Source organism: Thunnus albacares, chromosome 12, assembly GCF_914725855.1.
Source record: "Thunnus albacares chromosome 12, fThuAlb1.1, whole genome shotgun sequence".
NCBI classification, from domain to species: domain Eukaryota; kingdom Metazoa; phylum Chordata; class Actinopteri; order Scombriformes; family Scombridae; genus Thunnus; species Thunnus albacares.
In genome coordinates this window covers 28,753,280-28,897,458 of record NC_058117.1, presented here as the reverse complement: position 1 = coordinate 28,897,458, position 144,179 = coordinate 28,753,280, and the positions used below count along the sequence as shown (strand labels likewise).

Genomic DNA, 144,179 nt, shown 5'->3' with positions numbered 1-144,179 from the left:
TACTTGTAATGGAGTATTTTCACATTGTTGTATTGCTACTTTTGCTGATGATCTGTAGACTTCTTCCAGCACTGTTAGTTAATCTTTTGACTGTTTCTGGTTTAAGTTACACAACATTACACATTAAACTTGTGTAAGATCAGATCTGGTTGGTTGGTTGTTTAGCCACATATAAGCTAGCTGTCGGTTAAAGTCGCTTTCAACGCGATTAACGTAACGTTGCTAACTTCATAAAAGCAACATTAGTTGACGTTAACTGAATAAAAACTAACTATGCTAACGTTAGCTAGAAATAGCTAACCAGTCTCCACGCATTTCAGTGTAAACAAATGCTAAAACCCAATATTCATAATAATCATGATGACAACAACCTGCCACTAACGTCCGATGTTAACTTACTTATTCAGCCAGCTGACTCCTCTGGAAAAAAAAGTGTTTTCAGGTTATTATATAAAAAGTGTGGTGTTGTCTAACACGAGGGTAGCTTCCTGGTGACCTTTGAACTTCTTCTTCTTGACGTGTTTGGCTCTGAAAGTTGGCTCATTACCGCCACCTACAGCTCCGGAGGGCGCCAAGCAGAAAAAGAAATGTACACTGCAATAGACAAACTCTAAAAATATCACACTTTTACTTAAGTAAAATTACTAATACAGCAGTGTAAAAATACTCCATTACAAGCAAAAACTCTGAATGAAAATCCTACTTGAGTAAAATTACATAAATATTAGCAGTAAAACGTTGTTATTCTGGCCGTGTTCCCACCTTATTGTTACATCTGCCAGGGTTTCCACCCAGCTGGGCTCCTGTAGACCTTTGAGGTGTTACGGGGGAATCTTGAAACAGTGAAAGACTAAAACTGTGCATCATCATACATGGTGTACATACAGTACTATCATGAGGTTCCTTGACACTGTCTCAGCATTTGCACCTGCAAACAAGCCTACACAAAGTAACAAATCAAACCCGTCTATTCCCACACAGTCAACATAGTGGTTGCCCAACATAGTCCTCCCTATAATGGAGAGAAGCTTTCATAGGAAAGTACCTGAGCCCCTATTTGACTGATTTGAGTGGAAGGAGTGCGTTGGTGTTATTCCAAGATGAAGATGAAGTATTAGAAGAGGAGGACAACATGGAGGAAAGGCCCTTGTGATTTCTTTCATGCAAAGGCAACATATTTGCCTAAAAATTGTAATTACTTTCCATCACTTTGTCACTTTTTCATAGATATGTTTACTTTTTTCCCCCCAGGTCTGTTTAATATAATACCCATTATACAGTGTTACGCCCCACCCTTGGTCGGCCTATAGGGCGAACAACACTCAACCATTGACCCAAAGTAAAACTCTAACGACACCTTTCAAATATGCCCAAACCGCTGGATTTATTAACATAAAGACATGCAAAACAACCAAGACACTAAATAAAGACTACAAACGACAAACGTCAAAAAACAGCAACGCTAAATAAAATCCCAGGCTGAGAAGCAGCAAGACCAGCAGTCCACAAACCTGCAGCAGGAACCACTTCCTTTCCTGGGCCAGGTGCACCTCACTGAGGACTGATCAGGACCTCAAGACCTGGGTGGAGCAAGAGACAGGAGAGGAAAAAGGACAAACTGTATAGCAAACACATACAGCTGAAGCTAAAATCAGGCTTAAAAAAAAGTACATATTTTCATTATTCGCTGCAGGAGTATCTTACCAAAAAGACTGTCCACTTAGAGATACACAGCACATTTATAATTCTAACTCTAACTAACTGAATCCTCATATTAGCTTCTGCTGAACTTTTGTATGCTTTTTTACACAGAACAGGGACTGTAGATTTTGCTTCCCCCTCTCTTCAAGGACACACATAAAGAGGTGATCTCCTCATGGTCAGTATGAACAGGAGGAATGATTACAGTGATTGACAAATCTTTCAATTTACACAATGCTAGATGAGTATCGTCTTAAGACAAACTTGAAAAACTGTGAACCTAAAAAACTATGCTTAAATTTGAGATAGAATTTTCCAATTAATTCCAGTGATGGATAATTATCAACAGATACATTTTACAGCTTGACAGGATGGTAAAAAAAAAACTTGGAATTAACAGGAGTATGATGAAGGAAGTGTGGAGAAAAATCTGCAAACTGCTTGCATGTTTGTTGGTCATGTCTTAAAATTAAATCTTAAATAATGTTCTGGTCCAATAAGACAGCAATACTGAGAACAATCCCCAAAGATTGTAGACATTCATACTTATGAAATATTCTTTTGGTTATAGCAAAGAAATATGTAACTGGATATTAGCTGAGTGAGGATGCACCTTCCACAGGAGAACAGAAAAACTGATTAAAGTGTATGAAATGAGGAAAAAAAAAGACCTACAAACTAACAACAAAAACATTTAGGAAAAAAATCCGTAATAATGTCTCAGGCCTATGAACTGAACAAAATGAAACAGAAAAAATAATGTCAATGTCTATGTCATAATGCAACTTTTGTTGTTATAATGAATCCACTAACTCTTATTATTTACTCACTTTTTATTTGTTTTTTTTGTTTTTTTCCTTTCTTATCCTTTGATTTCTGTTTTTTTTCTTTTTTCCATCTTTTTCTCCCTTATTGGTTTGTTTTATGTTGTCTGTTTTTCGTTTGTTGCATGCTCATCTTTCTGGATCTGTACCAGAAAGATGAAAATCTTCCTTCTTTTAAGAGCACTTTTGTCCATTCTAAGCTTGATGTTTCTCCAACTTACACAAACACAATGCAATTTATTCCTTCTTGCAGTTTTGTATAATGAGATCTTGGGAAACGTATCATATCATCATTTAATCATTGACAGAAATGTTGTCTTTGAGTCTCCAACAAGATGCACAATAAAATTATCACTGACTTCAACTATTAGACATAAATAGAACTGGATCATCATATGCATATGTGTGGAAATAATGAAATCTGATTACTTAACTATAACCAACACTGTTTTCTACCATCAGTGATCTCTGATACCTCAAATACTTTACACTGCACAAGAGCTTTGAATCCATTTTGAGCAATAAATAGACTCAACCTCAAACATTCAGAAGCAAAATAGTTATTTATTTTTTTTAATGAAGAGTTTATCGACATCTTCTTGACCATCTGTGGCACAACTGAACAATTATTGATCATCTTGTGTGATGTGAAAGTGAAGATTTACAAGAAGTCACAGCAGTGAATTAAAGCTTTTTCAGTCCAGGATCAGAAAGTCTTTGTTGTTTTCTTGATTCAAATGTTTTGGAATCTTTGAATCTTTTATTCCAGTTTCCTTTCCGACCCTTCATCATACATGAGACTCATCTGACCACCTGCTGGCTATAAAAGTATAAAAGCAATCAGAGTAGCTGCTGATCCAAACCTTCTCTGTGTTCTTCATCACATTTGGTGTCTGTATTTGTGCACATATTGAACATATTAAATTCTCTCACTATTTTGTATTTGCCCTCCTTTTTTCTGGGTATAAAAGTCCTGCAGGACCAAATGACGACAAGAGAGAACTTTTTCTATCCTGTGTGAGACGTTAGGATCAGCAACAGTCTTTTACTTGTTTTGCTTTGAATACATCTTTATTTTATGGATAAACAGTTGTTGAGTAATTCTACGACAACAGCAGATGTCACTTTCACATTTCAAATGAATTGGATCTCACTGTGTGAAGGTGGGTGGGTTCTTGTGTTTGGATAATCAATTAATTAGGTGTGTGATTTGCCAAAGTATAGATGAACCGGCCTTAATCATTTGAATTATCATGTGGATTATTGAATTTTTCTTCTCGGCTTTCTGTCTAGCTTGAAATTCTTGGACTCCCCTCAGTTCTTTAATTTTCTCTTCCATTTCTCTTTCTTGTGCTTCCCTGAACTTTGTCTCCCTCTCCATGTCACCCTCCACTTCCTTCAGCTGTTGCTGAAACTTTTCCTCTAGTTTCTTCATCAGTTCTTCCTGCTCTTTGAGGTTTTCCTCTTCTTTTTCTTTCAAGATTCGTTGTTTCTCCTCTTCTATCGCTCTCTCTGCCTTTTGGAACATTTTGGTGGTGTAGTAGCTTCCTCCATTCTTCACATTCACATTTCTGATCTTCTTGAGCAGCTCGCTGACCTGTGATTGATCTTTCACCTCATTGTTGAACACGTGGTACTGGTTGTTACATTTGGCCACAAGTTCCTGCAGATCTTTGCTGTCCCTCAAGAACTCCTCAATAGGTTTCCCTCTGAGCAGGTCACCATGGGTAAAGAGAACCATGCTGTATTTGTCGGCTTCCTCACCAAGGATTGTCTGAATCATTTGTATCGTCTGCTTTTCTTCTTCAGTGATTCTGCCCAGTTTGATGACAACCAGGAAGATATGAGGTCCAGGACAAGCATAAGAAATGCTCTGGGCAATATCTTTAACTGTTTCCTCTTCAGTGTTCCTGGTGTCAAACAGGCCCGGAGTGTCGATAACAGCAATCTTTTGTCCATCCACCTCACCATAAGCCTTTTCACAGAGTGTAGTCAAAGACTGAGGGGAGCACTCTCGTCCTAGTATGGTGTTTCCTGTGGCGCTCTTCCCAACTCCAGTCTTCCCCACCATCACAATCCTGAGCAGCTCGTTATTGTGGTAGGCTGTAGGAAGCTGCAACTGCAAGACTGAAAAACAAAAATGAATACTTTGGGAAGCCTTACCTTACCTCAGCTATTCCATCATGGTCCTGTGATATTGCCATGATGGATGTAAAGAGGGGCCTGTCTGTCTCTATCTCAAAATAATCTTCAAATCTGTTTCTGACTGATCAGACGAGGACCAGTGATGACTTTTCATACCATATATGGGTCTGACTCGATAGCCTTTGTTTGAGTTTCTGCCAAGCTCAGCACAAGAGCAACCAATCATATTTGTTGATAAGCCCCCCCCAGAGGTTGATTAACAGTCAAATGTTATCCTGATATAATACACCGTGAAATAAATAAAAGAGGCTAATTACTTATTAATTAATTAAATTGTCAATTATTAACCATTAATCTTGTATTTTGTAGGTGGATATACTTTATTTTCATTTATATAATAAATTGTAATGTCAACTCTTAAATCAGTTGTACCGTCTTCATCCTGCGGCTTTCCTCGCTCCCATCTCATCTTTGTATACACTTTGTAAATATAAAAAGTCTCAATTTAGAAAATCTGACAGTCCATAAAGCAGCATTTTAACTTGTATAGTCTTATTTACAGTTATTGTAGACAAACAACACAGTATGGAATACTATAAGCTAGGGGTTTACAGTCCAGCAACATTAAAGCAGCAACAAGCAAGATAAACTGTACAATTAGAACAGCAATAATAAGAGAAGTGCTGAGAGCCCAGTATTTGTCTTTGTATCTATGTTTGTTGAGGCAGCGAAATCATTTGTATTTGTATTTGTATTCAAATAAAAGTGGAAAGAGGTTTAAAAATCATGACAGATCTCTAGCTGTTATACACCCATAACACAGAGACAGCAAACCATGTTACATGTAGGGAAGAACTTCAAAGGTCATTATTGCTTTGCACTTTTCATTTATTGCCTATTTTTTACAACCTAACTTTGTGGAAAGGAGAAGGGGAACAACAGGTTATGGAGAGTCCCTTTGGAGCACGTCGCTTGTGTCAGTAGCTCAGCTTTATCTCTGAGGAACACCCCCAACGCCGGGAGTGATGTCCAAATAAGGAAATATGCGTCATGTAGCACGTGGATGTGACTCCCCTCTAGATGTAACAGCGGAGCAGAGGAGAGAAACTGAGATAGCGATGAAACTGACCTGCGCGCTTGTATGTGACATGTTTTATTTCTGCCAGAAAACAAATATTTTAAAAAATATTAGTATGAAACAAATATTCATTAAAAAAAAACAACAAAAAAACAAATACATGTTTTCATGTATAGAGCCCTGCTTGTACAGGAACCTGAATTCATCTGTAACCTTCTCCATCCCTATATCGCCATTAGGTCACTTAGGTCTTCTGACCAGGGCCTGTTGGCTGTCCCTCGCTCTGAAAACAAAAGGTGATCGTGCCTTTGACGTGGAGGCTCCAACACTATGGAACTCTCTGCCTTACATACAGTCTGCGGTCTCTGAAGAAGCTTTTAAAAAGTAACTGAAAACCCATCTTTTCAAATTGGCCTTTGTCTCATCTTCAGATGTCTAGTGATTGTTCTTTTTGCATTTCTTTTGGGGTACCCTGTTGCCTGTGTTTTGTTTTTATGTCAACTATGTTCATTATTTTGTTTTTGTTAGTGTTAATTATTGTGTCTCATTTGTTTTGTCAATATAGTACGTTTTAGCCACAGTGTTGCTGGGGAGTGGGATTGTTTAAGGGACTGTTTATTCTTTATATTCAGCCTGCATGCACCCTTGAAATACTGGATGTGTGGCAGTTTGATGAGTATTTGCAGTGCATTTTCCTGTATGCAGTGCCCTAAGGGGGTGTAGTGGCCTTGGGAGTCGGCTGTGGTGTGATAAATATTGGCTTGATGCCCCTACAGTCATTATCGGCCTTCAAGGGCAGCATCTGAGAAGTAAGATAGGACTTTAACTTTCTCTAGTCATCCTGCGTGAACCTGGTTGCATGAATTTGTAATAATAAGGGTTAATCCGTTTTATAGTCCTGGTACTACCTCTTCATTTTTGCTGTTTAATTACAGAAACATTCTAAGCTATACTTGGATAAAAATCTAGGTTTATTACAGTATCAATGCAAGACCCTAGCTTATAATTATATTTTTGATTTCTCAATCTCAATTTTTACAGTTTCTAGCCATAACATTGTCTACAACTAGTGACGTACTACTCACAAATGTACTTTTATAAATAATATCAATGCATAAAGCAACCCCCACCCCCTTGTTAATCCTATTAATAAAATACATCTCAGATCTAACACATACATTAACCCATGACTCAAATTAATCAACATATTCCAACATTTCAGTTTAATAGAGTATTAATATTATAAGTACAGTTGTATATTGACTCACCACATTTTGTAAGTACGTTCCCCATGTTTGAGTAGAGGTGCTGCTGCAATAAGGGGAAATAAGTCTGTGTAGCTTCTTACAACAAACCACACCCATAAAACACTGTTAACATTAAGGAACAGCAGCACCCTTAAAAAAACCCAATGAAAAATATCTCAAATACCCCCCCCCCCCCCCCAAGAAAAATGACACTATACTGTATAAACATATTTAACATATAATGCAGGAGCCTCATTTCTGCAGAACAAGCAGTTTTACTTTCAATACTTAAATGTAGCTGACAGTACTTCTGTACTTTTACTTAATTTTAAATGTAGGACTTTCACTTGTAATGGAGTATTTTTTACATTGTATTGGTACTTTTAATTAAGTGAAGGATCTGAGTACTTCCAAAACTGGATTAAATGCTGCTTCTGCTACTAAGAGCACATGAGTACACTGTTAGCATACAGACTTGAGAAGAAATTTGATACTGAATTTGATACTGACAATCCCTGTTAACCCATTTATATAATCATAATCTGGATATTGAAAATATAGGAAGTATATTCAGCTGTTTGTCACCAGTTTATCATGTCTGTATTTGCCCACCAGGTGTCCTCGTTGGCTCTTTTCTTTTTGTGACAATACTTATCTACTCCCACGTTGAAGAGTGGATTTTCTCCTCACTTAACTGCCTGTTTGTTCAGTTCAATGTTTAGTCTTTCCATCCAAGTTTTCAGACATATCATTATAAAATGACAAGTTTTTTTTTAAAGAGTTTCCAAAATCCAAAGCACATGTTGACATCTGAAACAAACTGGTGGTGGTGAATATTAGTCACTTGTTATAAGTACAGAATGTATTCAACACCAACCAGTTTATGTTGTGTAGCAAGTTGTAAAATAATTATAATAACAATAATAATAAAAAATTAATATAAGTGTAATCAGTATCACACATTTAACCACTTCAGTTAACAACAGGATTGTTATTCACTCTTCCCATAGAGTGTTGCTTCACATTAGTTTTCACGTAGGTTTTGTCTCTAAATCTGCTCCTAAAGTTATTTAATTTGTTGCAGTTGTTGTTTCATGTTATCTCCAGAGGTTTTGATAGAATTTCTGAAATAAACACACTGACCACTTTTTTAATCTGTACTTTGAAAGACAGAAGAAATTGATTTTATTCATTTTATAAACATACATCAAAACTCAGAGAAAACATTCAATGTTTTCATCTACAGATTCTTTTCAACCACTCTGTTAAACCAGTGTGTCAGCTCTGTGGAAGATAATGATAAATTCTCACTCTACTGATTATGACAATAATGATTGCAACTTAATCACAATTCATGTTTCTTAACATTTAAAAAGTGATGTGAACAGATTAAACATATTATCAACTTTGATGAAATAAGACCTAGTCTCCATTAAGGCCCATGTAGTCAAACACAAGAAACAAGAAATACTTTTGCATCAAAGAAACAACACAGTTAAGTACCATACAGGCCACACAACAGTTTACATGTTTAATGAATAAATGTCCATCTTTTATCTCTTTCTATCTTATCCTTTATTCCATGTCACAGAATTCGTTTATGATTAAATAAATTCTCTGCAATAAAGAAAATAATGCTCTTTTACATTTCCAGTTTGACAGCCAACACAACATGGAAGAATAAAAATATAACAAGAGTAAGGTTATAATAATAATAATGAAATAAACAAAGTAGGACTAAAATTAAATGAACAATTTAAAATCTATTTACAGAATTGAATTAAACTCAGTTACTGTGGGTATAAAATGAATGTATGATGCAACGTGATCATGTGTTATACATTCGTCTGGTGTTGCCAGCTTGTAAATGTAGCATGAAGGTGTTTCAGGAGGAAAACTGCCTCAAATAAACTCTCATATTAGTTTCACATTTTCTCCAGAAGCTTTGAATGAGATCCTGAGATGAAGACAGAAGAAAATACTTTGTTCAATCTTGAAATAAAACAACTTTATTGATGATATAAAGCTTCAGATTGTTCACACATCCAATCAGTAAAGTCTGTTAAATGACTCTTGTTCAATGATTTCATGTTCAGATTCACTTCATCCACACAATCAGTTAGTTTAACCCAGAATGTCAGCTATGTACAACAACATAATAAATGATCTCCTTATTGATTATTATCACAATAATTCAAGTTTTATAATACTTTATAATACCTGATTTGTGTGTGACATTGGACAAAAGTATTACTAAATGCATCAATGTAAATGTAAACATACATTTCTTTACAGATTTACAAAGTCGTGAGAGTAAAATATCTATTGATAAAGGAAGTTCTGGTTCTTTCTCTGTTCAGACTGATGAAGTGGAAGAGAAACAAGAGCATATAGATGTATTTTGTATAAAACAAAATCATCATGATCAGTGAAAGCCTCCATGGTGAAACAGACACAAGAAAGAGCAGCAACTAAAGAAACTCAAATATTTACATAACAACAGATGAGAAGATGTCAAAGTTGACCATAATGTTTGATTGACAGCTGATCTCTGTGCAGAAACACTGCAGCAACGAGCTCTCAGCAACAATGACAGAGACAAAATCATTTTAAGAATTAACACAGAATTTAACCGACTGTCCCTTAAATGACTTCTGTCTATTTGAGTTTGCAGAACTCAGCAGTGACCCCGAAAGAGTAGTAAAGACGTAGTCCAGCATAGAGAGGCTGAGTGAATGTGGTCTGGACTCTATGGAGGAGAGTCATGGTTTCAGAGACGCTGTAGAAGGACAGAATACCTGCTCTGTGATCCAGGTACACTCCTACTCTGGAGGAACCAGGACCTGAGACGGGAGTTGAGACATTGTTGAACCTAAATGTATAACTGTTAGTGTCACAATCTAAAGCCCAAGATTTGTCATTGTGTCCAAATTCATTTGAGTTTCCTGCTCTGCTGTTGTTCTTATATGCGACTGCTACATGAACTCCTCTCCCGCTCCTCTCCACCTCCCAGTAACAACGTCCAGTCAGACTCTCTCTACTCAGGACCTGAAATCTTTCAAAGAATCTGTCTGGGTGACTAGAATAAGACTGTTTTTCTGTCTTTAATGTTGCTTTTCTGTTCCCCTCAGATAATAACAGATGTGTGTTTGCTGTGTTTGGATCCAGTGTGATTCCACGTGAATATTTTAAGAACTCAGCTCTGGTCTTGGGTTCTGCTTCTGACAGTAAAACGTCCACTTCAGTCACTGTCAGTGAGATGTTTGTCCATTTCTCCCTCAGGATGTCCTGTAGTTGATCTCTGAGCTCTGACACAGCTGCTGTCACATCCTCAAAGTATCTCAGAGGACGGATATTGATGCTGGATGAGTCTGTAGGTTCACTGAGTTGTGACAGTGAGGGGTAGTTGTGTAGAAACTGGTTGTGATCCTCTGTGTGTGAGAGCTGCTTCAGTTCAGCGTCTTTCCTCTTCAGCTCAGTGATCTCCTGCTCCAGCTTCTCCTGAAGCTCTTTGACTCGACTCACTTCAGTTTCCTGCTGGGATCTGATCTGCTGCTTCACATCAGAGCTTCTTTTCTGGATGAGACGGATCAGCTCAGTGAAGATCTTCTCACTGTCCTCCACTGCTTTATCAGCAGAACGACTGACGGCCTTCACCTCCTGTTGAAGCAGCTTCACATCTTTCTCTCTGTCCTGGATTCTCTGCTGGATGTTTTGTCGACTCACCTCGAGCTCTCTCTGCCTCTCAGTCCTTTCTGCTGCAGCTGAGACTGTGTCGTGGCCTTTATGTTCATCCACAGAGCAGAGATAACAGATACTCTGCTGATCAGTACGGCAGAACATCTTCATGACCTCATCATGACGAGAGCAGATGTTCTCCTGGAGCTTCTTGGAGGGGTCGACCAGCTTGTGTTTCTTTAATGGAGCTGCATCATAATGAGGCTGAAGGTGTTTCTCACAATAAGAGGCGAGACACACCAGACAGGACTTGAGAGCTTTCAGCTTCCTCCCAGTGCAGACATCACAGACCACATCTTCAGGTCCAACATAGCAGTGATCAGCAGGAGCAGCTTGGAGTCCAATCTTCTTCAGCTCCTCCACTATATCTGCTAACATGGTGTTTTTCACCAGGACAGGCCTCGGTGTGAAGGTCTGTCTGCACTGAGGGCAGCTGTAGATTTTCTTCTCATCCTCTTCATCCCAGAAACCTTTAATACAGCTCATGCAGTAGCTGTGTCCACAGGGAATAGTCACCGGATCCTTCAGTAGATCCAGACAGATCGAACAGCAGAATTTTGCTCCGTCCAGCTGAGCTCCTTGCTGCGCCATTTCACCTCTCAGTTGCAACGACTGTCTGAGTTTCACTTTCTGAGAAGTGAAACTAGTTTGAGCTCTGATCCAAACAGCATGTGTTTCTGCAGTGAATGGAGGCTGCAGCTCTTTTACATGTTGGTTACACCCATCTTCAAACTGTAGATCTGAAGGGGAGGGAACACGGAAATATGTGGACAGAGTGGAGCTTGTTGTGTTTGAGAGCAGGAAGAAGAGGGAGGAGTTATCAAGCTATGATTCACTCCAGGAGGAGGAGCAGTTTGAGAGAGATACTGTGTGTTTAACACTTGTTTTTCTACACTATACACAGTTAGACACTATCAGTACAAAGAGACTAATGAATTTAGGTGAAATGTGTTGAGCCACACCTCTGTTATTGTTAAGCTCTTTATCAGCAGACAAACTGTTTTGCTGCAAACAAATGTCTTTACTTTGACAAGCTCTAGAAGAAAAATGTGAGTGATTAAAAAATTATTAGAAGGATAGGAAAAAAGAAAAACATTTCTTCTACACAAAGTTTTATATTTTGTTCAACTACAGTTCAACTCATTTTTTCCAGTTTTACTTCTCCAGGCCTCTAAAATTATTCTAATTAAACGATCTGAAAATGTAAAATCACTGTTTTTATTCAGCAGTTAACAAGTCAAAAACAAATGGAACATGTGGTCACAAGTAGATACACTACTGGACATCACTGAAGTGCAGCACAGGTAGCTGTGGTTTCAAATGAATTCTTGTTTGGGTGAAACAGCCATATTAAATATGTAACCATAGAAACCAAAGTACTATGCTTATGATCCTGTGAGAAAGAGAAACAAAGAACATCTGTTCATGCTGAAGCATATCCTGACACGTCAGATTTGGTTCCAGCCTCTCAAATATGAATATTTTCTGGTTTCTTCAGTCATCTATGACAATAAACTGAATATCTTTGGGTTGTGGACAAAACAAGACATTGTAGGTTGAACCTTGATCTTTGGGAAACAGTGACATTTTATAGACCAAACAACTAATCGATTAATCGAGAAAATAATTAACAGATTAATTGATAATGAAAAGAATCATTAGTTGCAGCCCTACTTTGAACTACATTTAGGTCAGTGGTTCTCAACCACCACTTTTCCACTTTTCTACCATCAGTGATCTCTGATACCTCAAATACTTTACACTGCACAAGAGCTTTAAATCCATTTTGAGCAATAAATATACTCAACCTCAAACATTCAGAAACAAAATAGTCATTTATTTTTTTAAAGAAGAATTTATCGACATCTTCTTGACCATCTGTGGCACAACTGAACAATTATTGATCATCTTGTGTGATTAATAACACATATGGTCTAATATTGCAGAAATACACCCAGTAATAAAACAATAATTATCAACCATGAATTATCTGCTATTGTTACAAAATACGCCCAACAATAGAATATTGATTAACATCCAACTTCTGAACTTATAAATCAGACCAAACAAGAAAATGAAAAAAGTGAATGTGAAGATTTACAAGAAGTCACAGCAGTGAATTAAAGCTTTTTCAGTCCAGGATCAGAAAGTCTTTGTTGGATTATTCAATTTCTCTTCTTGGCCTTTAGCTTGAAATTCTTGGTGTTCCTTCAGTTTTTTTCTCATGTTTACTGTTGTTGTTTCGTCTCTTTTATTGCTCTCTCTGCTCTTTGGAACATTTCAGTGGTGTAGTGGCTCCATTCTGATCTTCTTGAACAGCTGTTTGACCTGAGAATGATCCTTAAAGTCATTAATGAACACATATTACTGGCTGTACTACCAGGAAGGTATGGGGTCCAGGAGAAGCATAAGAAATGCACTGAGCAATATCTTTAACTGTTGTCTTCATCTATCCTAGTTTCAAATAGTCTCTGGGTGTCAAACTTTTAATTGTCATACTTGGAACAGATCTTCATTATTTTTTCATATAAAGACAAATTGTTTAGTTATTAGTTATATAATTCATTTAATTTTACACTGAATGTGGGTTGGCATGCACGGGAAAGACGTGTTCATGCTACTCGTGTTTGTATTGTTATCTTTTCCAAAAGAAAAATGGCAAGGAAAATGAAAGGAGCAGTGGAAAACTTGAAACTAGCATTTGGACGATCCCGCTGCTGTCCTCTGCTATCTTTCTAGCTTGAAGTTCTTGCTTTTCCTTCAGTTTTTTCATTTTCTTTTTGATTTCTATTTCACGTTCTTCCATTAATTTATTCTGCTTCTCAATGTCACCCTTCACCTCTCTGAGCTGTTGCTGAAACTTTTCCTCTATTTCCTTCCTCAGTGTCTCCTGCTCTTTGCAGTTTTGCTCTTCTCTCTCTTTAAGAATTCGTTGTTTCTCCTCTTCTATCGCTCTCTCTGCCTTTTGGAACATTTTGTTGGTGTAGTAGCTTCCTCCATTCTGCACATTAATATTTCTTATCTTCTCTAGCAGCTTGCTGACCTGAGAATGATCTTTCACCTCATTATTGAACACATGGTACCAGCCGTTATATTTGGTCACAAGTTCCCTCAGATCTTTGCTGTCCTTCAAGAACTCCTCAATAGTTTTCCCTTTGAGCAGGTCACCATGGGTAAAGAGAACCATGCTGTATTTGTCGGCTTCCTTACCAAAGATTTTCCGGATCTTCTGCACTGTCTGCTTTTCTTCGTCTGTGTATATGCCCAGTTTGATGACAACCAGGAAGATATGAGGTCCAGGTGAAGCATAAGTAATGCTCTGGGCAAGATCTTCAACTGTCTTCTCTTTATTGTTCCTGGTGTCAAACAGACCCGGAGTGTCAATAACAGCAATCTTTTGTCCATCCACCTCACCATAAACCTTTTCACAGCATTCTGTCAAAGATTTAGCAGAGAATTCTGATTCAAAGCACTTTTGACCCAGAATGCTATTTCCTGTGGCGCTCTTCCCAGCTCCAGTCTTCCCCACCAACACAATCCTGATCAGCTCATTATTGTTGTAGGTGGTGCGAGGTGTAGACCTGACGACTGAAAAAACTTGTCTGAGCTTTTGCTGATATTCTTCCTCTAGCTCCCTCTTCAGTTTCTCCTGCTCTTTGCGGTTCTGCTCTTCTTCCTCTTTCAGGATTCGTTGTTTCTCCTCCTCTATCGCTCTCTCTGCCTTTTGGAACATTTCGGTGGTGTAGTAGCTTCCTCCATTCTGCACATTTATATTTCTTATCTTATTGAGCAGCTCCTTGACCTGAGAACGATCCTTCACCCTATTATTGAACACGTGGTACTGGTTGTTACATTTAGCCACAAGTTCCTGCAGATCTTCACTTTCCCTCAAGAACTCCTCAACAGCTTTCCCTTTGAGCAGGTCACCATGGGTAAAGAGAATCATGCTGTATTTGTTGGCTTCCTCACCAAAGATTTCCTGAATGTTCTCTATTGTATGTTTTTCCTCCTCTGTGAATCTGCCCAGTTTGATGACAACCAGGAAGATATGAGGTCCAGGTGAAGCATAAGAAATACTCTCAGCAATATATCTATTTGTTCCCTCTTCAGTCTTTATGGTATCAAACAGGCCCGGAGTATCAATAACAGCAACCTTTTGTCCATCCACCTCACCAGAAGCCTTTTTACAGTGTTCTGTCAAAGATGCAGGAGATAAATGTGATTTAAAGCACTGTTTTCCCAGAATGGTGTTTCCTGTGGCGCTCTTCCCAACTCCAGTCTTCCCCACCATCACAATCCTGATCAGTTCATTATTGTTGCAATTTGTTGGAGGTGTAGACCCAAAGGCTGAAAAGAAGGACAAACAATAAATTCTATGTGTATTCATAAAATATGTTCAATTAGTCCACATTAGGGATGGATAACTATGGTTGGAAAGGCTTAAGTTGTGCCTACAGCACACAGTTTTATAGTACATTGGTATCCTTCCTCTAGGTGTAAAACACAGTGGATTCATATGGACATACTGTATATTATGTGTGATCTGCAAAAGGTTTGGTAGATAAAAGTTACTGCTACAAAATCAGTCTAAATATGGCTGAATTGTGATTCATAACTGCAAACTGGCTTTTTAACATGATGACTGTTGCTTTATTGTATTGTAAGATGTTAAATGTTAAAGACATTTGTAAGAACCTGTGTTCACCTTTATGTTAAAATAGACCTGAAAATGAAACATTGATTAAGTGTTATATCATGACTCAAAAAAGCGACAGATTGGATTATTAAACTCAAATTATGAAAACAATGAAAATCTATAACTGCTGCAAGGATTAAATCAACAGTCCTCAGCTGTGCAATTCATTTAATAGGTTAAAGTACAAAAAACAAAAAAGACTAAAGTCATTGGACCATATTTTCCTGAAACTGTGCGCGGGTGCAGATCCAAGTCTTAATTTCTGGCGCATGCCCCATGTGGGTGTGACCAACTATTTTTTGCAATTTTTCCTGAACAGTGTCGGCACTTCTCATACACAGCCACGTGCAAAGTGGAAGAGAGACATTATTAGCCGGACGTAAACAGAATCAGCAGGTCGAGTCAAGGAGAGCTTCAATCATGACCAATCACATGAGCTCCTCTTAACCCCAGCAACAAGTGCGTTTTAAGGGGTCTTATTTCCCAATGAGGCTAAGATGGAGAGTGAGACTAACAGATGACAGGTTGCAGCAACCAACAACATTATTTCTACATATTTTTGCTAACACATTACTATTATAGAACACTGCAACTCATAACTCATGTAATCATTTATGAAATGTATGTGACACTGCTTTTCAGATTCCTTCCCCTAACTTACCTTTTGGTCCTGAGCAGGTGTTTTGTAAATGCTGCTCCAGATCATTCCTGTTGATCTTTTCTAAAACCTTCATGGTCAGCAGCAGAGCTCCAGGCTCCTGATATTTCTGTACCATTAGATCAACTGTGCGTGTCTTTGCTGCATTCTCCAGTTGAGCCACTGGGATGCCTGAAAAGCCCTCCAGGTTGCCATCCTGCTCCAGGAACCACTTGAAATCCTTAAATTCATCTTCTTTTAATTTTGCCAGAATTTTAAAGAGCTCCTCTTTAGGTTTCGTCATTATGGGCCCCCTGCTGAAAATAAGAGAAATTTTAAACAGGAAGGACATGTATTCAGGTCTCATCTCATGACACTTTACTTTGAAATGTAAATCATCTACTGTTTGAAAAAAACAGGTCACACAACTGTAGTGCTCCTGATTACCAGTCCGGGCCTTAGTTCACCTGTGTGAAGCACCTAAAATCAGGGGTGGAGCAGCGAATCAAACTGAATGCCATGCATTTAAACAATTTTTTTTCTACTACTGTAGTTGTAACCACAGCTTACCATAAAATAGTTAAAGAGACCATAGGAGTGTAACAACTCAGCAGAATTTATTTCGGGTCTCATAGCAGTTTACTTCTTGCATCCGGTTATTTGTATGAATTGCTATACTGGAGCATGGCTATCCTTATAATACTTCAGATAATCACAGAGTATCTTTATCCTACTTCCTTACATACCTTATAGACATGAAATTAAAGGAAACTTACACTTCCATTAAAATGAAATGGATAGTTATTGATGCAAAACAAATTGAACCCTGGTAACAAATCAGTATCAGGAAAGAATCCAATCAGTAGTCATTTTTAAGTCCATGGACTAGTACAACCTTATTATCTATTTTTTTAAAGTTTCTCTTTTAGTAGGAATCCAAAAGGGACTTTTAATTGTCTTTAATTGGGAAATTAAATACCAAAAGCTGTCCAGGAGGTTTTGTATCAGCAGGCGTCAGTTCCTCTCCAACAGCCACAGGAAACAAGTGGTCCCTCTTCATCTGAAGTCCTCCTCCAAACTAACAGGAGAATATCACATAAGCAGGTCATTTGAGGCTAGTGAGTGCAGAGAGTGAGCAACTAGCTCTCACAGGACACAGCTACAACCGTCTGAACCCTTTTTAAGCTCAATAATAAATAGCTTTCATATACAATACAAACTATAACTCACTGTAACTTATATTAAATGCAACACACGCATTACTCCCTAACATAAGGAGTAAAACTATGACGTCTAAAGCAACATATTCCTTTGACATTTAGCTTCAAATAGCATGAACTATGTGAGTTTACATTCTGGACACAGAGGTAACTTGTATGCCAAAGCATGGTGGCTAATTAGCGATTAGTTTAACTCACGATTATCGATTAGCATGCTAATAAACATTAATTTGGTCGTTAAGACTTTCACATAAAGCAGGCAACACATTACCATAAGACAGACAGATGTTACACATCTTAAATATGAATGCTCACCTTTGTCTATGACTATTCAAAAACGACAATAGAAGTGACTTTACAAACCAAATTTGCCACCTGGCTTACATTTAGGATAGCCTATTTCATTTATATTCAATGATATTAGCTGAGCTGATACATCACATAACAAGACGAGGTTACAAAATAAAACTCTACATTACTAAACTAGTAACAGAAGCACCGTTGCTGAATGTACGTAACTTTACTACAACATTTTACTCTTCCCTGGCCTGGTGGGTTGGTGAAATGGCTGTGTGTTCACAGGGGGGGTGGAATTCTGTTTCTGTGAACGTAAAGGTGTCACAACACCCGTGACACCCACGGCTGCCTGAAGTCTCAAAACACAAATCCAGGACACCACAAATATTTGTATATATCAACCCAAAAAATTCCGACAATGTTAGAATGAAATTAAAGCTGATGTGTTCTGCCGCCTATTTGGAGCAAGCAATTATAGGATAATTTATACATTTAAACTCCGTGGTTAAACTCCTCCTCTGCATATCTGAAAGTCCACATTTGCCCTTCGTTATTTAGTCTACATTTCGTTTTTACGAACACCACTTTATGTTTAGGACGTGCCAAATTGATGTTTTTATACACATTTATACATCTAGCGTCTGGACATACAACTGAACTAATTTTTCCACTGATTTCTATACATTCTGAATTTAAGAGTCTTCGGTCACCGTTGACTCTGATATCAGTCAAAACATAACAAGTTTTAGTCCACTAGATAAATTAATATGATGAATACAGTTATATATCGACTTACCTTGTTTTAATGTGTTGCTGCTCATTTTTGTTTCAGAGAGAGAAGAGCAGATTTGTTGGGGAAGTGAAAGCAAATTTCAGAATCTATCTACCATTCTGCCTCGTTGTGTAACTTCATGCAACAAACCACACCCAGAAAACACTGTTGACACCAAAGTACAACGTCATTCTTCCTCCATCTACAGGATTCCTTCTGGTAACTGTAAATGGTTAACCATGTCCTTGTAAACCACGTCCCATGTCAACTGACTACAAATGCTACTTGCACTAGATTATAAAAAACACAACGAGTTCCACTTGTGGCAAAAAAATTGCAGATACATCAACATATACTTACATACTTCACCTTCTTTGTACATGGTTTAAATACTTTTTGGAGTGGTAAATTTGGGGTGAGAGGAGGAATTATAATGTGCAATAAATTTGCTATATTTCCAAGAATTATCTGAAAACGTAATGTGGCTGGGCTGGATGTCATAAGTCCACAGTCTCTTAACTTAAAGCATTGTCTCCATATAGATACCATCAAAGAGGCGTTCACTGCAGTTAAACAGTGAACACAGATGGAAATTTACCAAACCATACCCACATCACACTGTTTACAACTAGCATAGTGAAATCTAGGTGTGTATAGTTCATTTATAGATCAGGTCTAAAAGCCAAAGTCACAAAAGGTGCAAAAAACCCTAGTTAATTCTACCATTTACTGTATTCAGAGGTTGAATACTTAATTATTGTAAAACCACTTGAGTAGTAAATATGGTACAAACATTACTTCAGGTACACTTAAAAATATTGAAATTATATTATATCGTCCACCTATTATGGGGTACTTTTGGGGACTGGAAATATACTATATTTTTGGTATTGTAAGTACATTAAATATTGTAGTATTTCTTAGCAAATGTCTTGTTTAATTTTCCCCATTGAATTTTATTTCTGAGTCAAATATCTTCTACATTTTATTTCTGGGTCAACTATCCTCCACATGTAGCTCTTTACTGTAAAAATACAGAATTTAAATTACCACTTTGTATGGAGAACATAAACAGCAAGCTATGAGGTTGTGGCATAAAAAGTCACCATGGCTCAAGTGAGAAAGTAAATGCCGCGTGCAGAAACATAATGTCTTTTGACAGAAAGAGAAAGAGAAGGCAGCACAGTCCCGCCCACAACATTTAATTGACATGTGATCTCTGAGGACATGCAGTGTAGAAACACCAATGTAAAAAACAAAATGTTGACAAGTTGACAACTAATTAAAAAGTGGTGAATATTAGTCACTTATTACAAGTACAGTATGTATTCAACACCAACCAGTTTATGTTATGTAGCAAGTTGTAAAATAACTATGATAACTAAGTGTAATCACTATCACATATGAAACAGATCAATTTATACATTTAACCACTTCAATAATCAACAGGATTGTTATTCACTCTTTCCAATCTGCTCATGAAGTAATTTTATTTGTCCAAGTTGCCATTTCACATTATCTCCAGAGGTTTTGATAGAATATCTGAAATAAACACTTTTTTAAATCTGTATTTTGAAAGACAGAAGAAATTGATTTTTTTAATTAATTTTGCAAACATGCATCAAAATTCAGAAAAACTCTCCTGGTCAGTGTTTTCATCTACAGATTTATTTCAGTCACTCTGTTAAATCAATATATCATCTCTGTGGAGGAAAATGATAAATCCTCAGTCTGCTGATTATAACAATAATGATTACAACTTAATCACAATTCATGTTTTTCTTAACATTTAAAAAGTGGTGTGAACAGATTAAACATATTATCAGCTGGCCAGCCGGCCTTTACAACTGGACTTTCTACTCTCTGTTCACAACATAATAACAAATGAACATGAGCTCTACAAACCCAGTCAACTGATACTACTTTCACAAGATGTTAAGCTTTTAAAACATTTCTGAGTTTGACTTCCAGCAGGTCTTTGAAATAAATCAACACATTGATATTGTTCTGTTTCCTGTAGAAATGATTCTTTCATTCAACCTTTATTTAACCCATTAATGACTAACGACTATATTTAGTATGTTAAGGAAAAGCCCCACTGATTTTTTTTCTGTTTGAGTTGGAAACACAAAATTTGCTGTGGAAACTGTCAAGACACGTGGCTTCACATGATGAAACAAATTTTTTTCTAATAGATGATTTGCAAAACTAGAGATAAACAGACATGAATCATTTGAATTAACAGTTGGATTATTGAATTTCTCTTCTCGGCCTTTAGCTTGAAATTCTTGGTGTTCCTTCAATTTTTTTCTCATGTTGTTGTTGTTGTTGTTTCTTCTCTTTGATTGCTCTCTCTGCTCTTTGGAACATTTTAATGGTGTAGTGGCTCCATTCTGATCTTCTTGAGCAGCTGTTTGACCTGAGAATGATCCTTAAAGTCATTAATGAACACATATTACTGGCTGTACTACCAGGACGGTATGGGGTCCAGGAGAAGCATAAGAAATGCACTGAGCAATATCTTTAACTGTTGTCTCTTCATCTATCTTGGTCTCACAGGTCCTCTGGACAACGCCGTTATGACGATAGGCAAAACAATTAAACCTAATTCAATAAACATGGCTTTGATCTTAGCATTGTTCTCGGCCTCCTTTCTGGCCTGAAATTCTTGCTCTTCTTTTAGTTTTTTTATTTTCTCTTTTTCTTCTTTTTCATGTTCTTCTCTTAATTTCTCCGTCTCAGCCTCAATCTCTCTCATGTTTTGCTGATACTTTTTCTCTAGTTCCTTCCTCAGTTCCTCCTGCTCTTTGCAGTTTTGCTTTTCTTTCTCTTGCAGGATTCGTTGATTCTCCTCTTCTATCGCTCTCTCTGCCTTTTGGAACATTTCGTTGGTGTAGTGGCTTCCTCCATTCTGCACATTTATATTTCTTATCTTCTCAAGCAGCTTTCTGACCTGAGAATGATCCTCCACCTCATTATTGAACACGTGGTACTGGCCGTTACATTTGTCCACAAGTTCCTGCAGATCTTCGCTGTCCTTCAAGAACTCCTCAATAGTTTTCCCTTTGAGCAGGTCACCATGGGTAAAGAGAACCATGCTGTATTTGTTGGCTTCCTCACCAAAGATTTTCTGAATCTTCTGCACTGTGTGTTTTTCTTCCTCTGTGATTCTGCCCACTTTGATGATGACCAGGAAGATATGAGGTCCAGGTGAAGCATAGGAGATGCACTGGGCAATTTCTTTGACGGTTTCCTCTTCAGTGTTCCTGGTGTCAAACAGGCCTGGAGTGTCGATAACAGCAATCTTTTGTCCATCCACCTCATAATAAACCTTTTCACAGTGTTCTGTCACAGATATAGCACAGACCTCAGACTTAAAGCACTTTTGGCCCAGAATGGTGTTTCCTGTGGCGCTCTTTCCAACTCCAGTCTTCCCCAATATCACAATCCTAATCAGCTCATTATTGTTGAAGACCGTGGGAGGTGTAGACCCAACAACTGAAAAAAAGGGACAAACAATCAATGTGTGTTCATAAAATATGTTCAATTAGTCCATATCAGGGATGGATAACTATTACACAGTTTTAGGGTAGATGAGTGTTTCATCTCTTAGTTGCTGAAGATTCTTAATTCTTGAGTTTGGTTACAATATCTTGTAAAAATGGTCCAAAGTTATTGTTTAAGGAGAATTTTAAGAACCATACTGGATTATTTGTATTATTTTAATATTTTCGACTTGATCTTTGATGTTGTCTGAATCATTATGTTTCTAGTACCAAAAGACTCATATACACACCCAACTAGTTCTGTATGTACAATGTGTGAGTTTCAGTGTTTATGTCCGTAATGTCGGAGAAAACTGTAGACACTGACGGTCCTTCCTCTAGATGTAAACTTACTGCTACAAAGTGAGTCTAAATATGGCTGATTCGTGGTTCATAAATGCAAACTGGCTTTTTTAACATAATGACTGTTAGTTTATTGTACTGTAAGATGTTAAATGTGTGTTAAACACATTTGTAAAAGCCTGTGTTCACCTTTGTGTTAAAATAGACAGTTACCCATCAAAGGTTAAAATAGCCCTTTAACCAACACAAACATTAAATAACATAGATCTGTAAGTTTCAACAAATTACAGTATCCTGAATAGTGTGACAGAAGATGTTGTGTTGTCTCAATAATTTTAAATTATAAACTCAAAGTATGAACTCACTCACTGAAATTTTAACCAAAACGCATGAATTTTCAAATAATATTGACCACATTAACTAGACTAGATATGTCAATTATGCTTTCAATGTTTGGAGGAAATTAGAAAGGGAAATATCATTTTTATTATTGATTGTCCAGTTTCTTGGCAGTTTAACATTGAAAGGGGACGATGATGACGCATCGGTAACATTAACCTGGCAGTGGTGGTCCCATGCATGCATTCATTTGATCCATTTTGAAGCTTTTAGTGGCATCTCCTTCTCTCTCTGCTCCACCCTTCCTCTGTTTTCCACCGTCCATCTTTGTTTAGACGGTACTGGCACTTGCTGCCAAACGAAATGTGTAAATGTCAACTATTCAATTCAATTCAGTTCAATTAGGCTTTATTGGCATGACCATATTGAAGTACAGTATTGCAAATAATACAAACAGGGAGAAGTACAGGTTTTAATATACTAACAATAAGACATTACGTTAACCTTATAGTTTGAAAACAACAGTTGTTAATCACATTAATTGTGCTTGAAGGAGGAAAAGAAAAAAAAAGAAAAAGAAAGAAAGAAAGAAAAGAGGTAGCAAAAACAGAAAGCTGAACTTAACTGTCAGATATCAGCTATAATGGAAATAATAGCTTTTATTTGAAAAAACAAACAAATATATATATATATATATAGGTATATATACACCACCATATTACCAATAATAGTAGTAAATAAATAAGAGGTAAAAACTGTGTGTGTGTTTGTGTAGGGGGGGGTCACTCACTGTTCCTCAGAGTGTGGCAGATAGAGACGTACTCTGCTGCTAGGCTGCAGCTCTCTATGTGCTCTCCTAATACGATTGGTATTTTGTTTATGTTGGTTATGTGGTCAAATTCAGGATGTTTGTATTTGAATTTGGGGAAATATTTTATTCGGATTGGCTGGAGTTTTATGCATTCTGTTAGAAAGCACAGCGCCGTCTCAACTTTGTCTTTCTTGCACAGCTGGCAGAACTTTCTTTGTTTGTGTTCTTATTGGTGAGGTAGTTTTGTTTCTGGTGTGTTATAATTTGAAATATGAAATATTTGAAACATATATGAATATAAAACATGCAAAGATTTTGTTATGAACTCCTCAATTAATGTCAGTTGTTTGTGTGTATTGTGCCTTTTTGATTCTGAGTTTACGTTTATCGTGAAAATGTGTCACAGTAAAGAAGGCGCAAGTCCACATTTCCTGGATCTCTGTGTTTTTGATTGGATAAACTTAAAATACTCTCTCTCTCTCTCTCTCTCTCTCTCTCTCTCTCTCTCTCTCTCTCTCTCTCTCTCTCTCTACTTCCACCGTGCACGGTCACAGCTTGCAGAGCAGTGTTACGTTCAGGGTCAATAAATAAATAAATGAATAAATAAATAAATAAATAAATAAATAAGACTATGTCGTTCCAGGCCACCGGGAAAAATCCTGGTGCTCTCATTTTCCATGAGAAAGTTTCAGGGTATCCTGTAACCATAGTAACTCACTCCCACTCCTGTCTGCGTGCACACGGCTCAAGAGCAGAGGGAGAGACGCTGTGCTGCCAGAACAGCCGCTGTCTGAGATTACTCTGAGCAGCATGCATGAGAATTAATTACAACATAATAAGTGCATGAAAAGTGTCAATTGCGTGAGAGTTGGCAGCCCTGCAGCTTCTAACGTGAAGGAATGAGTCCAGCTATTATTTTAAACCGCTTTGTTTGAAGCATGGCTCTTACTGCGTGGTCGATAAACTTTATTTCTGCGTCCAGTTCAGCTGACATTCAACAGCAGGGACCATCTGTATGTTGCAGTTCTGATAAAAAAAAAATAGAAATAAGATAAAAAAGTAGAAGGCGTTGGAGTTTCACTGCAGCCATCCTCAAGTGTAGGAGAGAGAAATAAGAGAAGAGGAAGCAAAGTGTCGATAAAGAGACTCATGGCTGAGCATAAAGCTTATGAAACTTTGGTACAAGTCAAAAGAAAGAAAAAATGATGAGAGGTGCATCTATCGTACTTTTTTAATAGTCAGTATGTCAATTCTTTTTTTATTTTTATGTAGTCTACATTTTATTTTTCTAAATACCACTTTATGTTTAGGAAGTGCTGTATTGATATTTTATACACATTCATACATCTAACCTCTGGACATAAAACTGAAAGAAATGATCATTTCTCCACTGATTTCTATACATTTTCAATTTAAGAGCGTAGTTTGACTGATCTCTGATATCAGTCAAAACATAAGTTATAGTCCACTAGATAAAAAAAATATTAAGAATACAGTTATATATTGACTTACCTTGTTTTAATATGTTGCTGTTGATTTTTGTTTTAAAGAGAGAAGAGCAGATCTGCTGAAGTGAGGAGGTAAATGTCAGAATCTGCAACTCTGCCTCTTTATATCACTTCATGCTACAAACCACACCCATAACACACTGTTGACACCAAAGTACAGTCATTCTTCCTTTATAAATGAAACAAGAGGAATATGTTGCTTAATGTCCCACTATAACCACCATGATATGATGTGTGTGTGTTACAGACTTTTAAATGTTACATAAATGTTTTAATTGTAAACACTCATCATAAACACTAAAAAATGACAATGGAAAATGATGCATTTTTATACACTCACGTCTCCATAAATACTAATTCATATTTAATCATTACATTTAACATTGGTTAACTTGCTATTTCTTTTTCCACTAAGTTTTCATGTTTCAATTCAATCCTTAAATGATTCACTGTGATTAATTTTCTCTTTATAATCTAGATAGCGTAAGAATCCAGTCCTTCGGCATTTTCAGGATTTTTTCAGGTAACTGTAAATATAAAACCATGTTCCTCCTCCCGTCAGCATTTACAAGAAATGCCAACAGTTGTTTTGAATTGCCAGAATTATTGTGGACACACTGAACCCTTAGAATTGAAGTTTGTAGTTCTTTTTCACAACATAATGTCAGTAAACATGGATGCCCATGTCATCTGACAGCACATGCTTCTTGCACTAGATTATAAAACACTTTTGACTCTTTTGACTCTTTTGACACATTTGAACACTCCTTCCGTCTCTTCATTGAAAACACCGTCTCCATCGATGCCAACAAAGAGGCGTTCAGCAGTGAACACAGATGGAAATTTACCAAACCAAACCCACATCACACTGTTGACAACTAGCACACAAATCTAGATGTGTATAGTTCGTTTATAGATCAAGTCTAAAAGCCAAAGTCATAAAGGGGCACCTAAGGTAATTCTACCATTTGCTGTATTCAGAGGTAGAATACTGATGTACTGTAAAACCACTTGGGTAGTACTCATGGTACAAAGATTACTTCAGGTACACTTAAAAATATTGAAATTATAGTATATTGTCCATCTATTTTGGGGTACTTTTGGCAACTACAATTGTACTCTATTTAGCTTTTTTTGTAAGCTGTGGTGGCAGCCTTTGTAATAAAAGATTCACAAACAAGAGAATGTCTTTCTGGGTTTAATATCACACTTGAAAATGGGTACAATACCAACAACAGATACAGATCTGAACAGTCCATTATTATAAACTCAGCAGATATGTACGGCCGGCCTACTCTTCAGTTATCTCTACACACAGTGCACTATCGTTCTCTGATTACAGAACATCACCAAAGTATAAGTGTAAGTAGTAAAGTATCAGAATAAGTATAACATATTGTATTTAAGTATACATGTTGTATTTTTTATGACAGAAACATGAAAAATTACTATTTTAGTTATTTAGTTACTATTCTAACTCATTATACCCTGAAATTACTTACAAAAGGCCTCCAAAGCACTTTTTAAAAGATGTTGTCAATATAAGACCCAAACGTAGTGGAGTCTAAATATAAAGTAGCATAAAATGAAAATATTCAAGTAACCTAAAGTACAAGTAGCCTACCTCACTTGAGTAAATGAATTGAGTTACTTTTCACTGACTGGTTCAATGAGCAGTTCATGTCAGAGAAGCAGGAAAAACCTGATCAATGATTACAGTTATATAAATCATTAACCTCCAAAAGTAACCAAGTACATTTACTCAAGTTTTATGCTTGCAGTTATGAAGTACATGTACTTTACTTTAATATTTCCATTTAATGCAAATGTATACTTCCTCTCCACTTCTACTAGGATGATTCAGTTTCTTCTATTTCAGAAGGAAACACTGTACTTGTCACTCTACTACATTTATCTGACAGATCTGTCTGATTTTTTATGATTTGATCTGATCAACAAATAAAATTTGATGCATTATTATAGATTAAAACTATCCAGCAGTACATAAAGCAGCTAAAATGAGCTCCACCTTGAACAGATGTTAATGTAGGTACATTGCTTTATAATACTTATTCACTTTTACCCAAGTATATTTTTGAATGCAGACTATGTTTAGTGTGGTATTAATAGGTTAAAATTTTGAGTACTTTGTCTACCATCATAATACCAACATGCTCATTTATGAATGAGAAAGGTACGAAAGAGTCCCATGACTGAGTTTACCTAAAGGGCCCCAAAATCCCTGAATATGCCCCTGCTGGGACCCTCACTGATATGGACATCACACCTTATATTAACATGAAATCTTATAATCTTTTAATGCACATCTCTGAACTCATCACAGCTAACATGGAGCGTTACATTAACACAGTTATTTATATTCTTGGTATTATTACATTTGAACATTACATATACTGTTTATACTGTGAACATTTGAATATTTATGGTCAATGTCTTGTAAATTATTTTTTAAACTCAACAGCTCTTTTCACATAGAATACATTTTTACTTATTTTTTATTGTGTAATTTTATTTATATATTTATATCACCTGTCTTTTGTAGTAGTTGTATTTTTCTCACTTTGTATGGATACTTGTTTTTTCTCTTACCTTCTATTTTTTTATTATTATGCACCACAACACCAAGACAAATTTCCTTGTATGTGCAAACTTATTTGGCAATAAACCTGTTTCTGATTCTGATTCAGTGGGAATAATTACAGTCAACAATTACATATATATGATTTGTTTATATGGCTCTTAACATATGATTCACAGTATACAGTATAAAGCATGTAATTACTGTATTAAGACATGAAAAAATGTGAAACTGTCCTTTAAATCCTTTACTGAATAATAACAGTTGTCCATATACAGATTCAACATCTGAATTACTTCAGAAAAGGAAAACTCAATTAATATCAGATTAAATACACAATCATAATATTCATATTCATGTCAATTCAGCACAGTTACATCTTTGTTCTTGTCTGTGACACTGATGAATGTGTAAGAAGAGCGGAAGAATTGTGACCAAAAAAATGGCAAAAAAAAAATCCAGGTCCAGGCACTCAAGGTAGGTTTGAAAAATAAAAGGTCTTTATTTCAGTGGACTAGAGACATTAAATAACACACAACGCATGTCGGCTTGCTGAATATGTTTTGGTTATCTTATGTAGTTATTAACACCCAAGAGCTAAAGGTCATGATGATAAGCTGTAATGAGCACAGCTTCAATATGCTCCCGGATGTTCAGAGTTCATTCAGATAAACAGTCCACCCTGTTCACTTCTCCCATGTGCATTTACAAGAAATGACATACTTTCTTTTAAATTGCCAATGTGTACATATAGGGTTCGGCTGGCCTTTCTAACTGGACTTTTAATCTCTGTTCACAACATGATAACAAATAAACATGGGCTCTTTTCTGCCCTCTGTTTGAGTGCAAGTAGTTTTTGTGTTCTGCAGTGTCCCCTCCTGGTCATTCAACAGAAGTAGTTACACATGAGGAAATTTCCTTCAGAACAAACCAAACAGAGTAGAGAACTCATGTACCAGCATCTGCTGCAGCTATTTATTTTCAACATTGTTGCCTTGGACACTATTTGTCCATGAGTATTTTGTGTTAGCGATTTCTTCACACTATATGCATGATATATTTGCTGTGTATTTGTTTTGCTGCAGATTAGATCTAGAGTCAACTTAATTGATGGCTAGCATAGCTGCAACCTGTTAGCTAACCTGCTTTGCTTGGTGACACAGCATTTTTTATTTCTTACATAGTTATGTCAGTGTAATGAATATTGCTCAGATTCTAATTTGAGTTTGCATTTTGTGCTTTGTTGCAGTTTTATAGTAAATGTGGATCTTCATTAATCATGCAAGAAAAGTTACACCTTCTGTTTATTGGAGGACTGCAGACTGTTGGCTAACTGTCTAGCTTTGGATAAAGACTACTCATTATGAGGACAGTATAGGCTCTGCAAACCCAGTCAACACATGCTACTTTCACAAGATTGTAAGCTTTTAAATCACTTCTGAGTTTGACTTTCAGCAGAGCTTTAAAATAAATCAACACATTGATATTGTTCTATTTCCTGTAGAAATTATTCTTTCTTTCAACTTTTATTTAACCCATTTATGACTAAAGACTATATTTAGTATGTTAAGGAAAAGCGCCAGAGACTTTTTTTCTGTTTGAGGTGGAAACACAAAATTTGCTGTGGAAACTGTCAAGATGTGTGGTTTCACACATGAAATGATGAAACATTTTTTTTTTATTTCTCACATTTATCATGCCCTAATTGGTAGTCAAAGTTTATTTTCTTTTAAAAACGCAAAAAGTCACAAAAATAAGTTTAACATTCATTTATATGCAAAATATCAGATTTACACTGGATTAAAGCATATATTATAATATTGTTATTGTTTTGTTAATGGTACCAAACATTTGATATAACTCCTTGTAGTTTTTGAGATACAGCCATTTCTGTATCTTACTATATTCTGTTATTAGTCTCATGGGGTTCTCATTTTATCATTTTTCACAAAAATACTTGTGGAAATACAGGTTCCTATGATTCAATGCATTTCTATGGGGTTTATGGGTATGATGGAGGGAGAGAATAAAGCGCAAAGCCAGATACTAATTTATAAACATCTTTGGTCTTTGAAATGCAGGTTCAGGTGTACTTTTATTCACAGATTTGGTTTGTTGCAGTTGGCCACTGTCAGTCTTGTTGGCAGGCTCAGGGGAAGAGGTGATGTAAATGAGATATGACTGATTCTGGAAAAAGATTCACTGTTCAGGAGGTGATTGGATTAGTAACATCAGTTGACACTGAGAGGACATTTAAGAGGACAGTGGAGATGAGGAGATGGATGGAAGTCTGGACAACTTGTCAGATCATCAGCTAGATGTTGTATCAGATGTGATCCTCTAAAAAAATGTCTAAGGTCATGAAGAAAGGTGAGAGAGGCTTCAACCCCCAGATAAGGAGCTGTCACCAAGCAAAGAAGTACTGAGAACTGTTATGGATGATACATTAAACTGCCATACAATTGTATAATTTAAAGTTCTGAAGTTAAATATTCCTCATAATTACAGTTTGCATGAATTGTTGTTTGTGAACTACTGAATTGTGAAATATTTTATGCAGTACATTTTACTTTAAACTTTTAACTTTAACTTTTTTAACTTTGACGTTAGATATTTTGAAATTTAGTTGAATATAAACTACCTTTTGTATAGATTAGATACAAGATAGATACAAAATGGTTTATAATATAATAAACAGAATTGCTGGTAATAGTAGTAGCATTTGTTTGTGTGTGTGTGTGTGTGTGTGAGGGAGAGAGAGAGAGAGAGAAAGGGAGGGGAGACAACGTATCAGAGATATTGAGTTGGGGTGAAAATTGACATTTTATTCATATGTGTGTCAACACTTGACCAATAGAAAAGCAACAGATTATCATTTTTCTTTTCTAATCTATATTGTAAGAGTCCAAACTATGTGTGTATCAAAAATTATGAAGATCTGAAATTCCTAAACTTTTGTTCTAGAGGTGTTTTCATGGAAAATCAAGAAACCAGCAACCCCTTGTGATAAGGATGTCAAGAAAAAGCTTGAGCTGTAGCCTCATACTTTGATTAACTAGCTCAGCTAGTACTTAAAGTACTGTAAAGGAAATTATAAAATTACACATGGACATTAATTCAAGACATTAATTTAAGAAGTATATTCAGCTTTTTGTAATTTCCTGTTTGTTTGGTTCAGTATTTAGTCTTTCCATCCAAGTTTGTTTTTGTTTTGTTTTTCATAACAATGATTACAGTTTAACTTCTTAAAATTTAAAAAGCGGTGGAAACAGATTAACATATTATCAGCTGTGATGAAATAAGAACTAGTCTCCATTAAGGCCCATGCAGTCAAACAGAAGAAAGAAGAAATACTCTTATAACAAAAACACAACACAGTAAAGTACCATATAGGCCACACAACACTTTACATGTTTAATGAATAAATGTCCATTGTTTATATTATTTTATTTTATCTTTCACTTCATGTCACAGAGCTCTTTTCTGATTAATTACATTATCTGCAATCAAGAAAGTGATGCTCCTTTACTTCCAGTTGGACAGCCAACAATAATTAATAGACAATAAAAAGAGCTTCCCAGAGTTAATCAGCAAATGATTCAAGGAAGAGAACATCACAATCCCGTCCACCATGTCTGATCGACAGGTTGTCTCTGAGAATGATCTCCGAAGATGTAGCTAAAAAAAAAAAAAAAAAAGTTAAAATATCAGAAATAAAAATCTGCCATTTGATGTAACAAATCTTTCCGAGTAATAAAACAGACATAAATGTGATTCTGTTCCCCTCAAACAGTGAAAGCTTTGTGTTTGTATGAGTGAATGTTTGAGAAGGAAGAATCACAAAGACAGGATATTCATCTGTGATAAACACAAGACATCAAGTGCAGGATCCATCAGCCTTCAGGTGAACAACATGTTACGTTGCATATATCAAAGATCAAGTGGGACCTGATATATAAAGAGCATTTTACTACGAGAATATTTTTTTTTACGATGACAGCATGATGAGGAATGATTATAATCATGTTCACAAGAGTGGAGCGGCAGAAAGACATCAACCTATATTACAGAAGAAATCCAAAATATACAACAGGTCATTATATCTATAATAAAAAAACAGATTGTTTGTCAGTGTTTACTGTTGTGACAATTCTAAAAACTACAAGGTAAAGATGCGAAAAAGAACAACCATGCAGGGCTGTAGCCAAAATTTTAGATATACAATAAAAAAAAAAACTGTAAAGGATTGTTTTGCATTTTTAAATACTTCATTTACCAATTGACGTGTTCAGTTATACTTTCTGTAAATATTATCAGGTATTATCTGGTCTAAATGCAGTTATGAGGTCCTCTTCACACTGTATGTTTTTAGATAAATATCCTCCTCTGTTATTAGAATCTTGCATTTCAGTTTTTGACATTAAACTTAAGTCTTTTTCAGCTACTTGAACAATGACTGATGGTGACATTTGTCTGCTTCTTTGTTGTTTTGAGAGGACAGTCTGCAAGTACAACAACTACATAAACCATGCAACAATACATATTTTATTTACGGATACATGTTTGATTATTACTTACTTGTTTCTTTGTTGTGTCTTTCTGTGTGTCTTTCTCTAAACAACCCTTTGGCATACAGGTAGATAAAGCATTACGCAGCATGACCAATGATAAGAAGCAGCTGGCACCAACAGAAAATCTACCTTGATGACTCAGACATACTTTTACTTAAGTGACATTTCAATGTTTACTTGAGCTTACACAACTCAATAGTGCTTCCAATAGACAAAATTGCTGCCCAAACACTGGATGAGCTATATGACCGAACTCCAGCATAGAGAGGCTGAGTGAATGTGGTCTGGACTCTGTGGAGGAGAGTCATGGTTTCAGGGACGCTGTAGAAGGACAGAATACCTGCTCTGTGATCCAGGTACACTCCTACTCTGGAGGACTGAGGACCTGAGATGGGAGTTGAGACACTGTTGAACCAAAAGTTATGACTGTTAGTGTCACAACTTATAGCCCAAGATTTGTCATTGTGTCCAAATAGACATTCATCAAACCTCCCTTCTCTGCTGATATTCTTGTATGCAACTGCTACACAAACACTTCTCCCTCTCCACTTCACCTCCCAGTAACAACGTCCAGTCAGATTCTCTCTACTCAGGACCTGACCCCAATCAGTGAATCTGTCTGGGTGACTAGAATAAGACTGATGTTGACTCATGTATGTTGCTTTTCTGTTCCCCTTAGATAATAACAGCTGTGTGTTTGCTGTGTTTGGATCCAGTGTGATTTCACATGAATATTTTAAGAACTCAGCTCTGGTCTTGGGTTCTGGTTCTGACAGTAAAACCTTCACTTCAGTCACTGTCAGTGAGATGTTTGTCCATTTCTCCCACAGGATGTCCTGTAGTTGATCTCTGAGCTCTGACACAGCTGCTGTCACATCCTCAAAGTATCTCAGAGGACGGATATTGATGCTGGATGAGTCTGTAGGTTCACTGAGTTGTGACAGTGAGGGGTAGTTGTGTAGAAACTGGTTGTGATCCTCTGTGTGTGAGAGCTGCTTCAGTTCAGCGTCTTTCCTCTTCAGCTCAGTGATCTCCTGCTCCAGCTTCTCCTGAAGCTCTTTGACTTGACTCACTTCAGTTTCCTGCTGGGATCTGATCTGCTGCTTCACATCAGAGCTTCTTTTTTGGATGAGACGGATCAGCTCAGTGAAGATCTTCTCACTGTCCTCCACTGCTTTATCAGCAGAGCGACTCACGGCCTCCACCTCCTGTTGAAGCAGCTTCACATCTTTCTGTCCTGGATTCTCTGCTGGATGTTTTGTCGACTCACCTCGAGCTCTCTCTGCCTCTCAGTCCTTTCTGCTGCAGCTGAGACTGTGTCGTGGCCTTTATGTTCATCCACAGAGCAGAGATAACAGATAATCTGCTGATCAGTACGGCAGAACATCTTCATCACCTCATCATGACGATAGCAGATGTTCTCCTGGAGCTTCTTGGAGGGGTCGACCAGCTTGTGTTTTTCAAATGCAACGGATTCAATATGAAGCTGAAGGTGTTTCTCACAGTAAGAGATCAGACACACCAGACAGGACTTGAGAGCTTTCATCTTCCTCCCAGTGCAGACATCACAGGCCACATCTTCAGGTCCAGCATAGCAGTGATCAGCAGACTCAGCTTGGAGTCCAGTCTTCCTCAGCTGCTCCACTAAATCAGCTAACATGGTGCTTTTCACCAGGACAGGCCTCGGTGTGAAGGTCTGTCTGCACTGAGGGCAGCTGTAGATTTGCTTCTCACCGTCTTCATCCCAGAAACCTTTAATACAGTTCATGCAGTAGCTGTGTCCACAGGGAATAGTCACCGGATCCTTCAGTAGATCCAGACAGATCGAACAAGAGAAGGTTTCTCGGTCCAGCTGAGCTCCTTGCTGCGCCATTTCACCTCTCAGTGGCAACGACTGTCTGAGTTTCACTTTCTAAGAAGTGAAACTAGTTTGAGCTCTGATCCAAACAGCATGTGTTTCTGCAGTGAATGGAGGCTGCAGCTCTTTTACATGTTGGTTACACCCATCTTCAAACTGCAGATCTGAAGGGGAGGGAACAAGGAAATATGTGGACAGACTGGAGCTTGTTGTGTTTGAGAGCAGGAAGAAGAGGGAGGAGTTATCAAGCTATGATTCATTCCAGGAGGAGGAGCAGTTTGAGAGAGATACTGTGTGTTTAACACTTGTTTTTCTACACTTTACACAGTTAGACACTATCAGTACAAAGAAATTAATGAATTTAGATGAAATGTGTTGAGCCACTCCTCTGTTATTGTTAAGCTCTTTATCAGCAGACAAATTGTTTTGCTGCAAACAAATGTCTTTACTTTGACAAGCTCTAGAAGAAAAATGTGAGTGATTAAAAAAATATTAGACGGATAGGAAAAAAGAAAAACATTTCTTCTACACAAAGTTTTATATTTTGTTTTGTCGACTATACAGTTCAACTCATTTTTTCCAGTTTTACTTCTCCAGGCCTCTAAAATTATTCTAATTAAACGATCTGAAAATGTAAAATCACTGTTTTTATTCAACAGTTAACAAATCAAAAACAAATGGAACATGTGGTCGCAAGTAGATACACTACTGGACATCACTGAAGTGCAGCACAGGTAGCTGTGGTTTCAAATGAATTCTTGTTTGGGTGAAACAGCCATATTAAATATGTAACCATAGAAACCAAAGTACTATGCTTATGATCCTGTGAGAAAGAGAAACAAAGAACATCTGTTCATGCTGAAGCATATCCTGACACGTCAGATTTGGTTCCAGCCTCTCAAATATGAATATTTTCTGGTTTCTTCAGTCGTCTATGACAATAAACTGAATATCTTTGGGTTGTGGACAAAACAAGACATTGTAGGTTGAATCTTGATCTTTGGGAAACAGTGACATTTTATAGACCAAACAACTAATCAAAAATGATTGACAGATTAATCAATAATGAAAAGAATCATTAGTTGCAGCCCTACTTTGAACTACTTTTACGTCAGTGGTTCTCAACCACCACTTTTCCACTTTTCTACCATCAGTGATCTCTGATACCTCAAATACTTTACACTGCACAAGAGCTTTAAATCCATTTTGATCAATAAATAGATTCAACCTCAAACATTCAGAAACAAAATAGTCATTTATTTTTTTAAAGAAGAATTTATCAGCATGTTCTTGACCATCTGTGGCACAACTGAACAATTATTGATCATCTTGTGTGATTAATAACACACATGGACTAATATTGCAGAAATACATCAAGTAATAAAACAATAATTATCAACCATGAATTATCTGCTATTGTTACAAAATACGCCCAACAATAAAATATTGATTAACATCCAACTTCTATATTTATAAATCAGACCAAACAAGAAAATGAAAAAAAGTGAATGTGAAGATTTACAAGAAGTCACAGCAGTGAATTAAAGCTTTTTCAGTCCAGGATCAGAAAGTCTTTGTTTTCTTGATTCAAATGTTTTGGAATCTTTGAATCTTTTATTCCAGTTTCCTTTCCGACTCTTCATCATACATGAGACTCATCTGACCACCTGCTGGCTATAAAAGTGTAAAAACAATCAGAGTAGCTGCTGATCCAAACCTTCTCTGTGTTCTTCATCACATTTGGTGTCTGTATTTGTGCACATATTGAACATATTAAATTCTCTCACTTTTTTGTATTTGCCCTCCTTTTTTCTGGGTATAAAAGTCCTGCAGGACCAAACGACAGCAAGAGAGAACTTTTTCTATCCTGTGTGGGACGTTATGATCAGCAACAGTCTTTTACTTGTTTTGCTTTGAATACATCTTTATTTTATGGATAAACAGTTGTTGAGTAATTCCACGACAACAGCAGATGTCACTTTCACATTAATTTGCTCTCGCTGTGTGGAGGTGGGTGAGTTCTTGTGTTTGAATCATTTTTTTATTAACTGATAGATAATTTGCAAAACTAGAGATAAACAGACATGAATCATTTGAATTAACAGCTGGATTATTAAATTTCTCTTCTCGGCTTCTAGCTTGAAATTCTTGGTGTTCCTTCAGTTTTTTTCTTGTTTCCTCTAACTTATCAACTTATTCTCCCTCTTTCTGTCATCCTTCTGTTCCCTCAGCAGTTAATATTTTCCTCTCTTTCCTTCATCAGTTCTTCCTGCTCTATGAGCATTTGCTCTTCATTGTCTTTCAGGATTTGTTGTTTCTTCTCTTTGATTGCTCTCTCTGCTCTTTGGAATATTTTGATTGTGTAATGGCTCCATTCTGATCTTCTTGAACAGCTGCTTGACCTGAGAATGATCTGAAATTTTCTCATATTACAGCCAAACAATATGTTTCTGAAAACATTTGAGAAATAGGGAGTGCAGTAACAGAATCTTGATCCATATTTGATCAATACTGCCTAGTTTGACAGTTTGATCTGAGTTTTGTGAACTGTTGGTTCAAGGACCGCTTTCTCTTCTTTTTTTCCAACTTCATTGAGTGAACAACACACACATTTGTTTTGGCCTGAGATGCTGGTGCTGGTGCGACATCTAGTGGAGCTGAATGTTGCATGTTTGACCTTTAACTGTTTTCTCTTCATCTCTCTTAGTGTCAAACAGCCTCTTTTGGTTGCCATACTTGCTATTCGGAACAGATCTTGATTAATTTTTTTCTTATAAAGACAAATTGTTTACTCATTAGTTATATAATTCAATTAATTTTGCACAGGCTGGAGAATATATTGGCATGCATGGGGAGAGACTGCTTATTTGTTTCTTTGCTTCATCAGTTTCTCCTGCTGTGTGCACATTTGCTCTTCTTTCTCTTTCAGGATTCATTCTTTCTCCTATTCTATCACTCTCTCTGCCTGAACATTTCATTGGTGTAGTAGCTTCCTTCACTCTGCTTATTTATATTTCTTATCTTCTTGAGCAGCTTTCTGACCTGAGAACGATCCTCCAGCTCATTATTGAACACATGGTACTGGCCGTTACATTTGGCCACAAGTTCCTGCAGATCTTTGCTGTCCTTCAAGAACTTCTCAATAGTTTGCCCTTTGAGCAGGTCACCATGGGTAAAGAGAACCATGCTGTATCTGTTGGCTTCCTCACCAAAGATTTCCTGAATCTTCTGCACCGTCTGCTTTTCATCCTCTGTGTATATGCCTAGTTTGATGACTATTAGGAAGATATGAGGCCCAGGTGTAGCATAAGAAATGCTCTGGGCAATTTCTTTAGATGTTTTCTCTTCAGTGTTCCTGGTGTTAAACAGGCCTGGAGTGTCGATAACAGCAATCTTTTGTCCATCCACCTCACCAAAGACCTTTTCACAGTGTTCTGTCAAAGATTTAGGGGAGAATTCTGATTTAAAGCACTTTTGTCCCAGAATGGTGTTTCCTGTGGCGCTCTTCCCAGCTCCAGTCTTCCCCACCATCACAATCCTGAGCAGCTCATTATTGTTGAAGACTGTGGGATGCCTGGAGAGACTTTGTTGGCGGCCTATGCCCATAGTGGGGACACGGACATTAATATTGGGAAATGTGGACCTGAAGGCTGGGGAAAAAAGTACAAACAATCAGTTCTATGTGTATTCATACAATCTGTTCAATTAGTCCACATCAGGGATGGATAACTATGGTTGGATGGATAACTCAGTTGTCCTTAAACAGTTTTAGGGTATATGAGTGTTTCATCTCTTAGTTGCTGAAGATTCTTAATTCTTTCTTTCATCTTTATTTTTATGTATGTGGTTTCTTTGAATATGGTAACAAAGTAACAATCTCAAACAGCTCCGTTTCATTTTGTTTGGTAACATCTATGACGATAAGCAGCAACTGCAGGTGTAAGTCTGAGCTGTTTTGTTATTTGTGTTATTTTATGTAACTGTTTAATGAAGTTCTTTTAATAATAATAATAAAAAAAAGATTTTAGAATGTCCCAGGGATGAATTAAATTTGAAATCCAGAATTTAAAGCTTTGTGATTAGCTGACTGGAAGACTCACCACCCGAAAGTATTTTCCTCACTGTCACCTTGTTAAGGTTTTCTTTTCATGATATCTTTAACATTTCTCAGCACAAAAACATGGCATAGTTTCAGAGAGCACTTTGAAGGCCCAATATATAAAATGAAGCTTTTTGTTTGTTTGTTTGTTTTTTCTTTATTAGTGGAAATAGTAAGTAAAATGAGTCACCCTCAGAGGTTACAATACTACTGACAATCTAGGGCATTACTACAGGCTTGGAGGAAGGTCTGAAGTTCTCAGGTTAGAGTTTGGGTTGTTTTGTCTGTTCTCATTCATGCATAAGCTACTATTCACACAACCCTGGAGATTTTTTGTATCTTTATGATTCTTGGTTTTGGGATTTTCTGTCAGCATGACATACATTCGCCCATTCAATCAGAATTTGTTTTATTAGCTAATGCAAGCATACAAAAAAAGAGTCTTGGCTCCAAAAAACACAACACAGAAGAATAAAAATAGACCAAAGAAAATTAAGAATAAGAATAAGAATAATGAAACATATGTAATATTTAAAATCTATTTACAGAATGGAATAGTAATAGTTTTGAAATGAGATATAACATTTGAAATGAAACATTATAGGTGACAAGAGCAAAAATTAAATGTGAAATGTGCATAAATAATTTAATTAATTTATTTGTTGAAAGAACATCATTAAACAGTTACATAAAACAACACAAATAACATAACAATAAAAATAAACAATAAAACAATAAAATGCACATTTCTCACTAGAAATGCTCTCAAAATGCATTTTACTTAAAATTACCTTAAAATATTACATTTTCCACTGAGAATAATAGGACTGTCAGCCTTTTTTATGTTGTTGTTGTTTTCGCTGAAAGAAACTTGACAGTCATGCGACAGCACATGTCTGATAACAGGTCTTGTGTGCCGACTGGGCTCCACCAACATTGGCTCACTGAAATGAATGAGTGAACACGGCCTCCTGAACCTACTAGGTTTAGTAAGCCCCTATTAGCCCTTATATCTGGGACAGATGTGTGATGATAATGCTACTCAATAGGCTGATAACAGTCAAATTCGGTGGTTGCATTAACTCCACATGAACTGTCTGGCGGACCAACCACTGCTTGGTGATGGAAAATGCGCCACTAACTTTGCGCCGCTTGTGATTTTTTTTGGGGGATGTTGTCACCGACACCCAGTTCATAATAGTCATAATACTGCAAATGTTCATGCTTTTGTCTGTGGACCATAGGCTCAATCACCATTGTGTTACCTCATTCAGCGATAGATAGTGACTTAACAGATATTTATTAAAATGAAATTCTTCGAGATTACTACTTTAAGGATAATTTTAAGAACCATGATGGATTATTTGTACTATTCTAATAATATTGACTTGATCTTTGATGTTGTCTGAATCGTTATGTTTCTAGTACCAAATGATTCATCAGCACGCCCAACTTATTCTGTAGGTACAATGTGTGAGTTTCAGTGTTTATGTCCGTGATGCTGTAAACTGTACACACTAATGATCCTTCCTCTAGATGTAAAACATAGTGGATTCATGTGGACATACTGTATATTATATGTGATCTGCAAAAATTTTGGTTGATAAAACTTACTGCTACAGTGAGTCTAAATATGGCTAAATTGTGGTTCATAACTGCAAACTGGCTATTTTAACATAATGGTTTCTGGTAACTGTAAGATGTTAAATGTGTGTTAAAGATGTTTGTAAAGACCTGTGTTCACCTTTATATTAAAATAGCCATGAAAAGTAAACATACATTTTATATCATGACTCAAAAAAGGGACATATTGGATTATTAAACTCAAATTATGAAAACAATAAAAATCTGTAACCCATGCAAGGATTGAATCAACAGTCCTCAATTGTACAATGGATTCAGTAGGTTAAAGTACAAAATCAAATCAATTTCTGACGCATGTCCCATGTGTGTGTGACCTGACCATCAGCTTTGGTGCTACTCATGAACAGCAAGACACAAAGTGGAAGAGACACATTATTAGTGGGAGGTACAAAGAGCCAACAGGTGGAGTCAGGAAGAGCTCCAGTAATAACCAATCACATGAGCTCCTCTTATTCCCTTTAAACGCAGCAACAGGGAGAGACGCTGAGTGAGAGAGTATGATTGGATGCTATGTGTGCAGCAGAGCCATGTAGAGAGATAAGAAAACCTGTTTTCAGTTGAGCTGTACACCACAACAGCACTCACTTTGTATAGTTTTGTAAGGGGAACTATAGACATTAACAAAAGATTAGCATGAACAATGGTATGTAGCAACATTGTCGTGTCGTAGATATTTATTTATTGACTGATTGAGTCTACAGTCTCTGGAGTTAAACTTTAGCTTTCTTGGATATGGTACCTGAAGAGTCAAAGGGTGGCAGGCATTATTTTTTTTCCACCCGCATTTCAACTGGAGACAGGTTTTTATAGACTTGCCTTTTCCAATATTTTCTAATTTTCACAACTATTTCTGTTTCTTAATATAGTATATGTAATGTATGATGTGTCCTATGTGTTAGCTATTTATATTTTCTACTGTTTTGGTTTTTTTTGCATATACTGTATACACATGTGTCTATATTTGATTTACTATATTTTTGTTATTGTTGTACATGCATTTCATGGAAAAAGCTGTGACTTACCATGAGTTGCTATTAAATTAAGTTAAGATTACCCACTGCTTGCCATTTATTTATTACCATGAGTTGTTATTACTTGGTTATCTTAGCAATATAATCTCATTGTTGTCAACACAATCCTTGCCTTAATTTCTATTAGAGAATTTGTGTTCAACTTTAATGAAAAGATTAATAATAATAATAATAATAAACTTTTCGTAGGCTATTCTTATCACTGATAACCTGGAAGGCAACAAGTCCTAGCCAATCATAGGCAGAGTAGGGCAGGTCTTTGCAGAATCCAGCTAGTAAAAAAATTTAAAAAATGCGCCTCAGCTGCGCCTCTCCTCCCACGTCAGCGCACCTTCGGTGCCCGGAAATTACCAAACAGGCACAAACAGACAAAAAATAGAATTGCATCTAAGGAAAATTGCATAAAGACTGTGTTTGGCCCAGCACTGACAAAAGGGCACCATTATGCTCAAATAGCCATGTAAATAAAAGATGTATTGAAAAAAAATACAAGTATTTGCATAATTTTATATTGTGACTAAAGAAAAGGGGATAGATTGGACTAATAATGTCTCAGTTATGGTGCAGTTAGTACAGTGTGCTACAGGTTTCAATAAACGCGATGCAGTCAGTGGAGTTTCACTGCAGCCATCCTCAAGTTTGGCAGAGAGAAATAAGAGAAGATGAAGCAAAAGTGTCAATAAAGGGGCTCATGGCTGAACATAAAGCTTATGAAACTTTGCTGCAAGCTAAAAGAAAGAAGTCATTATGAGGAGTGCATCTATCTTATTTTTTTGATAGTCAGTGTTTAAATTATTTTTTATTAGTTGTGTAGTCTACATTTTGTTTTTAGAAATACCACTTTATGTTTAAGAAGTGATGTATTGATATTTTTATACACACTTATACATCTAGCCTCTGGACATAAAACTGAAAGGAATGATAATTTTTCTACTAATTTCTATACATTCTCAATTTGAGAGCCTTATGCCTTTAAAAACCTTGACTGATCTCTGATATCAGTCAAAACATAACAAGTTTTAGTCAACTAGATAAATTAATATGATGGATATAGTTATATATTGACTTACCTTGTTTTAATGTGTTGCTGCACATTTTCGTTTTAAAGGTAGAAGAGCAGATCTGATGCTGAAGTGAAGAGGTCAATTTAAGAGTCTGTCTGCCACAATGCCTCTTTATATAACTTCATACAAACCACACCCATAAAACACTTTTGACACCAAAGTACAATGTCATTCTTCCTTCATAAATAAAACAAGAGGAATAATTTGCTTAATGTACCATTATAACCACCATGATATCAAATGTGTGTTACAGACTTATTTAAATGCTGTGTTTATATGTTACATACAAGTTTTAATTGTTTTTTGCCATCACAAACACCCAAAAATGACAATGGAAAAATTATGCATTTTTATACACTGACAATTTTATAAAGACTAATTCAAATTTATTTATTACATTTAACATTGGTTAACTTTTTTCGATTTCCACTAAGTTTTCATATGTTTTAATTCAGTGCTTCACACAATCCAGTCCTTTGGCATTTTCAGGATTCCTTCTGTTAACTGTAAATGGACAAACTTGTTCCCCCTCCCATCAGCACTTACAAGAAATGCCACTCCTATGCTCACTGAATAATATCAGTAAACATGGATGCCCATGTCAACTGACAGCACATGCTTCTTGCACTAGATTATAAAACACTTTTGAGTTTCATTTGTTGCAGAAAATTTAAATAAATCAACAGATATTTACATACTTGAACTTCTTTGTAAATAGTTTAAATACTTTTTTGAGTGGTAAAGATGGGGTGAGGAGAGGAATTATAATGCGCAATCGGTACATAAAATATTGTGTTTAAATTTTGCACACCAGTAGCTTCATTTCCTGGAATTATCTGAAGATGTGGCTGTGAGTCAGACTATCGGCTCTGTGAAACTGAGATAATCTGGTCTGATTTCTGTCAAACTCCTCTTATCTCTTCACTGAAAGCACCATCTCCATCGATGGCAACAAAGAGATGTTCGCTGCAGTTCAGCAGCAGTGATGCTGTCTCTTTCTGTTCTGCCCACTGAAGGTCTGACTCTTAGTCTTTAACCTAAGTAGGACAGCCTACAAGATGAAAAATTAGTCTAATTGGTTCACTAGTTTCTAAACAAGGAACTCCATTTTTCAATCAGATTGTGTCAAATAGAATCTACGCATTCACCTATCTGTGTTGTCTAGGAATGCCCCCTCCCACCTTGGTAACCATAGCAATGCTGATTTACCCTTTATCAGAGAGATCTCTGCTTTCCCAAACATCACGGACAGCTGCATATCCAAGGAGAAGCAGTGTCTCTCTCTGCAAGACTTGATGTTGCTTACTCTGTGACCTCAAGGCCCAGGCTTGACCCAATGTAACCCAATTTGTAACTCCTAAAGATGGAAAATTCCATAACAGTGCCCACACAAGGTTATGTTTTATATTAATAAAAGTGTTCTGTCACAACAATCCCATTTGAATTGTGCCATTAATTACACATATGATGTTTGTCAATTTAAAAGGTAATGTTGCAAGTCAAGAAAGTCACAGTTTGTTATAAAACTGTTGAAGTATAAGACTGTGAAAATACGTAATTAGAAAGACTACATACCCAAAAGTGACGTCATACCTTTCTCTCTCCTCAAGCTACCCAGAGCTGCTGAAGATAACGTTAGTGTGATGCCCGTGTGTTTCTAACAGGATGTAGTTACACAAGCAACGGGTCTTGCTATTTCTTTTGCTTCCCAGCTGACAAAAGGACCAGGAGTCGCTGGATGAAACACATTGGGTAAGATACATTCGTGTGTGTAACATAGCTAAGTTAGCTAGTCATGTTGGTGTTGGTGACGTATATTGTGCGAGATGAGAGATGTTGATCACTGAGCGGTTTCACACAAAACTAAATGATACTTCAACAGTTTTACACCAAACTGACTTTCTTGACTTGCAACATTATCTTTTAAATTGACAGACATCATATGTATAATTCATGGCACAATTCAAACGGGATCAAAAAATCATTTGTCTCCCACCGTTGACTATCGTTTTTTCAAAATAAGGTCCCATGGTGGACAGTGGAGGGGGAGACACTTAGGCTCTCTATAGAAAGTCAAGTGCATTTTAACCCACAATCTGCACAGCAGAAGATACGTCACATCGACTGAGCCGCTGAGAGAGTACAGACCAATGACAGCACATCGACAGTGCAATGACGGAAGCCGCAAAGACAGATGGAAGTAGTACGTCCTAATTGTATCATACCGCATGCAACAGTATGCACTTTGTGGGCAGCTGCGGTACAGTACATATTAAAAGTAAAAAGCAGAAGTATGTGATTTTGATGAAAGAGAGAGATAAAGAAGGCCACACAGTCCCGCTCACACAATTTGATTGATGTGATCTCTGAGAGGTGCAGTGCAGAAACATAAATGTAAAAACAAAATGTAAACAGATTTGTGCATCAGAACTTTTTTCAGCGAGCTAACTGTATATAAAGTAGTTCAAACTAGCTCCACCTGCAGAAGCTGCAGCAGTAACATGCTGCTCTAACACTTATGCTTCAATATTGATAATGCAATTTATTTAACTTATTTAATGTGTCAGTCACAGGGGCCACTTTCTTGCAAAACAACGTTCACTTTTAACACTGAAAGAGATTTAGCTGATAATTTTTTTATTTCATTTTGAATGCAGGACTTTCACTTGCAATGGAATATTTTGACATTGTTGTATTGGTACTTTTACTTAAGTGAAGGATCAGAGTACTTCTTCCAAAACTGGAGTTCGGGTAAATGCTGCTTCTGCTATAAGAGCACATGAGTACACTGTTCACCTACAGATCTGAGAAGAAATTTAATACTAAATTTGATACTGAAAATCCCTTTTAACCCATTTATATAATCATAAACTTTTGAAAATATAAGAAGTATATTCAGCTGTTTGTCACCAGTTTATCATGTCTGTATTTGACCACCAGGTGTCATCGTTGGCTCAGTTTTTTTTTGTGATGATACTTATCTACTCCCACGTTGAAGAGTCTTTCTCACCCGAGTATCACCTTGTTTAATTTCCTGTTTGTTCAGTTCAATGTTTAGTCTTTCCATCCAAGTTTTTAGACATGTGGTTGAAAATTTACAAGTTAAAAATAGTTACCTATGATCAAAGCACATGATGAAATCTGAATGAAAATTGGTGAATATTAGTCACTTATTACAAGTACAGTATTTTACAACTTGCTACATAACATAAACTGGTTGGTGTTGAATACATAACTATAGTAACAAGTGTAACCAGCCCAGTCATGTATGAAACAAATCAATTTATACATTTAACCACCTCAGTTAACAACAGTGTTGTTATTCACTCTTTCCATAGTTTTCAAAACTGTTGCTTCATTTTAGTTTTGACTCTAAATCTGCTCATCATCATCTTATTTGTAGCAGTTGCCGTTTAACTGTTTTCTCTTCCTCTCTCTTGTTTGTCATACTTGTTACTCAGAATAGATCTTCATTATTTTTTTCATATTAAGACAAATTGTTTACTTATTAGTCCACTAATTCAATTATTTTTCCAGTGGGTTGGCGTGTAAGAATAATGTGAGAAGGGAAACAACCACTGAAAAAATGACTTCAGCTGTTTGATGACCCAATTGCTCTCCTCGGCTTCTTTTCTGGCCTGCTCTTCTTGTTCTTCCTTCAGTTTTTTCATTTTCTCATTGATTTCTTTTTCATGGTTTCCGCTGATTTAGTTTTTCTCTCAAAGTCAGCCAATGCCTCTCTGAGCTGTTGCTGATATTCTTCCTCTATTTCCTTCCTCAGTTTCTCCTGCTCTTTGCGGTTTTGCTCTTCTCTCTCTTTCAGGATTTGTTGTTTCTTCTCTTCTATCGCTCTCTCTGCCTTTTGGAACATTTCAGTGGTGTAGTAGCTTCCTCCATTCTGCTCATTTATATTTCTTATTTTATCGAGCAGCTCGCTGACCTGAGAACGATCCTCCAGCTCATTATTGAACACGTGGTACTGGTTGTTACATTTGGCCACAAGGTCCTGCAGATCTTTGCTGCCCTTCAAGAACTCTTCTGCACAGTCTGCTTTTCTTCCTCTGTGAATCTGCCCAGTTTGATGACGACCAGGAAGATATGAGGTCCAGGTGAAGCATGAGAAATGCTCTGGGCAATATCTTTAACCATTTCCTCTTCAGTGTTATTGGTGTCACACAGGCCCGGTGTGTCGATAACTGCAACCATTTGTCCATCCACCTCACCATAAGCCTTTTCACAGCGTTTTGTGAGCGGAGAATTCTGATTTAAAGCACTTTTGTCCCAGAATGGTGTTTCCTGTGGCGCTCTTCCCAACTCCAGTCTTCCCCACCAACACAATCCTGATCAGCTCATTATTGTTGAAGACTGTGGGAGGTGTACACCCAACAACTGAAAAAAGGGACAAACAATTAATGTTATGTGCATTCATGGAATGTGTTCAATTAGTCCACATTAGGGATGGATAACTATTACACAGTTTTAAGGTACATGAGTGTTTCATCTTTCTTTAAGATTCTTGGCCCAAAAGGCGCAAAGTTATTGTTTAAGGAGAATTCTAAGAACCATACTGGATTATTTGTAATATTTTAATATTTTTGACTTGATCTTTGATGTCTGAATCATTATGGTTCTAGTACCAAAAGACTCATCAAAACATCAAACTTATTCTGTAGGTACAATGTGTGAGTTTCAGTGTTTATGTTTGTGATATCAGAGAAAACTGTAGACACTGATGGTCCTTCCTCTAGGTGTAAAACACAGTGGATTCAACAACAACAACAAATACATTTTTAAAAGAATATTAAACTAAAAACTTAAACTAAAATGCTTTGAATATCAAACATGCACTGTAGGCTTGAAATGGGGCTCTGAACATTTTGTAGCTTGGAACTGTCCAAAAGTCAGTGCTGGTTTCTATTAATCAAAACAACTCCCCCGAAACGTAGATACATTGTGTTATAACAGGTATTCACATGAACAGTTTTTGAATGTAGGACTTTTTAACAAACTGTGTTTAGTGTGGTATTAATAGGTTAAAGATTTGAGTACTCTGTCTACAACCATCAAGGTGGCACAAAGGAGCCCCATGACTGAGTTTGCCTTGGGCCTTAAAATCACTAAATCTGCCCCTGCTGGGATCCTCACTGACACAGACTCTCTCCCACCCAGAGACACTGATGATTTTTACTTATTCTTTATTGTAAAATTTTGTTTATTTATTTATATCACCTGTATTTTATGGTAGTCACTTAGTAAAGATACATGCTTTTTCTCTTACCTTCTAATTTTTGATTGTTATGCACCACAACAAAAAGGCAAATTTCCTTTTACTTTGCAATAAACCTTTTTTCTGTTTCTGATATATATATATATATATATATATATATATATATATATATATATATATAAAATATATGGCTCATATCATATGACTCAGTGCATACGGTATATGGCTATACATGAAAAAATCAGAAACGGTCCTTTACATCCTTTATTGAGCAATAACAATAACAGTTGTCCATATACAGATACAACATCTGAATTACCTCAGAAATATCTCAATATCAGATTTTAATACACAATCATAACATTAATATTCATATCAATTTGAAACAGTAACATCTTTGTTCTTGTCTGTGACACTGCTGAATATGTTTTGGTTATCTTGCGCAATTATTAACACCCATGAGCTAAATGTATGATTATAAACTATGACTGAATATTTCAAAGCAGTCACAACAGTTAGTTAAATCTGCTGCACTCCAGTATCAGTAAGTCAGAATTTCTTATTCAAACCAGATCAGTTTTTATTTCATCCCAAATAATGAGGCCACCTTTTCACCTTTCAGGCCAGTTTAATATTGAATAATTCCCCTCAGCTGTCTGTCTGGCTTGCTTCTTGTACATTTCTTCCAGTTGTTTCATTTTCTCAGCCATTTCTCTTTCACGATCATCCCTCAATTGATTCTGCCTCTCTGTGTCAGCTTTCTGCTCCCTCATCTGTAGCTCATACTTTTCCTCTACTTCCTTCCTCAGTTCCTCCTGCTCTTTGCGCATTTGCTCTTCTTTCTCCTTAAGGATTCTTTGTTTCTCCTCTTCAATCACTCTCTCTGCGGCCTGGAACATTTCAGAGGTGTAATGATTTCCTCCGTTCTTCTCTGTTATAATTTTGATCTTCTTGAGCAGCTCACTGACCTGAGAATGATCCTTCACCTCATTATTTAACACATGGTACTGGCCGTTACATTTGGCAACAAGTTCCTTTAGTTCTTCGCTGTCGTTCAAGAACTCCTCAATAGTTTTCCCTTTGAGTTGGTCACCACCGGTAAAGAGAACCATGCTGTATTTATTGGCTTCCTCACCAAAGATCTTCTGAATCTTCTCTACCGTCTGCTTTTCTTCAAGATATGTGGTCCAGGAGAAGCATAAGGAATGCACTGGGAAATATCTGTAATTGTTTTCTTTTCAACAATCCTGGTGTCAAACAGGCCCGGAGTGTCAATAACAGCAATCTTTTGCCCATCCACCTCACCAAATTCCTTAGCAACTTGTACTGTCAAAGACTTAGGGGATAAACTTGATTTAAAGGACTGTTTTCTCAGAATGGTGTTTCCTGTGGCGCTCTTTCCCACCATCACAATCCTGATCATCCTGACAGGTTCTGTTGGGACGAAATGAACAAATATTTAACACTAGATATTCAAAATAGTACAACTACTATTGTCTAGAGGTCTTTCTTTCTTTAGTGTTATCATGGTTTTCACCTCATTTATTTCCTCATGTGTTCCTCGTGTCAACACGTATCGATGCAGCAGGAAAGTTCATCTGTGTCTGAGCCGTTGTTGTCCGTCTGTTTAAATACCTATGTGTATTGTCACGATTTGGTCAAATAATTAGACAATTTCATCCATCATTACTGCGATTACTTCATTCTGATAAATATTATGACTAACCATTATGACATGTATTTTTTAAAATATGTTGATGTACACAATAATAATCGGTCACATTGTAATCCTTTTATTTGTAATCTTTTGCATGTTTGTGCGCTGCTGTGCGTCCTGTGTGTAACAAGCAGAGTGTATGTTGTGCACCCACCTATTTAGGCACATATTACTGTCTTGATAAGGCGCCCTTAAAATAACAGTAAAGCACTGCGCCATTGACTTCAGACCAGGTTTTTCTTGGTCAATTGCGCAATCGCTCTCCACTGCCACAAGATAGCAACGCGCCAACAAATCACCTGACCACACCTCATTTTAAGACAAACATGCCCATGGGCACTCTGATGGGCACAAGTGCATTTACTATTTAAACAACATGGGCACTGGATGGGAAAATAACAGCTTAGTCTAAAACTAGTCTTAAACTAGCAAAGACACCTGCGTTGTGCTTGGCACCGCTTTGCGCCAGGCGCAAGATAAGAACCCTAGAGTTCCATCTGGAACATTTTGGCATTTCACCACTTAGCTACAGCATGTAGGTAGCATGCTTGTGGAAGTATGCTTGCTGGCTTAGCCAAGTTTACCTGGTTACCTTGGTTACCCATGCTCATGTAGCATTGCTGCCATCGTTATTATTAGAATATGCACAGTTATCTCTCTATTAAACGATCCCCCTCCTCTCTCTGTGACGGTCATGTTTGAATGACGCCATTCTGTACAGCTATAAACACATTTGATTTCCAATGTGTTCGGGCAACACGTCATAAGAACTATTTCTGAGCAATCATAAATCAGCATAAAACAGCTGTCAGAAGGTTTCCTGACTCCTTGTCAGGGTTGGGTTGCATTGTGCAGGGGAAAATGGGCTTAGGTGGACAGAATTTGGGCTGGTTTTCCATGAGTTGGGCAGGTTTTTAATTATATTACAAATGATTAAAAATATCTAAAAATCCAGAAGGGATGGAAGGTGTTGTTTGCATTACCATTATTTATTTGGCTCTCTGACAGCATGGGATTACGCATTTCTCTCTGTCTTTGGAGTGCATGTGTGCATGTGGGGATACACTTCAGTTTGGCATACCGTCAAGGCTTGTGTGGCAGTTTACCAAATTAGGTAAAACTTATTATTCTTGGTATTTGAGCTGTCCCTTTATTTATTCTTATTTTTAGGGCAGAGGTCATCAGAAATGGCAGAAACGGGTATAGAGTTTTATCGTTGCATTGTAGGATGTATTCTGTTGCCTTGTATCTGTGTTCTACTGCAATTGTGACCACTTAAATTGTTGTTTTATTATTATGCAATATTGAAGTATTGTGGTGAGTCACAATACTGTTGCTATGATTTATGTTTATGAATGTATTATTATTATTATTATTATTATTATTATTATTATTTAAATCAATTTGGGTGGATTTTGAGCACTTACTGGGCTGGAAAACATCAAACCAATCTGACAACATGCTCTCAACTCACATCTTGCTAAGGATGCCGAAACTCCTCAAAGTAACATGCAATTCAACACAATATTAAACAGTGAAACAGAGTTATCACAGTGATATTTCAAAGGAAAAAATAAAGAGGAAAAGTAAAGCAATCATTGTAAAAGTCACAAAAGTAATATGCTTTTCAGCTTCTCTCCCTCAAAACTACACAGTTACTAAAATGTTCCTGTAGCATCGATTGTTAGATGGGAGCACCGACCCTCTTCCCCCTCAAACTCCCAAAACAGAAATGAGAATGATGTTAAAACTATATTCAAGGAGGAGTGAGAGTCAATTAGCAGCCTATAAGAGAGGAAAACTGCTTTCAGGACAGAGGGAGAGAGGAAGCCTACCTCACTTGAGTAAATAAACTGAGTTGCTTTTTAGTGACTGGTTAAGTGAGCAGTTCATGTCAGAAAAGCAGAGGAAAATGCTGGGAAATGATTGCAGTTATAGAAATCATCAACCTCCTTAATATCATATGGTGAAAAGTACATTTACTCAAGTATTATGCTTGCAGATATGAGGTAAATGTACTTTACTTTAATATTTCCATTTAATATAAAATTATACTTCCTCTTCACTTCTACTTGGATGATTCAGTTTCTTCTATTTCAGAGGGAAACACTGTACTTGTCATTCTACTACATTTATCTGACAGCTAGTTGCTGGTTACTTTACAGATTAAGTATTTACACATTAACATATAATCAGCAAATAAAATATGATGCATTATTATAGATTGAAACTATCCAGCAGTTTGAAAAGCAGCTAAAATAAGCTCCCCCTTGCACAGACATTAAGTTAATGTAGGTACATTGTGTTATAATACTTCTGCATTTTTACTTTTTACTTTAAACATTACAAATTGTCCAAGTTAGGGCTTCCCGCATTCTTCTTTACCTTTGAGTTGGTCATCATGGGTAAAGAAAACCTTGCTTGATTTGTCTGCTTCCATGCTGAAGATTTTGTGAATCGCCTGCTTTTCTTCCCTTGTGTGTGTCTGCCCAGTCAGATGATGACAGGAAAGTGAAGTTAAGTCTGTAAGCAAGGCTTCTTTGTAGACAGACTTCATGCAACAAACCACACCTACAAATCAATGCTGACATTAAAGAGCATTGAACCCTATGATGTAATAAGTTCTGTTACATTGGGGGTGTTTTGTAAATTAAATAATCATTTACATACTTGATCCCTTTATTATCATTCATATTAAATCCTGTCCTGTTTTACATACAACAAATGAAATCTGCTTTTACTTTAAATTCCATGATATGATGGTTTGTTTAGAGATACATTAAAAATGGTTTAAATGTAGGTTTTTACAACCAGACACCCCCACAAAGATCAATATTTTAGTGTTACACTTCATTGACAGTTTACAATTAGTTTGTACCTTCAGCAGTGAGCTGATCCTTTTTCCTCATTTTGCTGTGTATTAACTGCTGTTAAGTCAGTGTAGCACTGAATTGTTTCCAAACATAAACTTGCTTCAGCATTTTGCTCAACTGTGTTTGAGCTGACACTCTCCTCTTAACTAGTTAACTTTGTGAATTTCTTTTCCCACAAAGTTCTCACTCTTACATGTTTAATTCAACATTGTGGAACATTGTGATTCACACACATGTTTGTATCGTTTTATTTTTAGCATAGCTTGAATATCCAGTCCTCCCAGATGTTCAGAGCTCACTCAGATAAACAGCCCACCCTGTTCACTTGTCCCATCTGCATTTACAAGAAATGGCACATTTTCTTTTAATTGCCAATGTGCACATATAGGGTGCAGCCGGCCTCATCAACAAGTCCCAGGACCCAAGGGCGGACTTTACCATTTGGCAAGGTAGACTAATGCCTTTGGCCCCCCACTAATCGGGGCCCCAAACAGCCATAGATTTATTATGATGTTTATGAAACTGTGGTGGCAGTTTCTGTAATAAAAGACTCACAAACCAGAGAATATCTTTCTGGGTTTAATATCACACTTGAAAGTGGGTACAATACCAACAACAGAAACAGATCTGAACAGTCCATTATTATAATCTCAACAAGGTACAGTTGGCTTCCTCTTCAGTCTCTACACACACTGTTCACTATTGTTCTTTCAACAAACAGGTGCTGCTGTCTCCTGTTATCCATGCAAAGTAGTTTCACCATACACAAGGTCACAGAACATCACCAAAATATAAGTGTAGGTAAAGTATCAGAATAAGATATAAACATAATTTAAGTTTACATGTATTTTTCCATTATAGAAACATATAAAATTATGTCACTATTCTAACTCATTATACCCTGAAATTACTTACAAAAGGCCCCCAAAGCACTTTTTTAAAAATTAAGTTTTTTTAGGTGTCAATGTAGGACCCAAATGTAGTGGAGTCTAAATATAAAGTAGCATAAAATGAAAATATTCAAGTAGCCTAAAGTACAAGTAGCCTACCTCACTTGAGTAAATGAATTAACTTACTTTTCACTGACTGGTGTAATGGGAAATTGCTGATCACTCAATAAACACACAAAGAGAGCATTGTTAGGTTATGAAATAATGTAATCAAATAATACAATCAGAAGTATAATGCATCATAGTTCTGGAGACAAAGATACATACCGCCTAGCTATCTTTTCTTTGTCTGAAAAGTTGGCACTTAACCAGTCCCTTAAATACTACTTGTACAGAATTTAAGACATCTGTTTACTAACCTTACAGGTCAGCAACCAACCCTCAGATAGAAACACAAGTCCAAAGTTCAATTCTTCATGACCATATATGACAGTACATAAGCATGCACCAAGTAGCATCACAAAATAACATTACTACTATATTAAATTAAGGACAAACCACACTATCCTTAGCTTATCAGATTTACACATAACATCTACATAACTATGGTTTATCATATCACTGCCTCAGGTAAAAGTACAACAGAATAAATCTAACTGTTAAACACACAACTGCCTCATCTTACACAGCAAGGAACTAAGTTTAGAACAGACATAGCACAGAGGAATTTAGAACATGTGTGAAACACAAACTAACACTAAACTGAACTTAAACAGTATCTGAAACATGTATGATATATTCAAGAAATACATCAAATGATAACCTACTATTCAGTTTTCTTTCACACGGGGTCAGTGAGCAGTTCATGTCAGTGAAGCAGGAAAAACCTAAACAGTGATTACAGTTATGCAAATCATCAACCTCTAAAAGTAACCAAGTACATTTACTCAAGTATTATGCTTGCAGTTATGAGATACATGTACTATACTTTAATATTTCCATTTAATGCAAATGTATACTTCTACTCCACTTCTACTAAGATGGGTCAGTTTCTTTTATTTCAGAGGGAAACACTGTACTTGTCATTCTACTACATTTATCTGACAGCTAGTTGCTGGTTACTTTACGGATTGAGATTTTTCATACAAAATAAATGATCAATAAATAAAATTTGATGCAGTGTTATAGATTAAACTATCCAGCAGTACAAAAAGCAGCTAAAATGAGCTAATATATAAGTATTATATATATTAGCTCATAGCTATAAGTATTATAATACTTATTTACTTTTACCTAAGTACATTTTTTAATGCAGGACTTTTTAACAGACAATGTTTAGTTTGGTATTAATAATTTAAAGTTTTGAGCTTTTTCTACCATTGTAATACCAACATTTTCAATCAGAGAACGGTACGAAAAAGCCCTATGACTGAGTTTACCTTTAGGGCCTTTCAAGGACCTTTCAAGGTCCATGATGCTGCCGGCCTACTTCAGTATGAGTGAAACTGCAAATTCGAGAGTCATACCGGCTCGGAGGTTGCCCAGGTCAACAGGGTCCACATCAGGTGTTGGGGAACCGGGACACCCTGATGAGAAATGGGCTACTGGAACAAGACATAGATGGAGCAGGGCAGAGAACAGGGATCTGTTGGAATGCTACTATACAAGTAACCCCGATGAGAGGGGCTACATGTAGAGGTTGTGGGATATATGGATGCTTCGAAACCCAACATCTAAACTGACAAAGAAACAACTACTGGCTCAGTGTTCCAACATCCGCAAACGGCAACCGCTATCACAACTAGAGATTGATGAGGTACAACTAACATGCTACGGCAAGGGGGAGCCAGGACGACAGGTCAGAGGGGACATATCATCATCCTCCCCACACTCTGAGATTGGGGACCAACAAGCCCTTACAACCTGAACACAAGGGCAACTGACCTATCATGACTAAGCTGGACACCTGGCACCCCCATAGCCGATTACCAAGGCTAAGTGACAAAGTACCCTCTGAAAGTCTGCTAGGATCTACAGCAACTACATCGGAATGTCATTCAGACTAGAGAGGGGAGATGATCAGAACGGAGGGGGTTGAACTACCAGAAGGCAGCATTGCAGATGTTCAGGACAGCTACAAATACATTGGGATCCCGCAGGCAAATGGGAACTTTGAGGAGGCTGCAAGGAAGTCAGTCACAGCCAAATACCTACACAGAGTAAGGCAGGTCCTGAAAAGTCGGCTGAATGGGAAGAACAAGATACGAGCCATCAACACGTACGCCCTGCCAGTCATCAGCTACCCCGCTGGTATAGTAAGCTGGCCAAAGGAGGAGATAGAGGCCACTGATATCAAGACAAGAAAGATCCTCACAATGCATGGAGGGTTTCATCCCCAGTCCAGCACTCTGAGACTGTACACTAAGCGGAACGAGGGAGGCCGAAGACCGGTGAGCATCAGAGCCACTGTCCAGGACGAAACAATCAACATCCAGGAATACATCAGGAAGATGGCCCCCAAAGATGAGCTGCTAAGTGAATACCTCAGGCACCAGAAACCCAATGATGCAGAGGAGGAGGTACCATCATGGACGGATAAGCCCCTAAACGGCATGTACCGGCTGATATCAAGAAATCCTACCGGTGGCTGGAAAAGGCTGGACTGAAGGACAGCACAGAGGCACTGATCATGGCAGCACAAGAACAGGCACTCAATACAAGATCAACAGAGGTGGGGATCTACCACACCAGACAGGACCCCAGGTGCAGGCTGTGAAAAGATGCTCCTGAGACAGTTCAGCACATAATAGCAGGGTGTAAGATACAGGCAGGAACAGGGTACATGGAATGCCATAACCAAGTGGCTGGCATAGTGTACAGGAACATCTGCACTGAGTATGGGTTGGGGGTCCCAAGGTCACAATGGAAGACACCTCCTAAGGTGGTTGAGAATGACCAAGCCAAGACAATGACAAACTGGTAATGGCTAACCAACCGGACATCATGTTGATTGACAAGCAACAGAAGAAGGCAGTAGTGATAGACGTAGCAATCCCAAGCGACAGCAACATCAAGAAGAAGGAACACGAGAAGATCAAAAAATACCAAGGGCTGAAAGAGGAGCTAAAAAAGATGTGGGGAGTAAAGGCAACAGTGGTGCCAGTGGTAATTGGAGCACTGGGGGCTGTGACCTACAAACTGGGAGAGTGGCTCCAGCAGATTCCAGGTACAACACCTGAGATCTCTGTCCAGAAGAGCACAGTCCTAGGAACAGCTAAGATACTGCGCAGAACCCTCAAATTCCCAGAACTCTGGTAGAGGACCCGAGCTTGAGGAAGACACACCACCACCCCCCATGGGAGGGGGTGAGAGGGAGATTTGTTTTTTTTTTTTGGCTTGTCTATATGGCTCATAATATATGACTCATTGTATGCAGTATATGTCGTGAGTGCTGCATTAAGATATACGTGAAAAAATGTGAAACTGTCCTTTAAATCCTTTATTGAGCAATAACAGTTGTCCATATAGAGATCGTACATCTGAATTACTTCAGAAAAGGATAACTCAATTAATATCAGATTTAATAAACAATCATAATATTCATATTCACATCAGTTCAGCACATTAACATCTTTGTTCTTGTCTGTGACACTGCTGAATATGTTTTGGTTATCTTGTGCAATTATTAACACCCAAGAGCTAAATGTCATGATTATAAACTGTGACTAGCACAGCTTGAATATCCTCCTGGAAGTTCAGAGTTCCTTCAGATAAACAGTCCACCCTGTTCACTTCTCCCATCTGCATTTACAAGAAATGACACATATTGTTTTATTTGCAAATGTGTGAGTATAGGGTGTGGCCAACCTTTCCAACTGGATTTTCTACTCTGTGTTCACAACATAATAAATGAACATGGGCTCTGCAAACCCAGTCAACACATGTTTGTTCTTGTCTGTGACAGTGCTGCAACATTTTTTGGTGTAATAACTTCCTCCATTCTTCTCTGGCATATTTCTGATCTTCTTGAGCAGCTCAGTCACCTGAGAACGATCCTCCACCTCATTATTGAACATGTGATACAGGCCTTTACATTTGGCCACAAGTTCCTGCAGGTCCTCACTGTCCTTCAAGAACTCCTCAATGGGTTTTTCTTTGAGCAGGTCACCATGGGTAAAGAGAACCAAGCTGTATTTGTTGGCATCCTCTTCCAAAATTTCCTGAATCGTCTGCACAGTCTTCTTTTTTTCCTCTGTGAATCTGCCCAGTCTGACCTCACCAAAAGCCTTATCGCAGAGTGTAGTCAAAGATTTAAGGGAGAACTCAGATTTAAAGCACTGTTTTCCCAAAATGGTGTTTCCTGTAATGCTCTTCCCAACTCCAGTCTTCCCCACCATCACAATCCTGAGCACCTCGTTATTGTATCTGGTAGGTTCTGAGAGAGAGAGAGGAAATCATTGTATCATCTACAGTTTATGGTTATTCCTGTGGAGGGAGCCATTGTACAATGTCAGTTAATTTCCTACACTATATTTAATGACCATGTCAGGCATAAATCAAGGGACCTGCACCAAAAAGATGAAAAATCTCTGTTGCTTCAAGGTCACAGTTTGATGCTCCTCCAACTTTCCCACAATGTAATTTATTCCCTCTTGTAGTTTTGAAAAAAATAAATCTGGCCTTGGGAAACACATCATTATTTCAATAACATACTGCCTCAACTGTGACGTTGTGTCTTTTAGATGGATTATAAAATTATCATGTGACCCACTCAAACCCCACAAATGGCAATATTTGCCAATTTTATCTTTTCAATTACTACAGCTGGAATAAAAAATGATTTTGCCAAGTTTTATTGGATTTTATCTTTGTTCTGAAGGATTTTCCAAAAGCATTGAGTCAAGAGCAACTGGACTTGTTTGTAGATTCTTGAAGGTGTTTCAACTCTCATCCAAAAGGTTTTTTTCATTTCTGACCCAAGTCAGTCAGAACAGAAGTAGTGAAATGTCTTCAAGTCCAGTTGCTCTTGACTCAACTCTTTTCTTTTTACAATGACCTGGATGACTAAGAATTTTCTGAGAAAAATACATTAAAAATAAATGAATATATAGTAATAACCATCAGAAAGTAATAGAACTGAACCTCCATGGATGGTCTGCTTGTGTTTGGAAAAATAAGTCTGGTAAATTAAGTGTACCACATTGTTTTCTTTTAAGGCTTCAACCTGGTGATGTCTGACACTCTAGTTACTTTAGCATGAAACCAGTTATTCATGGCATGAAGAAAAAAAAGACAATTATTGACTGACTTCTTCATTAGAAGTATGTGAGAGTTTGTTTGCTGCACTTTGAACAGATACACCAGTTGCAAAGTAAGTGTTTGCTGTAATAATTAACTGCACCTACTGACACTGCCAGTAAGACTGAAATCTTTTTATAACTTTAAAAGTTTAAAGGTTTCATTCTTATGCAAAGCCAAAAAGGCTGAATAATCAGTATATAAGTCAATTTTCAACAAATCTGAATCCAAGTCTTCACATATATTAAATATAAGGATCCAAAACGCTTCCCTGTGGCACCCCACATTACTTACAGTAGATGTTCAGTAAATGACCTCAAACTCCAACCTCAAGAATGCCATACATGAAATAAGATTTCTTAAATACATCGGATAACATCACTCATTAAAATATATTTTATTTCAAACGATATTTCAATAATACATTCTCCAAACAGTCTTTAAAAAAATATTATGACCTGGAGCACAATATTAAGCTCTTACAAGGAGGGTTCTAGACCTTGGAAGGCAAATATCAAACATTACAATCAAAGAAAACTACTTTTTTTACAAATCATGTCCTATAATAAAACACCAACTGATAATATTAGAAATCCTGCCTGAAGACAAATACAAAAAGACGGAATGTGAGTATTAATAAGTCACAACCATTCAATCTGCTGCAGTGTGCCATCGCAAAATCAAAAAGATCATTTCTGAAGAAAATGCTGCACCACTTTTATAATAACTTCTACAAGAACTTGCTTAAAAATCTCTAATATCTGTTGGATTGTTGTTCTGCTTTCCTCAGCTTTTTGTCTGGCCTGCATTTCCTGTTTTTCTTTCAGTTTTTTTATTTCCTCCTCCTTTTCTCTTTCACGAGCATCCCTCAATTTATTCTCCCTCTCCCTGTCAGCCTTCTCCTCCCTCATCTGTCGCTCATACTTTTCCTCTATTTCTTTCAGCAGTTTCTCCTGCTCTTTGCGGTTTTGCTCTGCTTTCTCTTTAAGAATTCGTTGTTTCTCCTCTTCTATCACTCTCTCTGCCTTTTGGAACATTTCGGTGGTGTAGTAGCTTCCTCCATTCTGCACATTTATATTTCTTATTTTCTCGAGCAGCTTTCTGACCTGAGAACGATCCTTCACCTCATTATTGAACACGTGGTACTGGCCATTACATTTGGCCACAAGTTCCTGCAGATCTTCGCTGTCTTTCAAGAACTCCTCAATAGGTTTCCCTTTGAGTTGGTCACCATGGGTAAAGAGAACCATGCTGTATTTGTTGACTTCCTCACCAAAGATTTTCTGAATCATCTGCACCGTCTGCTTTTCTTCATCTGTGTATCTGCCCAGTTTGATGACAACCAAGAAGATATGAGGTCCAGGTGAAGCATAAGAAATGCTCTGGGCAATATCTTTCTTTGTTTCCTCTTCAGTGTTCCTGGTGTCAAACAGGCCTGGAGAGTCGATAACAGCAACCTTTTGTCCATCCACAGCACCAAAGGCCTTTTCACAGTGTTCAGTCCAAGATGTAGGAGCAAAGTGTGACTTAAAGTTCTGTTCTCCCAGAATGGTGTTTCCTGTGGCACTCTTTCCAGCTCCAGTCTTCCCCACCATCACAATCCTGATCGGCTCATTATTGCTGTAGTCTGTGGGACGTGTAGACCTGAAGACTTAAAAACAAGACAAACAATCAATGCAATGTGTATTAATAAAATGTGTTCAATTAGTCCACATCAGGGATGGATAACTGTGGTTGGAAATGTCCAAGTTGTGCTTACACAGTTTTAGGGTACATGAGTGTTTCATCTCTTAGTGAAGTTGCTTTAATGTCTCCTTAGCAATTTTATATATGATATAATTCCTTTTGGCAGATAAATGTTGGTCTCACAGATGAAATCTAACAGTTGTAGCTTCCATATTAGCTTGTCTGAATGTAAAGTGAAGCTTCATGCTTTACTGGACAGAACAACATTGCTGCCTCTGGGTCTCTTTATGTACAGATCTCACCACATTTACATAAATATAAATGTATTCAAATGAACAGATCAGTCTATATTAAATTTTGTTTTATTTTATCAAGCTACATGACAGTTTGGATTTTTATTATAGCAACATTATGGCTGAATAACATAATTTACTGCATCTCTGTCAATGTGGTTATTTTTTGTGAGAAAAAAAGTGGAGTGAAGACTGGAGATTTAAGTTGAGATTATTTTGTCTCAGTACAGTCAAGTAGTTGTGTTGTTCCAACTGCAGAATGATCTTACTATGTACCCCCATCCTATGCGTTTTTACTCCTGAGTTGAACTTCCAAAGTCGGAGCTAGCGAGTACACAAGTCCGAACTTGGTATACTTGGTATAGAGAAAGGCCTTGCATCAAATTGGCTTCAGTCAAAGCCCGGCTCACTTCTGGGGGCTTTGTCACCACATGTCACCACTTCCTGTATCCGTCATTTCAAATTAAAAGCCCTATAGCATTTCATACATGGCTCAGCCATACACTAAGTTTTGACTTAGTCTTGTTTTATTGATCCCGTAGTTCTCCTCCTAACTCCAGTCTTCCCTGCCATCACAATCCTGAGCTCATCATTATTGTGGTAGGTTGTGGGAGGTTCAGACCAGAATACTGAAAAATAAGATAAATAGGGGGAGCTGTAAAGATCTTTTTAAGTTGGGGCCTCATGAAGTACTTGTTGTATTGTCTAACAACACTGAAACCACTTTCCACTCCACTTTTCAGAATTGGAGGAACTAAATCTGACAATTTTCGTAACTTTCCAAAAGCAATAATTCGATAATTACCATGCGTATAACTGAGTACCAAGTATGTGCTATTTTTCCTATTGGTATGATTCAACATATCAAAAATATAAAGACACACAAAACATAGAGTAAAAGGATCAAGGAGGCATTGGGATTAGGGGTGGGGCTGAATCATAGACCGTAAAAAAATATGGTCGTAGTCACTGTGACGTCTTCCATTGGTTTGTGAACTGTCATTTTGTCATTTTAAGCCTTGAGTTCAGCATTCTGATCATTGCCATCTTGGATTTAACCGTTGCCATGTTTGATTTTTGGAGCCAGAAGTGACCTTATTTAGATGAGAGGGTGGAGCTGACCATAGCGCTAGCTGCTAGCTTGGTTAGCGCGGTGAATTTACAATCTATGGTTAACAGTGATAATGCTAATTTCCGCTAGCAAAAAACAGGGCTTAAACCATTAAAACAAAATGTATGTCCAATTCCTGAGAGGGTCTTTTATCACAACCAAATGCTGAACAAGACTTTTTTAGGTGACCAAAATGTTACAAGTAACTTTCATGAACTGAAAACACACTGTGAAATAGCAGCAGCTACTTCTATACTCTGTGAATCTGGGGTTACACCATGGTAGTCAACGTTGTTGCTGTAGTAGCAACTTGTCAATCACAATGTAGTCGCATAAGCTGCTTTATCATCTTTTTTGCTCTAAATGGGGCCATAATTTACAAAATGAACATCATGATGCATTGATGAAGACCTGAAACTAGCAATTAAGACCATAAAGTTATTAAGAAAGCTTTTACAGAGGTAATAAATCAAGTGAGAAGTAGGGTCATTTTCTCATAGACATCCATACAAACAGACTTCATTTTGCAGGCAGTGGAGTTGCCCCCTGATGGACATTAGAGAGAATACAGGTTTAAGGCACTTCACATTGACTTCACTTTTCAGACTGGGAGCTACCGGCTTGGGCCATATCCATATACGATATTCGGAAAAACACAAATAGAGAACTGGTGAGAACTTCATAAGGCCATATTCAGACCAAATTAGGCTTTGCAGCGCAGGGTTGAGTGGGGGGGGGGGGAGTGTGGGAAAACAATCAGGAAATAATGTTTTTATTCATCTGATTCACCAGCTTTCTCGCCACCACTGCTCCCTCTCTTCATTCACTTTCTAGCTCACTCGACCACAGCTGCACTCTCTCTCTCTCTCTCTCTCACTGGTGCTCCCAGCTTCCTCATTTGCTCTCATCTTTTTTAAAATGAGTCGGGAAGCCAACTACAAAGCCTAACTTTTAACGTTATCAAATGAAGAGAAATGTCCTCCCCTCTTCCTAGTAACTTCTTTGTACTGCCTCATGGCAGGTTTTACAGCTCTGATCAGTCTGATTGCCAGCTGTGAATGGCCACCGCAGCATGACATCAGGTTGCAGTTCTCCAAAAGTTGACTGTGGATCAACTCTCTCAACGCAGGCCCATGTGGCACCACTGTGGCCACAATGCCCGCAGCCTAAATGCAGTACCCCCATTCCATTCAAAAGAATGGGAAGACTGACGTTTTCGCTGCACTGCCTGATTTGGTCTGAATACAGCCTACGATGGTTTATTGATGAACACTTTTTTAACACTTTAATATCCTAAAATTAAAAGTGTAATAAAACAATTTTTTACGCCTATATCCATTTTTATTCAAATACAAATAATTTTGCTCCCTCAACAAATACAAATACTGAGCTCTCTGCTGCACATCCCTAATTGGAATGCAGCCAAGATGATTAGACGTGATTACTGTCTTTTCGCCCCGCCTTCCAGTCAAGCCATTTGGAACAGCTACTGTATAAACACTAAATACACCTTCAGGTTGGTCAACATGTCGTATAAATTAATTAGTTTCAAGTATACTAAACCCCCTCAAAGACAATACCAGTAACTGTTCTGGGTTATTCATACTATTTAATACTTTTAACTGTTCATAGATGTTCCCCAAATCACCATGGTTCTTTTTTACTGTAGAAACAAATCAAACAAACAACCAAATAACCCTAACCAATGCAGAAAGAGGAGCTGTAAGGTAAATGTGAATTTCTATCCTTAATGCCCAAGAAGACTGGATACACTGCATTGATGTAATGGTTCTTCCACTGGGTTTAATCTTTATGTGAGAACTGCAAAAGGTCTAGTTTATAATGATAATAACAATTATTATTATTATTATAATAAGTTTATTTACATATCACATTTCGTGCTTTACCTGCAAATAACATAGGCAGAGCACCAGGAGATAGTTAAATAAAAAATCAATAAAAACAGATATGAAGAAGAAAGAAACAAAAACAAACAAATAAACAAAACAAAACAACAAAAGGTCCTTAAAAACATAGAATGGGTCACAGTAAGGAAGGGAGCTGATAAAATGCCAAGTTGTACAAATGTGTTTTTAGCTGTTTTTTAAAACTAGCTACTGAGTTGACCTCTCTGATATTTCTCGGTAGAAAATTTCATAATTTTGTAATTTTCTTATTGCCCCAATTTCCAACAAAAAGACCAGCAGCAGATGACCTACAGCAAGGGCAGGTTTGGAGACAGTAACGTGTCAAGCTGTCTTTGACTGCCTGGTCCTGACCTGTCAAGAGCTTTAAACAAGTAAAAGCCCTTTAAAATCAATTAAAAAACAAACAAACTGGGAGCCAGTGTAGAGAGGCTAAGACTGGAGTAATGTGCTTTCTCCTCCTTGTCTTAGTTAGGATCCTGGCAGCTGAATTCTGGATAAGTCGCAGCTTCTAAATCAAATTGTTAGGGAGACCCGTAAAAAGTCGACTTGATAAAAAAACATGAATTAGTTTTGCTGCATCTTTTAAAGTTAAAAAACTGACATACCTTTGTGATATTCCTAAGACTCATAAAATCAGTTTTGGTCAGCTTGTTTATACAGTGTTTAAAATTCAAACATAAATCTGCTAGGACATCATTTTCTACTAGTAGATGAAACGTGCAGTGAGTTATGCATATTATGTCAAGTATGTTACTTGCGCATATAGCATGAGTTGCCTCAGGTAACTGAGAGTGTTGTGGTTTCACTTTCTGTTAAAAAAATAACAGCCGTCTGAGTGGGGGAGGCTTTAGAAATGGCATTGCATCAATCTGCCCGGATAAAATGTGCAAGTATTGCTTTTTCTCACTTTTATAAGGCATCACTGGCATGTTTGTAAAATATGCATTCTGCAAGTCTTTACCATGGTAATGTATGATTTATATATATTATATGTACTACTAATCCCTGCTCGCAAGTTTGACAGGGTGGTGTGGAAGGACAGAGACAGAAGCATCTTTTTAGCCATATGATTTAGGATTCATATGGACACACAAGAAAAGATATACTGGGAATATAATCATGGGGAAAAAAATGATGTCAAATTCACATAAAACACCAAAGGTAAACTAATAAAAGCAATTAATAATTAAGATAGTAAAAGAGACATAAAAGATTAATTATGATTGTAAATGAGGCTTTGATTAGCATATTATGGATGTAAAGAGCAGACTGCAAAGAAACAAAAGAAAATCCCTGACATCACCAATATATGATTACAATTATAAATGCAGTTAGATATTGGCTTACCATACTTGGTAATCTGGCCTCCCATGTTTGGTTTGCAGAGAACTGATGTGCAGCTGAAGTGAAGAGATATAGTTCAGTCTGTCTGTGACAGTGCCTCTTGATAAAAAAGATTTGAGCAACAAACCACACCCATCAAACACAATGAAGACTAGATGTGTTTATGTCTGTAGTTCAACTGGCTGTCGGAAAGCACTGACAGCACAATTTTTGTCCTTGAACCTTTTTCTATAAAACATATCTATAAAATATATCTATTAAATCCTGTCCTACCTTAATAAAAACAACAAAAGGAAATTTGTTTTCACAACCTGTATATATTCTACACAGAAACATACAGATAGCCACACTAATATACATAAACACATAATATTCATTCCCCGCCTGTATTCCAACACATGTACATGTTTCTGTACAAACAAGCACAGATAAATCTGCCTCTATACTAAATCCGTGAGGCAGTTTGTTCAGTGCTTCAATGGCAGAAGGGACAAAACTTCTGCCAAAGCGAGCTGGTCTCCATTTTAGAGTCCTGTGGCCTGATGGCAGTAGTGTGAAATATGGATTGAGGGGGTGATTAGAGTCATTTGCTATTGTGAGTTTGAAATGTGTGATGATGCTGTCATTCATGTGTGAGAGATTGGGTGTAAAGAAGTGGATGATTTTGGAGGCAGTATGTGTGACCCTGGTAAGTTTGTTTTTGTTGGAGATGGTTAACATGGTAAAGAAACAAGGTGAACAGAAGGATAAATTGGATTATTATTATTAACAACATGAGGTGGGGGGCAGCAGAAAGTGCTCAGTTTGCAGACAACATGGAGTCTCTGCTGGGATTGTTTATGGAGATCAGTGATGTGTTTATCAAAGCTGAATTTATTGTCTAAAGTGAAGTCATTGACCTTTTCTACTGTCTTACTGTGGACGGAGGTGGGGTTCAGTCCAGTGTGGGCTGCGTTTGACGTGTTAATGACCAGTTCTCTTGATTTAACCACATTCATTTGAAGGTTGTTTTCAGTGCACGAATGATAATGACAAATATGTTGATAGGCTACAATGATGTTATTGTCATTGAGTGGTTCCAGTATCACAGTGTCATCAGAGTATATGTAGTATGTGGTAATGGGTGAAGGGTTGATGCAGTCATTTGCCTTCATGTGTTGTGATATGATGGCTTGAGATTTTCCACATTTTGGTGTTTTAGAAATACGTTAATATGGTTTAAATTAAGGTCTTGCAACCAATTTTCTTGTGCTGGACTCTCCTCTTAACTGGTTAACTTTTCAAATTTATTTTCCCATGAAGTTCTCACTCTCATATGTTTAATTCAACCCTTAAATGGAACATTGTGATTCACACATGTTTGTACTATTTTATTTTTAGCACAGCTTGAATATTCAGATATTCAGCTCATTCAGATAAACAATACACCCTGTTCACTTCTCCCATCTGCATTTACAAGAAATGACACACGTTCTTTTAATTGCCAATGTGTACATATAGGGTGCAGTCAGCCTTTTGAACTGCAGTTCCTGCTCTCTGTTCACAACATGATGACAAATGAACATGGGCTCTGCAAACCCAGACAACAGATGCTACTTTCACAAGATTGTAAGCTTTTAAAACACTTCTGAGTTTGACTTCCAGCAGGGCTTTTAAATAAATCAACACACTGACACTGTACTGTTACCTGTAGAAATTAAAGTGGCCAGTGCTTATAAACAGCCAAAAGCGAAAATATTGTACCGAGGGATTAAACTGCCCAAGGAGCTACTTCTTACCAAATTGGGACTGTGAATTCTCTCCTTTATCTCTTACAGTGTAGTTGCTCTATGAGGGATTGTTTCAAGTCAAGATCAGAAGCCTTGAGGCTGTTTAGGGCCCCTACTAATAGGGGCCATAGATTTTTATGATGTTTAGATATGAAACATGTAAAATTATGTTACTATTCTAACTCATTATACCCTGAAATTACTTACAAAAGGCCTGCAAAGCACTTTTTTAAAAGAAATGTTGTCAATGTAGGACCCAAATGTAGTGGAGTATAAATATAAAGTAGCATATAATGAAAATATTCAAATAGCCTAAAGTACAAGTAGCCTACCTCACTTGGTAAATGAATTGAGTTATTTTTCATTGACTGGTTCAGTGAGCAGTTCATGTCAGCAGAAAGCAGAAGCAGAAAAACCTGATCGGTGATTACAGTTATACAAATCATCAACCTCCAAAAGTACATGTACAAAGGTACATGTACTTTACTTTAATATTTCCATTTAATGCAAATGTATACTTCCTCTCCGCTCCTACTAGGATGATTAAGTTCCTTCTATTTCAGAGGGAAACACTGTACTTGTCAGTCTATTACATTTATCTGACAGCCAGTTGCTGGTGACTTTACAGATCAAGATTTTACACACAAAATATATTATCAACACATAAAATATGATACATTATTATATATTAAAACTATCCAGCAGTATATAAAGCAGCTAAAATGAGCTCCACCTTGAACAAATGTTAATGTAGGTACATTGTGTTATAATACTTATTCACTTTTACCTAAGTACATTTTTTAATGCAGGACTTTTTAACAGACTATGTTTAGTGTGGTATTAATGGGTTAAAGTTTTGAGTACTCTGTCTACCACCATAATACCAAAATTCTCAATTAGAGAAAGGCACGAAGGAGCCCTATGACCGAGTTTACCTATAGGGCCCTAAAATCACTAAATCCGCCACTGCCGGGACCCTCACTGACATGGACATCACACCTTATATTGACATAAAATCTCATAATCTTTTAATGCACATCCGTGAACTCATCACATCTAACATGTAGTGTTACATTAACACAATTATTTGTATTTTTTGTATTATTACACTTGCACATTACAAATACTGTTTATACTGTGAATATTTGAACATTTCAAATATTTCTATATATTATTTTGTAAATTATTTTTAAAACTCAACAGCTCTTTTCACAGAGAATATATTTTTACTTATTCTCTGTTGTAAAATTATATGTATATATTTATATCACCTGTCTTTTGTGGTCGTTATATTTTATTTAAATCGTATAGATACTTGTTTTTTTCTCTTACCTTCTAATTTTTGATTGTTATGCTTACTTGACAATAAACCTTTTTCTGATTCTGATTCAGAAGGAATGATTATGTCCAACAATAATATATATATATGACTTGCATTGCTTATAACATATGATTCAGTGTATACAGTATATGGCATGTGAGTACTGTATTAAGATATACATGAAAAAATCAGAAACTGTCCTTTAAATCCTTTATTGAACAATAACAGTTGTCCATATAGAGATTCAACATCTGAATTACTTTAGAAAAGGAAAACTCAATTAATATCAGATTTAATATAGGATCATAATATTCATATTCACATCAATTTGGTACAGTAACATCTTTGTTCTTGTCTGTGACACTGCTGAATATGTTTTGGTTATCTTGTGCAGATATTAACACCCATGAGGTAAATGTCATGATTATAAACTGTGACGAGCACTGTTTTAATATCCTCCCGGATGTTCAGAGTTCCTTCAAATATACAGTCCACCCTGTTCACCTCTCCCATCTGCATTTACAAGAAATGACACGTTCTTTTAATTGCCAATGTGCACATATAGGATGTGGCTGGCCTTTCCAACTGCAGTTCCTACTCTCTGTTCACAATATGATGACAAATAACCATTGGGCTCTGCAAACCCAATCAACACATGCTACTTTCACAAGATTGTAAGATTTTAAAACACATCTGAGTTTGACTTTCAGCAGAGCTTTTAAATGAATTAACATGCTGATATTGTAATGTTTCCTGTAGAAGTTAAAGTATCTGCTGCTCGTAAGCAGCGGAACAAGAAAACATTGTCCGAGGGCTGGTGTTTACATTTTTGATTCCCACATCTGACCATGAATGTAACAATAACACCAATAAAGTTTCAAAGGAATATGTTTTGAGTATCAAACATTCACTGTAGGCTTGAAATGGGGCTCTGAAAGGTTTGTAGCTTGGTACAGTCCAAAACTCAGTGTTGGTTTCTATTAACCAAACATCTCTCCTGAACCTTAACGCATCGGTTTTTAATCTTTTCCTCACCCTAACCAAATAGTTTTTGTGTCTAAACCTAACCAAACTTTAACCTTAGCGGAGGCAGCCCAGAAAACACTTATGAAACATTTTGTAAGAAGGGTAGGTATTATATTTCTGATCTTCTTGGGCAGCTCAGTCACCTGAGAACAATCCTCCACCTTTGTCTCTGAGCAGGTCACCAAGGGTAAAGAGAGCCATGCTGTATTTGTTGGCTTCCTCTCCCAAAATTTCCTGAATCTTCTGCACAGTCTTCTTTTCTTCCTCTGTGAATCTGCCCAGTCTGATGACGACCAGGAACATATGAGGTCCAGGAGAAGCATAAGACATGCACTGGACAATATCTTTAACTGTTTCCTCTTCACTGTTCCTGGTGTCAAACAGGCCTGGAGTGGGTATGCACGACAATGCATGACCACAATGAATGCCCATTGTCGTGACAACAATCTGATGTCATCACGATGTAGAGGTGACTTTGCAAATTAAGCATTTAGAGCAGACTGAAGCCCCAGATTTAGATATGCAGGGAACATTTTCACATATTTTCACTGCAGGTTTTGGACCTTTGACCATGTTTAACATAAACATCTGACATCACATCAATATAAAATAACAGAAAATCACAGTTATGTTCCCTTTAAAAATGTCACTATTGACTGTAATCCCAGGTTCTGTAGAATTGTTCAATGTTGACATCCTTAACTCGTGTAGGCCAGAATTACACTTGAACAAACAAGGATGGATGGAACGTTGTACATACTATATGTTTACATAATTTAGATATTTTTATAGAAATAAAGATGGAGTGAGAGGAAGAATTTTAAAGAATGGTAAATGGACTGTACTTGTATAACACCTTTCTAGTCTTCTGACCACTCAAATCGCTTTTACACTACGAATCACATTCACCCTTTCACACACATTCATACGCTGAATGGGTACAGGGACTACCATGCAAGGTCCCAACCTGCCCATCAGAGGAAATCTAAACATTCATACACACAGCCATCAGGAGCAATTTGGGGTTCAGTATCTTGCCCAAGGACACATCGACATGCGGACTGGAGGAGCCGGGAATCGAACCGCCGATCTTCCGATTAGTCATTTGTACGCAGGCGGCTGTGGCTTAGGAATGGATAGGTTATGGGAAATCAAATATTGCGCTTGTTTGCACAAAAGTAGGTACTGTTGGGTCCCACTAGCTGACCACATGTTTCAAGACTCTGAGAAACCTGAGTCCACGGTTGTTCACACAGAACTCTTTTTCTTTATGGCAGAAGACGCGAGAGTCTGCCTAAGACTCATTAACTGAGTTGTCTAGTGCCAGCAGCTACCGCACAAGTCTGCCGGCTGATTGAACAAGCACATGAGCCACAAAGCAGTCTTAGCTTGCTGCTAACTCTGTAAGGACTGCACAAAGGAGAGGCCTGGGCCCTCGGACCTGCATGACTGGAGCACCAGATTTACCCAGCAAAGCCTGCATCCTTCCTTGGAGCCAAATTCTTCTCAGCCTGACTTATCCACAGATTCGCAAGCTAAGAAGCAGAACGCCACAAAGCATCTCTTTCATCATGGACTTGGTAACAACTGGGCATAGCCTAGCAACATATAACATAGCATGGCTAAGCAAGACTGTTTAACTTAATCAATGTATTGTACATATATTGATTTGGCTCATGTTATTCAGTGAAGTATTGTTGTGATGTCTTGTTCATGGTCAGGTTAGTGCATAGCCACACCGCTAGGTTAATGTTAGCATGCTTAACACATGTTACATCCAATAACTAGGCCTTGCATGCAACTAACCTCTTCCTAGCCTGACACTTTGATCCTACATCAATTGACCTTGAATAGAGAACCACACAAGAGGTTTAAAACTTAGCTTTGCAAACTTTGGTTCAGGAAATACATGTGGTTAAAACACCACGTGGTCTGCCCTTTTATCCCTCTGGTTCTTTGTCAGCCATATTGTCTGCATGCCATGTGTCTGCAGCCATCTTGCCATTATCCCCCCCCTAGAGCCAAACTTGTAACTGTGTGGATGAGGATAATCCATCTGTTTGCTCTGTGAAACTCTGATAATCTGTTATCTATTAATCTGGCTGTTATTCAAAGTTGATCTCAACAAGATGTGATCTGATTTCTGTCACACTCTTCCCATCTCTTCATTGAATGTAAATGTTTCAATTGTTTTTTGCAATCACAGACACCCAAAAATGGTAATGAAAAATTATGCATTTTCACACACTGACATCTCCATAAAGACTAATTCAAATGTAATTATTACATTTAACATTGGTGAACTTTGCTATTTCTTTTTCCAATAAGTTTTCATATGTTTTAATTCAATCCTTAAATGATTCATTGTGATTCATTTTCTTTTTATAATCTAGATAATGTAAGAGTCCAGTCCTTCTACATTCTCAGGATTCCTTCTGTAACTGTAAATGCACCTTGTTCCCTCTCCCATCAGCATTTACAAGATATGCCACCAGTTCTTTTGAATTGCCAACACTCCTTTGCACACTGCACACACTCAATATGTCTGGCCCTGGGAATTGAAATTTGTAGTCCCTTTTCACAACATGATGTCAGTAAACATGGATGCCCATGTCAACTGACAACAGATGCTAGTTGCACTAGATTATAAAAGACTTCTGAGTTTCACTTATAGCAGAACTTATAAATAAAGTGGTCACTGGTACATAAAATACTGTTTAAATTTTGCACACCATTAGCTATATTTTCTGGAATGATCTAAAAATGTGGCTGTGAATCAGACTATTGGCTCTGTGAAACTTTGAGATAATCTCATCTGATTTCTGTCCTGCTCTTCCCATCTCTTCACTGAAAATGTCTCCATCATCATTTTATTTATTTTTTTTACCAGGTTTTGTTACTTTTGGTGCCTAGAATTGTACTCTGTTCTGGTACTGTATTTTTTTTTACCTGTAGTATGTAGTATCAATATTTTAATATTCGTTGATTCTGAACAAGTATATACAAATGAATCAAAGTGTACTTTTTTACCTTTACCTCAAGAATATTAAGCAGTAGAATGACAATGGGGTTGTTTTTTTTTTGACTCAGATCTGTTTAAACAATGAGGGACACAGCACTGCGGCATACTGAAAAGACGAGGCTTGGACCTGGAAAGAGTATTTTGAAAAGGTGTTACTTCACGACTTAAAGACTGTATATAGTGCAATGCTGTATTGTGAAGTCAAGAGCCCCCTGAGGGTCCAGAGAATGATTCAGAAATCTGTGTTTATAGATTGCTAAACAGCGAGTCTGGAAATTTTCAAATTCAATTGTTTTTTGTATAATTATAATTATTATGTCAAAATGAAGGAAAAAAGCCACATAACATCATTATTATAAAATAATTATAAAAAAATAATTCATTTACTCTTCTGGGAAAAAAAAAAAGTTTTTGCAAATGTTCACTATGTTAAAACATCCAGTCATTGATGTCTGATTAAGAGACAAAATCCCAGTAAGTGTTTTAAACTGCTGTACATAATAAGTAAATTCATTCACACAATATGTCCATTAAACCAGTTTATCAGCATTATACAGGAAGATAAAGTAGTCAGAACATATAACGGTATATGATATACATATAAAAAATAAATCTAGGAGACACATAACATTTTTATGTATCACATATAAATTTCTGTCATTTTGAATCTAGAATAAAACAGAAGCTTCAGGCCAGGGCAATGATTTACTTCCTCGCCTATAGAAGAATATAAACAACAAAAGATATGAACAAGCACAAAACAAATTCAATCACTGTTTAGTCTGCAAGTCAACATTTTAGAGCATGCAGACACAGATTAGTTAGAGCAGAAATGGATATTTTTTTCAAGTTAAAGTCTGCACCAAGACAAAGCCTGCAAACAGATATCAGCACATTTAGATAGATTTTTAAAATAATGCACACAGTGTTGCTCTTTGTCTTGATCTGGAGGTTAAAGAATGTCACTGTTCAGCTCTAATTTTGAAAAGACAACAATGGCCTTCACTTTATAATTTGATTCAAACCCCACAAATGGCTATATTTTCCAATTGTATCATTTCAATTACTACAGCTAGAATAAAAAATGTTTTTTTTGCCAAGTTTTATTGGATTTTATCTTTGTTCTGAGGGATTTTCCAAAAGCATTGAGTCAAGAGCAAATGGACTTGTTTGTAGATTCTTGAAGGTGTTTCAACTCTCATCCAAAAGGTTTTTTCATTTCTGACTGACTGGTGGGAGTCCCAAGTCAGTCAGAACAGAAGTGAAATGTCTTCAAAAATCTACAAACAAGTCCAGTTGCTCTTGACTGAACTGTTTTCTTTTTACAATGACTTGGATGACTAAGGATTTTCAGAGAAGAATACATTAAAAATAAATGAATATATAGTAATAACCATTGGAAACTAATGGAGCTGAACCTCCATGGATGGTCTGCTTGTGTCTGGAAAAATAAGTCTTGTAAATTAAGTGTGCCACATTGTTGTTTTTTAAAGCTTAAACCTGGTGATGTCTGACACTCTAGTTACTTTAGCATGAAACCAGTTATTCATGGCATGATGAAAAAAAGCCAATTATTGACTGACTTCTACATCATAAGCATGTGAGTTTGTTTGCTGCACTTTGAACAGATACACCAATTTCAAAGTAACAGTGTTTGCTATAGTAACTAACCGCACCTGCTAAGACCACCAGTAAGACTGACATTTTTTTATAACTTAAAAGTTTAAAGGTTTCATTCTTATGCAAAGCCAAAAAGGCTGAATCATCAGCATATAAGTCAATTTTCAACAAATCTGAATCCATGTCATCACATATATTAAATATAATAAGGACCCAAAATCCTTCCCTGTGGCACCCCATATGTTACTTACAGTAGATGTACAGCAGATGTTCAGTAAATGACCTCAAACCCCAACCTCAAGGATGCCATACATGAAGTAAGATTTCTTAAATACATTGGTATAACATCACGGATTAAACTATAATTCTGGAACATGATAGTAAGCTCCAAAGAGGGTTCTAGATCTTGGAAGGCAAATATCAAACATTAAAATCTAAGAAAACTACATTTTTTATAAATCATTTCCAATACTAAAACACTAACTGATAATATTAGAAATCCTGCCCAAAGACAAATACAAAAAGATGGAATGAGAACATTAATAAGTCACAACATTTCAATCTGCTGCAGTGCACCATTGCAAAATCAAAAAGATCATCTCTGACAGAAATACTGCACCACTTGTGTAGCACCTTGCCTTATTAACTCAACTAACCGTTGGATTAATGTAGTGCTTTCCTCAGCTTTTCGTCTGGCCTGCATTTCCTGTTTTTCTTTCAGTTTTTTTATTCCCTCCTCCTTTTCTCTTTCACGTGCATCCCTCAACTTATTCTCCCTCTCCCTGTCATCCTTCTCCTCCCTCATCTGATGCTCATACTTTTCCTCTATTTTCTTCATCAGTTCCTCCTGCTCTTTGCGGTTTTGTTCTTCTCTCTTTTTAAGAATTCGTTGTTTCTCCTCTTCTATATCTCTCTCTGCCTTTTGGAACATTTCATTGGTGTAGTAGCTTCCTCCATTCTGCACATTTATATTTCTGATCTTATCGAGCAGCTTTCTTACCTGAGAACGATCCTTCACCTCATTATTGAACACGTGGTACTGGCCATTACATTTGGCCACAAGTTCCTGCAGATCTTTGCTGTCCTTTGAGAACTCCTCAATAGTTTTCCCTTTGAGCAGGTCACCATGGGTAAAGAGAACCATGCTGTAATTGTTGGCTTCCCCACCAAAGACTTTCTGAATCTTCTGCACCGTCTGCTTTTCTTCCTCTGTGAATCTGCCCAGTTTGATGACAATCAGGAAGATATGAGGTCCAGGAGATGCATAATTAATGCTCTGGGCAATATCTTTAAGTGTTTCCTCTTCACTGTTCCTAGTGTCAAACAGGCCCGGAGTGTCAATAACAGCAACTTTTTGTCCATCCACTGCACCAAAGACCTTATCACAGTGTTCAGTCAAAGACACTGAAGCAAAATCTGACTTAAAGTTCTGTTCTCCCAGAATGGTGTTTCCTGTGGCACTCTTCCCAGCTCCAGTCTTCCCCACCATCACAATCCTGATCGGCTCATTATTGCTGTAGTCTGTGGAAGGTGTAGACCTGAAGACTGAAAAACAAAACAAACAATCAATGCAATGTGTATTAATAAAATGTGTTCAATTAGTCCACATCAGGGATGGATAACTGTGGTTGGAAATGGTCAAGTTGTGCTTACACAGTGCTTAGTGAAGTTCATGAAGATTCTTAATTCTTTGATCTAGTTAACTTTTTATTAAAAGGTGTTAAGACCCAATTTAGACAATTTAAGGTTTCAAGCTAACTTAATACACTATAGTTTTGAATGTAGGAGTAGATTCTGATATATGGAATGATCAATCTGATATTATGTTTATATAAGATGTATGGTTGATATTTTGAAGTATGGCTTTTGTATTACTGCTTTTTTCTTTTTCCTTTTTCTATGTACTTTATTGAATTGTTAATTGTTTTGGGATGTTTATCTCCCGGGGCAGTTTGGATGGTTAACCACACCTAGTGTGGTCAATGATGCATATATGGGTGAGTTTTCTATGTTTTAAACATTCTGATCCGACAAAGATCCAAGTAGGATCAAAACGTTATCATTAAACTTTTGTGGCTTGGAGTAAGTGTGCAGGGTTACTTGTTTGGTTGAGACCGCACTAGCAGGGCCAGCCCTATGAACATGAATGTCTGTCCCTGACTGCCTGACTGATGAAGTTACACCATTGATCAGCCAAAGGCGGCCAAAGCTAAGTAGCCCAGAACGCATTATACACCCACTGCTAGTGATGGTGGAGATTAAGCGTTTGTAATTTTCACTGTGGGACTGTTAATATGTCACTTTACTAAGTTTTAATAATTGTGCAGGTGAGAAAGTAATCATTTATATTCACAATATGTGGTCAGGTTATCCCAATGATGCCTATTTGGAAATTTGCACTGACGTTTTCAGAGATGTGAGGAGCCGCTGATTAGGTGAGACCAGCTGGTCATCTCAGCTGCCCGACTCCTGAGATGATCAGCCGGTCAGTGTCTGTCGTCATCCCGGGGAAAAAACGATCTGATGAACTGATCTGTGCAGCTCTCTGGTGATTTACCACTTTAATGTCTCCTTAGCATTTTGATATATGATATAATTCAACAGCAACAACATCACTGCCTATGAGGCTCTATATGTACAGATATCACTACATTTACATAAATATAAATGTATTAAGATGAACAGATCAGTCTATATTCATTTTGGTTTTATTTTATTAAGCTACATAACAGTTTAGATTTTTATTATAGCAACATTATGACTGAATAACATAAATTATCGCATCTCTCTTTCAATGTGGTTATTTTGTGAGGAAAAAAGTGTAAGTGGAGCTTTGAGTTGAGATTATTTTGTCTCAGTACAGTCAGGTAGGTGTGTTGTTCCAATCCAGTCCCTATGTACCCCCATTCTCAGAGTTTTTACTCCCGAGTTGAATTTCCAAAGTCAGAGCTAGCAAGTACACAAGTCCGAACTTTCCATATTTGGTATGGAGAAAGGCCCTATATCAAAGTGGCTTCTGTCAAAGACCGGTGCACTTCTGGGGGCTTTGTTGCCACATGTCACCACTTCCTGTATCCGTCATTTCAAATTAAAAGCCCTCTAGCATTTCATGCATGGTCCAGCCAATCACTAAGTTTTGACTTAGTCTTGTCTTATTGATCCCGTAGTTCTCCTAACTCCTGTCTTCCCCACCATCATAATCCTGAGCTCATCTTTATTGTGGTAGGTTCAGACCAGAATACTAAAAAATAAGATAAATAGGGGGAGCTGTAAAGATCTTTTTAAGTTGGGCCTCACAAAGTGCTTGTTGTATTGTCTAACATCTGAAACCTCCTTCCACTCCACTTTTTGGAGCTAGAGGTGACCGTATTTAGATGAGAGGGTGGAGCTGACCATAGCGCTGGCTGCTAGCTTGGTTAGCCCGGTGAATTTACAATCTATGTTTAACAGTGATAATGCTAATGCTAATGCTAATTTCTGCTAGCAAAAAAAGGCCTATAACCATAAAACAAAATGTACTCTCTGGAAAAACTGAATATCCAACTCCTTAGAGGGTCTTTTATCACATGCTGAACAAGACTTTTTTAGGTGACCAAAATGTTACAATTAACTTTCATGAACTGAAAACACACTGTGAAATAGCAGCAGCTACACCTGTACTCTGGGATTATGCCATGGTTACGTTATGTAATCAATGTTGTTGCCGTGGTAGCGACAGGTCTGGGAGTCTCAAGTTCGAGAACTGGTGGGGGGGACCTCCTTCGTAAGACTGTTCTGGGTTATTCATACTATTTAGGGACCGAGCCCAAAACTACTGAAACTACTGTAAAACAGTGGGGTCCTCACCCTTAGGCGTTTTTCGTGTGTTTGTTTGTTTCTTTCTTTATTATTACGCCACTTAAACCCTTAATTTGACCCCCTAAACATGCTCAAAAACCCACCAAATTTGGCACGCACATCAGGTCTGGTGGAAAATTTGATAAAATGTAAAAATTAACCCTCAAAGTGCCAAAATGTGCTCTCTAGCGCCACCCATGTAACTATAATGGCCGCCACAGCCTGTAGGAATGTCGTAAAGAGATCAAACCATAACGTTAAAAACTTTGTAATAACTCACATCACCCTTAAAATGTAAAATAATGGGGAGGCATGAACTTTGTGTCAAACAGAGGCTTCTGACGTCTAAACTATAAGTCTGACCACTTTCAAACCTGTATCAATAGATTCACCACAAAATTTCCTACAAAAATATGATTTTTCATGTAAGATTTGGCCCAAGTCATGGGATTTATGAGGAGATTTCACAAGAAGCATAATCTAAAATCTTCCTCTCCAACTGCTCCTGGTTGTCACTCCCTCAGTGCTGTGAAACATTCCGCAATACACACTCATAAAATCACAGGAGGAGCAAGAAAAGACTTTAAAAGTCAAACTCTAATATCTCAAAAACATTAAAAGATAGAAAAAATATGTAAATTCAAGATTTGTAGGTCAAAGTCTCGTGACTCATTTAAAGTTCAAATGAAGTCTCTATCTAATACTATGTGGAAGCAGTAGATGTTCAAAAAGGTGTGGGTTCGCTCACACTCTCCATTCAAATATATGAGTATTTTTCTGTGTCCAGCTGCAGTTACAGGTCTCTACACACCTGACAGTACACATGTCAATCAAACTTTCAAAATAAAAGCACACCACACTTGTAAGAAATATCCCTCATTTTTAAAAAGCAAAATGATCTGATCCCGATGGGCCAGAGTGTGAGGTTTAATTAATGTTTTTAATTGTTCATAGATGTTCCCCAAAAAACATGGTCCTTTTTTACAGTAGAAACATAACAAACAACCAAATAGCTCTAATCAATGTAGAAAGAGGAGCTGCTCTATCCTTAATGCCCAAGAAGACTGGATACACTGCATTGATGCAATGGTTCTTCCATTGGGTGTAAATATTTATGTGAGAACTGCAAAAGGTCTAGTTTATAATGATAATAATAATAATAATTATTATTATTATAATAACTTTATTTACATATCACATTTCATGCTTTACCTGCATTGAAAAAGGCAGAGCACCAGGAGATAAATAAAAAAATCAATAAAAAGAAGAAGAAAGAAACAAAAACAAACAAATAGCTTGTTTATACAGTGTTTAAAATTCAAACATAAATCTGCTAGGACATCATTTTCTACTAGTAGATGAAACGTGCAGTGAGTTATGCATATTATGTCAAGTATGTTACTTGCGCATATAGCATGAGTTGCCTCAGGTAACTGAGAGTGTTGTGGTTTCACTTTCTGTTAAAAAAATAACAGCCGTCTGAGTGGGGGAGGCTTTAGAAATGGCATTGCATCAATCTGCCCGGATAAAATGCGCAAGTATTGCTTTTTCTCACTTTTATAAGGCATCACTGGCATGTTTGTAAAATATGCATTCTGCAAGTCTTTACCATGGTAATGTATGATTTCTATATATTATATGTACTACTAATCCCTGCTCGCAAGTTTGACAGGGTGGTGTGGAAGGACAGAGACAGAAGCATCTTTTTAGCCATATGATTTAGGATTCATATGGACACACAAGAAAAGATATACTGGGAATATAATCATGGGGAAAAAATGATGTCAAATTCACATAAAACACCAAAGGTAAACTAATGAAAGCAATTAATAATTAAGATGGTAAAAGAGACATAAAAGATTAATCAAGATTGTAAATGAGGCTTTGATTAGCATATTATGGATGTAAAGAGCAGACTGCAAAGAAACAAAAGAAAATCCCTGACATCACAAATATATGATTACAATTATAAATGCAGTTAGATATTGACTTACCATACTTGGTAATCTGGCTTCCCATGTTTGGTTTGCAGAGAACTGATGTGCAGCTGAAGTGAAGAGATATAGTTCAGTCTGTCTGTGACAGTGCCTCTTGATAAAAAAGATTTGAGCAACAAACCACACCCATCAAACACAATGAAGACTAGATGTGTTTATGTCTGTAGTTCAACTGGCTGTCGGAAAGCACTGACAGCACAATTTTTGTCCTTGAACCTTTTTCTATAAAACATATCTATAAAATATATCTATTAAATCCTGTCCTACCTTAATAAAAACAACAAAAGGAAATTTGTTTTCATAGCCTGTATATATTCCACACAGAAACATACAGATAGCCACACTAATATACATAAACACATAATATTCATTCCCCGCCTGTATTCCAACACATGTGCATGTTTCTGCACAAACAAGCACAGATAAATCTGCCTCTATACTAAATCCGTGAGGCAGTTTGTTCAGTGCTTCAATGGCAGAAGGGACAAAACTTCTGCCAAAGCGAGCTGGTCTCCATTTTAGAGTCCTGTGGCCTGATGGCAGTAGTGTGAAATATGGATTGAGGGGGTGATTAGAGTCATTTGCTATTGTGAGTTTGAAATGTGTGATGATGCTGTCATTCATGTGTGAGAGATTGGGTGTAGAGAAGTGGATGATTTTGGAGGCAGTATGTGTGACCCTGGTAAGTTTGTTTTTGTTGGAGATGGTTAACATGGTAAAGAAACAAGGTGAACAGAAGGATAAATTGGATTATTATTATTAACAACATGAGGTGGGGGGCAGCAGAAAGTGCTCAGTTTGCAGACAACATGGAGTCTCTGCTGGGATCGTTTATGGAGATCAGTGATGTGTTTATCAAAGCTGAATTTATTGTCTAAAGTGAAGTCATTGACCTTTTCTACTGTCTTACTGTGGACGGAGGTGGGGTTCAGTCCAGTGTGGGCTGCGTTTGACGTGTTAATGACCAGTTCTCTTGATTTAACCACATTCATTTGAAGGTTGTTTTCAGTGCACGAATGATAATGACAAATATGTTGATAGGCTACAATGATGTTATTGTCATTGAGTGGTTCCAGTATCACAGTGTCATCAGAGTATATGTAGTATGTGGTAATGGGTGAAGGGTTGATGCAGTCATTTGCCTTCATGTGTTGTGATATGATGGCTTGAGATTTTCCACATTTTGGTGTTTTAGAAATACGTTAAAATGGTTTAAATTAAGGTCTTGCAACCAATTTTCTTGTGCTGGACTCTCCTCTTAACTGGTTAACTTTTCAAATTTATTTTCCCATGAAGTTCTCACTCTCATATGTTTAATTCAACCCTTAAATGGAACATTGTGATTCAGACATGTTTGTACTATTTTATTTTTAGCACAGCTTGAATATCCAGTCCTCCCAGATGTTCAGAGCTCATTCAGATAAACAATACACCCTGTTCACTTCTCCCATCTGCATTTACAAGAAATGACACACGTTCTTTTAATTGCCAATGTGTACATATAGGGTGCAGTCAGCCTTTTGAACTGCAGTTCCTGCTCTCGGTTCACAACATAATGACAAATGAACATGGGCTCTGCAAACCCAGACAACAGATGCTACTTTCACAAGATTGTAAGCTTTTAAAACACTTCTGAGTTTGACTTCCAGCAGGGCTTTTAAATAAATCAACACACTGACACTGTACTGTTTCCTGTAGAAATTAAAGTGGCCAGTGCTTATAAACAGCCAAAAGAGAAAATATTGTACCGAGGGATTAAACTGCCCAAGGAGCTACTTCTTACCAAATTGGGACTGTGAATTCTCTCCTTTATCTCTTACAGTGTAGTTGCTCTATGAGGGATTGTTTCAAGTCAAGATCAGAAGCCTTGAGGCTGTTTAGGGCCCCTACTAATAGGGGCCATAGATTTTTATGATGTTTAGATATGAAACATGTAAAATTATGTTACTATTCTAACTCATTATACCCTGAAATTACTTACAAAAGGCCTGCAAAGCACTTTTTTAAAAGAAATGTCGTCAATGTAGGACCCAAATGTAGTGGAGTATAAATATAAAGTAGCATATAATGAAAATATTCAAATAGCCTAAAGTACAAGTAGCCTACCTCACTTGGTAAATGAATTGAGTTATTTTTCATTGACTGGTTCAGTGAGCAGTTCATGTCAGCAGAAAGCAGAAGCAGAAAAACCTGATCAGTGATTACAGTTATGCAAATCATCAACCTCCAAAAGTAACCAAGTACATTTACTCAGGTATTATGCTTGCTGTTATGAGGTAATGTACTTTACTTTAATATTTCCATTTAATGCAAATGTATAATTCCTCTCCGCTTCTACTTGGATAATTAAGTTCCTTCTATTTCAGAGGGAAACACTGTACTTGTCAGTCTATTACATTTATCTGACAGCTAGTTGCTGGTGACTTTACAGATCAAGATTTTACACACAAAATATATTATCAACACATAAAATATGATACATTATTATATATTAAAACTATCCAGCAGTATATAAAGCAGCTAAAATGAGCTCCACCTTGAACAAATGTTAATGTAGGTACATTGTGTTATAATACTTATTCACTTTACCTAAGTACATTTTTTAATGCAGGACTTTTTAACAGACTATGTTTAGTGTGGTATTAATAGCTTGAAGTTTTGAGCACTTCGTCTAATACCCTAATTCCAACAGCCACATGACTTTATATAAAATCTCATAATCTTTTAATGCACATCTGTGAACTCATGACATCTAACATGTAGTGTTACATTAACACAATTATTTGTTTTTTTTTGTATTATTACATTTGCACATTACATATACTGTTTGTACTGTGAACATTTGAACATTTCTGGTCACAAGAACATGTTCACAACATGATAACAAATGAATATGGGCTCTGCAAACCCAGTCAACACATCTTTGTTCTTGTCTGTGACACTGCTGAATATGTTTTTGTGATCTTGTGCAGTTAATAACACCCATGAGCTAAATGTCATGATTATAAACTGTCACAAGCACAGCTTGAATATCCAGTCCTCCCAGGTGTTCAAAGCTCCTTCAGATAAACAGTCCACCCTGCTCACTTCTCCCATCAGCATTTATAAGAAATGGCACAGTTTCTTTTAATTGCCAATGTGCACATATAGGGTGCAGTCGGCCTTTTCAACTGGGTTTTCTACTCTCTGTTCACAACATGATGACAAATAACCATTGGGCTCTGCAAACCAAGTCAACAGATGCTACTTTCACAAGATTGTAAGATTTTAAAACACATCTGAGTTTGACTTTCAGCAGAGCTTTTAAATGAATTAACATGCTGATATTGTAACGTTTCATGTAGAAGTTAAAGTATCTGCTGCTCGTAAGCAGCAGAACAAGAAAACATTGTCCGAGGGCTGGTGTTTACTTTTCTAATTCCCACATCTGACCATGAATGTAACAACAATACCAATAAAGTTTCAAAGGAATATTATTGTAAAAATATATGTTTTGAGTATCAAATATTCAACGTAGGCTTGAAATGGGGCTCTAAAAGGTTTGTAGCTTGGAACAGTCCAAAACTCAGTGTTGGTTTCTATTAACCAAACATCTCTCCTGAACCTTAACACATCGGTTTTTAATCTTTTCCTTACCCTAATCAAATAGTTTTTGTGCCTAAACCTAACCAAACTTTAACCTTAGCAGAGGCATCTCAGAAAACACTTATGAATCAGTTTGCAAAAAGGGTGATTTGAAATGGTTTTGGAGGGCACAGACAGATGATGCCATCCTGCTGAGAGGAGCATCAGATCGGAAATCAGATCTGCTTATCTGTGTTACAAACAACATATTTTGATGCATGAAATGTACTTTACAGTTTTCATAATATCATTGTACTTTATCACATTTGTAATTACATGATATTTCATTAACCTGGATATGCACATTTGTCTGTACTGACCACTGAATGAAAATACAATGCATCCTCCAACCATTAGGGGTCGATTATGCTGGCATAAGTGGTCCCTGAAAGGAAAGGGACCCAGGAGGGAGAACTGAGGAGGCAGGCATCCGGGAAAAGAGATTTGAAGGTGGGGGCACCCAAAGAGAGAGACTGAAGATACCGCATTTGGATGCTCTTGTGCTTTCTTTGTTTCCATTATTTTCTTCTCCAGTCTCTCCTGCATTTTGCGCATTTGCTCTTCTTTCTCCCTCAGGATTTGTCTTTTCTTGTCTTTGATCGCCCTCTCTGCCACCTGCAACATTTCTTTGGTGTAATGACTTCCTCCATTCTTCTCTATTATATTTCTGATCTTCTTGAGCAGCTCAGTCACCTGAGAACGATCCTCCACCTCATTACTGAACACATGATACAGGCCGTTACATTTGGCTACAGCTTCCTGCAGGTCTTCACTGTCCTTCAAGAACTCCTCAATGGGTTTTTCTTTGAGCAGGTCACCATGGGTAAAGAGAACAATGCTGTATTTGTCGGCATCCTCTCCCAAAATTTCCTGAATCTTCTGCACAGTCTGCTTTTCTTCCTCTGTGAATCTGCCCAGTTTGATGATAACCAGGAAGATATGAGGTCCAGGAGAAGCATAAGAAATGCACTGGGCAATATCTTTAACTGTTTTCTCTTCAGTGTTCCTGGTGTCAAACAGGCCTGGAGTGTCAATAATGGCAACCGATTGTCCATCCACTTCACCAAAGGCCTTTTCACAGAGTGTAGTCAAAGATTTAGGGGAGAACTCAGATTTAAAGCACTGTTTTCCCAGAATGGTGTTTCCTGTGGCGCTCTTCCCAACTCCAGTCTTCCCCACCAACACAATCCTGAGCACCTCGTCATTGTTTCTGGTAGATTCTGCAAGAGAGAAAGGATATCATTAATTCTCAGTTGTGTTAATAAAACAGCTTAGCTCTGTGATTATATATTTCCTTCCGCTCTATTTCTCTGTCACTTCCACTTTCCCTTCATTCTCAATTCTGACATCATCATACCTCCACAATGATCTTTCTTCCCACATTCCTCTAGCCAATCAATATAATCAATATAAAACTTGTGTAGGCCAGAATTACACTCAAACAAACAAAGATGGATGGAACATTGAACATAACATACTGTATGTTTACAGAATTTAGATATTTTCAGAAATGAAGGTGGAGTGAGAGGAGGAATTTTAAAGAACTTGCCATTTGTACACAATATCATTGGATAGGTTATAGGAAATCAAATATTGTGCTTGTTTGCATACAAGTAGGTACACTTCCTGGAATTAAATGTACTGTGGCGGTATGGATGAGGATAATCCATCTGCTTCCTCAGTGAAACTCTGATAATCTGTTCTGGCTTTTGTTCAAAGTTGATCTCAGCAAGATGTGATCTGATTTCTGTCACACTCCTCCCATCTCTTCACTGAATGTAAATGTTTTCATTGTTTTTTGCAATCACAAACAAATCCCAAAAAATGACAATGGAAGAGGATGCATTTTCACATGCTGACATCTCTATAAAGACTAATCAATCCTTGAATGATTCATTTTCTTTTTACAATCTAGATAATGTAAGAGTCCAGTCCTTCTGCATTTTCAGGATTCCTTCTGTAACTGTAAATATAAAACCATGATCCTCCTCCCATCAGCATTTACAAGAAATGCAACCAGTTCTTTTGAATTGCCAACACTCCTTTGCACACTGCACATACTGAATGTGTCCAGCCCTGGGAATTGTAATTTGTAGTCCTTTTTCACAACAAGATGTCATTAAACATGGATGCCAATGTCAACTGACAACAGATGCTAGTTGCACTAGATTATAAAACACTTCTGAGTTTCACCTGTAGCAGAAGTTTTAAATAAATCAACAGATACTTTCATACTTGAACTTCTTTGAACATGATTTAAATACTTTTTTAGACTGGTAAAGGTCGGGTGAGTGGAGGAATTATGTGCCGGTACTCATTGGTACATAAAGTACTGTTTAAATAGTAGCTATATTTCTTGGAATTATCTGAAAATGTGGTTGTGTTGCTGTGAGTCTCTCTATTGACTCTGAAACTCTGAGATAATCTATGATCTGATTTCTGTCACACTCCTCCCATCTCTTCACTGCAGGCGCCGTCTCCATCAATGCCAACAAAGAGGCATTCGCTGCAGTTCAGCATTGAACACAGATGGAGAAATGTAGAGAAAATAGTTCACTGAACTCTTGGAGAATTCATTCACTTACCGCATTTAATTTCCTTTGCATTGCTGGCCATGTTTGGGTCACAGAGGCAGGACAGATGTGCTGCTGAAGTGAAGAGTTAAGTGTCTGCAAATACACTGCACTACTCAAAGGCTTCATTTACCAAACCACACCCACATCACTCCGGTAACAACTAGCACAGTGAAATCTAGGTGTGTATAGTTCATTTATAGATCAGGTCAAGTCACAAAAGGGAAACCACATTAATTTTACCATTTACTGTATTCAAAGGTTGAAAACAAAAGTACTGTAAATCCGCTTTGGTAGTATTAGTGTACAAAGATTACTGCAGGTACCCTTATAAATATTTAAATTACAGTATTGTCCATCTGTTTTGGGTACTTTTGACGACTAGAATTGTACTTCTTTTTGGTATTAAAAGTATTTTTTACCTGTAGTATGTAGTATCAATATTTCAATATTTTTGGATTCTAAACAAAATGGAAATAACAGTATATACAATTTAGTCTGTGTACTTTTTTACTTTGCCTCAAGAATATTAATATGTAGTGCAATGTTGTATTCTGAAGTCAAGAGCCCCCTGATTGTCACATGATAGACCAAAAAATGAATTAGAAATCTGTGTTTATAGATTGATAAACAGCAAGTGTGGAAATTTTCAAATTCAATTGTTTTTTGTAGAATTATAACTTATTATGTCAAAATTACATGAAACCTCATGTCATCATTATGAAATCTTATAAAATAATTATAAAATACTGAATTTACTCTTCAAGGGAAAAAAAATTACCTTTTTGTAAATGTTCATTATGTTAAAAAATCCAATCATTGATGTCTGATTAAGAGACAAAATCTCAGTGTTTCAACCTGCTGTACATAATAAGTTAATTCATAAGGGCAATGATTTACTTCCTTACCTATAGAAGAATATAAACATCAAAAGATATGAACGAGCACAAAACAAATTCAATCACTGTTTAGTCTGCAAGACTAGTTAGAGTACAATTTTTTTTTTTTTTTAAAGTCAAAGTCTGCACCAAGACAAAGCCTGCAAACAGATATCAGCACATTTAGATTGATAGTTAAAATAATGCACACGGTGTCGCTCTTTGTCTCCATCAGGTGGTTAAAAAATGTCATTGTTCAGCTTTCATTTTGGGAAGAGAACAATGGCCTTCACTTCCTGTCAAATTGAACAGTTTACACTCAGAACTCAGGTTAAGTTTAGGCTAGAGTAAAATGTATTTCTTTGCAAATGTCTCATTCAATTTTTCCACTGAATGCTATTTCTCGGACTAATGATCTTCCACTTTGTAGCTCCGTCATGTAAAAATAAGAGGTTGTAGCATAAAACGTCACCATAGTTGAACAGAGAAAGAAAGTGCCGCCTGCAGAAACACAATGTCCTTTGACAGACAGACAGAGAAAGAGAAAGCAGCACAGTCCTGCCCACACGGTTTGACTGACATGTGATCTCTGAGAGGTGAAGTGCAGAAACACCAATGTCAAAAACATGTAAACAGATTTGTGCATCAGAACTTTGTTTTTTCAGTGAGCTAACTGTATATAAAGTAGTTCAAACTAGCTTCGCCTGCAGCAGCTGAAACAGTGACATGCTGCTCTAACACTGATGTTTCACTATTAATAATACAATTTATTTAACTTATTTAATGTTCACCTACAGACCTGAGAAGAAACTTGATACTGAATTTGATACTGAAAATTCCTGTTAAGCTTTTTATATAATCATAAACTTTTAAAAATATAAGACATATATTCAGCTGTTTATCACCAGTTTATCATGTCTGTATTTGACCACCAGATGTCCTTGTTGGCTCAGTTTCTTTTTGTGACAATACTTATCTACTCCCATGTTAAAGAGTCTGTATCACCCGGGTATCACCTTGTTTAATTTCTTGTTTGTTCAATTCAATGTTTAGTCTTTCCATCCAAGTTTTCAGACATGTGATTATAAAATGACAAGTTTTTTAAAAGAGTTTCCAAAATCCAAAGCACATGTTGACATCTGAAACAAAAGTGGTGAATATTAGTCACTTGTTATAAGTACAGAATGTATTCAACACCAGCCAGTTTATGTTATGTAGCAAGTTGTAAAATAAGTATAATAATAATAATAATAAAATAATAATACAAGTGTAACCAGTATCACGTCCGAAACAGATTAATTTATACATTTAACCACTTCAATTAACAACAGGATTGTTATTCACTCTTTCCATACAGTGTTTCTTCACTTAAGTTTTCACTTGAGTTTTGTCTCTAAATCTGCTCCTAAAGTCATTTTATTTGTTGCAGTTGTTGCTTCACATTATCTCCAGTGGTTTTGATAGAATTTCTGAAATAAACACTGACCACTTTTTTAATCTGTACTTTGAAAGACAGAACAAATAGATTTGTATTAATTTTGCAAACATGCATCAAAATTCAGAAAAACTCTCCTGGTCAATGTTTTCATCTACAGATTAATTTCAACCACTCTGTTAAACCAGTATATCAGCTCTGTGGAAGAAAATGATAAATCCTCGCTCCACTGATTATAACAATGATGATTACAACTTAATCACAATTCATGAAACAAGAAATACTTTTGCAACAAAGAAACAACAAAGTTAAGTATTATACAGGCCACACGACACTTTACATTTTTAATGAATAAATGTCCATCTTTTATCTCATTTCATTTTATCTTTCACTTTATACCACAAAGTTCTTTTCTGATGAAATAAATTCTATGCAATGCAAGAAAGTGATGTTTCACATTTCCAGTTGAAAAGCCAACATTAATCAATAAAAAAATGTTTGTGTTTACAGGAATTTTAACTTAATCAACGACTGATTCAGGGAAGAGAACATCACAATCCACCATGTATAGTAATAATCAATAGAAAGTACTGGACCTGAACCTTCATGGATGGTCTGCTTGTGTTTGGAAAAATAAGTCTGGTAAATTAAATGTACCACATTGGTTTTCTTTTAAGGCTTCAACCTGGCACTCTAGTTACTATAGCATGAAACTAGATATTCATGGCAATATGAAAAAAGCCAATTATTGACTGACTTCTTCATTAGAAGAATGTAAATGTATTTGATGCACTTTGAACAGATGCAGCGGTTGCAAAGTAACAGTGTTTGCTGTAGCAATTATCCGCACCCGCTGACACCACCAGAAAGACTGAAATCTTTTTATAACTTTAAAAGTTTTAATTCTTATGCAAAGCTAAAATGACTGAATCTTTAGTATATAAAAATCAGTTTTCAACACACATAAATCCAAGTCATACAAATATATTAATATAATAAGGACCCCTAATCGCTTCTCCATGGCACCCCACATTACTTACAGTAGATATACAGTAGATGTTCAGTAAATGACCTCAAACTCCAACCTCAAGGATTCCATACATGAGGTAAAATTTCTTAAATACATCAGATAACATCACTCAAACTATAATTCATTTCAAACATGGGATATTTCAATAATACATTCTCCAAACAGTCTTTAAAAAGTATCAGGACCCGAGCATGATATTAAGCTCCTATAAGAAGGGTTCTAGACCTTGGAAGGCAAATATCAAACATTAAAATCTAAGCAAACAATATTTTTTTACAAATCATGTCCAATAATAAAACGCTCAATAAGTTACTCGATAGTATTAGAAATCCTGCCCAATGAGAAATACAAACTTCTGTAGTAGCTTCAACAGTTACTTGAAAACAATTTTTTTAACAGCATCAAAAGCTATTTCAACAAATGCTTCAACAACTTTCTTAACAATAATTGTAATGCATTGGATTACCCAGGGGCTTTCCTCAGCTTCTTGTCTGGCCTGCATATCCTGTTCTTCTTTCAGTTTTTTTATTTTCTGCTCCATTTCTCTCTTCTTTCTCTCAGCCTCCATTTCTCTGAGCTGTTGCTGATACTTTCCCTCCATTTTCTTCCTCAGTTTCTCCTGCTCTTTGCGGTGTTGCTCTTCTTTTTCTTTCAGGATTTGTTGTTTCTTCTCCTCTATCGCACTCTCTACCTCTTTGAATATTTCAGTGGTGTAGTAGCTTCCTCCATTTGTCATATTTATATTTTTTATCTTCTCAAGCAGCTCGTTGACCTGAGAATGATCCTCCAGCTCATTATTGAACACGTGGTACTGGTTGTTAGATTTGGTCACAAGTTCCTGCAGATCTTCACTGTCCTTCAAGAACTCCTCAATAGGTTTCCCTTTGAGCAGGTCACCATGGGTAAAGAGAACCATGCTGTATTTGTTGGCTTCCTCACCAAAGATTTTCTGAATCTTCTGCACCGTCTGCTTTTCTTCCTCTGTGAATCTGCCCAGTTTGATGACGACCAGGAAGATATGAGGTCCAGGTGAAGCATAAGAAATGCACTGGGCAATATCTTTAACTGTTTTCTCTTCAATGTTCCTGTTGTCAAACAGGCCTGGAGTGTCGATAACAGCAACCATTTGTCCATTCACCTCACTAAAGGCCTTTTCACAGATTTTAGTCAAAGATTTAGGGGAGAACTCAGATTTAAATATCTTTTGTCCCAGAATGGTGTTTCCTGTGGCACTCTTCCCAGCTCCAGTCTTCCCCACCATCACAATCCTGATTCGCTCATTATTGTTGTAGGCTGTGGGAGGTTTAGATCTGAAGACTGAGAAAAAGGACAAACAATCAGCAATGGCGCTGCCAATAGGTGGCCGGGGGGGCCACAGTCACCCTGATACAATAGCCGGTGACATATCCCCCCCTCCCTGGCCTCCTTTTCAAAACCCTGTTTGTGTGTAACCCCCCACCCCCTCTTTAATTATCTTTTTAACGCAAAAACTGTGCTTAATACACTACTGTTTGGCCAGCTGTCAGATTCTGGATCATAATGTGAACTGAGCTGCTGATTTCAGACATCAATAATAGATGTGTCTCCGTCAATAATGGGTTGGTTTTGTTTGTGTCTCGGCCTCTGGTGGCTGTTGTTGTGGCTGGATAGAGGCGACGTTACTGGTCGTACCACCCGGAAACACACAGACGGAGCTGAACCCTAACCCTATTTCACGGGGTTTTATCCATAGACTGTAAAAAATAACTACTAATAACTGGTTTTAACTGCTGCAGCCCATGTCATAAACCGCTGTCAGCTTCCAGAGCTGCCAACTTTTGACTTCAACTAGAAGTGAGACTTGTTCCCGGGGATGAGGATATTTTATTGGTACTTATTTTTGTTCATAATAAAATGAGTATTATTCATGGTAAATTGATCCACTTGACCTCTGTCTGTCCTTATAAATCAATACCTTTTTCACAAGATTTTTTCTTACTAATTTGTGTTTGGGTAGCATTTTTTATATACACTGCAGATATTAGCTACATACATTTTTCTGCAAAACATGGGATAAGTAAATGTCAATGTAATTTAAAAGAAATTTCCTGCACTTCTACACCAATCTTGGATTAAGTCAAGAAACAGCCACCTGCACTATTAATTAGATTTAGGGTGCTATAAAAACCAAGAATGCATGAAGAACAGTTTATAATTGGGTGGATCAAGACAGGGAATGATTATCAGAAGAATGGCTGTTTAGTATTTGAAATTATGTTTATAAAAACATTGCGTAGCCTAAATTGGTAGTGTATCTAAAAACCTATTATTGGGAATTGTGAAAAAGTTTCAGAGCATCCCGTAACCATAGTAACTCACTCCCACTCCTATCTGCATGCACACAGCTCAAGTGCAGGGAGCAGGGTCGGTCTGGGAAAAATCATTCAGGCCGGGAAATATAGCGTGAAATATAGCCCCAGTCAGGCCACTTTTTAAGCAGGGGGTCTGGGGGTTCCTCACTAGGAAAACTTTAGTTACAAAGACTTGATTTCCTGCATTCTGGTGAATTTTAGGGCATGTGAAAAACAAACTTATGAGCTTAGTACAATGTTCTGTTATGAACCTCAAATAAAACCAAAGGTGTATATAATTGAGATGACACAAAGACTAACGTTTAACCATTATTTATTAAGCAATAAATAACTAAATAAACAACTAATATACTAACAAAATAGAAAATGTCTTGTACCTGCAGGTTGCTCTGAAGTATCGGGTGTCTGTTCTACTGTGGCACCAGTGCTTCTCTCTCCACCTTCAAAAAGAAAAAAACAAAAGCACAGCACACCATATCTTTTAATGTACCATTGTAATACAGTTAACAACTCTCTCCACCAAAGAACAGACCAAGAGCACAATACCCTACTCAGTTTACTGATATACACTAACAGTTACATATCAAAGGTTAAAATAGCCTTTTAACCAACACAAACATTAAATAACACAGATCATTAATTTTCACCAAAACGCATCAATTTTCAAATAATATTGACGACATAAATTCAATTCAAATTTATTTATATAGCGCCAAATCACAACAAAAGTCATCTCAGGGCACTTTTCACATGGAGCAGGTCTAGACAGTACTCTTGCATTAACTAGACTAGATACGCCAATTATGCCATCAATGTTTTTAAGGAACTAGTGGGAACTACCACTTTTATTATTGATTGTCCAGTTTCTTGGCTGCTTTAACACCGACAGGGGACAATGATTTTATTTAGCTGCTAGATGAGCTGCTGTTCCTTCACCCAGGAGAACTGCCAGGATAACGTTAGGAAGTTTGGTATTTTCTTGGCTATTTCTCCGTAGTAGAAGTCATTTACTGAAGAGAACTTCTCACAGTGGAGGTGGAAGTGCATTTCTGTCTCTACCTCCCCTGTCGAGCAGTGAGCACATATACGCTCCTCTATGGGAAGCCATGTCTATCTGTAACTTCCTGTTTCCACTGCCAGTTGGTCTCTGAGCCTGTGTTTGGTCAAGATCCATCTCTGTTTCATAGCTCTGACAGAGTGGAGATACTCAGCCAGTTTATATTCTCTGTTTAGGGCCAAATAACAATTTAGTCTACTTTGGGTTTTTGTTTAATTTCTCTAATGTTCTAAATATAGATCTTTTGACTGATTCATAATTAATTAATTCTGTCGTGTTGTTTTGAATCAGTGCTGATGGGAGCCTGGTTGGTAAGTTTCATCATCAGCTAACTGAGGGGATGCTTTCAGGGTTCAGCTCTTGGGTTTTTAGCGATTTGAAAGGAAGTATGTCTTTTGGGCTTGAATTTATACAACCCAGTCGCCAGAACAAAACGTTGGCATTTAATGTTTCTGCAAACTACAGAAACGTTGAGTATATACGTTTCAACATGTGTAATACATATCATATCAACATTTATACAAACGTAGCATATTAACATTTCTGTCCGTTCAATAATGATGTTTTATGGTGTAACAACGCTGTGGTTAATGTCTGGTTAGATTTAGGCACAAAGACCACTTGGTTAGGGTTAGGGAAAGATCATGGTTTGGGTTAAAATAAAATAAAAAATACAGTAAAAACGGCTGCAAATGTCCGATGTCTTACTAAAAACACCCGATTTTCTCGCCAGAAAAGCGGCTGCATATGTCCCTACGTCTCGCTAAAAACACCTGTTTTTTTCGGTTGAAACGGGAAGCGGGCATTGGTTTCGTCAGTGTGTCAATTCTTTTTTTATTAATTATATAGTCTGTGTTTTGTTTTTATAAATATCACTTCATGTTTAGGAAGTGCCTTATTGATACTTTTATACACATTTATACATCTAACCTCTGGACATAAAACTAAAAGAAATTATAATTATTCCATTGATTTCTATACATTCTCAATTTAAGAGTCATCCTTGACTTATCCCTGATATCAGTTTTAGTCCACTAGAAAAATTAATATGAATATGGTTATATATTGACTTACCTTGTTTTAATGTGTTGCTGTTCATTTTTGTTTTAAAGAGAGAAGGGTAGACCTGCTGCTGAAGTGAAGAGGTAAATTTCAGATTTTATCTGTCACGATGCCTCTTTATATAACTTCATGCAACAAACCACACCCATAAAACACTGTTGTCACCAAAGTACAGAGTCACTCTTCCTCCATTTTCAGGATTCCTTCTGGTAATTGTACATATAAAACCTTGTTCCTCCTCCCATCAGCATTTACAAGAAATGCCACAAAGAAAGAAAGAAAAGTCACAAAAGGTCAACCAAGTTAATTCTACCATTTACTATATTCAGAGATATAGTACTATTATATACTATTATACACTATTATATACTACTATACTCAGAGATAGAATATTAAAGTACTGTAAAACCACTTGAGTAGTATTTATGGTACAAAGATTACTTCAGGTACACTTAAAAATAGTGAAATTACAGTATATTGTCCATCTATTTTGGGGCACTTTTGAAATGTACTCTATTTTAGTATTGTAAGTATTTTTTTTACCTGTAGTATGCAGAGTTTTTTGTTGTAATTATTGCAGCCAAAACTGCTTGATATTGCAGCAGCTTTTTCTCAAAAATTGCGATTTATAGTATTTGTAGTATGTGGTAATGGGTGAAGGGTTAATGCAGTCATTTGCCTTCATGACTTGTGATATGATGGCTTGAGATTTTCCACATTTTAGTGCTTCAGAGATACATTAAAATGGTTTAAGTTAAGGTTTACACAAGCAATCTTCTTGTGCTTCAGCATTTTGCCTAACTGTGTTTGAGCTGACACTCTCCTCTTAACTGGTTAACTTTACCAATTTCTTTTCCCACAAAGATCTCACTCTTGTATGTTTACTTCAATCCTTAATTGGAACATTGTGATTCACACGTTTGTACTATTTTATTTTTAGCACAGCTTGAATATCCAGTCCTCCCAGAATTCCTTCAGATAAACAGTACACCTTGTTCACTTCTCCCATCTGCATTTACAAGAAATGGCACATGTTCTTTTAATTGCCAGTGTGTACATATAGGGTGCGGCCGGCCTTTTCAACTGGATTTTCTACTCTCCTCACAACATGATGACAATTGAACATGGGCTCTGCAAACCCAGACAAAAGAGACTACTTTAACAAGATTGTAAGCCTTAAAAACACTTCTGAGTTTGACATTCAGCAGAGCTTTTAAATAAATCAACACATTGATATTGTTCTGTTTCCTATAAAAAAAAAGTGTTCATTGTAAAATTGTACCTAGGGCCAGTGTTTACATTTCTGATTCTCACATCTTGAGTAACAAACATTCACTGTATGCTTGAAATTGTGCTCTGAAAGGTTTTTAGCTTGGAAGTGTTCAAAAGTCAGTGTTGGTTTATATTAACCTAAACATCTCTCCTGAACCTGAACGTGGCAGTTTTTGGCTGGACCAGCCCCATAACCTCGGTTGTCCGTGAGAGAGAGAGTGAGTGAGTGAGTGAGTGAGTGAGTGAGTGAGTGAGTGAGTGAGTGAGTTAGTTTCCCCATTGGCTGGTGCTCTTTCAGAATGAATTGGTGCGATGGAAGCAGAGGACAGCAGCATGATGCAAAGCAACTGTGTTTCTGCTCTGAGCTGTGACGCTCTCAGCTCCGATGTTAAATTCAGCAAAGTCAGCTAAACTCCTGTTTAAACAGACATATAACAGTGTCTCTACCATCCCCTCGTCTACCATCCAGTGTAATTGATTCTTCAGCTGTCAGTGCTGTCAGCAGCAGGCAGGAGAGACGCTCTTTGCTGTGTTTGGATTTTATAACTGAACTATTACCAGGATGCAAACTTTTTATTTCTCTGACCTTTTCTCATCACAAACGATGAACAACAGCATTAAAACATGAGTCTTGCAGGTAAAACATGAGACTCATGTAACTGTTATATCAGTATAATGTGGGGCAGGTGTGCTTGATTTGACTGTAACTGTGGTAACTGGGCTCTGAAAAATTAAAAGATTATAAGATTTTATGTTAATATAAAGTCTCTAATTGAAAAATTAGAGACTTAAATTTCTCTAATTGAGAATGTTGGTATCACAATTGTAGACAAAGTACTCAAAATTTAACCTATTAATACCAAACTAAACATATTCTGTTAAAAAGTCCTGCATTCAAAAATGTACTTAGGTGAAAGTATTATAACACAATGTACCTACATTAACATTTGTTCAAGGTGGAGCTAATTTTAGCTGCTTTATAAACTGCTGGATAGTTTTAATCTATAATAATGCATCAAATTTTATTTGTTGATCAGATCAAATCAGATCAAATCTGACAGATCTCTCAGATAAATATAGTAGAGTGACAAGTACAGTGTTTTCCTCTGAAATAGAAGGAACTGAATCATTCTTTCTTTCTTTCTTCTTTATTAATTCTGCCACTTCAACCCTTAATTTGACCCCCTAAACATGCTCAAAAACTCACCAAATTTGCCACACACATCAGGTCTGGTGAAAAATTTTATAAAATGTAAATATTATCCCCCTAAGTGCCAAAATGTGCTCTATAGCGCCACCTATGTCACTAAAATGGCCACCACAGCCCGTAGGAATGTCATAGAGAGATCGAACCAAAACTCAATTATTCGTCTCATCAAGACCTACAAAGTGTATGCTGACACCCCTGACCTAAATCCAATAGGAAGTCCACAATTCACCCATGAAAATATTATATAATATAAAATATAATATAACTTATATATATATAATATAACTTTGCGCCAATTTTGGACCCCCAAGAAACGTTATCTCCTCCTAGGTGGTATCGGCTTCAAACCTTAATACATGACTTATCACACTGTGCTGAACAAAAGTTATTAAAAACTTTGTAATAACTTGAACGGTTTAGATTTTGTAAGCCCCGAAAGTTGAAGTTCCACATCACACCTTACAATGTAAACCAATGGGGAGGCAATCTCTGGGCATGGACTTTGTGCCAAACTGAGGCATTTGACGTTTAAACAATAAGTCAGACCACTTTCAAACCTGTATCAATAGATTTGCAACGAAAATTCCTACTAAAATGTGGTTTTTAAGATTTGGCCAAAATCATGGGATTTATGAGGATATATCCACTAGAGAACTGCTCTGAAATCCTGCTCTCAATCTGACAGGGACAAGGAGGGAAGAAAGGCGGGGGATGGGTGTGACAGTTGAATGTAGCTCAGTTTTATAGGATACAGCAGAAAGGTCTATATACATACAGTACATTATATACAAACTTTGTATGAAGTTTGGGGTCATTATCAATTATTTTACAATAATTGCAGGTCTTATATGTATAATCAGTAGTGGGGATGACCTATGAGGGGAAGGGAAAAAATGGAGTGAGGGTGACTGTTAAGTGATAAAGTGCTGCAGAAAAATACCATCAAAACTAAATTTTGTAGCTCTGTACTGCAGTTTTTCCTTTATTAGGTCCCAAGCACCTAGTGGTTCGCTCACACTCTCCATTCAAATATATGAGTATTTTTCTGTGTCCAGCTGCAGTTACTTATTGTCTCTACCTATTTGACAGTACACATCTCAATCAAACTTTGACCAGGTCATGTGGGTTAAAAGTCTTTCCTTTTCTAAAAATAGACTGGATGCAAATTAGGAAATTAATTTTTTTTACACACAAACTCATCAAAAGTTTTCAAATTATTAATTGAAATTACAGTGAAAGGGCCCAAAACTTGCATAATTTTGATGACACAAGTGTTAGCGAGACAGACATGTCTCACCCTGCAGAAAATTGTCATCCTCACACCGTTGACATTTGATGTTTCGCCATGACAGAGGAAGTTGCAATAATTTTATTGTACATGCTCCAGTCTGCACCAAACTTTACATGTTTGATAAGAGTCCCGGCTTGAACAGGTGTACATGACAATATTCCATCAGTGATGCAAACTGGCTGAATAGTGCCCCCTATGAAATTGCAGCAAAGCAGCCCCAGCAGCAGGCAAAATGGTGGACAAAGGAAGTGATGTTTATCTCCTTCTCGCACTGTCTGAAAACAGCCCAGGTAGCTTTTATTTAGGAATATAAACAGCAAAAGATATGAACAAGCACAAAACAAATTCAATCACTGTTTAGTCTGCAAGTCAACATTGGGGAGCATGCAGGCACAGATTAGTTAGAGTACAAATGGATGTTTTTTTTTTTCAACTTAAAGTCTGCACCAAGACAAAGCCTGCAAACAGATATCAGCACATTTAGATTGATAGTTAAAATAATGCACACAGTGTTGCTCTTTGTCTCCATCGGGTGGTTAAAAAATGTCATTGTTCAGCTTTCATTTTGAGAAGAGAACAATGGCCCTTCACTTCCTGTCAAATTGAACAGGTTACGCTCAGAACTCAGGTTAAGTTTAGGCTAGAGTAAAATGTATTTCTTTGAAAATGTCTCATTTAATTTTTCCACTGAAAGCCATTTCTCAGTCTAATGATCTTCCACTGTGTAGCTCTGTCATGTAAAAATAAGAGGTTGTAGCATAAAAAGTCACCATAGTTGAACAGGGACACAATATCCTTTGACAGACAGACAGAGAAAGAGAAGGCAGCACAGTCCTGCCCATATAGTTTGATTGACATGTGATCTCTGAGAGGTGAAGTGCAGAAACACCAATGTCAAAAACGTGTAAATAAATTTGTGCATCAGAACTTTGTTTTTTCAGTGAGCTAACTGTATATAAAGTAGTTCAAACTAGCTTCACCTGCAGCAGCTGCAACAGTAACATGCTGCTCTAACACTTATGCTTCAGTATTAATAATGCAATTTATTTCACTTATTTAATGTATCAGTCACAGGGGCCGATTTTCTGTAAAACAAGCACTTTCACTTTTAACACTTTAAGTAGATTTAGCTGATAATACTTCTATACTTTTACTTAATTTTGAATGCAAGACTTTCACTTGTAATGGAGTATTTTTACATTGTTGTATTGGTACTTTTACTAAAGTGAAGGATCTGAATATTTCTTCCAAAACTGGAGTTCAGGTAACTGCTGCTTAAGCAGAGCACATGAGTACACTGTTCACCTACAGACCTGAGAAGAAACTTGATACTGAATTTGATACTGAAAATTCCTGTTAAGCCTTTTGTATAATCATAAACTTTTAAAAATATAAGACATATATTCAGCTGTTTATCACCAGTTTATCATGTCTGTATTTGACCACCAGATGTCCTCGTTGGCTCAGTTTCTTTTTGTGACAATACTTATCTACTCCCACGTTTAAGAGTCTGTATCACCCGAAAATCACCTTGTTTAATTTCCTGTTTGTTCAATTCAGTGTTTAGTCTTTCCATCCAAGTTTTCAGACATGTGATTATAAAATGACAAGTTGCCAATGATCAAAGTGCATTTTGACATCTGAAAAAAAAAAGTGGTGAGTATGTATTCAACACCAACCAGTTTATGTAATGTTGCAAGTTGTAAAATAACTATAATAAGAAGTGTAATCAGTATCACATATGAAACAGATCCATTTATACATTTAACCACTTCAGTTAACAACAGGATTGTTATTCGCTCTCATAGTTTTATAAACTGTTGCTTCATTTTAGTTTTGTCTATAAATCTGCTCCTAAAGTCATTTTATTTGTTGCAGTTGTTGTGTCATGTTATCTCCAGAGGCTTTGATAGAATTTCTGAAATAAACACTGACCACTTTTTTAATCTGTACTTTGAAAGACAGAACAAATAGATTTGTATTAATTTTGCAAACATGCATCAAAATGCAGAAAAACTCTCCTGTGATGTTTTCATCTACAGATTAATTTCACTCTGTTAAACCAGTATGTCAGCTCTGTGGAGGAGAATAAATATGACAATAATGATTAAAACCAGCTTTCCAAACAAATGTTAAACATAATCTAGAAGAAAATAAACTGTATCAGCTCTGTGGAGGAAAATGATAAATTCTCGCCCCACTGATTGTAACAATAATGATTACAACTTCATCACAATATATGTTTCTTAACATTTAAAAATGTTGTGAACAAATTAAACAAATACATATTATCAGCTTTGATTAAATAAGAACTAGTCTCCATTAAGGCTGTACAGGCCACACAACACTTTACATTTTAATGAAAAATGTTCATCTTTTATCTTATTTTATATTATCTTTCACTTTAGGTCACAGAGCTCTTTTATAGTGAAATACATTCTCTGCAATAAAGAAAGTGATGCTTTTTTACATTCCCAGTTTGACAGCCAACATTGATTAATAGACAATAAAAAGAGTTTCCATTTGAAGGAATTTAAACTTAATCGGCAAATGATTCAAGGAAGAGAACATCACAATCAAAAAAACAACAACAAAAGCAACCTGTAAATTACTATTTAAAATTTTATTTACCAATTTAAGTGCTCACGTATACTTTTTGTACATATTATCAGGTATTATCTGGTCTAAACACAGTTATAAATTGATCTTCACACTGTATATTTTTAAATAAATGTCCTCAAAACATTTTTTGATGTTATTAGAATATTGCACTACTTCTTCTTTTGATGCTTAACTCTTTTTAGCTACTTGAACAATGACTGATGGTGACCTTTGGCTGCTTTCTTGTTTTGAGAGGACAGTCTGCAAGTACAAGATATATATAAATGATGCAACTGTTTTTCACAGATAAATGTTCACTCATTACTTGAAGAAACATACATTTGGATTATTTCAAATATATATATCTCACTCATGAAGCACAAGGGTGACTGAGTTTAGGATCTGCTTTATATCGATGGCCGAAGAGCAAAATCTCCTATCTGAAAAATGCACTTTTTGGAGAAAACTAAAAACAACTTGTTTTCTTGCAGAATGCTATTTGTTAAGGATACCCAATACATAATACACTGTTTTTGGACTATATTATTGTATTATGTGTTAACAATACCGACTAGATATTAATGCCTCACAAAGTGCAGATAGGAGCTTTTGCACTTGGTGCAAGTTGGAAGAGGTTCTACAAAACGATGCTCTAAATTAAGTTAATAATTAAAATTACATTAAAAATAAAATTAAGTTTGTTTTCAGGTAAAAAGATGCAGTAAATGTAATAGTTACTACATTGTAGTATACTACAGTCAGAATTCCTTAAATTCAGTGTATTTGCTTCCTTGTCCACTTGAAATGAATGTTCTCTACACACCCAGGGACTCTGCATTGTGTTTTTGTTTTGTTGTGTGACTTTTCTGTCACAACAAAGGGTGGGATTATCTTGCAGACAGACTGAATATGAGCAGCCTTCCTTGTTCTCATCATCCAAAGTGAAATCCGTCAATCAGAAAATTCTGCAGATAGGAGATTTTGCGCTTTGGCCATCGATAAGGTAGTTTACTCATGAACACTTATTGCAACACCTTTATTTTCTAAAATTAATAGCATCATAAAAACAAAAACAGGATTTTTAAGCCTCTTTCCTCAACATAATTTTGCTGCCTCAACAAATACAGATACAAATACAAATACTGGGCTCTCTGCACATCCCTACAGTGCACTGTACACTATCAGTACAAAGATACCTAATGCCACCTCTGTGCTGCTGTTAAGCTCTTTTTTAGCAGACAAATTGTTTAACCGCAAAAAAATGTCTTAGACTTTAGCAGTGGTCCAGCTCTCTAAATACACTGGTACACATAATATTAGTAAAAGAAAGCTGTATCTGTGTTAATTCAAAGTGGAGTTTATCACATTTCAGAGGAAGCGAGGTACTTATATAATGTGGATGATTAAGAGATGATTAGAAGGATAGGAGAGGCAAAAAAAATCCTGCTACACAAATTTCTATATTTTGTCTGACTTCTGTTCAGCTCTTTCTTTTTCCAGTTTTACTTCTCCAGGCCTCTAAAATTATTCAAATTAAACAATCTGAGAAAGTAAAATCACTGTTTTTGATCAACAGTTAACAAGTCAAAAACAGATGCAACATGTGGTCACAAGTAGATAAATCTTCTTTTTAGGGGGTCACATGTTAAAAATGTTGGACACAACTGATGTACAGAACAGATAGCTGTGGTTATTAAATTAATTCTTGTTTGTGAGAAATAGCCATATACAATATAACCATATAAACCAGAGTATTATTTCTGCTGTAATAGGTCAACACACCCCAGAAGATACAGTGAGTAAAATCTAAAGCACTAAACACTGAATAGGAAATGCTCTTGTCTCTTTGTTTGATTATAGTTTAAGCAGCTCCAAAAAGGAAAAAGAAACAAAACATGAAACAGTTCAACTTTTGTGCTTGTTGTACTATAGAAACACTTGTTAGTATGTTTAGATCCTTGAAATGTAGACAGACAGATTCACTAATTTTCATTTTAATGATTTATGTACTGTATAAATCTTTTTTTAAAGTAGCTAAATTGTCTCTTTGACTCTTTTCTTTGAGCTGCTCACATCTGGACTCATTATGACTCAGCTGCAATATTTTCCTCTTTTTTAAAGTTTAGTTTATTTGTGTAAAATCCCTAAATATCCCCAGTAGCAGTTAAAGCATGAAATTAACAAAAACCAAATACATGTATAATATATATTGATTTATAAATAGGGATTTAACTCAAAGAAAAGGAAAACCAAGATGAAGCAGGAACAAAAATCTGCTGTTAGACAAAATACATCAGAGATATCCTGTAATAAAGAGAAATTACAACCAAATTAACAGTTCAGATGATAAAGATGCATAGAAAGTTACTGCAAAAAAAAAAAAAAAAAAAAAAAAAAATCAGTGCAAGACTTCTTATTGTTTGCACTGCTGATAAATGCAACAAATAAAATGTTTTGCAACAAACCAAATGCTAGAAGTATTATTATTCATCATGACCAGGGATGATCTTTTTTTTTACAATAAGTCCAAAATAGTTTGTGTCCTCACTTTTGTTAAAAATTTTTCTTTTATTGGGTTTTGCAGGATTATACAACATTTACATCAAGAACAAATAAATAAATGTATTTTTATAGAGAAGGGGGTTCAGTCTTCTCTTAAATGACAAATTAATGTTTTGTCTAAGATATCATGTGTGAGTTAAACCTTCTAAACTAATCTGTGCGTGTGAATTTATAAAATGCAGAGACATCATAGTTGATTTACAAGCTTTTATTACAGCACCCCCATGTGGCCAATCGATGTAGTTTTTAAGACATTTGAAGTTGCTGGAGACAGAAAAGACACACACACACACTGCATTCACAAACACAAACTGAGCTCAAATAATTGAGACAAAAATCTGCATTACAACATTTTATTAACTTTATTGAGTGTAGTTACATAAAAGTACATTTTGTTAATACATTTTGGTTCTGACTCACCAACATCTTTTTGAACCAGGCTCAATCAGTTTCTCACTTTAAGACAACTGCATGGAAGCCACCTTGATACGATCAGAAGGTCCACGAGAGAATGAATCATTTAATCGATTGAATGAATATTTTATTGAATGAATAGCTTTTTTTTAGTGAAGTCTGAATCTGGTTGGAACATTTCCTTGTCTGATACAGTCATTACATGTGAGCTAGAAATGAACTGCAGCCACTACAAATCCTCTTAGGCACTGATAAACACACCAGCAGTCTTACTTTGAGCACTTGGGGCAGGCTGCACCTACCAGCAGGTGAACAGGACCGTAATATGCTGCTATGTTACATTACACTCTAACATAATGATGTTTTATGGTGTGACAATGTTGTGGTTCAGATCTGGTTAGGTTGAGGCACAACAACAGCTCGGTTAGGGTTTGGAAAAGATCATGGTTTGGGTTTAAATGATCCCTTGAAACGTGGTTAAATGTTTCTTAATCACTTTGGCCGCTAGATGACGACTGTAAGTCAAAGGTGACCACCTTACCAATGGATGATAATAGCCTGCTGAGCCCATTAGGAGGTAGAGTAGGGTCATATTACCTCATATCTATGGGTCCCTTTAATGGACTGATAATTTGAGAATAAAGAATGATTTTGAAATGTCATTTAGTCTGATGTCTTGTGTCAAATGCATTTGTGGAATTCTGGGTAATGTAGTTGGGTGAATGAATTCAGCATCTACATGTGTGTTGAGAAAGTTTTGAAACTAAATCCAGTCAGTTGTGATTTACAGTGTGACATCATTAGATTATTAATAGTGAAGCATCAGTGTTAGAGCAGCGTGTTACTGTTGTAGCTGCTGGAGGTGGAGCTAGTTTCAACTACTTTATGTACAGTTAGCTAGTTTAGTCCAGTGGTTCCCAACCTAGGGGTCGGGCCCCTCCAAGGGGTCAGCAGATAAATCTGAGGGGTGGTGAGATGATTAAATCAAATCTTTTTTCAGTTTTTGGACTTTTTCTCTAATCTTTGATTTTTTGGTGAAATATTGGATGATTTGAACATTTATTGAAATGAAAGCATGTGAGAAGTTTAGAGGGAAAAATCACTATTTGGTGGAGCTGTTAACAACTCATAGACATGTGAAATGTGACCCCGACTACACACTGCTTTTTGTAAGATGTCAAAAGCCAAAAGGTTGGAAACCACTGGTTTCATCTTTAACAATGTGTTGTATTTTAAAAATTCACTGTTTCCATAATGTGGTCGCTAAATGTGGACTAGCGGCACGTATATTTCTGTGTCACAGACAATGGGAGTGCATTGCAAACTCCATTTCCAAGGATGCTTTGCGATTTTCACACCTCAGCAGGGAACAGCCAACATACAGTCTCTCATTGGTGGAGACACTCCTGCACAGCGGAGCGTCCTGATGACACAGCCATGACATTACCGTCCCTTTAAAAACTGAACGTGCCCTGAAGCACACGCCTTTCCCCATGTCACTGAGCTAGGGATAATGTCTGCTCCTCTGTGAGCCAGCGTGACTAAAGGGGGTACCCCACGCACTTGTTTTCCCCTCATCAAAGACTCCCCTCACTGGACGAGACGAGACTTCGCCCGTGTTCACCCGAACACGGGCGAACAGAGACTCCAAGAGACTGGATCCAAGAGACTGCTGCTGCAACCAGCGTCCTCAAATTCCCTCAAGAAGGAAGAAACACTCCGCTCTTCTTCACAGAGTCGACAAAGTTGGACATTAAGACGGACTACACACACACCCTGCTCACTTTCTGAAGCGACCGAATAAGAGGCATAAGTCTGGGCAGAGGCAGTGTTAGTTGTGTGTTCCTATCAGCATCAGTTGCTGTTGTTCAGCTTTAAGCTTTATTGCTATTGTTTGTTGTGTTGTTGACAGACCGCCGAGTCCATTTTTCTCTGCTTTACTCTTAGGAGTATTTTAAGTTTGCTGCCTGTTTAGTTGTGTTCACCACGCTAGACTGTTCTGTGTTTGTCCCGCTCGGGACTACTGCTGTGTTTGTGCCATCGTGAGTGAGAAAGTAAATTGCTTTGTTGATCAGAAACTAGACAACGTGCGTCACAGACTGCCATTCGTACGTGTGCTCTCTGTGGACAAAGGAACCGCTTCTCTCCCTCTCACGATTGCTTTCTCTCCTTCTTCCCTCTCTTTTGACTAACACATACACATGCGCGCGCACACACACATACACGCACCGACATCTTTTTGCACATCTGATGGTCAGATAACGTCGCTTTGTCTTTCCTTATCCGCCATCAGACACATGTGTTTTCCACAGAAGTGGGTGAGTGCAAGACGCCGACCACCAGGCGGCGCCATCTTGCTTCTGTCTAACCAAGACACCGCCATAATTCTGCCATCTGGTTCTCGCGCGACGTGACTTCCTCCCATAGTCACGTCCGTGTCACAGACCAACGATGTCATCACGTCAGGCCCCGTCACCATCTTGCCACACACACACACACACACACACACACACACACACACACACACACACACACATACACGCATCCCCCTGCATGTGTCCAACTCTGTACATAGCTGTTGTGTTTTGTTTGGTTGAATTAGATTTTAGGATAGTTGTTTATTGAATGACGCATTTGTTAACTTTGTTAATTTTGCTAAGTTTAATAAATACTGTTATATCTTTAAAGAAGTTCTTCTGTCATTATTGTGTGTAATATTGTGAAAAGTGGCTGATTGAAGGAGTCAGAGCTCAAATTCACCCTTCTTTGTTTACCCTTGAATGTTGATATCTCTCAGATATTAACATTCTAGGTGAACTCCCATTTATGAGACTACCTGGTTTGGTTATTGGTCCTGGTTTCCGGGTGGTGCCCCGTATTTGTTAATTCATATTAATAATTCTATTAATTGTCATAATTAGTTAATTATCTTTGATAATTGATAATTATTGCAAATAATCAACTGTGTTCCTCACAGATCCAACAATTGGTGACCGAATTATTGATCAAGGTTAACAACATCTTGATTTCATAATTCATAATCATCTGTGATAATTGTGAATTATTGCTAATAACCAAACGCACTACTGCCCATCCCAACAATATTTAATGAATAATATAAAGTCACTGGGAAGAGGAACCAGGAACAAAGACCCTAAATGCAGGAACACCGAAGATACGTAGACACAGGAACTAAGGTCAGAAACACGGGACATAAACACAGTGCAACTCAACAAAGACCAAACTGCACTATAAATACACAGGGTGTGATTGTAAACTAGACACAGATGAGGGAAACGAGACGCAGGTGAAACACATGAGGTAATCAAACACAAGAAGTAAAAGTGATAAGACACAAGGAGAGAATATTTCAAAATAAAACAGGAACTAAAGTAAACAGACAGGTGACACAACACACGGGCAGACTGGGAGCAGATAAACTGGAGAAGACACTTGGAGAAGGGCTGGGCGAACCAGGGTGATGCAAGGCAGGTGAGAGGAGGTGCACATAAACACAGGAGGAACACACAAGGAAAACAGAGAAAAAAACAAAACCAGGCAACATAAATGCAACACTGAAAACACAAGAGAACAAAATACACAGAGTCCCAAAACAACAGAAAAAGTCCAGGCAGGACGTGACACATATAAATACATTATCACAGCAAAAAGCAACAATGTTGCTGTAAATAAGAGGAGAGAGGAATGCTGGCAGAAAATTGCTGATCATGTAAATTCCTAAGTTAATATGTTTATTTTACCACTCTTTGCCTCCCACATTCAGAGCTATTAAACTCAACACTTGATGCAGCAGATTTAAACATTATACTCAAGAGGTACATTTAGATCTGACTTTGTCCAATAATGAAGGATAAATGGAAATCACTATAGTTTTTGGCCAAATCAAAGTGAAATTAATTTTATACATTGAATATTATTTGTGATGAATACCAATTTAGTTTTTAGTTTTTTATTCATTTTGTCTTTTACTATTATCATTGCACTGGACTTCTGACCTTTGACCTCAGACCCCCAAATGTAAGCTTATTCAACTGTTGACCTCAGCAGAGTCTAAAAATTCAATATTTACTTAAATAAACATTCACCACATACTAACCAAACTGCTAATAACCTAGAAATAAAAAAATAAAGGAAATTTTATTTTGTAGTTCCTGCAGTCACATGATGCTTCACAGTTAAAAGTTAAACTAATTATCAAATATGTCGATCTATCTTGAACTTGCTCTTAGTGTAGTCAACTTTCATGTCTGTCCTTGACTATGGAGATATTGTCATGCTGCCTCATCAACACTTCAGCAGTTAAATGCTGTGTATCATAGTGCATTATGCATTGTCAAAAATGATAAATTTCATACTCATTGTTCTCTGTATCACAAGGTTGGTTGAACTTCCTTACGGACAAGAAGGAAAAACATCCCATGTTATTCATCTATAAAACTCTACTGTTGAAGCTTCCAAACAATCTAAATCTCTTCTCTCATTTAAATCGAGTAACTACAGAACACAATCCAGTAACTACTTTATCGTGTACTCATTCTCATTTTTATCAACGCAGGTCACATGTATGAGGTGGTGAGGTTGCCGTAATTCACAGAAATGCCCTCAAAGTGCTCCATTATCTAGAAAGGCCCCTTTTCATCTTTAGAATTTCTGGCTTTAGATGGCACCTCACTGGTCTCCTGTCTACTAGTATACAGACCTCCTGAGCCCAATACTGATTTTATCACTGAATTCTCTGATCTCCTCTCCCACATTGCTCTGAAATATGACAATATGTTCATTCTCTGAGATTTCAACATTCACATTTGCTGTCCCTCTGCAGCCATGACCCATGATTTCATTAGGGACCGAGCCCAAAAGGCAGAGGACTACTGTAAAACTTTGGCACGCACATCAGGTCTGGTGAAAAATTTGATAAAATGTAAAAATTAACCCCTAAGGTGCCAAAATGTGCTCACTAGCGCCACCAATGTAACTAAAATGGCTGCCACGGCCCATAGGAATGTCATAGAGAGATGTAATCAAAACTCAAAGACCTACAGATCACACTGACATCCTTCACCTAAATCCAACAGGAAGTCCGCAATCTCACTTTCAAAATAAGTATTGCCTCAATTTTGGACTCAAACGCTAGGCCTATCTCCTCTGAAGGCATTAATCAAAGAAGATTCCTGCACAGAGCCAGATATTAAATATAATTTAGAGTAGACAAAGGTCCTCGTGTGTTTAATTAAGAGCTGAAACTTGTGTCTCGTGTCAACTGAATCCTGAAGTTCAGGGTTTTTTGTGATCTTTGTGTAGTAGGATTGTAGTGAAGGAGGACTCCCTTTCAGCCTGACATTTTATAATTTATGACCCAGAATATACAAAAAGTAAAATATATAAACTTTTTTATTATAGTGCAGCTGATACACATTCTTGTACATGGAGGGTGTGATGTCATTGCAGCTGAAACATCAACTTGTCTAGTCAGGTGAGAAAGGCAACTAAATAACAGAGACACAGTACTATTTTGCAGCCCAACTGCTTTTAATAAATTACTGAAGTGTATTTCCCTGAGCCCTGCAGGAAGAGGAAACCCTTGAAAAGTTCACACAAACACTTTATACTTTCAGCCTCCACCCAACATGACCGTCAACACAAACACCTTGTGTGCAGTCACACTTCTCTGTCTGCAGACACCTGTTTCCTGTAATATAATCAATAACAATTCCATATATAGCATGGAAGCTTGCATTCAGTTCCCCCTTTTCCCACGATCATTTCTTTAGAATCAGGGTCACCATCTGTCATGCACCTTTCTGTTTCTTCTTTCCATTTCACTCATTTCATCTACATGAACAAGGCGCGTGATGTTACTTATAACAGAACAATGTGGTTACAGCATATTAAAGGTCATAGATGAGGTCAAAAGTGCATCTTGTTCTTTTAAATGCAAAATTGATCAGTTGAATACACTACACTGGATTAATGATCATCAAAGCATTAATACAATAATATAGTAATTTCTCCAACAGTACACTTCTAACATCATTTTTTCCTCCACAGTGGAGAGCTGGAATAAATATTGTGTGGATAAAAAAGTGATTAGTTACTTTATACATATGGTACATGGTTATGTACAGTACATACAGCCTGCTCAAATATACAGTCATGAATGAAATGTATACATTTTATTGCACATTTAAAAACACAATGAAAGCTAAATAAATCAGTTTAAGTACAATAAAATAAAATAGACCAAAATAACAGCAGATCACTCATAAAGTCATAGTGCAACTAAAGCGCAGTAATACGATTCCCCAAATTCAGTTAGGAAAAGAAGGGCAGTAGAGAAATTAATCAATCAAAGAGAAAAAGTTTATTTGTGTACTAAATTTTATACACAAAGTGCTTTACATAATGCATCAAAACATGTTTAAAAATGCAATTTTAAAAGAATAGAAGCCTTAAATGAAATGCAGAACATCATAGTTTTTAACTGGATTTAACCTTTACATACTGATCATATTCTGACCCTTCACAGTGTCTCCTCATAATTAGTCTCTAAACTAAACTTCTGCCTCGTTGTTTCTACAGGGTGTGGTTGCTCGATGTGGACAAGATGTACAAAGACATCTGCGTCACAGATGAAGACAGTGGTGTTTTTCTGCTTAAAGCATAATCAGTCTCTGTACCAAACTTCTGAACCACAAATCTATATTTCATACATAAATACTTCATCAGTCATTAATAAAGGGGTGATTAATACGTAATGAAGCTTTATTTGTTTATAGAGAAAAAACATTACAATCACACTGTATTATGGTGTTACATAAAACAGGAGAACAAATCAACCACCATGATTTTCAATGAATGTGAAGAATGCAACAAGATTTTTGAATAAATACGAGTCAAATTTAACTCAGAACACCTTCCATGTACAAAAATGTGTATCAGCTGCATTATAATAAAAAACTTGTAATATTTCTGTTTTTGTATAGTCCAGGTCACATGAAGTGTCAGGTTGAAGTAACAGTGTTGAAGTTGCTTTTATTGCTCTCAAATATACAAATGGGTCAAATTTGACCTGAACAGTATGCAAAGGTTAGAGACCAATATCCTCCTTACAGCTCTGTGCTGCACAGTAACTAAATGCAGCTTCTCCATGTTCAGTTTGCACTTTGAGAATAGTTAGCAGCCCATTTTAATATTTAAAACATTTTACAAACCTTATTTTTGGTCTCTGGTCAAAGTCAGTACTTTTGCCCTGATTACAAGACACTAGACAACAACAACGTCAACAACAACCAAGATCATCACACAACTAATCATAATGTACACCAGGGGCCTCACTAGAGATTTACGGTTAGGGGGGCTAAGCCTTTACGTGGGGGGGGGGATTTTTTTTTTAAATGGCCCCAAAATGTCTGTTTGTCATGAATTTTTAGAGTAGCAATAGGTGTCAAATCAACACAATAGATCTGTCTCTTCATAGATCTAATGTGACTTAAATGCTTTCTATCCACTTACAACAGGCACAGATCAAACAAAGGTACTGAAATCAAGGAATTCTATCTCTTTTCTCTCAGATAAGTTGCAGATCCTAAGTATGTTACTCATACACAGACTGATGTTTGATGTGTGAACCTCTGAAACTAAAAATGTCATAAAGTCATTTAGGCTAGTTTATACCTAGTATGAGTAATAGGCCTTTGTTATAAGCTTAAACAACTCCCACTTGCTTTCCTCTTGATCACTAACCTCCTTCCAGCGTTGTAGTTCTCGAGTCCAGGACTCAGACTCAACTCGGATTTGCGCACTGATGACTCGGACTTGAGCATTGACTGCATTCGGATTCGAACTTGTTAATTGATAAAGAAGTAATATATATCCGATTTTTTGCCGGTCAAATTTTCCGCACATAGCCACACGATGGTTCACGTCACGCACAGAGCAGCAGCTGCACCACAGACATTGTTGCCACACACAACATGCACGTCGCGCACACAGCACAAAGACACTACAGCCACACACACACACACACACACACACACACACACATCGTCGTTGGTATGGAAGTCCTTTAGCATAAATGAAGAAGACACAAAGCTCACAATTTGTAATACCTTAAAGTCCAAAAAAAAAATCTTATTTAATTCTTATGAAGAAATTCAGAATTGCCAAAAATCCAATAAAATTGCAACCAGTGCATCATTAATATTAATTTGGAATCACAGCTGTGTCATTTTTGTTTAATGTGGACTTTTTTTATTCGTATGTCAGCTCTTTGACCTGCCAGAGTGAAGCACTGGAGCCCATCTTAGGACTCGACTTAGACTAAACCTTAATGACTCGGACTTGGACTCGAACACTGGGGACTCGAGACTTAGTGACTCGACTACAACACTGCCTCCATCAGACCTGCTCCTTCAGCCCTGTCAGTCTCCTCCATCTTCCTCCTCTCCCTCTCCTCACCTGTTTTCAGTAACAAGTTATTTTATTAAACTCAGATTTACAAGAACTCAAGGCTTAATGAGTGATCAACCACTTTAAATTTGTATTTGTCTGAACTGGCAAAATCTTCTCACCTGACTGGCCTTCGGCGGAGCTGCCACTTTTTTTGAAGAAATGTCGAACTTCCATCTACAGGTTGAGGAATTGAGGAATATGAAATTGTGTTATGATCAACACAATGTGACCTTTTCACTGACATTAAATAAAAACAAAATACATGAATAACATAGTTCTGTTATTTGCATTTTATTTCCAGGAACAGTTTTAGTGTAATATAAATATGGTTACAGACATATCAAAGAAGATTCCTGCACAGAGCCAGATATTAAATATAATTTAGAGTAGACAAAGGTCCTCGTGTGTTTAATTAAGAGCTGAAACTTGTGTCTCGTGTCAACTGAATCCTGAAGTTCAGGGTTTTTTGTGATCTTTGTGTAGTAGGATTGTAGTGAAGGAGGACTCCCTTTCAGCCTGACATTTTATAATTTATGACCCAGAATATACAAAAAGTAAAATATATAAACTTTTTTATTATAGTGCAGCTGATACACATTCTTGTACATGGAGGGTGTGATGTCATTGCAGCTGAAACATCAGCTTGTCTAGTCAGGTGAGAAAGGTAACTAAATACCAGAGACACAGTACTATTTTGCAGCCCAACTGCTTTTAATAAATTACTGAAGTGTATTTCCCTGAGCCCTGCAGGAAGAGGAACCCCTTGAACAGTTCACACAAACATTTTATACTTTCAGCCTCCACCCAACATGACCGTCAACACAAACACCTTGTGTGCAGTCACACTTCTCTGTCTGCAGACACCTGTTTCCTGTAAGATAATCAATATTATAAAAATGTTTACATGTTGTTGCACATTTTGTATTTTAGTCTAAAATAAATATGTATAATTTGTAGGTAGAAATAAGACAATATACAAGACAGTTCAGTATACATACAATATAGGATAACGTTTGTATATATAGAACTTTTCAAACACAGAGACGACTCAGAGTGCTTCACACAAGTTGAAGAAATGCATTCAAACATTTAAAAACACAATAAAAGTAAAATAAGATACAAAAATAATAGCAGATCACTTATTATAAAGTCATAGTGCAACTACAGTGCAGTAATAAGATTCCTCAAATTCAATTAGGAAAAAAAGGGCAGTAGAGAAATTAATAATTCAAATAATAATAATGCCTTGAAACATTTTTTAAAAATACAAATTTAAAAGAATAGAAACCTTAAAAGAAATGCAGAACATCATAGTTTTAAACTGTATTTAACCTTCACATACTGATCATATTCTGAACCTTCACAGCGTCTCCTCATAATGAGTCTCTATAACTTCTGCTTCACTGTTTCCACATGATGTGGTTGATCGATGTGGACGAGATGCAGGAAGTCATCTGCGTCACAGACTTAAATGCTTTCTATCCACTTACAACAGGCATAGATCAGTGCAGAAGTCCTAAAGCCCCCCTAAAATAGGCCTAGCGACGCCCCGATGTAAACAACCACATAGTGAAAAATGAAAAAGATACTGTCTTTACATTCATGCTTTTTTCTGTAAATGTAACTAAAACCAAAAGAGATAATTAAAAAATTTCTCTAAGATTTGTCTTATTCACTCTTCACTCTTATCCTTCTACCATCATTCCCTAAATATCTTGAGTAGTTTTTCTATGATTATATTTATATTACATTAAAATTGTTCCTGGAAATGAAATGCAAATAACAGAACTATGTAAGATCACTGTTAGCAATAGACATTTTTGATCATCTTAAATTAGTTTCACTTTTAACTGTGAAGCATCATGTGACTGCAGGAACCAGAAAATAAAGATTCATTTATTATTTACTTCCAGGTCATTAGTAGCTTGCTGATTGATTATATGAGTAAATATTGATTTTTTAGACTCTGCTGAGTACAGCTGAATAAGCTTCCATTTGGGGGTCTGAGGTCAAAAGTCAGAGGTCAGTGCAGTACAGTAATAAGCTCTGCTATGGGTCAAACTGCATATTTTCAGTGGAAGTTGTGCATTAATGTTTCTGATAAAGACAATGAGCTCTTAAATGAATGACATCCTTTGATATTCACACATTTTGGTCTCCAGATTTGTTTTGTTTCTTTTCTTTTCACCACTTCTTTACCTTCACATTCTTAGTATTTTCTGTTGTGTAAATGTAAATATTCTACATACGATTGTCCTCATCTCTCATTTTTCATCTCGTCTCATTTTGTCTTTTTGTCTATTCTCTGATTCCTCTTTTATTACAACACAGTGTTTATATTTAGTATTTATGACATTACACATTTTTTGAATGAACATTTTTTTATTATGATCCCACTGATTGTTTATATTTGTCTTTTTACTATCATTTTGTTATTATATGACAGTTTGCAGAAAGATTTATGTACCTAAAATCATCATCATCACAACGGTCATGATGAAGGTGGAGTTTTATCTTGTTCTTTTTGTTACCTGTGACCTGCTGTGACATAAACCAGACTGACAGCGATGGAAAAGCATTAACATGTATGTTCGTTTTGTTTGTTGGGTTTTTGCAGCTTCACCACTGACAGGAAGAGTCCAGCAGCATAATGTGCATGTTGTTCAGAAAAAAAAGAACAACGCAGCAGAAGCAGCGCGAGGCTTTGAGGTCAAGTTAGCATCTGACAAACATCGAAAGGGGACAGAGACAAACAATAAAACATCAGAATATTTCCAACACAAGTGATGAAAACAAAAACTGAGTGAAAAGAGTTTCCTCTAAGAAAGCATAGAAGACTTAAAATAAAAAGATAAATGTTACAACAGCCTCCTCTATTCTCTTACAGAAGGTCACCTCCTCTTCAAAACTGTTTGGTTAAATCTTTCAGAAGCCTGACAAATCAAATTTACTTCTTCAAAGGCAACTTTAGACATTGTGTGCAATGTAATAATACTTACAACTGCAAGAGATTTAACATCCATTACAGGTAAAACGTTTTCTATTGGCCAGTTTATAAACTGCATCTTCACAAATATAGTCTACATGTTGACCTGCTATTGTGGAAAGAACTACACAGCCATCAAAACAGGAAATCTTAACTATGTAATGGCCAAACATGGCCGACCATCCTCCCTTCATTTGTTTGGCCTTAAAAAAGTAGACTTCATCAGAGAAGATGATTCCCAAACTATCTTTCCCAAACACAGATGTTTTGGATTAACAGGCTCAATGGTCAAAACAACAGTCAGGAGCCCAAATGAACACTGAAACATGTTTTTCTTGCTGTAATCATACCTCCTGTTCATACTGACCATTAGAAGATCCCTTCATAATGCACTTACAATGTAAATGATGGGGGACAAAATCCACAGTCCTCCTTCTGTACAAAAATGTATTTAAAAGTTTATCTGAAGCTAATATGAAGCTTCAGCATCCAAATGAATCAAATCAACTAGATATCTTTCAACGTTACAGTCTTTTTAGTGCCAAAGTCCCTCTTTTTGTTATTATACTTCCACCACAGCTCAACAGGGAAACACTGTCCAAGGATGATATGATATGAATATGATGCTAAAAAGACTGTAAATGTGTCAGATATCCACTTGATATGACTAACTCAGACTGCTGAAGCCTCATATAAGCTTCACATCAACTTTTAAATGACTGTGTGGACACACTGTGGATTTTGGCCTCCATCACTTACATTGAAAGCACATTTGAAGGATCTTTTAATATCCAGTATGAACAGGAGGAATGATTACAGCGAGGAAAACCTCTTTCAGTGTTCATATGGACACCTGACTGATGTTTTAAGACTTGAAAAACTGAACGTGTCTTTTAATAGGAGTCATACATAGTTTGTTATTAATGATGCAAATGATGAGAGAACAGTTATTGTCAAAAACTGAAAATGTACAGAACTTAAGTTTAAGTTTACAGCTGAGTCTTCAGTAAATTGACTTTATTAATGATGAAACTAATCACAATCAAAAATTAAAAAATTAAATCATCTTCTCAGATGATGATAAGACACTGATCATTATGAGATATGGGGGTGATAATTGGTAAATGTTTTTTTCTTTGGTGACTGTGATGAACTTTACACCTATGAAGGCAGAAATTCAGAATTAGAAACACTCAACATGTAGTTCTGATCACTGAATCACTTTGATGTTACATAAGCAGACTGAATGGAAACAATGAAAACTACATGCGTCAGTGTGTGTGTGTGTGTGTGCCCACTTCCACTCCACTTTCTTTTGTGTTTTTTTCACCTGTTGTTTGTGTGTGTTCATTCTAATATTTTAATGTTGATTTATGATTTATTGTTTACCGTGAGGACACAAAAAATAAGTAAAGTTTTACTGTTGTGTTTAACTTTGACTGACGAGATATACACACTCAAAAATGGAGGTACGAGACAAGAACAGTTTTGCACTCACAGATACACTTTTGAAGAATGTTCCCTCAAAAGTACAATATTGGTCTTTAAGAGGCCAGAAGTGCACCTTCTGACTAATAGAAAGGGTACAAAGTGATTTAAAACAAAAGAAAGAACAAATTTGTAAAATTTCAACCCTAAGGGTACCTGCAGCATTGAAATACATATGTAGCTCAGAGATAATAATTATAATCGTTATTATTATGGTTATAACGATTATGATTATGATTATTATTATTATTATTAGTAGTAGTAGTAGTAGTATAGTTATAGTTAAGGTATTTAGAGCTATTATTATTTATTGTTATTATTATTATTGTCATCATTTCATTTATAAATGTCTTTTTACTTGTGTTGCTCTTATATGTATCTTGATGCCTTTTATGCTCTATGTAAAGCACTTTGAATTGTGTTGTTGTTGAAATGTGCTATACAAAGAAAGTTGCCTTGCCTTAGGAAACTGATACAGCATATTGGACTTGTACATGCCCACAAGCCTCATTTAGGCAATCTTTACTCTTGTTATTTTATACACTGACATGGATACATCTTATGTGTAACTATATTTGCAATGAAATAACTTTTTATTACACCATAAATGCTGTCATTTTTATTTGAAAGATGATCTTCTCATTGATGACAATAAACAGTCAAGAAGCAATTATTGTGTGGACAATTGTAGTACATTTTTGTCTCCTTAAAGTCCAGGATAGCTTGTCACTGAGGTGGTACCCTTTCAGAGTACAGCAGTATACCCTTTCAATGGGTACATTGCTGTACTATAGTTTAAAGGTACTTTTATGTCATGAAGGGTACACAGTTGTCTCTCAAAAAGGTACCCTCCCAACGACAAGCATTTGTACCCTTTTGGGTACATACTGGTAACCCTATTTTTCAGTGTGTAGGGTGTTTCTAGCACCATATAACTTAATCACACACACTGCACCGACTGAAATGTTGTCTTTGAAGTCACAGCAGTGAATTAAAGCTTTTTCAGTCCAGGATCAGAGAGTCTTTGTTGTTTTCTTGATTCAAATGTTTTGGAATCTTTGAATCTTTTATTCCAGTTTCCTTTCCGACCCTTCATCATACATGAGACTCATCTGACCACCTGCTGGCTATAAAAGTATAAAAAAAAAAATCAGAAAAATCAGAGTAGCTGCTGATACAAACCTTCTCTGTGTTCTTCATCACATTTGGTGTCTGTATTTGTTTACATATTGAACATATTAAATTCTCTCAATTTTTTGTATTTGCCCTCCTTTTTTCTGGGTATAAAAGTCCTGCAGGACCAAACGACGACAAGAGAGAACTTTTTCTATCCTGTGTGGGACGTTAGGATCAGCAACAGTCTTTTACTTGTTTTTCTTTGAATACATCTTTATTTTATGGATAAACAGTTGTTGAGTAAAAACAGCAGATGTCACTTTCACCTTAATTTGCTCTCGCTGTGTGGAGGTGGGTGAGTTCTTGTGTTTGGATCATTTTTTTATTAACTGATAGATGATTTGCAAAACTAGAGATAAACTGACATGAATCATTTGAATTAACAGTTGGATTATTGAATTTATCTTCTCGGCTTTTCCTCATGTTTCCTCTAACTTATCAATTTATTCTCCATCTTTCTGTCAGCCTTCTGTTTCCTCAGCAGTTAATATTTTTCTCTCTTTCCTTCATCAGTTCCTCCTGCACTTTGGAACATTTTGGTGGTGTAGTGGCTCCATTCTGATCTTCTTGAGCAGCTGTTTGACCTGAGAATGATCCTTAAAGTCATTAATGAACACATATTACTGGCTGTACTATCAGGAAGGTATGGGGTCCAGGAGAAGCATAAGAAATGCACTGAGCAATATCTTTAATTGTTGTCTCTTCATCTTTCATTGTGTCAAACATCCTCTGGGTGTCAAACTTGTTACTTGGAACAGATATTCTTTTATTTTGTCATATAAGGACAAATTGTTTACTTATTAGTTATATAATGAATTTAATTTTGCACCAGCTGGTGAGTGGGCTGGCATGCATGAGGAGAGACTGATTATTTGTTTTGGTGTTCATGCTGCTTATCTGTTTGTATTGTTATTTTCTACCAAACAAAATTGGCAAGGAATATGAAAGGAGCTGTGGAAAAATTGGAATTAGCAGTTGGATGATCCAGTTGCCGTCCTCGGCTTTCTTTCTGGCCTGATCTTCTTGCTGTTCCTTCAGTTTTTTCATTTTCTTTTTGATTTCTTTTTCACGTTCTTCCATTAATTTAGTCTGCTTCTCAAAGTCAGCCTCCATTTCTCTGAGCTTTTGCTGATACTTTTCCTCTATGTCTTCCCTCAGTTTCTCCTGCTCTTTGCTGTTTTGCTCTTCTCTCTCTTTCAGGATTCGTTGTTTCTTCTCTTCTATCGCTCTCTCTGCCTTTTGGAACATTTCAGTGGTGTAGTAGCTTCCTCCATTCTGCACATTTATATTTCTTATCTTCTTGAGCAGCTCGCTGACCTGAGAACGATCCTCCTTCCCATTTTTGAACACGTGGTACTGGTTGTTACATTTGGCCACAAGTTCCTGCAGATCTTCGCTGTCCTCCAAGAACTCCTCAATAGTTTTCCCTTTGAGTTGGTCACCATGGGTAAAGAGAACCATGCTGTATTTGTTGGCTTCCTCACCAAAGATTTCCTGAATCTTCTCTACTGTGTGTTTTTCTTCCTGTGTGTATCTGCCCAGTTTGATGACCATTAGGAAGATATGAGGTCCAGGTGAAGCATAAGAGATGCACTGGACAATATCTTGAACTATTTTCTCTTCAGTGTTCTTGGTATCAAACAGACCTGGAGTGTCGATAACAGCAACTTTTTGTCCATCCACCTCACCGAAAGCCTTTTCACAGCATTGTGTCAAAGATTTAGGGGAAAACTCTGATTCAAAGCACTGTTGTCCCAGAATGGTGTTTCCTGTGGCGCTCTTCCCAGCTCCACTCTTCCCCACCATCACAATCCTGATCAGCTCATTATTGTTGCAGGCTGTGGGAGGTGTCGACACGATGACTGAAAAATCTAGACAAACTTCTTTGAGCTGTTGTTGATACTTTTCCTCTATTTCCTTCATCAGTTTCTCGTGCTCTTTGCGGTTTTGCTCTTCTCTCTCTTTCAGGATTTGTTGTTTCTTCTCTTCTATCGCTCTCTCTGCCTTTTCGAACATTTCGCTGGTGTAGTAGCTTCCTCCATTCTGCACATTTATATCTCTTATCTTATCGAGCAGCTCGCTGACCTGAGAACGATCCTCCAGCTCATTATTGAACACCTGGTACTGGTCGTTACATTTGGCCACAAGTTCCTGCAGATATTTGCTGTCCTTCAAGAACTCCTCAATAGTTTTCCCTTTGAGTTGGTCACCATGGGTAAAGAGAACCATGCTGTATTTGTTGGCTTCCTCACCAAAGATTTTCTGAATTTTCTGCACCGTCTTCTTTTCATCCTCTGTGTGTTTGCCCAGTTTGATGACGACCAGGAAGATATGAGGTCCAGGTGAAGCATAGGAGATGCACTGGACAATATCTTTAACGGTTTTCTCTTTACTGTTCCTGGTGTCAAACAGACCCGGAGTGTCAATAACAGCAACCTTTTGTCCATCCACCTCACCAGAAGCCTTTTTACAGCATTGTGTCAAAGATTTAGAGGACAGCTCAGATTTAAATATCTTTTGTCCCAGAATGGTGTTTCCTGTGGCGCTCTTCCCAACTCCAGTCTTCCCCACCATCACAATCCTGATCAGCTCATTATTGCTGTAGTCTGTGGGAGGTGTACACCCAACAACTGAAAAAGAGGACAAACAATCAATTCTGTGTGTATTCATAAAATGTGTTCGATTAGTCCACATCAGGGATAGATAACTATTACACAGTTTTAAGGTACATGAGTGTTTCATCTCTTAGTTGCTGAGGATTCTTAATTCTTTTTTTCATCTTTATTTTTATGTATTTAGTTTCTTTGAGTATGGTTACAATATGTTGTAAAAATGCTCCAAAGTTATTGTTTCAGGAGAATTTTAAGAACCATACTGGATTATTTGTATTATGTTGATATTTTTGACTTGGTCTTCAATGTTGCTGAATCATTATGGTTCTAGTACAAAAAGACTCATCAACACCCAACTTATTCTGTATGTACAATGTGTGAGTTTCAGTGTTTATGTTCATGATGTCGGAAAAAACTGTACACACTGATGGTCCTTCCTATAGGTGTAAAACACAGTGGATTCATGTGGACATACTGTATATTATGTGTGATCTGCAAAAGGTTTGGTAGATAAAACTTACTACTGCAGTGATTCAAAATATGGATGAATTGTGGTTCATAACTGCAAACTGGCTTTTTAACATAATGACTGTTAGTTTATTATACTGTAAGATGTTAGGGTAAACGTCCCAATTAAGCCCACGTACCATATAAGCCCACTTGCAACTTCTGAGTCATATAAAAGAAAACACAAAATCATTTTTTGATGTTTGATGTTTCTTCCCATGAAGCTGCCTGTTACATAACTTACACTTTTTATTGTAAGCCAATTAGATTTGTCAGAAGTTGCAAAAAAAACTTTGGTGATTTTGGTACCCTCAGAAGATAACATTTTTTGCATATTTCTACTCCTGTTTAGTTTTAGCATAATAGCAAACAGTCCACATGCTGCATCAGTACAGTAGCTGCATAGTATGGTTCATTGCACTGGCATAAAGCATGATAAGAATGTATAGTTTACATTTTGTATGCAGTTAATATTATTATACTGTTAAATATATAATAAATGTTTTTCTTTCTTTATTTTTTAATTAACATTTTTATCTGGTGGGCTTAAAGGGGACGCTACCAAAAAAATCACACTATCTGGGGTGGATATAAATGAGTACAGCTAATTATTTCTCTACATGATCAATTAATACTCTTCATGCTATGTTAGCACACCATATATCGATTTATTTCATATAGTTGTTTTTTTAATGTCATGGGCGTAGAATGAAATATTCTGTCTTTTAACCATAAATTCACTGATGTTCCCATTAAGCCCACTTGACTGTGTTTCAATGTGGATTTTGACCCTTTTGACTTTTGAACCATTTTCTTCCCTAATTTTAACCTCACCTCATGAATCAGCTCAATAAATCAGATAATTAATACCCATATTTGAATATCAGTGATATTACATAGGTCAATTCATTTTGGACAGGCCTATATTCTATCCTAACATAAGCAATATTTTTCTAATCTTTACTTTTCAGATAAGTTTTAGTTTAAGATGAGATAATGAGCTTCAAGATGTTATGACTGATGTCTCCTCACAATTAACTGTATGTTTTAATGTTACCCTACACTGAACTGAATGATTTTAAAATTATTATTGTTTAATTGTAAATCCTGAAACTGACTCATTTACTATCCTTAGAACGTTAGTATTGAACTGCAAACTGTCTTTCAAAATCTTCATGAAAACATCTGCAGTTTCAACCAGCTGGCTGGACCAGAAATTTTGGCCAATTTCAAATGCCAACAGCACACCGTAGGATAGAGATACAGACAAAATGACAACACATTTTGAAAGATGAACTATAGTTTTGATTTTGTTTGTAAATAGTTTTTTGGCTACATTCCAAAGAAGACATGTTGCAAGTTTAGTTTTTTCTGCGTTGACAACATAGCAAAATGGCTGGTCATGCCTATTTCAAATGCCATTTACAGGCCATAGGAATGAAGTGGAAACAAAATGAAAATATCAATTGAGAGCTAAGAGATTACAGATTTGAATAGAACAAGTTTGTTTTGATAAGGTTTTTTAACATATATATTTATTTATCAACAAATCATGAAGTGGGCTTATTTGGAACACCCATGGGCTTAAAGGGTACGTTAGGTACCCATGAAGCCTATGCCAGACTTTTGACATATTTTGACAAATTAAACAATAAAAACATTAGAAATTGGTATAAATGAATTATTGACACTTCAAATTAGAGATTAGACTTTCATTTGAACAAAAATGTTCTCACTTATATTGGGGCATTATATATGAAGAAATGTCTGAAAAGCAGATTTGGTGGGCTTAATAGGGACATTTACCCTTAATGTGTGTTAAAGATATTTGTAAAAACCTGTGTTCACCTTTATATTAAAATAGCCCTGAAAATAAAACATTGTTTCAGTAGTGACCAATCACATGAGCTCCTCTTAACCCCTTTAAACGCAGCAACAGGTGAAACAAGTGAGAGAGAATAAAGAGTTCAGCTCTGTGAAGCACCTGAAGCCCCAGAGTATAAATTGAGGACACCACAAATATTAACATATGTCAGTCCAAAATATGCTGACAATGTTAGAATAAAAATGAAATGAACTCAGCAACAGCTGAAATCAGTAGCGTACATGGCTTCACATAGCCTCCCAGACGTTGGCAAGCCATTTTAACATTTAATCAAACCACACTCCTATCTGTAATTACATTTAAATAAATTGTATTTCAAGATATCTACAATTTTGATTATAATGGTCAAAAATAAATTTAATATCTTGAAAAGTCCTTAAAAAGTATAAGTGTCCGTTTTAACATTTAATAGCTAGACTGGATGTATTGCAGATATCTGTAATTCAATTCTTCCTAGTCAAAATGAACATTTCAGATATCCACAATTACATTTCTAGGACAAATGAGGTCACCTTTGCCAGTGTGTTTTAGGTTTTCAATTTCAGATATCCACAATTACATTTTTGATACCTGCAAAAGAATTTTTACTAGGAAAAACTCCCATTTCGGATATCTACAATCCAATTCTTAATAATCATAACTGAGGTCAGCCATTTTGTTCATTTTGACTAGGAAGAACTGAATTACAGATATCTGCAATATATATGCAGTCTAGCTATTAGATATTAAAATGGCTTGCCATACTCTCCGGCTCCCACTTTACTATTTCTCTCCATGATTCTTATGGCGGTTTCTATGCACTATCCACAGTTTTCCAAAGCCATCTACAGGTGAGGGAGTGAAGTGTGTATGACAGTCCAAATTATCAGAGTCCATATGTGTTGTTTATGTGTCTGTAAACACAACAACAGCCTCAGCTGTGCCTCTCCTGCCAAATGCGCACCTTTAGTGTCCGGAAATTACCAAACAGGCACGGACGCACAAAAAATAGACTTGCGTCTGAGGAAAACTGCACAAAGACTGTTTGGTCCAACACTGGCAAAAGGGCCCCATTATGCTGAAATAGCCATTTAAATAAAACAAACATTGAAAAAAATACAAGTGCATAATTTTATATTGTGACTTAAAAAATAAGGACAACATAAAGCTTATGAAACCTTGGAACAAGCTAAAAGAATGAAGAAATGAATCTGTCTTATTATTTAATAGTCAGTGTGTCAATTTTCTTTTTACATTTTTTATTAATCATGTAGTCTGCATTTAGACTACAGTGTTTTTATAAATACCACTTTATGTTTAGGAAGTGCTGTATTGATGTTTTTATACACATAATACATCTAGCCTCTGGACATAAAACTGAAAGAAATGATCATTTTTCCACTGATTTCTATATATTCTCTATAGAGCCTAATGTCATTGTTGACTGAACTCTGATATCAGTCAAAACATAACAAGTTTTAGTCCACTATAAATTAATATTAAGAATACAGTTATATATTGACTTACCTTGTCTGTTGTTCATTTTTGCTTTAAAGAGAGAAGAGCAGATCTGCTGCTGAAGTGAAAATAAATATCAGTCTATCTGCCACTCTGCCTCTTTATATAGCTTCATGCAACAAACCACACCCATAAAACACTGTTGACACCAAAGTCATTCTTCCTTTATAGAAGAAGAAGAATATTTAGCTTAATGTCCCACGATAATCACCTTGATATGATGGGGTGGGGAGGGGGGGGAGTTGGGAGGGACTGCCTGCCCCTTTGACCCTTGATGTCCAAGGTGCTGCTTTACACGGCAGTAATGTTAATGTAGTTTGATCAAGGGCTGAGCTAGACTCTCAGCACAGAGGGGACGAAGCACTCTCGAGGGACCCTTCTAATAAAGTCATTTTAAAATTCACAACTGTAAAATAACTGATATATCTTAACTATAATCACAAAATGTTATTGAGCCAAGCAAGCCTATGTCTAAGAAAGCATATAGTGAAGCCACAGCCTTGTTCTGAAGAACGAAAAAGAAAGCAGCTCGCCAGCTGCATTCAAATGTTTCAGCGCACGCGGTGCCCTACATACATTGATTGACGAACGGTTCAGCACCACCGCTGATAGACAGCAACAATCCAGGTGCTCTGTCTCAGTTCCATGTCTTTCTTACACAAGAATAACATAAACATAAAATAGACAGCGGTCTACAGCACTACAGGACCTATTCAAATACAAAGTCGACAGTCTACAACATCACAGGCAGTGACACAGACAGTTGATGAGATGCGGTAAACATGGAGTTAAACAAATGAATCTAATATTCTGACTGATTTCTTCATAACAAAAATTTAAGTTAATAAAGACTAATTATGGATGTTTCACTCACCAGTTGCTGTCCCTGCTCAGACTGCTGTAGTTTACTGTAACGTTAGTCCATCTGTGTAATATCCTCCGTAGAACAAAATAATTATCAATGTTCATTTCCCGCTCAACACACAGCAAAGTGAGGTTGGACAGTTTGGCCTCATCCACACACGAACGCAAATAGTTCATAATGAGCCTCAGAAGGCTGAAACTTTGTCTGGCGAGTATCATTCACCACAGACATAAAAAGACGCGAATATCTCATATTTTGGATAAAGTTTTCAGCGAAGTTAGTCATAAACGTTGAATCGCAATTTCTGCGGTCTTCACTTCCCGCAGAGTCAAGGAGCAGAAATACAGACAAAATGTTTATTAGCCTATAGAACCCTACAGAGTTGATTTTTTTTTTTTTCAGTGAAATCTCCATTTTAGAACAATTAAAAATCCAACATCCAATAAGGTGTTTCAGCCAAAACATGTTCTGAAATACAGCAAATGTGTCCAAGGATTTATAAAAATGTTTCCATTGTGTTGCTTTTAGCTGTATTGATATATAGAATATATAAATGTTTTCTTACTTTTTTAGAGAAAAAATCTAAATTAAAATAAATTATGAAATTGCAGCCATGTGAGGTTTCTTTTAAGATAAGACCTTGTAGCTGTGTGGTTTTGTCTGTCTCTTGCACTACTTTTGAACTCTGCCTCTCCATTATTTTTAGCTATATTTTATAGTCTTTAAAAATTCCCCCCTTTCCATCCCAGTTGTTGTATGCCTTGTAGTTTTTAATAAATTTCTTTGTAATTATTGGATTTGAAGAGCTACATGTTCTGCTCTGGATCTGGAGCATTTTCTTTGTTTAGAAACAACATGTATATGCTAAATGTCTAAAGGAGCAGACTGTTCACCACTCAGGGGTTTTTGTTATTGACTTCATCCTGTCATTCATTTACGCTTACAATGACAAAACCTCAGTCCTCACAGTTTATGATCTATACTGTGGTCATTATGGTTCTCAGCTCTTAGTGAGCCTCGTCCTGCCTGCAGAGAATGTTGGTTCGGAGATGTTTAAAATTGTACTCAAAATTGTACTTAAGTACAGTACCTGAGTAAATGTAATTAGTTACTTTCCACCACGACTTATTTATTGTTTGCTTTTTTTTTTCTTATTGTGTGGGAGGCGATCCCACTGGCAAACTTAAAAATGGTGGAGAATGTAGTGAGTATGGGATTCATAACATGTATTAATTGTAACCTGTTTTCCATATAAATATAAAATATATGTTTATTATATACATTTAACCTCGGCAAACCTCTCTAAACACTGCAGCAGAAAATAAAGTGTTAAGTCAAAGTGCTGAGTTTTCTGTGACCCTGCAGCTGAGGTGAAATCATCACTATAATCATTAAAACATGTTGTGTTTCCGTGTTTAAATCATCATAAGAATTGACATTCATACCATTTACGGGAAGAGTCAAAGGTCAAACGGGGGTGTCAGCTTTCTTTTTAGTTTATTTTAGGAAAGATGATCATTTAAACAGATTGATAAGCTTAAGTAAATACATGAACATGAAGGAAAACAAGTAACTCAGTAAGTGGTATTTATCTAGCAGTTGTCTGGTCTACCACACTCAAAGTGATTTACAACACATGCCAACATTCACCCATTCACACACTCACATCCATACACCAATGGCAGAGGTTGCCATGCAAGGTGGCAACCAGCTCATCAGGAGCAGTTAGAGGGTCAGTGTTTTGCTCAAGGACACTTCAACCAAATCAGTGTTTATTAACAAATAATTACAGGGAGAAGAACTTATACATACTAATATTGGTCATGTATACATATAAACATCTGTATGGTCTATCACATTGTATATAATAATGATATATTTATTTGTGTGTAAATCATCATTTGTCATTCTGTTGAGGTGTTTGTATCTGTGATCTGATTGGCTGCTAGTGCTGGAAAATTTTCTGTTTCACTGTTTCCACAATGTGGTTGATCGATGTGAACAAGACGTTCACATCGTTCACATAACATGTAAACACACACCACATATTTCTTATTTCACACCACACCACATAGACGTCTGTGACACATACGTCTACGTGATGGTGTAGTCACATGATGCTTCACAGTTAAAAGTGAAACTAATGAAAGATGATCAAATATGTTGATCTATTTTGAACTTAATCTTAGTGTAGTCAACCCTCATGTCTGTCCTTGACTGTGGAGATATTCTGGTTGGTTTGACTTACTTACAGACAAGAATTAATCGTCTCATCTTATTCATCTATAAAGCTTCCAGACTACCTCACATCTCTTCTCTCATTTAAATTTAGTAACTTTACAACACAATCTAATAACTAGTTTATCATGCACTCATTCTCATTTTCATCATCCCAGGTCACATGCACGAGGTGGAGGGGTTGCTGTAATTCACAAAAATGCCCTCAAGTGCTCCATTATCTCCATAGGCACCTCACCGGTCTCCTGCCTACTAGTATACAGACCCCCTGAGCCCAATATTGATTTTATCAGTGAATTCTCTGATCTCCTCTCCCACATTGCTTTGAAATGTGACAATATTCTCATTCTTGGAGATTCCATCATTCACATTTGCTGTCCCTCTGAAGCCATGACCCATGATTTCATAAATGTACTTGAATTCTTTGGTCTCCAACAATCTGTGAATAGCCCAACCCATGTTAAAGGACCCACCCTAGATTTAGTTCTTTACTCAGGTCTCTCTATCTCCAACTCTGTGATCATTTTTGATCTCGATTTGCCTCATGCTTCTCCTGTCCACCCTGTAATTATTTGCTCCTGCATCCTAAATTCTTCCACTGCCACTAGGTTTGCAAAAACCTATAGAGAGGCTCCCATCACCACCAGTATTGATGCTGCACCATCTGAATGTGAGCACAGAGGAACTTGTCTCACTTTTTAACAGTACTGTTTCAGCCACCTTTGACTCTGACGCACAGGTCAGAACTAAAATAGGAAAGCCTTTGGCCTCACAGTGGAAGCGGGATAAATTTCAGATCTCATTTCAAATTCTGAAGGATCTCTTTGATAAATACCAGCTGGTTGTCAAAAATGCTAGGGTTCAGTACTTTTCTAATCTCATTGACGATAATCCCAGAGGACTTTTTAGTGTATTAAAGTCTGTCACCTCCTCCACTCCCACCTCTCAAATGTGAGGACTTCCTAATCTTCTTTAAAGACAAAGTACTTGACATCAGAGTATTATTCCTTCTGTAAACGGCCTACCCATCTCCTCTGAGAACACTGTAATTCTAAATCCCCATAACTCCATCACTTTACCAGAACTTCATCATATTTTCTCTTCTATGACGACCTCCACCTGTTCTCTCAACATTGTTCCAACTAAACTCTTCAAATAAGTTATTGGCACCATTGGCCCCAGCATTTTTTCAATTATCAATAGCTCCCTGGAAACCAGCTATGTTCAACAATCTTTCAAACATGCAGTAGTTCAGCCACTTTAAAAAAAAAACTGCGTCTAGGCTCTTCAGTCTTCAATAATTACAGACCAATCTCCAAACTCCCCTTTCTTTCTAAAGTCCTTGAAAAAGTAGTTTTTAACAAACTGTTGTCCAACTGCCTTTAATAAATTACTAAAGCGTATGCATACAGTCTCCCTGAGGTCTGCTGCAAGAGGAGCCCCTTGAACAGTTCACACAAACATTTTATACTTTCAGTCTCCCCCCAACACAATGGTCAACACAAGCACCTCATGTGCAGTCACATGAAGACGGTGCGAAACATCTTACTTAAAAGAGAACAATGTGGTTGCAGCATTCATAGAGAAAATCAAGAGTGCATCTTGGGCAAAATTGATCAGTTGAATATAATTCTACACTGGATTAATGATCATCAAGTGCATTAATACAAAAATATAGTAATTTCTCCAACAGTGCACTTCTAACATCAATTTTTCCTCCACAGTGGAGAGCTGGAATAAATATTGTATGAGTAAAAAAGTTACTTTATACATACGGTACATGGTTATGTACAGTATATGCAGCCTGCTCAAATATACAGTTATAAATGAAATGTTTACATGTTATTGCACATTTTGTATTTTAGATTGTAATAAATATATATACTTTGTAGGTAGAAATAAGATGATATACAAGACAGTAAGGTATACCTACAATATAGGATAACATTTGTATATATAGAACTTTTCAAACACAGAGATGACTCACAGTGCTTCACACTAGTTGAAGAAATTCATTCAAACATTTAAAAACACAATAAAAGCTAAATAAAATCAATTTAAGTACAATAAATGAAATAGACTAAAATAATAGCAGATCACTTATTATAAAGTAGTATAGTGCAGTAACAAGATTCCCCAAATTCAAATAGGAAAAAAAAGCCAGTAGAGAAATTAATCAATCAAAGTTTATTTGTGTGGTACGTTTTATACACAAGGTGATTTAAATAATGCATTAAAACATTTTTAAAAATGCAAATTTAAAAGAATAGAAACCTTAAAAGAAATGCAGAACATCTCAGTTTTAAACTGGATTTAACCTTCACATACTGATCATATTCTAACTCTTCACAGCATCTCCTCATAACTTCTGCTTCACTGTTTCTACAGGATGTGGTTGCTCGATGTGGGTGAGCTGCACGAAGACGTCTGAGACAGACGAAGGTGGTGTTTTTCAGCTTAAAGCATAATTAGTCTCTGTACCAAATTTCTGAACCACAAATCTATATTTCATACATAAATACCTCATAAAGGGGTGATTAATCCTTGATGAAGCTTTATGGTTTTACATTATTTCCTTATAGAGAAAAGACATTTACAATCACACTGTATTATGGTCCGATGTCACATAAAACAGAACATATCAAACACCATGATTTTCAATGAATGTGAAGAATGCAACAAGATTTTTGAATAAATACGAGTCAAATTTAAGCCAGAAAACCCTCCATTTACAAAAATGTGTATCAGCTGCAGTATAATAAGAAAGCTGACATATGTCCATTTTTATATATTCCAGGTCACATAATATGTCAGGTTGAAGTAACAGTGTTGAAGCTGCTTTTATTGCTGTCATATGTACAAATAGGTCAAATTTGACCTGAACAGTATGCAAGGGTTAGAGACCAATTTCCTCCTTGCAGCTCTGTGCTGCACAGTAACTAAATGCTGCTTCTCCATGTTCAGTTTGCACTTTGAGAATAGTTAGCAGCCCATTTTAATATTTAAACATTTTACAAACCTTATTTTTGGTCTCTGGTCAAAGTCAGTACTTTTGCCCTGCTTACAAGACACTAGACAACAACAACATCAGGATTCATTTTGTTTCTTTTCTTTACACAACTTCTTTGACCTTGTACCTTCACATTCTTAGTATTTTCTGTTGTGAAAATTCAAATATTCTACAAAGGATTGTCTTCCTCTCTCATTTTTGCATCTCTTCTCTTTTTGTGTCTTTTAGTCTGCTCTTTGATTCCTCTTTTATTACAACACACAGTGTTTATATTTAGTATTTCTGATATTACACATTTTTTGAATGAACATTTGTTCATTATGAACTCACTGACTGTTTATATTTGTCTTTTTTCTATCATTTGGTTATTATGTGACAGTTTGCAGAGAGATTTGGGTAATCTAAAATCATCATCACAACGGTCATGATTGTAGGAGTATTAATACTTTATTATTAATTTAACTTGTTATTGGGGCAAGTTTTTGTCCCAAACAGTGGACAGAGGTCACTGTTTGGGACAAAAACTTGCCATTATGAGACTGATCCATTGTATAATTGAACAAGGGTTAGTGCTCCCTCCTGGCACTAACAAATCCTACCCAGAAAGGAGGTGGTGCCCCAATAACAAGGTAAATTAATAATAAAGTATTAATACTCCTACATACATGGTGCTCTCCTCTCCATGTGAGGCCAAACAAACCAACTGTCCCCTGCTGCTCAAATGTAAACAAACAACATTAGCTCTAATGATAGCTGCTTAACAGTGCTAGAAACTCATCAGAAGTCCAGGAAATCATTTGAAGCCCAGTCAGTTTGCTTGTATTTACTATGAGATAGCAATGAAAATAGTCCCAGTTGTGATTTGCAATCTTTGTTTTAAGAGACATTAGGCGTTAGCACTAGCATTAGCCGCTAGCCCGCTAGCATGAACTTATTAGGTATTATAGCTGAACTGATTGTTTCACATGTTGGTTGCTGGTTGTGGTGATAGCATGATAGAATTTGGCTGCCGTAATGCTTGGTTACATGGATATGTGTTTGTTTAAACTTGTCAGTTGAGCCTGTGTAAATTGTTAAAATGAAGTTTGGTGTTAGTGGCACCCAATTATTGTGCTGCGCTGCCGTGCGCTATTGAAAGGACACTGTAATAATAATAAAATTAATAATAATAATAATAATAATAACAATTATAACGCTATTTGTATAACACCTTTCATACAAAAATAATAATCGTAATGGTAATAATGCAGCTCAAAGTTCTTGCAACAAGAGAAATAACATGCACCAAGTGCTGCAAACCAAGAAAGACATAAAATTAACAAAAAGATGTAAAGGTACATCAGAAGGAAAATAAAACATTTTGATAATGTTAATAAACATAAGATAAAATAGTGAAAGCACAGAATGTATAAAATGAAGTAAATTCAACATTTTTAAAAGACTTGTAGCAGTGCATAAGTGCGAAACAGACTAAGACAAAATCTAGTTAAAGGCTAAGGTGAAGATATATGAGATATATAAGATATATATATATATATAAGATATAAGCCCCTGCGTGGCTTAAAATGATACTCTTTTGCTGCTGCGAGTTTCCAGAGCTTAGAGCACGGGTGTCCAAACTACGGCCCGCGGGCTAACTGCGGCCCTCCGTCCATTTTGAATTGGCCCGTATCAAAGTCTAAAAATATAATGGACTATGGCCCACACATAATATTTGTGCTTAACTGTGTTGTACTTCTTAGTTTAAACACTAGGTGGAGCTACTGTCTTGAACAAGGCAGCGTCTCCACAAAGCAAGCATTCGAAGAAAAAAATTGCTCAGGGTCACCAGAAATGGCGGAACCAAAGAGATGCAAGAGAATGCAGAAAATTTCAGACTCTGTGGAAAAATGAATATTTTTTTAATAGACCAAGGGGAAGTGTGTTTGTTTGATTTGCAATGAGAGTGTTGCTGTGATGAAAGAGTACAATCTACGAAGGCATTATGAAACGAAACATCAGACCTTCACGTCCTACACTGGCGCCAAGCGGGAAGAGAAGGTGAAGCAAATGACAGCTTGCCTGCTAATGCAGCAACAGTTTTTTTCCGTGCTGAAATCACACTGTTTGCGGCTCCATTTTCAGTGGATGCAGAAGAAATGGAGGAGAGTCTGCAATTAGAACTGATCGGAATGCAGTGTGATGATTCTCTGAAGAATCAACATCAGCTTCTCTCCCTACCTGACTTCTACTGGAGCTTGGAAAAGGCCAAATTTCCTCTGATGAGACGCCATGCAAAACGAATGATGAGTCTGTTCGGCTCAACATACATCTGTGAGCAGAAATTCCCGCTCTCGCAAAAGCAGATTGAGAACCAGAATGACCGACAGCCATCTCTGTGACGTCATTCGCATCTCAACCACCCAAACTTACTCCTGACCTGCCAGCTGTCCTTCAGACCAAAGCACAGCATCACTGCTCCCACTGAGCGCAACATTCTTCCCATTACAGGTGAGTTAAAAATATACACACAGTGTTAATAAGCCCAATTGCTTAATAAATTCAGTCAATTAAAGTTGATAATAATGAAACGTTAGTTGACATGTTAACAATTTATTTGTGTAATAAGCTTGAAATATCCACATCCCCTATTTCTCTTCTTGTCTGTCCCTTCATACAGGACAATGAAGGGGGATCAGCACCCTAAGAAACAATCTTAGGCTGTCACTGAGAGAATGACCTGCAAACCTTTTTGTAAAAAATAAAATGAAAATCTACTACTAATGGAACATTTGTGCATTAGAAGTGAGGCAGTATACCTCACGTCTAGTGAATGGCCCTGTCCTTTGTATATTTTTCTGTATGTGGCCCTCAGGAAAAAAAAGTTAAGACACCCCTGGCTTAGAGTGACTGTAATTGCGTAACAAGTTAGGTGCAAATTGTTAAAGTACTAATGGCGTCCAAATTACTGAACATGGCTGCGAGATTCCAGCATGTATGAACTTATTGCATGCATATAATTAAAAGGCCTTAAGGCTAGCCTGACTGCCGCAAAGTTCAGGAGTCACCCGCTTAGCCTTGATTTAGCGCAGTTCTACCGCAAAGTTCCAGAGGGCGTGTCACTATCTCAGACCCCTGCATCTGTTTTGTTAGCTTAGCTACCTAACAAAGAGACAGCTGCTTGTCGGCAGTGAAAGGGTTTAGTATGTTTGTTGAATGGGAAGCCAGTTGAAACCAAAACAACATGAGGAGAATCTGTTGTGAGAAGAGGGCAAAAAGACCCATGGATCCAGGTTATCAAAACTAGAGATTCCTCTCTTATCTTTCTCTTTTCTCCACGAGCTGCAGCAGGAGCAGCTCCTTGCTCTCTTTCTCCTTCAGCTGCAGGAGCAGCTGCTTGGTCTTTCACACCTCCAGCAGCTGCTGGAGCAGCTCTCTGCTCTCTTGTGTGGCCTGCTCACAGCAGACACACACAGTCTTCTTTACGGCAGAAGACGCAAGAGCCTGCCTAAGACTCAGAAACTAAGTTTCCTTGTGCCAGCAGCTAACACACAAGTCTGCTGGCCAGTTTAACAAGTACAGGAGCCGCGAAATGGAGTTAGCTTGCCGCTAACTCTACACAAAGGAGTGACCTGGGCCCTCTGCACGACTGGAGTGCTCTCTCCCCAGCAACGCCTGCATCTTTCAGCTTCAGAGCCAAAGCCCTCTCAGCCTGACTCACCCACGGATTCACCGGCTACAAAGCAGAATGCCACAAAGCATCTCTTACTTCATGGACTGGTAACAACTGGGCATAGCCTAGCAACAAAGTGAAGCATAGTACGGCTAAGCAAGAATGTTTAACTCAAACAATGTACTGTATGTGTATTGATTTGGTTAAGGTTATACATTGAACTGTTGTTGTGATGTCCTTGTTACTTATAGTCAGGTTACTGCATAGCCACACCGCTAGGTTAATGTTAGCATGCTTAACACATGTTACATCCAGTAACTAGGCCTTGCATGCAACTAACCTTGTTTTAACCTAGCACCTTTAGCATACACCAATTGGCCTCGAATAGAGAACCACACAGTTAAGAGGTTAAAACCTAGTTTGGCGAACTTTGGTTCAGGCAGCACATGTGGTTCGAGACACCACATGGTCTGGCCTTTTATCTCTGTAGTTCCCTTTATCAGCCAAATTGTCGGCATGCCATGTGCTCAGTCACCAGGTAACTGCAGCCATCTTGCTATTGTCTTCCCTACACACACACACACACACACACACTTGTATATAGGTACACTTAGCTAGATTAGTATTGTGTGTTGCTTTTACCCTTTTGTTAAATAAATGCTTTTGGATATACCTGTTGTATGTTTTAATGTTGCACAAGAATGAGTTTTGCCAACCTCTGCTCTGTAAGGAACTCCAAATCCTTCAACCTGAACTAGCTATTGATATGGTGATTTTGTTTATAGTTATTAAGTTAATTATTAATCAAAGTCCCAAATTCATAGATTAGTACACTTTGAGACTGAATTGGCTATCTTTTTCCCTAAGTCCAGGGTGGTGCCCCGTTATTATTAATTCTTATTAATAATTTTATTGATTTTAATAATCAACGATTATCTTTGATAATCGTTAATTATTGCTGATAGCCAAACTTGTAGCCACGGCCCAACAAAAGTAATTATCCAGAACCACTGTGGGGCTTGCCAGTTTTAGCTTCTTATGATTCTCTCATCAGTTTCGCTGCCTCTGGATACCTGTATTTCTCTGTCCACATTGCTGCAGCTGTGGATTGTGAAACGGGGTGTCACAGGACTGTGTGGCTGAAATTGTAGTTTCAGAGTTGGCTTCTTTGGTGACTGTCACAGTGGGGGAACATTTGATAACTCACTTAACTTCATTAAACAATAAGTAACTCAGACTGTTACTTGCATAGAATTCATCCTATTCCTAACACTCATAAAATAGAATAAAGACAAACTTGTGAAACTTTAATTTCAAAGATTTTTGAATATTTTAGAAAAAACAAACAAATTAAAATCTATAAGCAAGAAGCAACAAATTACAAACATATAGGCAAGAAGATCAAAACAAAATATTCAAACAAGAACAAATCAATTAGGTTGGAAACATACAAAAAGTTACAAGTTCCTCTCAGGTCATGTTTACTTCCTATGAGTTGAAACAAGCCTTGGATACTGTTATGGAATTGTTGAGTTTTCTCCATAAATGATTTGGGCAGTTATGAAGTTGACTAGATCTTTGAATTTTAGTGCTTTTAATTTAATAAAGAGTGGATTTGTTGGTTCTCTATAAGTAGAGTTGTTTACGGTCAGTGAGTTAGTATATATATATTATAATATATTATAAAGGAACAGTATAAAGTGTATAATGAAGCTCAATTTAGAAGATCTTTGGCTTTATATCGTATTGCAATTTATTTTGATATTTTAACATTAATATAATTTATATGTAGCTTCCAGCACAATTTATTATCTATTGTCAGTCCAAGAAATTTAATTTCAGTCACTCTTTCGATTTCTACATCATTTATCATGAGTTTCTTATTTGAGTTTTTGAATGATTACCAAAGATTATAAATTTCATTTTACTTAAATTCAGTACAGTTCATTTGCATCAAAATGACTCTTTAGCTTTTACAATTCCTCTTCCAAAGGTTGGTCTAAGTTGTCCCAACAACAGAGGTAACTTGTATCATCTGTAAATAGAATAATTTTAAGTGTTTTGGACACTTAACATTTAGTATTTATGTACAAAATAAACAATAATGGTCCCAACACTGAGCCCTGGGAACCCCACAAGTAACCTTCAGTAATTGTGATTTAAAATTTTGTAACTGAACATACTGATATCTATTCTTAAAGTAGCGGGTAAGTCAGGAGAGTACTATCCCCCTAATTCCATATCTCTGTAATTTCCTTGTAATAAGACATGGTCTACCATGCCAAATGTTTCTTTTGAGATCCAGAAATACCCATATTACATATTTATTTTCTATTGCTGCAGTAATCTGTTTTGTTCAACCTGTCTTTTAAACTAGATTCTCTGCCCAGTAAATGCTCTCGCATCTTAAATCACCTCACTGCTGGGCAGTTTTCTGCAGCTTTTAACCCAAGTGCAGTTTTGTTTCCTCAAGGAGACACAGATTGTCTAGTCCAATCTTTTAACTCCCATTGCTCCACGATCTTGGACAAAGTGGCTCCTTATAAATTGTGTCCTGTTCCATCCATAAATTCAACTCCTTGGTTAAATGACACCATTCGTTGTCTCCGGCGTAGATGTCGGAGGGCAGAGCGACTATGGAAATCCACTAAGCTCAATGTTCACCGTCTCCACTTCAAAGATCTATTAACCGAGCTAAACAGCTTGATTAAAGATGTGAGGGCTTCTTATTTTTCCAACCTTATCTCCACCAATAAGCGCAACCCAAAAGTCCTGTTTGATACTATTAACAACATCGTCACTCCAGCACCTCCGGATGTGCCTGTCTGGTCAAATAAGGATTGCAGCAACTTTCTTTCCTTCTTTGTTGATAAAATTAGAGATGTCAGAGCTAGCATTATCCCCTCATTACCCCCTCTCTTTCCCTCTCTACTCATGCCTTTCAGCCATCAATTTTGGACAGCTTCTCTCCTATTTCCATGCAAGAACTCACAGATCTGGTGAGCAGTATGAGATCCTCCTCCTTCCCTGTTGACATTTTACCCAACTCCATGCTCAAAAATGCACTTGACTGTATTGGGCCATGCCTGGTTTCAATTATAAATAGCTCCCTGCATTCTGGTTGTGTCCCAGCATACTTCAAACATGCAGTTGTTCAGCCCCTCCTGAAAAAAACAAACCTTGATCCATACAGTCTCCATAATTGTAGGCCTATTTCCAAGCTGCCTTTTATTTCTAAAATTTTAGAGAAGGTTGTCACCAAACAGCTCACTGCTGTCTTGACTGCGCACAACATTTTTGATAAGTTTCAATCAGGTTTTCGATAGAAACATTCCACTGAAACTGCTCTTCTCAGAGTTTCCATTGATATATTGATGTCATCAGATGTGGGTGAGTGCTCCATTTTAGTGCTGCTGGATCGTAGCAAAGCTTTTGACACTGTTGATCACAGAATAATGACTGAAAGGCTCAGGCAATATGTGGGTGTCTCAGGTGGTGCCCTGGACTGGTTCTCCTCCTACCTCGCAGATAGGAGTTTTTCTGGGTCTCTTGGTCCTTACTCATCTGAAACTGCTGCTCTTTCCTGTGGTGTGCCGCAAGGCTCCATTCTGGGTCCTATTCTCTTTGCCTTATACATGCTCCCCCTAGGTCAGGTTATCAACAAATTTAGTGATGTTTTGTTGGGACGGGCAGTAGTGCGTTTGGTTATTAGCAATGACCAATATCTTATGAAAATAAGATATTGTTAACCTTAATCAATAATTCGGGCACCAACCGTTGGATCTGTGAGGATCACAGTTGATTGTTTGCAATAATTATCAATTATCAAGGATAATTAATAATTATGACAATAGAATTATTAATATGAATTAACAAATACGGGGCACCACCCGGAAACTGGGACCAATAACCAAACAAGGTAGTCTCATAAATGGGAGTTCACCTAGAATGTTAATATCTGAGAGATATCAACATTCGAGGGTGAACAAAGAAGGGTTGAATTCGAGCTCTGACTCCTTCAATCAGCCACTTTTCACAATATTACACACAATAATGACAGAAGAACTTCTCTTTAAAGATATATGAAAAGATATAAGTTTATTAAACTTAGCAAAATTAACAAAGTTAGCAAATGCTTCATTCAATAAACAGCTATTCTAAAATCTAATCCTACCAAACAAAACACAACAGCTATGTACAGGGTTGATCACATGCAGGGGAATGCATGTGTGTGTGTGCGTGCGTGTGTGTGTGTGTGTGTGTGTGTGTGTGTGTGTGTGTGAGAGAGCGTGTGTGTGTGTGACAAGATGGGGACGGGGCCTGACGTGATGACGTCGTCGGTCTGCGAGAACTGGATGGCAGAAAAGTGGCGGTGTCTTGGTTAGACAGAAGCAAGACGGCGCCGCCTGGTGGACGGCGTCTCGCACTCACCCACTTCTGTGAAAAACACACGTGTCTGATGGCGGATAAGGAAAGACAAAGCGAAGCTTTATCCGACGTTATCTGACCATCAGATATGCAAAAGATGTCGGTGTGTGTATGTGTGTGTGTGCGCGCGTATATGTGTTAGTCAGAAGAGAGGGAAGAAGTAAGACAGCGTGTGTACGGACGGCAGTCTGTAACGCGCGTTGTCTGGTTTCTGACAAAGCCACTTACTTTCTGACTCACGATGGCACAAACACAGCAGTAGTCCCGAGCGGGACAAACACAAAACAGTCTAGCGTGGTGAACACAACTAAACAGGCAGCAAACTTAAAATACTGCTAAGAGTAAAGCAGGAAAAATGGACTTGGTGGTCCGTCAACAGCACAACAAACAATAGCAAAAGCTAAGAGCTAAATGCTAAACAACAGCAACTGATGCTGATAAGAACACACAATTAACACTGCCTCTGCCCAGACATATGCCTCTTACTTGGTCGCTTCAGAAAGCGAGCAGGGTTTGTGTGTAGTCCGTCTTTATGTCCGGCTTTGTCCTGGGCTCGGATGCAGACGGTGGTTGTTCTCGCACGGTCGGCGAAAAACACGGCAGCTGGCTCTCGGCGGCGTCGCAGAGAGAACAGCAGAGTCGACTCAGTGAAGAAGCGTTTCTTCCGTCTCGAGGGAATTTGAGGACGCTGGTTGCAGCAGCGCTCTCTCTCGGATCCGGGAATGTTTTCGGGTGAACACGGGCAAAGACTCATCTTGTCCGGCGAGGGGAGTCTTCGATGAGGGGAAAACACGTGCGTGGGGTACTCCCTTTAGTCAGCTGACTCCAAGAGGAACAGTAGTTACTCCTAGCTCAGTGACATGGGAAAGGCATGAGCTTGAGGGCACGTTCAGTTTTTAAAGGGGCGGTGATGTCATGGCTGCGTCATCAGGACGCTCCGCTGTGCAGGAGCGTCTCCACCAATGAGACTGTATGTTGACTGCTCCCTGCTGAGGTGAAAATGGCTAAGAGTATTGGGTCCCTTTCATCAGCTGTGAGGTAAAACTTAAGAAATCTTGGTGTCATATTTGACCAGGCTATGCATTTTGATCAACATGTTAAATCATTGACCCATACATGTTTTTTCCATCTACGAAATATTGCTAAACTCAAGTCCATCATCTCACAACCGGAACTAGAAATGATCATCCATGCATTCATATCATCCCGTTTGGACTATTGTAATTCCATTTTCACTTGTCTCAGCAAAGCATCTGTGAACCGGCTACAAATGGTCCAAAATGTGGCGGCAAGACTGTTAACCAGGTCCAGCAGGATGACTCACATCACTCCTATTTTAAGATCTTTGCACTGGGTGCCCATTCGTTTTAAGATTCATTTTAAGGTTCTTGCTATTACATATAGAGCCCTGCATAGACAGGCTCCATAATACATCATGGAACTTATCCATCCTTACGTCGCCAGTAGGTCACTCAGGTCTTCCAACCAGGACCTACTGGCTGTCCCTCGCTCACAACTGAAAACTAAAGGTGATCGTACCTTTCCATTTGTGGCTCCAACACTATGAAACTCTCTCCCTGTACAAATACGGTCAGCAGTCTCTGTAGAAGCTTTTAAAAAACTATTGAAGACCCATCTTTTTAAATTGGCTTTTGTGTCTTCTTGAGTTGTTTGTTTGATTGTGTTTTTTTATTTATTTATTTATTTATTTTTATTTTATTCTATTCTAACTTGTGGCATATGTTTTTACACTATGTATGTTTTTATGGTCTTATTTTCAACTCTTGTTCCTGTGAAGCACTTGTGAATTTCATTTCTGTGAAAGGTACTATATTAAATAAACTAATTATTATTATTATTATTATTATTATTATTATTATTATTATCTTGTCTACCAATTCTATAAGTGCAAACAAAGTGTCCTATTAGTTCTCAATCAATATTGCTGTTCATACAGTACATTATGTTGTGTGATGCAACCATCTGGTCTTGTACAGAATTCTTTTATTATTATATTATTTATATGACTTTAGAGATAACAGAATCATATGTATATTTTACACAGTATCTCACAAAGACATTGAAAATCACACAACTATTAGTGGGTTCTCTGAAATGAACCCACCTACACAATTTTCAGGTTTTGATACTAGGAAACAAATTCAATGACCAAATTACTCTTTTTGACCTAAATTGTACAAAATCAGACATGGCAAATCCAGCCAAGTCTGTAATCTCAGAGCAGAGAAATTATTTGGAAGATTTAAGATTAATGATTGGAAAGCATGAACGGTGAACAGTTAAGTGTCATGGCATGACCATGTACCCTAACCAGCTGACAACTGTATGAACTGACCACAGTAGGATTTGTGAAAATGAAAAGTCAACCACATATGTACTTAAGTGTATCAGTTGTTAGTATTGAAGACAATATTAATATAGATTTGACCCTGATGATGACTCAGTGTTGCTCAACAGACTCAGAAAGACCTCCTAAGAAACCATTTCAATAAGTTGAATTATGACATGAACTAAAAGCATGTACTGATCCTAAAGGCCACTCACCAAAGCCATAAAACTAACCCACATTCTTGAGGACTTTGTGAAGCCTCCCTGGAAATCTGAGGCAAACCTGAAATTCATGTAAACTAAATGTCTAATCATTATGCAACTTATATCATGTCATTTGTCATGTAAATACAAGAATAATGGTATAGTTTTCATAGGTGTATGACTATCTACTAAAGAGATATAAAACTTAGATTTTATTAACCTTTGTACTACATGTACCAATATTGTCCTCTATTGACAAGAGTTAAATTTCCTTATGTGAAGAGTTAATGAATGTTTGATAACCATGTATTTGTATTTTAAAATCACCCAAGTGTTTAACTTTTGATCCAGTAAACTCATAGACAATCATATTTTAATGGTTAAATTAGATAATACTTGTATTGAAAGAATGAAGTTTCTGAAGGAAACGAAAAGGAACGTAAAGATATAATGTTTGAAGGATTTCAGTTTAAAATGTTCTTTTATTGTTAAACAATAGTCACATTGAATGCGTTTATATTATGAAGTAAGAGTTATGTTGAATTTATATTTAAATATGTTTCTGAAGGTAATCTAAGTGTTGCCTAACTTTAGTTCCTTTCACAATAATATTAAACTTAATTTCAGGAGATGGTAATGATGTGTAAATAGTTTGAGAAAGTTGAATCAATGAAGATTGTATGCTTAGACATCATGAAGTGTTAATATGAAGGTTAATATTTATTAGAAGAACTGACTTATTATGAAACATGTAAACTGCTCAAGTGTTTCTTTAATGGTTTTACAAATATGATACAAGATGACAGGACCGTTATCAATCAGAAAATATGCTTGGACATTATGAAAAGAATGTTTACACCTTTAATGTGAATAATAGGCAACAGTGACTTCAAGTGTGAGTTTTTTCATGTAAAAGCTCCAAATTAGATTTCCCCAAATCCCTTTACTTCAGGAGACATAGGCTGCAAAGCACCAGCCACACCTAAAGCCCCTACAACAAAGACATTGAATATTCATCAATACTTTGGCGCAAAACCATTTAGAACACATCCAAACTCCTCCTGTTTTATCCTAACTTATTAAAACAGCCTCAAAGAGATTCCTTTTTGAGCTGGCCTCCAAGAACTCTTAAGACTTCTCCTTTATTGGTTTTTCAACCAAATATATCCATTTTTAATATTTCATTACAACAAGTTAATTTGTTTTTGTTTTATCAGTAACATTAAGTCTCGTATTTCCATGTATAGTAATTTAATTTTGAAGTAAACACGTACAGTATTTTATTTTGAAGTAAATGCTGCTGAAGATTTGAGCGTGGTCAGAGTAAACTTTATTCGGCACTGAACTGAAGTTACTACAAGTCAACCCAAGTCTGCATCATTAACGTAAACTCCAGAAGAAGAAGAAGAAGCAGAAGAAGAAGAAGCAGAAGCAGAAGCAGAAGAAGAAGAAGAAGAAGCAAAAGAAGAAGAAGAAGCAGAAGAAGCAGAAGAAGAAGAAGCAGAAGAAGAAGAAGCAGAAGCAGAAGAAGAAGAAGAAGAAGCAAAAGAAGAAGAAGAAGCAGAAGAAGAAGAAGCAGAAGAAGCAGCAGAAGACTTTTGATGTCCTTTAATAAAAACAGAAGCACTTACAACACCACATACAGCTCCTACCTATTGGACAAAAACCTAAAATAAACCAACATCCCACCTCACAGACACCCAAAACTCCATTCACCTCTCCTCAACACCCACACACACACACCCACACGCTCACACACCCACACCCACACCCACATACACATATACACATACACATACACACACACACACCGCTGAGGCCTACATACATATACAGAGACCGTCCTCCCCCACAGTACACACCGCCCCATCTACACACCAGACCTTCTGAAACCCCACAACCTTTAGCTTAATACGAGCTAATGTTAAGCTGTGTAAGGTGGCTAATATATTGTTTGTTTTGTGATTTGTACCCAGCTCTTACGTTGGTTTTGGGATTGTCATTAAACTTAAAATCATCAGTTCAAGTGTCAGACCATCTTTCGGTGGGGTATGCTACAGTGGGGTTTATCAGAGACTACCTCCAGAATTTGGGAGTGGAGAGGATGGAATGGCCTGCCAGCAGTCCTGACCTCAACCCCATTGAACACTTGTGGGATCAGCTTGGACATGCTGTTCGTGCCAGAGTGACCTGTTCTGTCATCCTGCAAGGTGTGGTAGACCATCGACTTTGGTTCTGGAACATCAATGTGGGTTGGCCAGGCAAAGTCCACGATGATTATTTGATTGTTCCTTGCACGAGAGGATTCAGAGTGGTATGCTGTTCCCTAATATCACAGAGAAGTTTGCAGGAGTGGATGTGGCAGTGGTGATGTTGGGGAATGCAGCATATCCACTACTGCCATGGTTGATGAAACCATACCCCAAAAACTAACAAACAACCCCACACAGATTACCTTTAACAACCGGCTCAGCAAGGCATGGATGACAGTGGAGAGGGCATTTGGCAGTTTTAAAGGAAGATGGCGGTGCCTAATGAAGAGGTATGATTGCCACATCAACAACATGTTGAACGTTGATGTTCATGAAGAAAATGAGGCCTGTGAATGGAATCCTCTTCATGTAAACAACATGTCAAATGCCGCTAGAGATGCCTTGTGTTTGTATTTCTCAAATCTGTAGAACTTACCGGTTTCTTTTAACACTGACTGGTCCCCAAAAGGTGTTTGCTACTGTTTTTAGGTTTTAAAGTGTTATACATAGGTGTAACAGTAGCCTTCAGATGAGTATCTATCTGCTCCTAATGTAACAAACTTGTTTTACTATCTGTATTGCATTTTTCTGAGAACATCAACTTTATTTCTTTGGCTGATGCCGGCAATAAATTTAGATTGTTCATAGTATTGCGTTTTTTTTTATAACATGGACTTTATATTTTTGGCTGATGCTGGAAATAAATGTATATTGTTCATTCCAAGAACAGTGTGGACCTTATTGGTTTATAACAGACAAAACATCGGAAATATGTTTTATTCAAAGGTAAAATCTTGAACTGCTTCCAACAGTCAAAAGTCAGTACTTTACAGAACACAACCACCAAAGTAGTAATATGTAAAAATAAAAATATACGTATTCACATACATAGTGACATACATGGGCCATATTAGTGTAACTGTGTCAAGGTGCTAATGGGAAAACAATGCTGTGTAAATTTAAAAACAGCAGTACTTATGCAATGGTAGCAGTATGTATGAAAATAGAATAAAGTGCATTATAATGAACATTCAAACAAAAAACACTCATTCATACAAGCCTACTGAAAATATGTAGGCCACACAACTATTTAAGGCATTGAAATAAAACAGTAACAGACTTAAAATACAGAACAAAAGCAGCACTGTAATTACAATAACAATAGCTTAAATTGTAAATATAAAACGATTAAAAAATATTAACCCTTTCATGCATGGTGTCCACTACAGTGGACAGATATTTGGAAGCCATTTTTAACCATTTAAGTTGTAGTACCATGTCCCAACCACCAGGTGGTGAAACCCCAAAGCGTTGTCTACAATTCCATCTGAATATCATTTTTGGCTCTCTCTGTCATTTTGAGATATTACATCATAAATTCAAAATGGCGGAGGGTGGAGGAGATGCACTGAGTAGCTCAGGAATATCTGTTAAATCCTTTTATTCTCAGAGAAAAAAACAGGTAAAAAAAATATTTTTCAACTAAATATGATGATAGAGATACTTTTATGGAGTTTTTAATAATATTTTCTCATACGTTATTTTCTGTGACCGAAAATACATCTGTCCACTCCAGTGGACATTATGCACCAAAGGGTATATTCTGCCTATTGGTCCTATATTTAGATTCTGCCTTATTTTGTATGTTTTACTTAGAATTATGATATATATGTGTGTTTGTGTGTGTGTATTTGTGCTCACCTGTGCATGAATAGCCCCTTTTTCTGTTTGTCAGCCTGTTAGCTTGTTAGCCTGTTAGCTTGTTAGCTGTAGATTCCGCCTTATTTTGTATTTTATTTAAAATTATGACATAATTTACACTTGATAAGTTTTATTGAACAGCAATATTAAATATTCATTCATCATCTTTTATTTCAACACTTACAGTCTATATGTATTAGGTCATATAAACATGTAGGCCTATACAAGGACAGGGATGTATGTGCATGATTGTGTTTGAGTGTGTGGTGGAAGGATGTGTGTGTGTGTGTATTTGTTAGTGTGTGTATTTGTGCTCACTTGTGTATGAATAGCCTCTTCAAACTTTAGTTTGTTACACTTAACTTTACAGTGCTGTCATTAAAGTACATTAGAGTGTAATTACACCCCATGCAATAACTTATATCCCTAAAATATTATGTTTTCACTCAGGGAGATGTTAGGCCAGTGAGGCAGAACTACAGGGTGATCAAGGAAATTCCGGAAGGGAGTGGCAGTGACAGTGATAGTGTCAGTGATGAGGACTATCAGACAGAGGGCAGAGGAGAGTCCAGTGACAGCTCAGAAACAGAGACAGACAATGAGACAGATGAGCAGGAAAACAAGCGGAGAGGAGAAAAGGACAAAAGGAGAACGTGGAAGCATAAGGACAATGACTTTGACGGGGTCCCACCCACATTTCAGGGAAATGGTGACCTTCACCAATGGTGACCTAATTGAGATCTTCTCAAATCTCTTCCCTGAAAAACTTATTAATGAAACTGTCTTTCAAACCAATATGTATGCATTTCAG

The 144,179-nt window shown here is 36.9% G+C and overlaps 9 protein-coding genes and 1 pseudogene across 12 annotated transcripts in view; all 10 read right to left on the bottom strand.

Moving 5' to 3' along the window:
- The window catches only part of znf622 (zinc finger protein 622), an 8,859-nt gene extending 8,329 nt beyond the window's left edge, over positions 1 to 530 (bottom strand). For both annotated transcript variants that reach the window (XM_044368945.1, XM_044368946.1), the window contains exon 1: positions 400 to 530. The gene's annotated coding sequence lies outside the window, so the exon portion shown is untranslated. The remainder of the gene's footprint in view (positions 1 to 399) is intronic.
- A 2,701-nt stretch (positions 531 to 3,231) lies between these two features.
- Positions 3,232 to 18,517, bottom strand: LOC122993429. The gene is made up of 5 exons (XM_044367580.1): positions 18,380 to 18,517; positions 17,046 to 17,144; positions 16,091 to 16,383; positions 13,373 to 15,080; positions 3,232 to 4,672 (listed from the first exon to the last, which is right to left on the bottom strand). The coding sequence occupies exons 3-5, from the start codon at positions 16,368 to 16,370 to the stop codon at positions 3,715 to 3,717; spliced, it is 2,946 nt and encodes a 981-aa protein (XP_044223515.1). The 5' UTR covers positions 16,371 to 16,383; positions 17,046 to 17,144; positions 18,380 to 18,517; the 3' UTR covers positions 3,232 to 3,714.
- LOC122994327 (tripartite motif-containing protein 16-like) lies at positions 9,104 to 11,443 on the bottom strand. The gene has a single exon (XM_044368947.1). It carries the CDS (start codon positions 11,322 to 11,324, stop codon positions 9,654 to 9,656), a length of 1,671 nt encoding a protein of 556 aa, XP_044224882.1. The 5' UTR covers positions 11,325 to 11,443; the 3' UTR covers positions 9,104 to 9,653.
- Positions 18,518 to 20,500: 1,983 nt separating the features above from the next.
- Positions 20,501 to 22,420, bottom strand: LOC122993428 (GTPase IMAP family member 9-like). The gene is made up of 2 exons (XM_044367579.1): positions 22,417 to 22,420; positions 20,501 to 21,853 (listed from the first exon to the last, which is right to left on the bottom strand). The coding sequence occupies exons 1-2, from the start codon at positions 22,418 to 22,420 to the stop codon at positions 20,898 to 20,900; spliced, it is 960 nt and encodes a 319-aa protein (XP_044223514.1). The 3' UTR covers positions 20,501 to 20,897.
- Positions 22,421 to 30,733: 8,313 nt separating this feature from the next.
- On the bottom strand, positions 30,734 to 34,016 carry LOC122994325 (annotated as a pseudogene).
- Positions 34,017 to 35,118: 1,102 nt separating this feature from the next.
- On the bottom strand, positions 35,119 to 118,980 carry LOC122994324 (GTPase IMAP family member 8-like). 3 transcript variants are annotated; one of them, XM_044368944.1, is made up of 2 exons: positions 116,753 to 118,980; positions 35,119 to 36,158 (listed from the first exon to the last, which is right to left on the bottom strand). In XM_044368944.1, the coding sequence occupies exon 1, from the start codon at positions 118,908 to 118,910 to the stop codon at positions 117,078 to 117,080; it is 1,833 nt and encodes a 610-aa protein (XP_044224879.1). In that variant the 5' UTR covers positions 118,911 to 118,980; the 3' UTR covers positions 35,119 to 36,158; positions 116,753 to 117,077. The 3 variants fall into 3 exon arrangements, with proteins under 3 accessions (XP_044224879.1, XP_044224878.1, XP_044224877.1); XM_044368943.1 differs by lacking the exon at positions 35,119 to 36,158 and adding an exon at positions 104,202 to 104,215 and having other exon boundaries at positions 116,694 to 118,980; XM_044368942.1 differs by lacking the exon at positions 35,119 to 36,158 and adding an exon at positions 115,993 to 116,687.
- LOC122993427 (GTPase IMAP family member 9-like) lies at positions 36,842 to 37,510 on the bottom strand. Its single transcript, XM_044367577.1, has one exon. It carries the CDS (start codon positions 37,493 to 37,495, stop codon positions 36,842 to 36,844), a length of 654 nt encoding a protein of 217 aa, XP_044223512.1. The 5' UTR covers positions 37,496 to 37,510.
- Positions 58,422 to 78,708, bottom strand: LOC122993426 (GTPase IMAP family member 8-like). Its single transcript, XM_044367576.1, has 4 exons — positions 78,684 to 78,708; positions 73,606 to 74,397; positions 68,354 to 68,596; positions 58,422 to 59,383 (listed from the first exon to the last, which is right to left on the bottom strand). The coding sequence occupies exons 1-4, from the start codon at positions 78,706 to 78,708 to the stop codon at positions 58,422 to 58,424; spliced, it is 2,022 nt and encodes a 673-aa protein (XP_044223511.1).
- Positions 82,675 to 84,926, bottom strand: LOC122993425 (GTPase IMAP family member 9-like). Its single transcript, XM_044367575.1, has 3 exons — positions 84,896 to 84,926; positions 82,794 to 83,530; positions 82,675 to 82,695 (listed from the first exon to the last, which is right to left on the bottom strand). The coding sequence occupies exons 1-3, from the start codon at positions 84,924 to 84,926 to the stop codon at positions 82,675 to 82,677; spliced, it is 789 nt and encodes a 262-aa protein (XP_044223510.1).
- On the bottom strand, positions 88,584 to 92,770 carry LOC122994328 (GTPase IMAP family member 9-like). The gene is made up of 2 exons (XM_044368948.1): positions 92,709 to 92,770; positions 88,584 to 89,543 (listed from the first exon to the last, which is right to left on the bottom strand). The coding sequence occupies exons 1-2, from the start codon at positions 92,731 to 92,733 to the stop codon at positions 88,600 to 88,602; spliced, it is 969 nt and encodes a 322-aa protein (XP_044224883.1). The 5' UTR covers positions 92,734 to 92,770; the 3' UTR covers positions 88,584 to 88,599.
- Positions 118,981 to 144,179: the final 25,199 nt, after the last annotated feature.

Excerpts from the sequence above, each read along its gene's own strand:
- LOC122994324 (XM_044368944.1), bottom strand. The coding sequence starts at position 118,910 with ATGAAACACTCATGTACCTTAAAACTGTGTAATAGTTATCTATCCCTG.
- LOC122993426 (XM_044367576.1), bottom strand. The coding sequence starts at position 78,708 with ATGGGAAGCCAGATTACCAAGTATG. Across the intron at positions 74,398-78,683 it reads AAGCCAGATTACCAAGTATG|TCTTCAGGTCTACACCTTCC; the intron begins GTAAGTCAATAT and ends TTTGTTTTTCAG. Across the intron at positions 59,384-68,353 it reads AGGTGGAGGATTGTTCTCAG|TCTTCAGGTCTACACGTCCC; the intron begins GTGACTGAGCTG and ends CTTGTTTTTAAG.
- LOC122993425 (XM_044367575.1), bottom strand. The coding sequence starts at position 84,926 with ATGGCCAGCAATGCAAAGGAAATTAAATGCG. Across the intron at positions 83,531-84,895 it reads TGCAAAGGAAATTAAATGCG|AATCTACCAGAAACAATGAC; the intron begins GTAAGTGAATGA and ends TCTCTCTTGCAG. Across the intron at positions 82,696-82,793 it reads CACAAGAGCATCCAAATGCG|GGACCACTTATGCCAGCATA; the intron begins GTATCTTCAGTC and ends CTTTCCTTTCAG.
- LOC122993427 (XM_044367577.1), bottom strand. The coding sequence starts at position 37,495 with ATGGGCATAGGCCGCCAACAAAGTCTCTCCAGGCATCCCACAGTCTTC.
- LOC122993429 (XM_044367580.1), bottom strand. The coding sequence starts at position 16,370 with ATGACGAAACCTAAAGAGGAGCTCTTTAAAATTCTGGCAAAATTAAAA. Across the intron at positions 15,081-16,090 it reads CACCTGCTCAGGACCAAAAG|CCTTTGGGTCTACACCTCCA; the intron begins GTAAGTTAGGGG and ends CCTTCTTTTCAG. Across the intron at positions 4,673-13,372 it reads CCATTTTTCTTTTGGAAAAG|TATTCATTTTTGTTTTTCAG; the intron begins ATAACAATACAA and ends GGCTTCCCAAAG.
- LOC122994328 (XM_044368948.1), bottom strand. The coding sequence starts at position 92,733 with ATGAACAGCAACACATTAAAACAAG. Across the intron at positions 89,544-92,708 it reads CAGCAACACATTAAAACAAG|TCTTCAGATCTAAACCTCCC; the intron begins GTAAGTCAATAT and ends CCTTTTTCTCAG.
- LOC122994327 (XM_044368947.1), bottom strand. The coding sequence starts at position 11,324 with ATGGCGCAGCAAGGAGCTCAGCTGGACGGAGCAAAATTCTGCTGTTCG.